The sequence below is a fragment of the Neolamprologus multifasciatus genome, chromosome 15 (assembly GCF_963576455.1).
Source record: "Neolamprologus multifasciatus chromosome 15, fNeoMul1.2, whole genome shotgun sequence".
NCBI classification, from domain to species: Eukaryota; Metazoa; Chordata; class Actinopteri; order Cichliformes; family Cichlidae; genus Neolamprologus; species Neolamprologus multifasciatus.
Genome location: NC_140453.1, coordinates 34,218,912 through 34,338,525, shown reverse-complemented (window position 1 = coordinate 34,338,525; position 119,614 = coordinate 34,218,912). Strand labels below are relative to the sequence as shown.

The window sequence follows — 119,614 nt, the reverse complement described above, 5'->3', positions numbered from 1 at the left end:
ACTCAATGAGCCCATTTTGAGAAACTCACGCCTCGTCCCATCATTCCAATCCCAGCGGGCAGCCTTGTGGGAGTTTGAACAGCCGGTTCCGCTTCCTTAATTCTTCGATAAGCCAGGGCCAAGCCAGCTCCAATCAGCAAGAACCCTGTTATCATGGTTCCGAATAGGTAGATATCTTCAGCAGTCAGGCTCACCCGAGCCCAGACTTCTCGTTGAGGAGGGGTGTCAATTGCATTTAGGGACCAGTTGATCAAATCCATAATTCCTCTTTTAGGTTTTAGAGAACAGACTGTGAGAGAGTGTTCCAGGGAAAAGTAAGTAAAAACACAAGACAAGACAAGGACATAAGAAGCTAAGCAGGGAAGATAAGGGCAGGAGAGGAGAAAAGTGCGACCGCCTTCGCTTAGAGCTGATGTTGCCATAGTTGATAACCAAAGAAAACCTCCCCCCAAAAACACCTCCTCATCAAATCTCTTCAGTTCTCTGCTAATAGACAGGCCGAGTTTGCAGTTGATTAAATCAGCATTGTTGAGAAAGGCAAAGAACAGAAAGAGTCATGAACACACCCTTAAAGAGATTTCTTAATTTTATAAACACATGATTGCTTCAGTTTTCTTCAGATTAAGGTTGATACATGTTTGTTTGGTTAAACTAAATCTTTTCCCCAAAACATCTAATCTCTTTAAGCTGGGATAAGCTTTGTTATAGTTATATTTTAGTATTTAAAAATGCACAACTCTCTATGTTTTCCAAAACAGATACAGTCCTATTAAAACTAACTCCACCCTTACTGCTTCCACTGGAATTAAAAAGGCAATTAGCAGCAAACTGCTGATAATCAAACACACTTGATTATCTGATCATCAGCAAATGTGAGCACCTATGTAAAAGCAGACGGCTCTGGAGCATTCAGGTGTGTTAACACAATGCCAAGGAGGAATGACATAAAACCCTGATTGTTACTGGCTGTGTCGAGCCTGCTAAGAGGCGATAACAACCACTTGTCTTCTCACACGTCTGATAAATTACTTGTGGATTAGATGAGAATCTCACCAACAGTTTGAGTCACTAGAAGTACACAGAGACGATGGATTCTTCAGGTAGTAATTTTCTATTTCCCCTAAGAGGAGGAGCTGCTGCATGAGGACAGTTTGCTGGTTTTTGGTCACCATAACATCTCCAGAAACTGGATTTCTAGCCTGGATAAATATCTCTTCAGACATGCTGTAGCATGACACTGAGACATGTCATGGTTTAAGATGTTTTGAGTTTTGTGACATGGTTGTTATCCTGCTGGATGGGCACGGTCAGCAACAATACTCAGGTAGGCTGTAGGCTGTGGCATTTCAATGATGTTCAGCAGGTACTACGGGGTCCAAAGTGGCAAAAAATGTCCCCCCACACCATCAAACCACATCTACTCTGAACTGTTCATACAAGGCAGAATGGGTCTGTGCTTTCATGTTATTTATGCCAAATTCTGAGCCCACAGCTTGGATGTTGCAGCAGAACTTAAAACTCATCAGACCAGGCAACACTTTTATAATTTTCTATTGTTTAAATTTGATTTGGTGAGCTGCTGTGAACTGAAGCCTCAGTTTCCTATTACTGGCTGACAGGGGTGTGGTCTTGTGTTGCTGTAGCCCATCTGCTTCAAGGTTTGACGTGTGTTCAGGGATGCTCTTCTGTATATCTTGGTTGTAACGACAGATTATTTGCACTGCATTGATTGCATTATGTTTCTGCAATGTGACTGGCTGCTTTAACAAGCCTCTTAGTTGTGTCTAATGAAGATGCCAATGAAGGAATATTATGCTGCTCTGTTTTGTAGCTGAAACCCAGATGCCTGGAAGTATCGAGTCCACAGGCCCACTCCAGATGTCGTGTAGAATCGCAAATTAACATGTTAGCAGCAGGTTTCCATGAGTCTGACTTGTATTTCCCATACCCCTACAGATGCTCAAACTGAGATATGGGCGGGTTTGAAGGCCAGGACAAGACCTTGAACTCTTTATCTGCGTTAAACTGCTCATGAACAAATTCTGCAGTGCAGCAGGGCACATGATCCTGCTGAGAGAGGCCGCTGCAATCAGGGAATACTGTTGACTGGATGCAGGTGGTCTGGAACAATGTTTAGGCAGGTGCAGCATGTTAAAGTAACCCACATGTACACCAAGACCCAAGGCTTCCCAGAATATAGCCCAGAAAATCACATTGCCTTTTTTGACTTGCCTTCTTTCAAAAGACAGAACATATTTGATAATAAAACTTTATTTTTTTATTAAGAATAAGGTCACATTTACAGTGAATATACATTTAATTACAGCACATGTGCTGCAGAATAAAGAAAATAGCACAATTTTTCCCCCTAAGAAGTTGAAAACAAACACATAAGTGAGTAAAATAATCCTATTTATAACTCACAAATCAGATGCAGATTTTTCTGTGGAATCTGGGTGAACTGAGCCTGTGTAGGAAAAAGGAATAAAATGATGTTTCTGGTGTTTCTTTACCACTAACTACAAAACCACAAGTTTCCAGCAAAGGTGTTACAGTTAAAGAAAAATCAATAAAAATAAAAATGTAACAAGAGAAGAATAAATACAGCCATTCATAAATTCCTGTACAGCACAAAGGGTTGTAAACCAAAAGGAGTATAATTACTAGTAAAAGGGTCAAAGAAAGAAAAAAAGGACATTAAGGAGAAGCTGACAGCATCCATCTGGAAAGGGAAGCATCTTGGAGGAAGTCCACTGGCCACACACGATCATGATCCAAACAATCTGTGCAGATTGAAGACATTCGGCTAGTTAGAACAGCAGCACACTTCTACTAATTTCAGGAGAAGCAGCGCACATCTAAAGGGCATAAAAACTATTGATTTACATCAATTTACACACAAAAAAGACAGGACAGCACAATCATCAAGCACTTTATAGGTTTAACCTCAGTAATGCTGAGTTGGGACTTCATTCACTCTCAGATGGACTCATGGATTATACAAGTTGTTACAAAAGGACTCCTGGTCCATGTCTACATGACTGCATCACATATTCTGTGTTGATTTATCAGCTGTGCAATCATGGTGTTATCCTCCTGATTGACCACATCCTAAAGGTGCACCACTGGATTTGGGGATTGGGGAACCCATCATCAGGTTTATGAAAGCATTTTGGGGCAATTTGTTTGGTACGTTGGCACATAAGACAAAACCGTGGTAATAACAAAGTTAGACGTGGTCATCAGAGATCCCCAGAAACACTGACTGATATAAACAAGTGTCTGAAGTGTTCTCAGATTGGGTCCACGGCTTCATCCTTTAAACACCATATTCAAGTTTCTTCACACCAAGCTCTGGTTGTTCAGTGTTTGTCTGGACTGCAGACTCAGACTAATAATGTGAATTCTAAGAAGTTTCTTCTGCTCCCAGTTGTAAAGAATTGGCTTCTGGATTACTTTACCCCCCTTCAAAGCAGTAAGACTTCATTGGCAGCAACAGTCACATTTTTTTCTTGTTATAATGTTTATAACTTGAAAAACATGTGAAGGTGCTGACTCATGTCTGCAGCCTACTGCTACCCCACAACTGTATATTACCTTTAAAAGCAAATATGCGTAATCCTTAAATATCCTCCCCAAATATAATGCATTTATATGTGTCAGTGAAAACTAATACGGTATCCCAGAAAGTTGAATTTGTTCACATGGACTTCGTCAAAGGAGCTTGCAAACAAAAGCGTCTGGACTTCTTTAAGTTACTTGAAGACGTTTCACCTCTCATCCGAGAGGCTTCTTCAGTTCTAAGGTCAAATGGTGGAGAGTCCCAGATATAAACCTGGTGGGAGTGTCCCCCCACAGAGGGACAAAAGGACCCCCTGATGTTCCTCTAATCGCCTGAGCCAAGGTGTGGAACTGGGTGTGGGTCCCAATCAGCCAGAGTTTCGGATGAGTTCATTGTGAAACCTGGCCCCACCTTATCATGCAAATTCCTGAGGTCAGATGGCCCAGGGTGTGAGTGGGCCTTAAGGCGTCTGGGAAGGGATCTCAAAACTGGATTATAGATGGCAGAGAGTTGGTGTCGTAAACCACCGCCTCTGTTCAAAGATGGTCGCTCACAGTGGACATAGATGGCTTCTTTCACTCCTCTTTCAAACCATCTGTCCTCTCTGTCCAAAATGTGAACATTGGCATCCTCGAAAGAGTGACCTTTATCCTTAAGATGCAGATGGACAGCTGAGTCTTGTCCTGTGGAGGTGGCTCTTCTGTGTTGTGCCATGCGCTTGTGAAGTGGCTGTTTGGTCTCTCCAATGTAGAGGTCTGGGCATTCCTCGCTGCACTGTACAACATACACCACATTGTTAAGCCTGTGTTTTGGCGTTTTGTCTTTTGGGTGAACCAGTTTTTGTCTGAGCGTGTTGCTGGGTCTGAAATGCACCAGGATGTCATGCTTGGAGAAAACCCTCCTGAGTTTCTCTGATACACCGGCTACATAGGGGATGACAATGTTGTTGCGTCTGTCCTTCTTATCCTCCCTCGCTGGTGTCTGATCTTCTTTTCTGTGCATCTTTGCTGACTTTATAAACGCCCAATTAGGATAGCCACATGTTTTGAGTGCTTCCTTTACATGTGTGTGTTCCTTCTTTTTCCCTTCAGGCTTAGAGGGAACATGTTCTGCCCGGTGGTGTAGGGTCCTAATTACTCCAAGTTTGTGTTCCAGAGGGTGATGGGAGTCAAACAGGAGGTACTGGTCCGTGTGTGTGGGCTTCCGGTAAACTTCGATGTTGAGGTTGCCATTCTCTTCCATGTGCACAGCGCAGTCCAGGAAAGGCAAACAGTCGTCCTTTGTGTCTTCCCTGGTGAACTTGATGTTTTTATCCACAGCGTTGATGTGCGCAGTGAAGGATTCCACTTCTTGTGTCTTGATTTTGACCCAGGTGTCGTCTACATATCTGTACCAGTGGCTGGGTACTCTTCCTTTGAAAGAGCCAAGAGCCTTCCTTTCCACTTCCTCCATGTAAAGGTTGGCTACAATAGGTGACACGGGGGAGCCCATGGCACAGCCATGTTTTTGTCTGTAATAGCCTTCGTTGTATTTGAAATATGTAGTGGTGAGGCAGAGGTCTAACAGTGTGCAAATCTGATCGGGTGTGAAGTTGGTCCTGTCCTCCAAGGAGCTGTCTTCTTGTAGTCGTTTTCTGACAGTCTCCACTGCCTCCGTGGTGGGTATGCACGTGAAGAGAGAGACTACATCAAAGGACACCATGGTTTCATCTGGATCCAGGGTAAGTTTCTGGACCTTGTCAGTGAAGTCGGTGGAGTTCTTGATGTGGTGTGGGGTGTTCCCCACGAGAGGAGCAAGGATGGTAGCAAGGTGTTTTGCAATGTTATAAGTGGCTGAGTTTATGCTACTGACTATGGGTCTGAGTGGGACAGCTTCCTTGTGGATTTTTGGAAGTCCGTAAATGCAGGGTATGGCATCCCCTGGGTAAAGGATGACGTTTCACCTCTCGGATGAGAGGTGAAACGTCTTCAAGTAACTTAAAGAAGTCCAGACGCTTTTGTTTGCAAGCTCCTTTGACTACGATGACCTGGATGACTGAGAACCTTCACAGACATGTTCACATGGACTTGCATTTTCAGAAGGAGAAACGTTCTCAGTAATTCAGGTCACAGTAGTCTTAACTGGTTGAAAAACAAGCCAACCGGACTTTAAGTTTGTGAAGATGTTATACCTCTCATCCAAGAGGGTTCTTCATTTCTAAAAACAAAAGGTTAAGACCTAAGTATATAATCTATGCATGGCACACCATAGAAGAGTCACCTCAACAGGACAGGACTTAGCTGTAAATCTATACCGAAAGAACAAAGGTCACTCTATCGAGGATGCCAATGTTCACACTTTGGACAAAGAAGACAACTGGTACACATCCTGGACAGGGAGGAACGTTGGTTTGAGCGCAGGGTCAAGGAGGCCTTTTACGTGAATAGGGAAAGACCATCTCTGAATTGAGGAGGTGGCCTAAGGGTACATCTTTCGCCATCTTACAATGCTGTGATTGCAGCCATTCCCCAACTCTCCATAGTGAATGGTGAATGGTACTCTCATGGCCATGATCAGTGGTCTTTGATCAGGGGTTGTTGATCAGTGGTCATGGGAGTTTGCATAATCGTGATGGTAAATGGTAAAATGGCCTGTATTTGTATAGCGCTTTACTATAATAATAATAATAATAATAATAATAATACATTTTATTTATGAGCGCCTTTCAAGTCACCCAAGGACACTTTACAATAGGATAAAACACTTAGTAAAACAATGGCAGAATGAGAACAATAAAATAAAAGCACAAAATAAAATTAACAAACAGTGGATTCACAGTGAATATGCAGATTTGAACAGATAAGTTTTGAGTTGGGATTTAAACTGTGGGAGAGAACCAATGTTTCTTATTTCTGGGGGCAGAGAGTTCCACAGCCTGGGAGCAGAGCAGCTGAAAGCTCTGCTTCCCATGGTGGTGAGGGGGAAGGAAGGTACAGCAAGCTGGATAGAAGAAGAAGAACGAAGTGAACAGGCAGAACAGGTGGTGGTTAACAGATCAGAAAGGTAAGGAGGAGCGAGGTTATGAATGGCCTTGATGGTGAGCAGAAGAAGTTTGAAAATTATCCGGAATTTTACAGGGAGCCAGTGAAGTTCTTGAAGAACAGGGGTGATGTGCTGGTAGGAGGGGGTTCTGGTGATAATGTCCCTAAGGACCCCAAAGCGCTTTACACGTTCAGTCATTCACCCATTCACACACTGGTGATGGTAAGCTACATTGTAGTCACAGCCACCCTGAGGCGCACTGACAGAGGCGAAGCTGCCGGACACTGGCGCCACTGGGCCCTCTGACCACCACCAATAGGCAACGGGTGAAGTGTCTTGCCCAAGGACACAACGACCGAGACTGTCCAAGCTGGGGCTCGAACCAGCAACCTTCTGATTACAAGGCAAACTCCCAACTCTTGAGCCACGATCGCCCCACGATCGTGATGAAGAAACCAACCTTCCAGTCCATTGTTCCTTCAGTGGGCTGGCTTCAGTCATTATGCAAATGTACTGTTCAAAAGACTGGGGAAACCTGCAGTCAGCTGAGACTGAAGAAGTCACTTGGATGAGTGACGAAATGTTTCTCCCACTGAAAACGCTACGTCCAGATGAACAGAAACAACTTTTGGAGAGGCCATGCATGTCCACTGTGAACGACCATCACTTAACCGAGGTGGTGACAATGACAGCAGCTATCAGCCATCTACAATTCAGCTTTGATTATCCTTCCCAGGTGCATCTACGCCCGTTCACACCTCATCTCAGTTGACCTCAATAGCTTTCATGGTAGGGCAGGGCAAGGTGTCACAGTAGTTTCACCCAGCCTTTTTCTTTTCTCAAACCTTGTGATGTGATGACGCACATGATCAATAGTGTCAACGGCCACCTCCTAAGGGACAATCTAGGGGTTTAAATATCTGCGACTCCTCCACCTTTTGTTTTTAGAACTGAAGTGCCCTCTTAACTGAGAGGGGAAAGGTCTTGAGAAACTTCAGCTGCCTTCTTTTGTTAAGCTTTTAGGAGTAGCACCATTGCCTAACAATAGCTCACGAGGTCAGTCTCATGATCATTGCATGATCATATGCAAATTGTCATGACCATTGATTAATGGCCAGAGAGTTGAGGAATAGCTGCAACATACTATTAGAGCTACAGCACTGGTAAAATGCTGTAGCTGTAACAGTAACAGCTCCAGAGTGGTGAAAGATGTACCCCTGGGCCTCCTCTTGGATTCAGACATGGTCTCTCCCTTTGCATGTAAAGGTTTTTGCTTAGGTAGTGACTGTCCTTCTCCCCTGAATTGCCTGCAGCTATTTTTAGGCGCCTTCACAGCTTTGACAAATGTCCAGCTGGGACAACCACATTCCCTCAGGGCCATTTTTCACACAATGACCTTCAGCTTCCCAAGCAGGTCTGTGTGGTGATGGTGTTCGCTCTGTGTTGTAGTGTCCTGATGACACCCAGTTTGTGTTTTAATGGAGAACGAGAGTCAAGAATGAAATACTGATCCGTGTGCATTGATTTAAAGTACACGTCGACTTTTAAATGTCCCCAATTACTAATGGCAATTTGACAGTCTAAGAAAGCTAGCCTGCCATTTTTCATTTCCTCCCTGGTGAACTTGATAATGTGAGAAATGCTTTGTGGTACATCGTGAAATTTGATTTTTCACCCACGTATAATCCACATACCTGAACCAATTGCTCAACAGTGTTCCAGGATACAATAACAGAGCCCTTTATTTCTCCACTTTGTTCTTTTGGCTACAAATTAGCCAAAGTGGGTGAAACTGGGGATTTCACTGCAGACTTGTGTTTCTGCCTCTTCTATGTGAAATATGTGGAATGAGAACAGAGTTCTAAGAGCAGACACTTTGGCTTGGTGCTTAGAGTTCTTCCTGTTATGAGAAAATGTACTGTTTACAAAGTTCAGAAAGAGTGAAAAAAATTACTTTGATGAGCAACTAAACTGTTTGTTCCACTGAAAAAGCAACGTCCAGATGAACGAAATGAACTTTCTGGGATTTCTTTTTGATCTGTGAAATGTCAAAAAACCTCAATTAACAAAAAAATAAAAAATAAAAAAATCTAATCCCACAAGAAGACCAAACTCAAAACTTCTGACTTTTTTGTCGTGACAACCATTATTGTCACTGGTCTAGGTTTCTGGCAACAATTGGAATCTGTGTCACAAAGAAAGCTTATGTGGCTCAACATCAGTCTTCAGCACCTTCTCATATTTGGAGCACGACATATGAAACAAATATCTATGCATCTTCCTATGCTTATCCAAGTCAGTGCCCAATTCAGCAGCTGGAGCCTATCCCAGCTATCATAAGGTTGGCAGGGTACACCCCGGAAAGGTTGCTAATCTATTGCAAGGCTAACGCTGAGAGACAGACATTCACACTGGTGTTCACCTTTTAGGCCGATTTAGTCACCAATTCACCAAACCCATGCATGTCTTTGTGCAGCTATTAGGGGTGGGGGGAAAAATCGATACTGTGTAGTATCGTGATATTTTGTTTGCTAATAATGTATCGATACAGGGACAGCAGAAATCGATATTTTGTTACAAAAAAAGGTTTTTGTGCTCTGACTTCAGAGCATGTTGATCCTTTTTCTGAGCAAGAATCCTGACATTCCTTCACTGTCCAAATGTGTTTAACTTTTTTTTTTGGCAGCAATAAACATGACAGTTTACTTATTTTAATTTAAGACATGTTTTATTTTAATTAAGTTTAAAACTTTTTTATTTAATGTAAAATTATATTTTGTTTTAATTTACTTTCAAATTCTTCAGTTGCTGAAGGGGCTGCATAGTTTTCATAAATTGCATAGTTCATAATAGCTATAATTGTACCAGATGGTTGCGTTCAGTTAAGTTGGACTAGACTGTAATACAAACCGTTCAGTTTGTCAACAATAAAACTGAAATGAGAGAAAGACTGAGTGCGAGACTTTGATATTAGATAAAATGAATATTGATAAAGTTTACCTTTATGTACAGAATCTGAATATCGCAAAATATTTTAAAATTGCAATAATATCGTATCGTGCGTTAAGTATTGTGATAATATCGTATCGTGGGATGTATGGTGATTCCCACCTCTAGCAGCTATGGTGGTGGTTGTCTATCACATGAGTAAGATACTGAATCACGAGCTGCTAACGATGTGAGAGTGTCCAAATTTTAGAAAGCCTTTAGTTGTAGATAAAAGTATAAATTTGTGAGTGACTGGGTGAATAAGACTTACAAGAGAAAGGACTTGAGCTCTGAGTCCCTAGCTGAATAGAAGGGTGTTATGTAACTACTAGTCCATTTACTGTGGGGGAAAAGCTGAAGTACACAGTGAGAACTCATGCAAGCATGGAGAGAACGTGCAAACTCTACGTTCTCCACGATTTGAACCATCATGCTGCCCTATGAAACAAACACTAGGATAAAAATAGCTAAAGCCCACAGCACAAGTAATTGACTGCCTCTCAATAAACTGCATTTGGTTCATCAGCATCGACTGACACAGTCTTACTCACAGGATCATGCAGAACATGATGAAGATGTTCCACAATGCGATGAAGATCCGGAAGTACCGCAGGCTGAGCAGAAACTCTCTGATGTTGTCCCCTGAAAGATAGACTGTGAATCTTTGTGGCAATACTACTACTTCTCTCTCTCTCTCTCTCTCTCACTCACTCTCTCTCTCTCTCTCTCTCACACACACACACACACACACACCTGTTGTTGGTGATCCAGAGTCATCTCCAAATCCCTGCGACTCCTTCCTTTTGCTGAAAAAAGACACCCACAGTTAACCTTCAACATTCTGCTAACACACAAACCTAAAATAATAACTGACTACAATACTCACAGCTTGAAGTTCAGCACAGCCCCTGCGTTCACCAGTAAAGTCCTGCAGAGCACAAACACGGAGAGTTTGGTTGTCAGCTCAGCAGCGTATTAGCTGCTGAGCTGGCATTAGCACCAAGCTAGTTAGCTTGTCATTTTACGCCACACACGGCTGACTAACACAAAATTGCACAGCTTCACACAAAGACACATAGAGAACTGATTATCTCAATACAAGATGTGATTCCGTGTGACATCTGCCACACGACTCGATAAATTACCCGAATATCAACAGATCCCCGATCATCTTGATCAAATCACATCAGAAGCGCCTCACTTCCGCGTTCGGCACGTAATCAGAAATGTGACCAATACAAATCCGGTATCCAGAGAAATACGAAATGTTGTTATTCCCTGGGTTTAGACTGTAAGGTGCAACCTTACCGAACACTGATCGTCTGCCAAAATTGATTTTCAATGTTTCAGTGTATTTTTTACGTGTAATGTCTTATGTGTAAATAGACTTTAGTGAACAGGATTTATAAAGAGGTTATAAAGAGATTTATAAGCACTCAAGCACTTTAAAAACGACCACACACAGTTAGCCAATTAAAATATGTTTATAGAACTGTTGTTGTATTTGTTGACATTTTTCTGCTGCCCTCTAGGTCAGATCTCTCTTTAAAAAGACATTTTTGACGTTATTGTGACCTTTTATCTGGGCAAGTAAGAGATATATAAAAGCCACTTTGCCAAAAACTGATTGCAGCTTCTACCTTGTGACAGGTATGTATGTTATTGTTTTTTCTGTTCCTTCCTAGTGGGATAAATCATTTCTTTGGTAGCTCTCGAACTTCGTAGGTTCTTTTGGGTGTTTTTGTTTTGGTGAAAGGAGCTTTTTTTCGCATGTCTTTGGCTCCCCTTTTTGGAGAGAGTAAGCACTACATCTATTATCGTGGGAATTTAAAGCAAATACAGAGAATAATAAATTAAAAACCATTAATACATAGTTGAAATCTTGATTTAATTATTAGTGTTATTACGTTTACATCGACATCTCTGCACTCCCGATGAGTGTGAACAATGTTGGGATTAATTAAAGCATCATCTGGCTGTGAGTCAGAACGGCTCCAGGATCAGATCAGGATTGTGGGTGTTTTCATGAACGAGTGAATAAATATTTGTTTATATGAAGCGTTGACGCTTTATTTTTATATGTTTATTTCCCTCCTGTTGTGTCTCAGAGCTGCAGTAAACCCCCAGCAGCGTCTTATGGCTCGGCTGAGCGACGATCTCGATGAAGACAACAGAGCGAGCCTTTTGTTTTTCAGCTGAAGCGCCCGAAAAAAGCGGAGCAGCTGGCACTGAGCGCAGATGATGATGACATTGATGCAGAGGCCGTGGAGATGAGTGATATTAATAGGAGGGCTTGAGTGTCACAGTCTTTCACAGTCGAGACCGTAGGGGGGTGGGGTAGGGGGGGAGAGGCTTGCTGTGGCGGACAGTCGGCGGACCGGGTTTTGGAGGGTCTTCCAGACTGCGCAGTCGGAATAAAACAGAAACGCAGCTCAGACCGGCAACATGGACGTGCTGACAGTTCTTAATTTGGGCGATATTGCCCAAGCTTTCTCCAAAATGGGAATGTTTCCTGTGTTTGATCTCGCTTACTACATCGTGTCCATCCTCTACCTCAAATATGAGCCAGGTGAGTGTGCTTGACACTTTTCTGTTTATTATTCATGTCATAAATATGTTAGAATATAAGTCTGCGTGCTGTTTGTGCAACAGTCCACAGGCTGTTAAGTAAAATATATCCAGAATAGTACGTTTTATACACCTGTGACTGGAATTTAACCAGGAAGTAACGAATGAGGCGAGAAAGTCTATGACTTGCATGATGTGTAATTTCATTGTGAACTGAAGGCTTTATTTGTATTACATTTAGCTCATACTTTGCCTAAATACCCTTACAAGGACTTTCTCTTGCAGTTATCTGTATAGTCCTTATAAAGAATGACCTGTTACATAAACTCCAGCAGCAGCTCTGCAGCTCTGCTTTGCTTTATGTGAGGGAATGTGTGTTGCTGCAGCAGCCTGACCTCCTTTAGGAAATCACTGGAGTAGATTAAACCCCCCAGCTTTGGTTAAAGCCCATTTTTTTCCATTAAGATTTAACTCCTTTGAGTAACAGAGCCCGAGGAGGATGAAACCTGAGGCCTGTGCATACCAGTGACTTAAGCAATAAATAGAAGGGCCTGAAATAGAAGGTCAGTAGGACCTCCAGAGCCAACTCCCCCGCCACCTTTGCTGCACACTTGTCCCTGGGAATGTGTGCGTGTATTCTTTGAAATAACACATTGGCCTCTCCACAGAGTAAAACACGCTCTGTGATATTGATATGATGGTTTGGTCTTGTTGGCAGGTTTCAGCCTTGATGAAAGGAGCACAGAATGCATCTCACCCTCATAATAAGTTTAAAAAGAAGCCTGCCATGCCCATCGAGCCCATTTAAAACTGTTTGCACAGCATGATCAGAACAAATGCATCATCTCTCACATTTTCCTCAGCTGGAGGAGTCACTCGTCACATAAGCACAGCTGTAGGCCACTTGGAAGCCTGTTTTAGACCAACTACTTGGAAAAAGTTAATCGATATAAATGCTTTTATCAAGTTTAGTGAAGTCAGCATGTTGTTAAAAGTCTGTTGTTGGGGGACTAAAGTTTTATATGTATGCTGTATAAGGTAGATCAGGGAATCTTCCAGCTGGCACAGGGTCGAGATGTACTGGCCAAAAGACTGCAATGTGTGGAGTAAAGAAACATACTGCAAAAACGTAAAAGGCAGCCAAAACAGAGGGACTGCAGTTTGTGTGCATTTTAAAGTTAGAAAGTACCAGCCAGCACGAATCAGGCCGACTTCAACTGTAAAGCTTGCCTTATTTTCATGCATGCAATTTCACAGTCAAATGAGTCCTGCTGTGGCTCCCACAATATCACATTGCGGCCACAATTATCCTGCACACGTCTGTGCCTAAAATTGCACCAGAACTTTGAACTTTTTTCGGTTTATGTGACAGGAGAAAGGAGAGAGAAGTGTAGGGTCAAAGGTCATGAGTGGCCTGTCAAAGTTGCATACAGGAGAGGCCAGTGAGCAGGATGTATTTATAGGGCAGTATTTCTCAGGATCAAGTTGCCTTCAAATTGAGGAACGGTTGAACCGCTACACCCCCACCCACCTGTTGGTGGAGATTTGCACTCTCATCTCGACTTACTGTAACAATGCTGTAACACCGTCGAGGCTCTGTCCCACACGAAATGTGCGTACAGTCTCAAAACATGTAGCCTTTTGTGTGGTCACACATTTGCAATTTTTCCACTTTTGTATTTCTTACTTATAACTGCATCTGTTTTCTTGTTGCACCTCCTGCGTGCATGCCATGTCTAACTTCCTTTTCTTCTTTGAAATCATTTGGGCACCTAGTTTTGCTTTTGTCCCGTTGCTTCACCAGCTTCATCAGCTGTAGCACAACATGAAGCAGAAACATTTTTAGCTGCAGCGTCCTGAACACTGGACACTGATTTAGAAAATGTGGAAAACTTATGACAGTGTCAGTTCGCAGAGTTTTAAAGTTTAATTGGCGCCTACCTTGCTGTTACTCACATGGATACAACACGTGAGTCCACAACATGACTGTTTGTCATACAGGCTTTCTTTGTAGCATCTTTTAAGATATATGCATCCAGTATATTACAAAGAGCCTCTCGAGTCTGTATCCTTAAGCAAAGCAGCCATATGTCAACTCAAAAGTGACTGTAGTTATCCTGAGTCAACATTGACTGATGATAAAGATGTGTACTATCAGGGCGTGACCTGGACTGATAAACTGGGTGTGCACAAAGATACAGCACACACGGGATCCACTGATATTAGTATTTGCAGGCTGCTGGTAACAGTTAGGTCTGCAGTAGCTGGCAGAAATGATCAAAGATTAATATAGTTAATAAGTTAACATTCTGCCCAAAGTGCTGACTTTAATTAATTTAATTATATGCACATTTTACATAAGGAATCAGGAATCTGCTCACATGACATTTATTTGACTGGTATGCATTCGGTTTATACTAAGCACATTTTCCTTTATTTGAATAAATAAACCTTTGATTTTATACCTTTCAGTGGTGTTTTACTCAAAGTTATTGTTTCATATTGACTGAGGGTAAAAACTCTTTGAGTGTTTTATAGGAGCAAGGGGTGGTCCAACACAGCCTCCACGTTTTTCTCACTTGACAATTATAACAAGTATTATTGTCAAGGACTTTTTGCAAAGCATTCGATAGATCAATCAACTGATCAATCAACATCATTTTATTACATTTACAAACAGATAAAAAAGGATAAATAATGACTGTATTTTTTTTTACCACCACCAGGAGCCGCCAAAGTTGAACAATTTTCCTCTTTCTCTAAAGAAAACTATTAACTTCCAATCAAACATATAAACTGTTTGTAGATAAATCACCTGACTGATCCTATAGTTACTTTAGTTGGTGAGATGCTTAAGTTTTGGAGGATTTTGTTAAGTTTTTCTGTTTGTATAATCTTGGAGAAAACAGAAGAATGCGCAGCATCTGACTCTTTAATAAAAGCACAGAACACATCATCATCATCATCAGCTTCATGCGCACACTGAGAGCACTCATTGACCAGCTGCTGTGATGCTTTGATCTTCACACCCTTCTGACAGCTCGTCCTCTGTGTTGCAGGCTCGGTGGAAGTTTCTCGCAGGAGTCCCGTGGCCTCCTGGCTCTGCGCCATGCTCTACTGCTTTGGTAGTTACATCCTGGCAGACATCATGCTTGGAAGCTGCCCCGTCGACTATTTCCAGCACAACAGCCACATCCTGCTGGCCTCAGCTGTCTGGTGAGAAAACCCCCAGAACCAGTTTGCTCATCACTCGTGTTTTTATTTAACTTTCAAGATGACATTTATGATACAAAGATCTGTCTCTTCCATTAGACATCAAGGATAATGAGTTAAAGTTCAGTTAAAGGGTCAGGAAACCAAACGCACACAGTGGATTTATCCATTTATTTTATTCACAGGGAGGAGATTTATATGTAACAGGAAAGAAAAGTAATGTTTTATATTTGTTGAGGAATAAACTCACAAAGGTTGTCAATCTCAATTGCAGGTACCTCATCTTTTACTGCCCGCTGAACCTCTTCTACAAATGTGTGAGTTTCTTGCCCATCAAGCTGGTGTTGGTCGCCCTGAAGGAAGTTGTGCGCACTCGTAAGATCGCCGCAGGGGTTCACCACGCCCACCACGCCTACCACCAAGGCTTCTTCATCATGGTGATCGTTGGATATGTCAAAGGTCGGTGTGACAGGGCTTTTGGTGCGTGTATAGTCCCTAAATCACCAATGTTTACACTGTGATGGAAAGGTGATTATGCTTGTGAGTAGGGATGCACCGATACCGATACTGGTATTGGGTATCGGGGCCGATACTGTAAAATGTGGTAACTCCTAAAAGTTAACCGATACCACGAACCGATACTAACTTATTTAGTTAGTTAATAACTAAATAACTTTAGTTAGTTAATAATTAATCAGAGGGTGGATTGTCATTTTTGTTGTAGTTTTTTAGATTGGCCACTAGGGGGACATCCGTGCTAAACAGGCACAGGGTTAGGCGAGTGAGACTGGCGGCTCCAGATAAAAAAAGAGAAACTGGAGGCTGCTGTAGCTAGGCTAAACAAAATGTCAGCAGTGTGGACCGGAACAGCCAACTTTAACTGGGTTTTGGAAAAGCGATGAAAAATGTCAAGATAAAATCCACGGGCAGTTAAAATAACAGAGGCTCTGACTCATTTTATTGCTCTGGATGACCAGCCAATGCCAGTCGTGGAAAACATAGGATTGCACCGTCTTCTCAGCATACTCGAGCTGTGATATAAAATTCCCAGCCGCCCACACATCAGGGAGATAATGGTGCCAAAACTTTCTAAAGAGGTAAAGACAAGCAGTGTGTGCGATGTCAGTCCTTGGTTTAACGGCGCAGTGGACTGATGATCCAAAGCAGATGGGGAGTTCGTTTGTCAATGCCAAATACTTTCGTTATTTTGTTTGTTTGTTTATAATATGGACACTCTGCAATAATTTTAAAGTTTATTTTATTCTCAAACCTAATTTGTATTTATTTTATTCCAAACAGAAGTGTTTATTTATTATTCTGAAAGCTCGAGACAGTGCCAATAGTTCAGTGATATTTTGTTACATTACAATGTGGAGACTCTGCAATAATTTAACAGAAGTGCTTATTTTTCACTTGAAATTTTTTTGTGGTCATTTTTATTAAGATATTATTTATTATCGGCAGAGAATAAAATAAAACCTGTCTTCCAATTCATTGCATTTGTGTGTGTATGTGTGTGTGGTAGAAGTATTGGTTTTTGTACTCGGTATCGGCAAGTACTCAGATCCAAGTATCGGTATCGTATCGGTTTGAAAAAATTGGTATCGTTGCATCCCTACTTGTGAGGAACAAACTAGTCTGTAAGTGAGTCGTGGCAATTGCCAACTCTTTGGTACTAATTTAGTGGTGCATACATAGATACACATACTCGATGCATCTACATCTTTGTTACTGTGGCTGTTGGATCATCAGCCGCATGATTTAAACATGCATTAGTTGTACTTGTGCTTGCCTCTGTGGATGGATTACCACCAAGGCAACTGTGCTTTGAAAACTCCAGGCTCAAGTGGTTTTCACTAATGTGATAAATAATTCACTCAGGAGTAAATGTCCAGTGTAACAGGATCATAGCCAGGGTTATGTTTTGTGGTTAACCGGTGGTTAGCCATGCTTTCCGAGCCAACCTTTGGATCCTGTGTGGAAACAGAGATTCATTATGTGTTTAAAAAGGGTCGGGAAACTATTTTAGTAAATAAACTGTGCACAGTCTGAAGAAGAGGTTCCAGCAACTCCTTTTTTTTTGTATTTTTTGTAATATCCAATCACAGCTGCCCAATAGCTAGAAAAGCTGCGTATCAAATGTTAGGTGTGGGTTCATTCTGGTCTAACTTCTTTTCCAGACATGAACCTGCCAAAGAAAGAAAGAAGCAAAGCCTGACAGATGAGGTTGTGCAAAACGTTAAACCGCATTTCTACTTTGGCTTTTTATCATGAAAGCCTCCTGTCCCAGTTACAATAAGGAGGCCCTGCAGGTGTCCTTGTTGAAAATGGGCATAAGAAGCTGAAGTCAGATAAGAGCAGTGACTCACAACATAGACTTTTTTTGAATCCTCCTTTCTATTTTTATCCTCACAGGATCTGGAGTGGCTATCATGTCCAATTTTGAGCAGCTGCTGCGTGGTGTGTGGAGACCCGAGACCAACGAGATCCTCAACATGTCATTGTAAGTCTGGGGGGGGGGAAAATACAATGATCAGTGTCTCCTCAAACACAAAACCTAAAGCTAAACTGCACATAACGCTGAGTTTGCTAAAGTCATTCATGTGGTGCTCTAAACATGTTCTTACTTCTGGTGCCCTCTGGTGGTAGGACCTAAAAAGGACACTCTAAACACCATGGTTCCATGGTGAGTGGGTAACCTGTTTGCTTTACATGTGAAATATCCCTCACTTTAGACACAATATCCCTCACTTTAGACACAGACTTAGGAGTCACAAGGTAGTGTAGTCCTAGTGACTTCCCCAAGCCTGGATGAAAATGCAGTCAGGGCGTAAAACCTGTGCCAAATCAAAAAATGTGCTCCAATCTGCTGAGGTGACCCCTCGTGAAATAACGTAACAGCAGAAAGCACCCACTTACACAGTGTCAAATAAGAGTTGAATTCAAATTAAATAGCAGGCTTTGCGCCAGCCTCCACTCCAGCCCTTTTTGCTCTCTGTTTTTGCTGCCAGTGTTCGTTTTACCACCAGTTTGTGTTTTTTTTCTACAGCCCAACCAAAGCCAGCCTCTACGGTGCCATCCTCTTCACCATGCAGGAGGCCCACTGGCTGCCAGTGTCCAAGAGCACCCTTATCCTCATCTTCACCCTCTTCATGGCCACAAGCAAGGTACGATCAGCTGACTGAACTCAGAACCATCCACCTCTGTGAACACATCTGCACTGTGTCAAAACACTCACTTTTGCTTTGTTGGACTGATGAAACATGTTTTGTACTACACAAATCAGGGTTTATGGGGAATACACAACTAACCTGTTGGTTTTAATGTGAAATACATTGAATGTAAGTCTTATTGATCACAGGAGATCTTTTACCTGTAACATCAAGTGTATCATATTTGAAACACTTAACCAGTGGCACACTTGATCAGTGCGATAAATTGCGCAATACATTTTTAACCAGCAAAAGTAATAGAAATTAAATGTAAAATTAACATTTTTTCGTATTATGTGGTTAGTTTTTTCCATTGGAACTTCTCACTTAATAATTCTGAAACATGTGGGATAAACTCTAAGGCTGCTTTATTGTCGAACTTAAAGAAACAAAATAACACCAACTAGGCACAATGAAGGAACACAAAGCAAGAGGGAGAACCCGACAAAGAACAGAAGCAAACTGAGGGTTTAAATAAACAACATAGATTACTGAAGAGCGGAAACACCGGGGGAACACTGAACAGAATTTCATCAGACTGTTCTCTCCTCTCAGGTGGTGATGACCGCCCGGCACTCTCACGGCTCCCCCTTTGCTCTCATTGAGTCCTGGATCTGCCACCTGCTGTTCGGCTCTCCTCTGGCTGGTGGTGAAGAGGACCACCATCATCCTCCTCCTGCAGGTGCTCCATCTTCACCTCTCAAGACCAAGGAGGATCTGAGCGAAGGTGCTCGCAAGAGGAAGGTCAAGAAAGCTGAGTAGAGCGCCGCGCTGCACTGCCGAAACGATCGGACTTCCCATTCCTTTCTAAGACGAGGGGCAGTTTGATGATGTTTGATGTTTTGCCAAGTGAGAGCCTTTCTATTAGAGCAACATGGTGCTTTCGACATTTGACATCACCCGAGGACTCTGTAAATACCACAGCAAAAGCTTCACACCCAACCTGGACCTTTGAAACCTATTTATTTATGTGTCTGTGAACATCTGCATCCGTGCAACACTGTGTGGCGATCCACGGTCAGGGGCTGCAGCGTGCCCTCAGGACAGCTTTCGTTCCTCATCAGTAGTTGTTACCAGGAGCAAGTGGTTTTTATTTAGTTCACCAATTCTTATTTTAATGAATGAAATAGCAGAAAATGTTAATTAATTTGACTCTTAATCTGAAATTCTAATGTGAATAAAGCTTTATGTGAAAGAACACGGATGATTTTTACACTGAAATGAAAGCAAATTAATATCTTTCAATAAAATCAGGAGAAACAGGGTGTCTGTGTCGTGTCTGTGCCATTCGTAACCTCTTAATGCACAAGTGGATCTGCATGTTCTGACTCTAATAATGACCATGAAATCCATCTATCTTATCCAGGTCTGGTGGCAGGTGGAGACACCATCACGTCACACACTAAACTATACCCGTAACCCAAACTGTAGCCCAGTAACCCTAACCTTAACCACAATCACAACCTAACCCCAAACCCTAACCAATCCCTTCTTGTTTTTTTTTTCCTAAATGGCCATCAGCAGGATTTTTTTTCCAAGTTGTAAAGCTACGACAAAATAACAATGAACTTGGTCAGATGCAATGTTGATCCACGAACAACACAAAGACATCAGCTGTATCATCCTGGGTCTATCACACGTCCTCCGCTTGGAAGGACACACCCAGATCACCCTGGAGACATCCTAGGTGTTCAGGTGATCCCTCTGAAAAAAAGAAAACCAGAGGACCAGTCCTTTTGGTCATAGGGTTACTGGGACTGATCCCAGAGCCAGGCCCGTGGAGGGAGCCTGAAGGAGAGTCTGTGGTAGAAGAGGCCTCAGCCCATGGGGCCTGCCCTGGGGGTCTGATCCCTGGCTGTTGAAGCTAGCTTGAGGGACAAAATGTACTTCACAGTTTATTTAATGGGACAAGAAGCTAAGGACTGAGCCCATAAAACTGTCCATGAAGTGTTTACTGGGTCAGACAGCAAGGGTTTTAGATGTAGATATATTTTACTGCCAGCAGATGAGGCACTTAGACATCGGCTTGACTTTTCTGGAAGCTACATCCATCTTTTTACCCGGTCTTTAGGAGATAACAAGAAGCATTTTAGGCTTTCGATGTTACATATGTAAGGATGTGACACAGTCAGGCTTCAAGTAAACTGTCCACAGCATATATTTTGAAATAACACAGTATACAATGAAATGGTCTGTTTACTATGAAAGTGAATTTCCTCTCTGGTGGCAAAGCTTCATAGACAACTGTACAAGTGATCAACTCCCAGATCAACTCGAGCTTTAAGACTGCAATTGACTCGACTCTAGAAGGTTTCAGAAGCTCTGCCCTAAGCAGGGGCCGGTCCATGTCGAATTTTGGGAATTCTGATTCAGAGGTACACCCTGTTTCTCCATGTGAAGCTTTTTTATGCTACAGCGTGGTGCAAAAGCCGGTTTTCATTACTATTATTCCTTACCCTAAAAATGTAATTCTCATCATTTAAAGACATGTCCAGGGCCAAAATATAATTCTTTTTACATGCAGTATTGGCACTCAGTTGATATTATGTAACCCTGAAGCTGCTGGAAGGTTAAAAAAAGAAACAAACAAACCCAAAAAAACAACAAAGAGAAAACAGAAAAGGGCAGAGGTGAACCTCGAGTCATGTCCTCAGAAACTGAGAAGCCCCCTGATGTGTTCACAAACTGTTGTAGCATAGGCAGCAAACCATCACTAATGAAGTTTGCAGGAGGTTGTTCCACTCGGCTTTTAACCCTAACATTCCTCACAGCAGTAAAGATCAGAGACATAAAATATCTGCTCGATGCATTTTCTATCTATCTATCTATCTATCTATCTATCTATCTATCTATCTATCTATCTATCTATCTATCTATCTATCTATCTATCTATCTATCTATCTATCTATCTATCTATCTATCCCTCTGATTTCTCACACATGCAGACTAGAACAAGCAAGCATTCATATTGTGCTTTGACTGTATGAATGTAACTTTGACTGCTGTCAGCTTTTTAAGTTGATCTGGAGCAAAACATCCAACATCTGCTGATCTCATTACTGACAACTAACCCTACTGCAGGAGTAAAACAACTCTGACCGTCATCAGTGAAAATAATACAGTTCCTGTAGACGTAGCTGATGTCATTGCTCGTAATTATTAATGATGAAAGTGTTGGTGTTTTATTCTGCACGTGCTTCCGTGTATTAGGATTGATTGCTAGCTTTTAATCTCATCTGCAGACCATTAGAGGTGTCTGTGTAAGTGCTACAGATTAAAATGGTACTGTGAGTAAATGTGCTGATATGGTGACAGTCTGGGGTGTTCTGTGGGGAGATTACATGTTTGATCACCTCACTGAAACTATGAAAATGGATGGAAGTTTTAATTTCCTAATAATTTAACTGATCTTGGTGTTTTTTTCTTTGGAAAGTTTCTTTCATTTTGTTCTAATCACAGTTTAAACAAAGCTTGAAAAAACATTCTTGACCTTTTTTTGTAATGGAGCAATCCACAAAAGTGTTTGGACCAGCTTCAGTACATCTGCTCATTTCTTTTCATTGTACTCATTACGTGGTTAGTTGAACCTCGGATCCTTGGATATTCTAGAAACAAACAGCCATTTAAAGAATAATCAACACAGAAATCCAAAAGCAGCAGCCAAACAACCCTCGAAACACTTTCTTCAGCATCGGTGTAAAACAACAAGTGAACAGATTTCTTTACTTGTGTCGTTTTGGAGTGACGTGACCAAAAAACACAGCAAGTAATGCCGCTGTTACACCGCATTGTGGGGGTGTATTTTGTTGTGTAACCAGACGCCTTCTTCTTCCTTTTTCTTGGAGCTTTAAGGGAAGGGATGGAGATGTAAACCACAGGAGGGGGAGTAGAAGTGGCGTATAAAACCTAAAGTAGAGAAGGAAATACCCCAGAACCTTTGTTGGGTTAAGGATCGCAGGAGGAACAGAGGGAAGGAACAGAGTAACCTGCTGTACCTGAACTGGTGCTTTTTGCAGAGGTGAAGACATGCTGTGGTTTCTGGGGCTGACCTGTGTGCTCTGCATAGGAGGGAGCGCTGTTGCAGGACAGAGAGGTGAGAAATACGTTTGATATCGGAAGATTAAAGAGCATTAGCAGTAAACATGACTAAAGGGTAAAGTTTCAGAGTTTTAATTTGAAAGAAACACGAACAATATATGACGACTGATGTGGAGACGCAGCAGAGAAAGAAGGCATAATTTAAAACATTAGAAAATATAAACTGATTTATCCATCTGGGGAAGATATTACAGCCTTTGGTAGTTTCTGGTGACAGGTTAGTGTTTTCTTAAGTAATTAATCTGATAAATGAGTTCAGTTTATTAATGGAAACTGCTATGCAGAACAAGAGAAACGGGTGTTACATAAGAAAAATGACAAAAAAGCTGCAAATGAAATGAATTCAAAGCCAGATTTTATTAATTATTTCAATATGATTTTTTTAAATTAATTATTATATTTATTTTTAGGGGAGGTAGAGCTTTTTGTTATGAAAAATTAGAAAAATAGTCGGGCAGGAACACAAATTGACTTAAAGGAGCTCAAAGCTCACGAGGGCTGGAAAGTTCTGTGCACACAACGAGGGAAAACAATCATAGTGAGATTCCTGTCGTCCAGGACTCAGCCTCCTTTCCATTAGCAGAGACAGTGATTTATGTCCAGCATCTCTTCTCTCTGCTGTGGAATTCATTCGGTAAACACAGTTGCCGCTAACGAGAAGAACACATTTCCTGCTCTACACGCTCAGGAGATTTCTGCTTTTGGTACCCGGTACTGAACTGACCTGCAAATGGTATTTTTAAAACAACAATAAACGTATGGATACAGTGTGTCGTCGCCTGCATTATTATTCAGACTTATTATCAGGTCTTTTTGTCTTTTAGCCGCACTTTAATGTTTTGCTTCACTCTCACGTCTCTCATTGTGTTATTTATGGCCCCAGCAGGAGGTTGTTTTGAGAGGAAAGCCTCCAAAAAACACATTATAGAATTTGTTCAAGACAGATGCTGTTAGCAGATGAATGTTGTGAAGAATCTCAAAAGCTGGATATATGAAGAATCAACTGCTAAACAAAGGTTTAAAAGATCAAATTTAACTAAAAGTTATAAACTGAATTGCTTTCACTGAGTGAAAGTATTTGATCCCCAAGCAAGCAGGGTGTCCAACTCCAGGGCTCAAGGGCCGGTGTCCTTAATCCAACACAGATGATTTTAATGGCTAAATTACCTCCTCAACATGTCTTGAAGTTCTCCAGAGACCTGCTAACTAATCATTTGATTCAGGTGTGTTGACCCAGGGTGAGATCTAAAACCGGCAGGACACTGGCCCTTGAGGCCTGGAGTTGGACACCCCTGACTTAGTACTTAGTGGAGAAACACCTGCTGGTAACCACAGCTTTCAGATGTTTCTTGCAGTTGGTCACCAGGTTTGCAGGAGCGATTGTGGCCACTCTTCTTTACAGAAACTCTCTAAATCCTTTAGGTCCCTTGACTTTCTGTAGGACTGAGGTCTCCAGTCCTTCATGACCTTAATCTACTTTTTCTTTAGCCCCTCCTTTTTTGCCTTGGCAAGGTGTTTTAGGTCACTGTCATGATGGAAGATCCATTCACAAACTCTCTTCAGTGTTCGCAGAAAGTTGATTCTGTTCATGTGGATATATGGTTACCTGGATTACTAAGCATGCATTAAGACATCGTCAGTGAGTTTCTCATCCCGGGATTTTATGCTTCATGGCCCCGCCCATTGTCCCCTCAATGCGCTGAAGTCGTCCTGGACCCCCAGCAGACAAACAGCCTCAAAGCGTAATGTTTCCACCTCCACGCTGGACTGTGGGAATGCTGTTCTTTCTCCAAATACAGCGGGTCAAGTTGATGCCAAAGACTTTGGTTTGGTCTGAGCACAGCACTTTCTCCCGAGCCTCCTCTGAATCGTTTAGATGTTCACTGATGTAGATGTTAAGACAGGCCTGTACATGTGTCTTTCTGAGCTGGGGGAACATGGAGGCTTTGCAAGTTTCAGCCGATCATGGTGTGGTGTATCATCAATGATGTTCGTAGTGTCTGTGGTCCAAGCTTCTCTTGTGTAGTTTTGAGCTGATATGACACCTTCATCATGATCATTGTCAGTCCATGAGGTAGATTCATGCATGGATGCATTAAAGGCAATTGATGGCTATTTTATATTTCTTCCATTTCCAAATGATCCCACCAACAGTTAGCACCTTCTCAACAAGCTTCCTGCTGATGGAGTTGTAGCTCCTATCAGCCTTGTGCAGATCTACAATCTTGTCCCTGATATTCCGTCTTTCTCCAGTAAATGAAAAATTATACACTGTTTGTTTTTTTGTGAGGGAGTAAATTTACAAATTCAGCTGAGGATTAGATAATTATTTCCCCCACCGTGAAATTTTGTTAACTAGGCTTTGTGAAAAAGTGAGATCAAGTCACTATATGTATCCTCTAAGAGACTATCAATATTATCAATACTGTTTTGGCTTCATCTTATTGCCTCTGAATGAATCAGATTACAGGTTCTTAATTAGAGAACAGAAGTTCTCTAATATATTGAACAGAAGTTCAATATATATATATATATATACATATATATATATATATATATATATATATATATATATATATGTATATATATATATATATATATATATATATGTATATATATATATTAAACCACTGAGTTTCAGTTTGACAGACATATTAGACTTTAATATAACTATTCCACAAATATAAAAGTAATTCAAAAACTATATATCTATATATATATATATAGATATAAAAACTTATATCTATAAATTAAACTTCCCACTCGATAGTTGATTTGTGGTTAAATGAAGGCAATTTGCACCAAAACTACAGATCATACTGAAACCAAGCATCCCAGGATACCCATAAGCTTAATTCCAGAAAGCATGTGAGCAGGAAAAATGTCCCATATCTTCTGGATAATCTTGTGTCATTCTATTTCTGGGAATTTTTTTTTTTTACTTCTGACTCCAGTTAATGTGTGGGCTGTGGATTCGAATGAGTCCTGTGGTGGTGGAGGAATGCCAGGCATTAGACTTTGGCATTAAACATGCAGTGGATCATGTTGTACAGGACCTTCCACACACATATCAAAACACTGCTCCCTAGCTAGCTTCCAGTCCCAAACGTTCATCCAACAAAACAATTCCACAGAAAAAGTGAAGCAGTGCAGCAATAAACCAAACCTGCTCCGTGTAGTTATAACTTGAGTTCTTGTTTTCACTGCAAAGTTCTTATTAACTGTTTCTTCAAATTTGTTCTGTATATAAAATTAAATTGTCTAAACTTTTATGTTTTCATTATTTTTAAAGGTTTTCTGTTGTATTTGTTCGTGATTATTTATTCTTATTTTTTCCTTTTGTTTTTAGTTTCAGAGAATCAGCTTGTACATTTAAGGTCCTACTTTTTTTTCCTAGATCATGTAAAATCATATTTTTTATTTAAATACAATACTTCAGTAGGTAAATTTTAACACTAGTTATTTCTAGCTAACTGATCTGACTAAAGGTTAGACAACAGAAAAATGTGTAATTGAAAACAAATTATTCCTGTGAATAGGTGAAACAGGAGAAACTCTGAAGCACTGTAGGGTCATTGACAATGTTGGGCAAGTTACTTTGAAAAAGTAATTAGTTATAGTTACTAGTTACTTCCTCAAATTACTAGGAAAAGTAACTATCTAAAATAAGACAAAAACATCAAATCTGAGTAGAAAAGTTATATTTTTTTACTATAACAACCACAAACATGTTTAATGAATCATTTTCATAACTTGAAATGCAAATATAAATTGTAAAATTTAAAAACCTATGCACAGGTTTTCCAAAGAACAAAGTTATTTGCAGCTATGTGATTGGTTTACCACGACTACTTTATTCTTCCTCAGCCAATCAGCAGCTCTTGTGTGATTGTCGTCCCCCCCAGCTCCCAGTAAGAAGAAGACAGCCGTCTGTGTGTTTGTGTTGAAAAAGAGTAACGTGTCCGCACCGCATTTTCTTGTTAGTAACGGTAATGGCATTGTAATGATATAAATTGTAAAATTAGTTAGATTACTCGTTACTGAAAAAAGTAATGCCATTACTTTTAATGCCGTTTTTCACATCACCACCAGCGGAATCATGGGCTGAGATTTTTCTTACTGAAAGAAGCAATGATTACAGCCTTGGCTTAATTCATAGATTATACTTTCTTGTTAACAACAAATCATAGATGTGAGGAACTTGTGCTTGTGTAGGCTGCTTCACTGCAATGTTAACTCATCTGATTAAATTGCTCATGGATGTGTACAGATGAGTATAACATGATTAGCTCCAATATAAAATTTCAACAAATTTTTTTAACCAATACCTTTAAAAAAAAAACAAGGAATTTTCAATAATGCATTTCTGAACGTGCTCGTTTTCCTTAGAAAGCACGATTTTTTTCAATTTGCACACAATCATTTTTTGTTTTAGTAAAATACAAAAATTACCCCTGAAAAAATGACCTTTTCTGGGCCACACCACAAACCTCTTTCATGCAATGATTCAATTCAATTCAATTCAATTCAATAAAACTTTATTGATCCCGAAGGTTGGCCCCGAAGCTAATTTGGTTATGTACTTTAACTTTGTTAACTCTGCTCACACAATATAACAACTTCAGAAAGGGTTCGAGCTGTCACTTGAGACAGCTAATCATTTCTACACTGAAAGTTTTCAGTTCTTGTGAAATAATGTCCAATATAAATGATGCGTGGGAAGCTGTGTTAAAGATTCCTTACTCTGTTCAACAGCACGGGTGGGGGGGGGGGGGGGATATAAAAGATTTCCTGTACTAATTGGTTTGTTCTCTCTTCAAACCCAGATGGAGAAATTATCAGTCAGATTAAAATGACTAATCTCGTCTTGGGTGAGATTAAAGAGCTTTTGAAGCAGCAGGTAATGCTCTGTCATAAAAATATATTTAACTACATTTACTTGCATTTGATAACAGTTTGACTGTGGATGCTGAGGAAATGCAAAAAGGTATTTAATCTGTTGGTTGTACTTTCCAGATTAAGGAGATTGTATTCTTAAAGAACACAGTGATGGAGTGTGAAGCCTGTGGTGAGTTCACAAGCTCCCTTATCAATGAAGGAATTATGTTTATGTCTGAGAATACACACATTATTACATCATTATTGAAATCTCACTATTATCTTTATCGAACTTGAGCCATTATCCATAATTTTCCACAACTATGAATATTATGATTATGTAGTCCATTAGAAGAAACGGGGGAGAGATTTAAAGACAAAAGGAAACAACTAATAATTTGCTTTGATATCCTCTTTTCTCAGCAATGGGGGGTATGCAACCTCAACCCACCTGTGTGCCCAACTCCTGCCACCCTGGGGTGAGCTTTGTGGAAACACCAGAGGGTGTAAAATGTGGACCCTGTCCTCACGGCATGGAAGGAAACGGTACCCACTGCACTGACGCGGATGAGGTACGAGCAGAGATTTGATAAACAGTTGCTGACAGTACAGTTACAGGTATAACCATTGTAAGGTCAGAAAACTCTCTTCCTGACTTCGTCAACTAGAAAGTGACGAAATAGCTAAAACTTAGACTTTACTAGAAACCCAGTGAAGGACTCATCTAAATGAATGCAGGTCCTCATCCTAAAAACATCCTGATGTGTGTGTGTCTCCTTATTACAAACAGTGCACTGTGAAACCGTGCCACATGGGTGTTCGCTGCATCAACACATCCCCAGGTTTCCGCTGCGGCTCCTGCCCCGCTGGATACACTGGCCCGCAGGTCCAGGGCGTCGGTCTTGCCTACGCCACTGCCAACAAACAGGTCGGCACGATGCAGCGGTTTATGGATCCATTCAACATGAGATCAATTTGGACTTTACGTGGCCGCCCAAAACAAACTTCCTTCTCTCTGCGACTTATTTTTCTTTTTGCCTCCTTTTTCAGTCTTAATGGTAAAGACCATTCCAGTGACTTTGCATTTGTCTTTAACTCTCTGTCCTTTTTAAGGTATGCAGAGATATTAATGAGTGTGATGGTCCCAACAATGGAGGCTGCGTGGCGAACTCCGTGTGTCTGAACACCCCCGTAAGTATGAACAAAGTGAATTTCCATGAAATTGCTGATTAGATCTAAGCCTCAGAGTCATTCTTTGTGTTGGCTGAATATTTGATTTATTTTCATCCTTAATCACTTTTGGCCGTAGCAGCAGCAGTCCTACCTTACAGCCGATACAGTATTGGAAACACAATCCTCTCGGTTAACTGCATGCAACTGTGTCCAAGACAAATTACAACAGAATGTTTTTGAGCAGTCTCTTAATGGTTTAAACTTTATTCCTAAAATGGTAATTTAAATGGAAACAATTTCCATCCATCTATTTTCTTAACTGCCTACTCAGTTCACGGTCGCAGGGGTGCTGGAGCCTAGAAACAGGGTACAGCTTTGGCAGGTCACCAGGACTAATTTGTGGTTGTGCATGTGCTTCAGCTTGAACGGAGAGCGGAGAGGGGTTTTTACTCACTGCAAACATCCTTCTAAAATTCCCAATGCACATCGCAGGATAGTGATAGCTGATAAGTGGTCCCATGGAGAAGGTGTACACTCCACATAGAAAGGCCCTAACCTGTCATTAGTGGATATGCATCAAACTCCAGTCTAGGGTTATCAGTTAGATTGCATAGTGAAGCCCACGGTGAACTCAGTGTTTTGTATAAATGCAGTATATCCCATGCCAAATGTATGTGTAATCTTAGGACTAATATTTCTCCTTCGTTTGCTGTCTGAAGCACTGTGTTTTAAGTTCCATGCTAACACTACCAATGTGGGCACCTGTGACATGGTGGGACGGTTCTATTAGGGCTCTTTCAGATGTGGTCCCTGTAAGACAGGCTATACTGGGGATCAGCAAAAAGGCTGTAAGCCTGAAAGAGCCTGTGGCAATGGCCAACCCAACCCCTGCCACGCCAGCGCAGAGTGCATCGTCCATCGAGAGGGGACCATCGAGTGCCAGGTGAGAAAATAAAACTTTTATGTTTTAGCTGCTTGGATTTAGCTTTGATGGGTTATCAAAGCTATTACAACATTCCTTCCTCATTATGTTATGACAATAATAGCAGCTATTGGGAAATAGCTGTTTGAGCACTTATGCTCATGTTGTGCAGACCACAAAACAGAGCCAATAAAAGCATTATGTACAGCTTCTAAAACATTTTCCATCCTTATAGTGTGGAGTCGGATGGGCTGGCAATGGCTACGTGTGTGGTCCTGACACCGACATTGATGGTTTCCCAGATGAAAAACTGGACTGTCCTGATAGTAACTGCAACAAGGTAAATCTCCTTCATATCTAAGAGAACTCTCTGAAAGTTAGCCATATAAAAACAGCTTATTTAGCTGTGAAGAAGATCAAAGATCTTATAAAAATGTGACATAAAAGAAGATGTTGTCATACTTTAAATTCAAACCTCAATCTCAGATCAAAGAAGGTCTTTATCACTTTATACAAAACAAGTACAAATTAAAACTTACCCATCTGATTATGTTTCTTCCAGGATAACTGTCTCACTGTTCCAAACTCTGGTCAAGAAGATGCTGACAGTGATGGAATTGGAGATGCCTGCGATGAAGACGCAGATGGGGATGGGATCTTAAATACACAGGTTCATACACAAAGGATACTGAGGTTGAAAGAAAATATAGTAAAATCATGTAACTTTGCTCTCGGGGACTAAAACATCTTTTTCCCAGGATAACTGTGTGTTGGTGCCCAATGTGGACCAGAGGAACATCGATGAGGATGACTTTGGCGATGCCTGCGACAACTGTCCTGCCGTCAAAAACAATGACCAGAAAGACACAGACGTGGACAAATATGGAGATGAATGCGATGAGGATATCGATGGCGATGGTAAAGACTTTGTGAAAATCGATTTTAAATCTATATTAATTATAAGACCTATTAACTCTGGCTGTTAATTAGAAACACTGACATGTATTGATATGCCTTTAATTTGAGATGTGATTTGAATGTGAATTTGATACATGAGATTTTTACAACCTATCAACTGGAATCATTTTCATGTTATGACAGAGTGTGTGTGTGTGTGTGTGTGTGTGTGTATGCACTCATTTAACCATCTTAGTGAGAACTATTTTGAACTTTAGACAATTAGATTGGTGACATTTTGGAAAATGAGGACCTGTGAGCCACAAACACTCCTGTAAAGGCTTGGTTGAGATTTTCTTTAGGTTTAAAATTAGAATGAGGTTTTAATTTATGGTTATGCATGTAGATGGGATGGTTAAGATTACGATAATGGGTCAGACAAAGATTTTGTATTTATTTATTTATTGGGTATGTCATAGTCAAATGTGTGGAAATGTCTTCGTGTTGGTAGGTGGATTTGGTTTCCTTTAAACATACTTTATCAGCATGGTAGTGCTACAGGTGTGTAGTTGAGAACGAGTATGGTCTGACCAACCAGACTAAGTAATCATGAGCATTAGAGATGCCAGCAGGGTCAACAAATTAATCCACAAGGCTGGAACCATCACTGGCCAGAATCTGGAGACATCTGAGTCAATGGTGGACAAGAGGACAGTGAACAAACTGCTGTCCATCACTGACAACACATTAAAGCTATGTGCCTGTCTTCGGGTTACTATAATATTTTCTAACATTCCCAATGTTAACCCCAGGAATTCCCAATCACCTTGACAACTGCAAAAGGGTCCCAAATGCTGACCAGAAAGATCGAGACGGTGACAAAGTGGGAGATGCCTGCGACAGTTGTCCCTATGATTCCAACCCTGACCAGGTGAGAAATGTATTCACACGTTACATCAATATCTTGCAAAAAGGCACGAGAAGTTAAGCAGTTAATCTTAAGTAGAAAATCTTGCTTTTAATGACCTCTAGTGGTTTAACTTGTTAGTCTGCAACAGTAATTTGGTATAGCGTGTACTCCAGGATGTAGCATCACACTCATGGTGCATTATTCAGTCCACATTGTCTTTCCTAGCTGGGATTATCATTGCCATTGTCTGCTTATTATTCTTTGGAAAATTTCATATCTGAAATTCAACTCAACTTATGTTTCTCAGATGGATGCGGACAATGATTTGATTGGCGACCCCTGTGACACTAACAAGGACAGGTATTGTGTGAGCTCATCAGTCAAGTCACTTGTATTTATCTGCTCTGTTTTCATACTCCAAGTCAAATTTGCACCTACTATAACATCTGTCTCTTGTCCAGTGATGGCGATGGTCACCAAGACTCTCGGGACAACTGCCCAGCGGTCATCAACAGCTCTCAGTTGGATACTGACAAAGATGGAAAGGGAGACGAGTGTGATGATGACGATGACAACGATGGGATCCCAGACCTGCTGCCACCTGGTCCTGATAACTGCCGTCTGATCCCCAACCCTCTACAGGAGGACTCTGACGGTGTGTGTTGACATATTAAAATAAAAGTTTGTGCTTTACTTACGCCTAATATCTACCTATCCTCCTAGGTAATGGCGTGGGTAATGTATGTGAGAAGGATTTCGACAACGACACCATAATTGACCCGATAGACGTCTGTCCAGAAAACGCAGAGGTCACCCTCACTGACTTCAGAGAGTACCAGACAGTCGTTTTAGATCCAGAAGGAGACGCACAAATCGATCCTAACTGGGTGGTGCTGAACCAGGTCAAGCAATTATGGCTTTGATTTTTGCTGTTCTACTTTTTTGCCAGAATAACTTGTCATGAAATAACATTTCTCTATAATCCACTGTTCTGTTTGTACAGGGAAGAGAGATCGTGCAGACTATGAACAGCGATCCTGGATTGGCTGTTGGTAAAAAACTGTTTGACATTTCAAGAAAATATAAAATATAAATATTAAACTGCCATCTGAAATGACCGAAAATAGCATGGATTTGTTTAAAGGAAACCAAATCCACCTACTAACAGGCCCGTGGCTGTTGCTTTAATTTACTGCACATAGAGCTAAACGTCTATGCTACATTTTAAAAACAAAATCTGATGTGAAATAATTTGTCCTGCAGGTTACACGGCTTTCAGCGGAGTAGATTTTGAAGGAACATTTCATGTTAATACGGTAACGGACGACGACTATGCAGGTTTTATATTTGCGTACCAGGACAGCTCCAGCTTCTACGTGGTGATGTGGAAGCAGGTGGAGCAGATCTACTGGCAGGCAAACCCGTTCAGAGCCGTGGCAGAACCAGGAATCCAACTGAAGGTATGTCACTGCCGTACTGTTTGCAAGAAATTCCAGCTCCACTTCAGGATAACAGATTAGTCGTAAAGAGACTATGAGCTGTAACTAGTAGTTGTATTAATATTTAATCTATGGTTTAAATGCTTTATAGGGTCAAGGTTTTGCAGCACAGTCCATTTGAAGAAGTGTCCATAATGAAATAATGAGCTAAAAGACGATTATTTTCACTGCCTTGTGTCTTACAACCAACCAGTTAAACCTTAAAACAATTTTAGTTGCCATGGTCAGAAAATGGTAGTAAATTTGTTGATAATCTGTAGATTTAGTAGAGGCATACAAACATATGAGTTGTGAACTAATCTATAATAAAAAAATCAAAAACAAAATGTGATCGCAAACACGTTATCCCTTTTTTACTCTTCTTAAGGCAGTGAAATCAAACACAGGTCCAGGTGAAAACTTGCGGAACGCTTTGTGGCACACGGGCGACACCACCGAGCAGGTGAAGCTCCTGTGGAAAGATGCTCGCAATGTTGGCTGGAAAGATAAGACCTCGTACCGCTGGTTCCTCCAGCACCGGCCTGCTGACGGCTACATCAGGTACCGTGACACACAATTAACGCTGATGTTTTGTATAAGCCACAGACTGGAAAATAACATTCATCTTATAATAGAGAGTGTGTGTGTATATTTGTTTAATCATCTCAGTGAGGACCAGTTCGAGCATTGGACCATTAGATTGGGGACATTTTGAAAAACTGAGGACCTTGAGATTTTCTTTAGGTTTAACATTAGAATAAGGTTTTAATATATAGATGGGATGGTTAAGAGTACGATAAGGGGCTAGACAAAGGTTTTGTATTTATTTATCTATTGGGTGTGTCATAGTCAAATATGTGGAAATGTCTCTGTGCCTGTGAAAATACTTTCTCAGCATGAAAGTGTGACAGGTGTGCGTCTGTGTGAGATGGGTGCGGTCTGATCAACAAAACTGAGTAATCATGAGTATCAGTGCCAGAGATGCCAGCAGGATCAACAAATTAATCCCCAATGCTGGAACCATCACTGGCCAGAATCTGGAGACATCTGAGCCAATGAGGGACAAGAGATCACTGAACAAACGGCTGTCGATCATGGACAGCAAATTAAAATATTTTGAAAAAGTGAGGACCTCTGGGCCCGTGACACACCTTCAAAGGCTGGGTTAAAGGTTTAGGTCCTGCTTGAGGCCTAAAATTAGAATGAGGTTTTTAAGTTGTGGTTATAATAATAATAGATTGCATTTATAGAGCGCTTTTTGGGGCCCTCAAAGCACTGTACAATTCCACTATTCATTCACACACTGGTGGAGGCAAGCGCCATCGGTGAATTGTCTTGCCCAAGGATACAACGACCGAGACTGTCTGAGCCGGGGCTTGAACCGCCACCCTCCGGTTACAAGACGAACTGCCAACTCTTTGAGCCACGATCGCCCGGCTTATATATGTAGCCGGGATGGTTACGGTTACTATAAGGGGCCTTCCAAAGATATCCATGCAAACTCGTGTGTATTTATGTACGTGTGTCATAGTCAAATGTGTGGAAACATCTGTGTGTCAGTGGAAACATTTTCTCAACATGATAGTGCCAGAGGCATGTAGTCGAGAATAGATGAACATGTACAGTGAATACATGCAACAGTTTTATAAATATTTCAATAAAAGTAAAAATTTGAATACATTGGTGGTGCTAGAGAAAAAGAATCAGCCATAAAATGTAATTCTGCAAGTGTTATTGACACTTTGTTAATGCAATGTTTGTTGCTGTGCTTTGTCGGTTTGCAGAGTTCGTTTCTACGAGGGCACTCAAATGGTAGCGGACACGGGCGTCATCATAGACGCGACCATGAGAGGAGGCCGACTGGGAGTCTTCTGCTTCTCCCAGGAGAACATTATCTGGGCCAACCTGCGTTATCGCTGCAACGGTGAGTGAAACATTCAGAAGAGTTGAAAGGCTGGACTGCAGCCACGAAGCGCTTTTCATTTATTCAACAATGTTCCTCTGCCAAGGAAAGAACTGTTTCTTTGTCAGCAGGAAACACCGAGCCAAATTTCACAAAGCAATCAAACATAAGCCATTTCAGTTTTAGTGGCTATATTTAGAACACTTTCCTAAATATGAAAAATATTGCTTTTACCTTGCAGAGGATTCGCTCTCCAAGTGCCCTGCTAGCTTTTGAAGCCAGTCATGTCTGATGTTGGCTAACTTGGTTATTTGGTGTGTTTTTGTCACACAGTTATGCACTGACTGGAAGTATGCTATTATTAGCAGAGCCATGAATGCTGCCACAGATGTGTGATTTTTCAAACTGAATTGTGAACTAGCTTTCCACTGTGTTTCTTCAGACACTCTTCCAGAGGATTTTGATGCCTACAGAGCCCAGCAGGTCCAGCTGGTAGCCTGATGACAACAAACAGGCCCAATGCACAGCTGGATCTCAGAAAGAAGATCATCACGGCGATAAAAGTTTAATTAAAAATCCAACAGAAGTGTTGGAAATGTCTCCAGTGAAAATCGATTGATTGTGCTGCAGAGCAACGGTAATATGTGTTCAAAGGGAAGTGGTATAATGTTAGATTAAAAATTATATAACATTTTCCACTTCAGAAAAACCACTTGAAAAGATTGGACTGTCACTAATGAATAAATGTTGTTGTGTGGGAATCTGATGTCTGTGCATACTGAAACCATGGATATCAAACATGCATCTAATATCCCTGTTTAGATGCATCCACTTGGGGATTTTAGCGCTTACCATCTTGTGTTTTTTAAACTAGATGTCATTAAGACACTGGACATTCACCATAAGGGATCTGTATATGACAATGTAGTCACTCCCCAAAGCAGGCCATGCTTTTCTCTCAATTTTACTCTAAATGGGTAAATAATTTACAAAATAAAAATTAAATTGTATTAAAGAGAACCTGAAGCTAGCAACTGAAACAATATATTTATGAGTAAACTGTTTACTGTGGGCATAAATTGAGTGAGCAGTAGGGTCATTTTGTTATAGACTTCTATACAAATTGGCTAATTTTAGCATTGAGAAGAATCGCCCCCTGCTGGTCATTAGAAATAATGCAAGTTTAAAGCACTTAAGAATCAGCTCGACTTCTCAGACCGAGAAGTTTTATAGCACAGTCTATAACAGAGGAAGGTAAATTACATTTCCTTTAATAAAATTACGTTAATGATCATTCAATTTAAAATTGGCTTTATAGGTATTATATGTTAGTAAACAGGAACAAGCCGAACATGTGATTTTAAGTAACAGACTTGACTTGCTTTTTGTTTTCAAACTCAACAGCTTTTAGTGGAAATTAACATTCTGAACAAGTCACAAGCATGCACATATCCAAAATAATCTTTTAAATTTGCATTTGGAAATACAGATTACAAAATAGAAACAATAGCAAAGACAATATACAACAGGGTCGAAACATCATGCATGTCCACAGCAACACGCTGTGATGTGACACTGGACAGTTTCTTTTTAATCGGCATATTCTGCAAATCAAGACTATGTGCAGAGAAAAATCTGTCTTCCACATTCAATTTAATTTGACTTTTTTTTTCTTATAAACAAATGGTCACAGAAAGAGAATCACATGGCAACAAATAAATAACTACAGTTCTGTTACTACGACTTACAGGACAACAGTGATATAATGCTATTCTCACTAGAAGCTTTAAGTGGAACTTAAACTCTGTTTTTTTATTTTTGTTTACACATTTTAATTAACTGTAGAGTCATTTATAAAACCCCATATTATTAAAGGGACATTTGAGTCAAACCTAAAGTCTCTGGGAACAAGCAGTACAGACCAAGCAGCAACTCTTTCCTTGTATTCTGGGACTGAGGGCACACCTTTAATCGCACGCTCCTGTTTGAACATCACTCATCAAACTTTTTTCAGTTTGTGACAAAAATGCAGTTTGTGCCTTTTTATGGCAAAAAAAGGGAACGGGCTGTGCCGAGAAGTACCTCAAGTAAGTGACGTCTCAGACTAAAATAAGTAAAAGTCTCAAAACTAAACAGTGTATCAGACATAAAAAGACATTTTCAGATGACCTGTGCATCTTATATTTGAAATAAATGGACCTCCAGCTCTCTGCATTTCACCATGTTGTCTCAGAATCGGCCTATTTTGTGAAATTACTTCAAATCTGATCAACAAACCTGACATTTTTAGTCTCTTTTACTAATTTTAAACTAAAGTGTTAGCTGCCTTGCATGAAGTCAAGTCTATTACCAGAGTTATAATTACTTTTAGATAAAACCACGAAGAAGGCGTTAACACACCTCATCAGCAGTTTCTAAGTGGTGTGAGTTCAGCACGAGCTCCTCTCTAGTACATGTTCTTGTTTTAACTGTTAGGCTTGCAGGTGGATATTTTAGACAGGAAAAAATATGACAAACCTGTAGTTTCGAGTTTTAGCTATTAGAGTAAAGTCAGACTGTGTTGTAGAACTGTTACTGGCAGCATGTGTATTTAATGGCTCAGTCACAGTAGAGTAAAAACAGGATGGAACCTCCTTGCGCCTAGTAAAGGAAAATTGGTGGTTGCCCCATGAATGCATTGACTTATTTATTTATTTTCTGTCGGAGACCAACCGTAATTAGTTGCACCCGAGGCTGACCGCACACCACCTCTGCACAGATCGCCTTGTGGGAGGCAATCGGTCTCTAATTTTCAAATGCAGCCAAAACTGCCACCACAGTGCAATCAATCTGAGTCGGTCTGCAGCGATGAGCACAGTGGGCTCGACTCAGCTGGTTGCAAACTGTTTGTATTCTGTTCATATCGCTGAGGTTCTCACTAGACTCTAAATGCCTAATGTGAAGTTTTATATGTAGCCAAGTCTCATTATCACCAACAGACTGCATGTAATAGTCCCTTTGACCCTATTCAATCGCAAAGTCATGCCATCCTGAAGCCATCTTAAAAGCAATAAGTTCCTGTGAGGATGGCAACGCACTCTGAGTGCTTGCATACCACTTTCAAACCACGGTTTACTCTAGTGTGACTGTGACGTATATAGCTAATTAGTGTTTGAATCTGTGTGTGTGTGTGTGTGTGTGTGTGTGTGTGGTGTGACCAACAAAGAAACACATTCGGAATGCTTATCCTTTCCAACACAAGCACACAAGCTGCACTGGAGTAAGCCCTTTCTAGTTTTGCATCCCCTAAGATCTTCACAGATTAAAAAACAAGACAAGCCAAAATATAGTTTACAAAGGAAAATAGAGAATTCATCTTTTCTTTGACATGAAAATATTTCCGGAGTATACATCTGGTGTGAAACAGTCAGCATTCACGTCAGGCAGAACAGTCTCTGCTCAAAAGCCAAGAAATCACAAATAAAGTGCGAAGCAACCAGTGGACTAAACATTGCACACACATACACAAAAAAACAAAACAAAGAAATAAACCAAGAAATAAAAAAACCCCAACACACACAGTTGCATTTTACCCAGTCCAGAACGTGACATGATAGGCAACAACAACAAAAACTATCATATCCGGTGTCTTGAGAAGCACTCCACTTCAGCATAGCTAGTTTAAAGTCCTGCACATAACATTTTATAATAATCTGCTCGACGTGTCTATCATGTCATGCGGCTGACTGCGTAACACAGAAGCGTCAGAAGAGTCAAGTTCACATATGCAAACGATCAGCGCACGTGCCAATCTGCAACTTCCACGGGACGGATCCCGCATCAACAAAGCCAAGGAGAGGGCCGGAACGACCGCAAGGTCTTTCTATACAAGAAGGGACCGCTTTACACTCGTACGCAGAGAGATGCTACAGTAGTAGGAGAAAGCGTGGAACAAGCAACAGTCTGATTCCTTAAAAGGAGAAAAGGGGCAAATGAAAGTGCAGAGAGAAATGGAAGCCTGGTCGCCGTCTGTGACGGACCAAACGCACCAAACATCGTTGGGTTCATTTGGCAAAGGGTTAAAACTAGGACACTGCCACTTAAAATACATTCTTTTATCATTTATCAAGTAGCATTGTACATAGATGGAGGTAACAGAGTCACTGAACAGGAAAAACCCTTACATGCATCCCTTTAGACTTTGTGGTAGTGTTACGTTACACAAATCAAACCTGCAGAGCTATAGAAGGCCTTCATTTAGAGGTTTTGACTGTCAGGTAAGTCATGCATTTTGTTTCAGCTATAGCATATGTACAAGGTCAGCAGGACGAAAGAAAGGAGATGGCAGGAAAGCTCAAATCACTGGCGTTATTGGCAGCACGACAGTGCACGTGACGCTTAATATCTTTTAGGTACACAGACCTTTGGAAATGTAATCCGTAGAGTGTGTTTTCTACACCTTTGTTTCGGAGGCTTGAAGGAAAAATCCAACGTTAGCTGCTTTACACGAAGCAGAATTAGTGTGTGTCGCATTTTTCTTCATCCTGTGGTTAATGCAAAAGTTTGACACGGGTTCATTTAGGGTCAGGGGCAAAGGGTGTCTTTCTAAAGCAGCAATTTTGCACTATGTTCAACAGTCGCACAGGACGAAAAGGGAGATTCAGGTAATTAAATAAATAACAATTTACAGTTATTGAGGCCAAAACTTCAAAATTAAGCTGGATTTATGCTTCTCTGGTATCGAAATGAATTTGTATTCCACTTGTTGATTGTCATTAGCACCACCACGACACACTACAACATCATACACGCGCACACTCCCAATAGTGTCAGTTTTCTGGCGTAGAGCCACGATGTTTAGTCTTTAAAAGAGATGCCGCACAATTCCAGTTTTTAAGTGAGGCGATTTTTAATTCTGTCATAAACTACAAAGCCCTTAAAGTCTTAAAATATTATACGGCCTGCACGACATTTACCATGTTTGACATTTTAGGTTCCATTTTAATCTGCAATAATGTTTCTCTTTAAAATAAAATTGACATCTCCAAAGTCTACCGTCTGTAATAGAAGAGTCACACTGCTTGAAGAAGAATAAATCCAGCTTAACGTGCAAACTCTAATAAAACACCAGAGGTGGATTTTTCCTTCAAGCATCTTATTTGTCTCATTTTGCATAGGAATCACAGGCCCGTTGAAGGCAAACAAAAACCGTTGATGGAAGTTTACAGCAGACAAGAAAACACTTCAACTGAGACGAACCGTCCAGCTGTAGAGGTAAACCAAACGTGATTCCTTTTTCTTTTTTTTCAGCAAGGGGGATTTGGGAACTCTTCCCATCAGCGCTGTGAGTAAAAATATTAGCACATCTGTACACAAACGTTACAATATAACAAACATGATCCCACAGACTGCACGTGACTCTCAGGGAAACTCTGACAAAAGATTTAGGCGTGCTGACCGACCCCTTAAAGTCTGTCTGCGTATTCAAATGATGCGAGTCTGTGTGGTGTTCATTTGGTTGCAGAAAAATCAGATTGCACACAATACTTACTATACTTACTTACTATAAATAGATTTATATAGCCATATTCTACTTTGTCTACTTTATCCCATCCTCTCATAAACTAGAAGCGTGGAGCTTATGAAAACCAAGTAGTTCAGTAAGAAATACCCACGCGTCGAGTCAGCTGCGTTTTTGTTAGAGCTTCCCTGTAAAGGAGCAAAAAGCCTCCCCACAATTGCACTCCATCTCTAACACTTCAAACCCGCCTTTGACTTTTTTTTCTCGTTTTTGCCCCGCTTTAGAAAACATCCAACAATTTGGCTATAAAGTGTACCGCTACAAAATACAGTACATTGATTTGTCAAACCTTACACAACATAACCACAAACATCACTGACCAAAGGTTTCTCTCAAATACGAGAAAACGTTACAGTAAGTTACGAAAATACGCTGTCACGTTAGACACTTAAGTAGAACAGTAGAATACTCCCGTAAGGCAAAATCAGGTGATTTCACAGTGACGACTTTAAAAGATTTCAGTGATCTCTGGTTTAAAAACAGACACCTTCCTTCACTGAGAAGAGGGTCGGCCTGAACGTGTGTATATGTATGTATTCTGGCTTTTCATCAGGAGAAAATAAATTTAGATGCTTCTGTTTTTCTTCCTGATGATTTTTCTCAGTTAAAGATCACGTGTGTGGCTTTAAGCCAACGCATTTCCGGAGCACGCAGCATTTTTTGGAGCGGTGCTAAAAAAACCTGTCGTATTTGGATTGGACTGTTGGGCTGCAGCATGGTTAACGGTCGCCACATCTTACATCAGAAAATGGCACACTGAACACCGAAGGGCAACTATGGGGAGGTTTTGCACTCCTCGATAAACCAAAAATAGCTTAATAAACACATTTATAAATATGTTAGTAATCAATAAATAGACACAAATTACATCAGTGCAATATTACACGATGCCTACAGAAAACATTTTGGCATCAAATTGAAATTATGAAATGGAATATAAAATCTTTAACCAAATAAATAAATAGAACATATAAATAGATGAAGCATAAAAACATACAAGTACACAATGAAAATAACATTTGGTTGTCAAAAATAAAGCTTTGAGTGTGAAATAGAAAGCCGTTATGGCATGATGGGAAAACCGTTCTTTTTCATTGCACAGTATGAGCAAAGCGACCATGTTTTTTTTCGGTTTCTTTTTCCTCGCTCTCTTTTTTCTTAAAAAACACGGCCGCTTATATCGGGTGCAGTTTTGCCCAATGTCCTAGCAGCTTCCTGCTACAAGCAAATATCAACAAAATAAATAATAAAGCGGATATGAAAAGAAAAGAAAACCGCCAAATGTGCGTTTTTGGAATATATGTGGCATGTAATGGTAAACTGTAAACACAGTAGGCTAGCAAAAGCGCTGAGCGACCAATCTCATTTAAAACGACAGCGAGGCAATCCCCCCGGCGAGCCGCTGGATGTCTTTTTTCCCCCCTGTTGTCTTTTGGTGCCGCATTGTTTCAAAGGGCAAAGTCGGACAGCTGGACGGCCATGCAACGAGGAAGAGGGATCATCCTGCCCTTTGGTTCTCTCCGTTAACGAGTTTTCTTTTTCTTCACGTCACAGCCTGTCCATTCTAAACGTGTCCTCGGTGGCGGGGTCGGCAAGCACCATGTCGGGGTCGTTGAGCATGTGCAGTCCGTCCAGGGTGAGCGGGTCGATCTTCAGCTCGTCCAGAGGGAATTGAGAATCTGCGTCGAAGCTGACGTCGCCAACTCCCGCAAGAGAGTTGGTCAGCTCTTTGGACAGGCTTGGCGGAGACTCACCTGTGACTGAGAAATACAAGCGCTGAGAAAAACGTGCACGCCTGGCAAGAATCGGGTTAGCATTTTTACTGATTCAAGCTAAATTGGAACAAGTAAATCTACATGTTTCCCTACCACAGAGATCCTATTTTAGAACTACTGCCCAAAGACAAACGTTCAAGCCACTGGAAGGTTTACTTTGATGATAGTACACCAACTCTGCACAGACGTACAGTTTATTCTGCTATTGACTCTTATTTGGTGTTGTTTATTAGACTGGATGATAGAAGTGTATAAAACAAGAAATTTTGGCAATTTAGTAAAATGTGGAAGTGTCTAAAAGAAGTTGTTCCCTCGTATGGTCTCTGGAGAATTCTGCAAAAAGCGAAGGTGCTGTTAGTTTTGGCTCAGTTGCCTTTAGACTTCTTTACCTTAGCCCAGATAGAGTGTATATTGACTGAAATCTCAGTCATGTGCAAAGAACCTTTAATGTATCAAAGGGCAAACACACACAGGTGCTGTGGCTACCTGTTAGGATGATGTTGGGGATGTTGCCGTGGCTGCTGTAGCCGAGCTGCTGAGAGTCGGGTAGGCTGCTCCCAGTGAGCCCCATCATGGCTGCCTGCGTGTAGTTGAGGGTGGAGCACTGGTTGTAAAGGCCAGTGGAGCTGATGGGGTTTTCGATCATGTTGAACTGCTCGAGCTAAAAAGCACAATTGTACGCGTTACACACATTGAAGTCAGAGAGAATCTAAAGAAAACCTTTTACTTAACGTTACGTGTCACCTGATGAGAGAGAGCGTTGGTCTGCCTCGATGCCAGCTGTTGATCATAAAAGGAGTCGCCGAATATGCTGCCCACCACGGGGATGTGCTGGAGGAACACAAACAACCCCCAAAAATATATATGAGAAATACACCATTGCAGCGGCTACAATAATAACACAAATCTTTACAGAGAGAGAAAATATCTGAGTTCACAAGCAGACACTTTCAGCGATGGAGTAACAAAAAACACAAGCAGCACACAAAGTCACAGCTGTCAGAGTGAGCAGTGAGCAAAGCAAATGGACCTCGTGACCACGACTGTCATGGTTAAACACAAAAAGAGGAGACTAACAGAAGATGTAATAGCGCCACTCTTTAATGATTAGTTTATTATTAAAATTGAAAGCACACTTTACAGTTTTATTATAAATGACAAACAACCAGGGTGCTTCAGTTTGTCCCATCCTCGTAGATAGGACCACGACAGCCCAGATCAAGACAAAAACTAATTCAGATGTTGTCATCATATTACCGTGGCAACACTCAACTCACCACCACTGTAGGGACTCCAGTGCAAAAAAGATAGAGTTTTTTTTTTTTTTTTAATAATATTTATTATATTCTGGTATATTTGGAAAGTTGTCTGGGCTCATTGAGTATACAAACCTACCTAGGATTTACCTTACAGTAGAAAGTGCCTTGAGGCATTCGTTGGTGTAATTTGGCACTATATAAATAAAGCTGAACTGAACACAGATATGTAGTTAGCAGGGGTAGTGAATAAAATGCTACTGATACTACAAGTGGCATCCATGGATTACTGTCTCCACATAGTAAGTGAGCTGTTGAGAATATGCTGAACTGTTAGTAGCAATGCTGTTTTTGCCTCATTTAGCTACTGTTAGCCTCTGTTACCTGATGTTAGCCTCTGTTAGCCCCTGTGAGCTTTACATCTAGTCTTTGTCTTCATATAAAGTTCAAAACAGAGGCAAACAACATAAGATCCCCTTCCACGGTTTCAAATAATAAAAAAAAACAATAAAGATGAAACAAGGATGCATGTTCTGGAAACTAACTGTAATTAAACTGCCTTTTAAAAAAACTACACTGACACTGTGTTACAGAGTAAATGTTCAAATCACTGGGATGGAATGGTTAGGCCAGGGGTAGGCAACTCCAGGCCTCGAGTGCCGGTGTCCTGCAGGTTTTAGATCTCACCCTGGGTCAACACACCTGAATCAAATGATTAGTTCATTACCAGGCCTCTGGAGAACTTCAAGACATGTTGAGGAGGTCATTTAGCAATTTGGATCAGCTGTGTTGGATCAAGGATACATCTAAAACCGGCACTCGAGGCCTGGAGTTGCCTTCCCCTGGGCTACGCCAACAAGGTTATCTCCCTAGCATAAAGTTTGCATGATGATGACCTGACTATGTGACAACAAAGCAGATATTTTTTTCCTGCACGTACGTATCTTGCCACCTACATGCTCCAGCCTGGCATGTCCCCCACCCATGAAAAAACAAACAAACCAAGACTTTCCTCAGAATATATCTGACACAGAGAATATAGTTTGGGTGAATTACATGTGAGAAACTGTAATGGTTGAGGATACAAGATGAATATTTTAAGGCTACAAAGTGTCAGAGCCTCCATCAACAGGCTATTAATATGTTGCCATGCACGCTGTGAACGATGACAGTGCTGATGAAGAAATGAGCTATGCAGCTGTTGACACCATGAGTGATTAAGTGTGGATACAGTGAATGAAAAGCAGCCTAACTCTCTACAATTAGCTTTCCCCCAGGAGCAAAGCCCTTCCCCAAACAGCAGGTAGCTCGGTGGGTGGGCCCTTACTTGAGGTGAGCCTCCAGGGGAGAAGCCTTGATTGGAGACTGGGGAGGTTGGAGACTGAGTGGCTGGTGAGCCAGTCTGATTGCGGTACTGTTGGAGGGAAGAGGGTTAGCTAGCACTAAGCTTCATGCCTGTCACACACAAGTCTAAAAAGGATGACATGTGAGAAGGCATCAACTTAGGGTCTGCTCAAAACATATGAGGTAGGACTAAAAAGCTCAGGAAGCTAGTCCATGGAAATCAAAGACCTTAGCTGATTAAACTTTGATCTATTAAGCATTTAAAATATCTGAGTGCATCTCTGGATCACTTTCAGCAATGCTGCAATTTTTACATCGCTCTCTGGAAATGTTGTTCTGACCTTTTCATCAACTTCTATTTCAAGCTCAAATGTGTGGATGTTTTGTTTGTGGATGATTATCGGTGTTGAAGAGAACTAGGTACTACGTAGGTTTCCACAACATATATGTTTTCAGCTGTTTACACCTAAAGCCACATTTTCCAGGAAGGAAATTTTCAAAAGTCGCCACTGTGGAATATGTGTGGGAACCCGCATGGAAATGTACATTTGCATGTGCAAATGTGGTATAAGCTAGAACAGACTATAGTGAAGTCCGGGATGTTTGGGATCACTTCCTCCTGTTAAATTTGACTCCTTAAAAAAATCAAGTTAAAGAAACACAAGTTTGATGCACTGTTCAGGCACAAAGCTCAAAGTCTGTGCTTTGAGCACTCAACAGTGAAAAACAAAACACCTAGTCTAGTGCAGTCCATCTAGTCCAACCATTTACAAATGAAAGGGAGGCAGAAAAAGAGTTCCAGGTAAACCAACTAAATAAAATACCAGCTGGGCTTAAAGTGATCCAGGATGTTCTTGAAGAGACTGGGCAATGTTCAGTTAGGTTAGGGTAAAGGTTTTTGACTACTTCAATAAAAAACAGTTGTGTTTTAAAGAATGGCTAAATGCATATTTCTTTTTTCATAAACCATCATTTACAAAGATGTTAACATCAAACAACTTTACAGTGACATCTTGTAGCAAAGAGTAATATGTGTTTATGCTTCTTAGCTAAGTTAATCTATATAATTAGAAATAAATTAGCATAGAAAGGATGTGCAGATATTTACTGCGATGTATTTAGGGTAGCATCATCAAAGTGGTAAAATAAACAGCAGCTTAAAAATAAGCAAAATTATCTCAATCATGTCATCAGATTTTTATCTAAGCTTCCATGTTCTTGTTAAACTGCATCTTACCGAGCTGATGCTCATGCTGCCAGTGGTCTGGCTGTCTGGTGAGGGACTGCTGGCAGTGGCAGACGCTGTACCAGCGGAGGCCAGAGTTGGCAAGGTAATGAGCTGGATGCCTTGTGGCAGGGCCTGCTGCTTCTGGAGGTCACTGATCAGCTGAGCCTGAGCCTGAGCTGTCAGCTGGTTGAACAGAGGGTACTGAGAAAGCTGCTGTTCCAGGGTCAATGACTCTGTTGGCATGACCTGCAGAACGATGGGGATAAATTAGTCCAAGTAGCAGTGATTTCTGCTGCATGAACTGGAGGGTAGGGGTGTGGTGTTTAAATGTTTTATCTTATCTTTAACCACCTGGTATGTGTTGAATACTCATTAGTATACAGCTTGACATTTCAAAAGCACTACAATTTATGGATCTGTACTAAAAGCACAAGGACAAAGACACAGATATCATTAAGAGCCTGTTGTCAGCATCCAACAGTGCTATTTACACATAGGAACACATTACTGCAGATGATTTTAGTCACTTAGAGCCTAGCGACCCCCCTGGCAACCTCTAGCTGATAAGGAAACATATGTATTCTCGAACCAGTTGAAAGTACCAGGTGAAATTATCTGCACAGAATTGTACAGTGCTGCACCAACAACCTCCTTGCGATTGCTTCGGTCTTCGGCACATGCCTGCAATTTGCCAACTTGACTGCAAAGACTCAACTGGAACTGTGAAAAGTCTCCTTCAAAGTAAAAGTTTTATCTTCCTGCTAAAATCAACATAGCCATGTAGTGTTTCTTTAACTTAACCAAACTGCAAATGAAGACTGGAAAAAAAAGAAAGATCAACTAAGCTGATAAATATGTAAATGTGTCACGCTCATCCACCATGGCCTCCCTACAATACCGACTCTGTTGCTCTCTCATGCCTGACTTTGTAAAGCCACACTCTTCCTTTCTACTGATGACTATCTGGACATAAACAAATACTGAACCAATGAGAGTTTGACCATAATGTAGCATATCCTAAAATGCAGTATTTTATTCTGTAATTTATTCTGTGCACAAAACCTACAAAATATAATTAATCATTAATGGAAAAAGACTTGAAACGACACCATAAACTAATGTGAAAAATCCTTAAGGGTCAATATAATGTGACCTCTTTTTGCAGTAAGTGATGACACTCATTTGTTTCAAATTCAACACATCGGGATGCAAGTGCAATAACTATTTTTAAATTTCTGACTTCATCCATTTTTGGTCCAAATACCTTGGATATACAAATACATTGTTCCTGCAAGAGAATGAAACTAATTTTAATTAATCCTTACCTGTGTAATGCTAACTGGTGAGGAAAGGGTGGGTGAGAGCTGCTGAGGAGATTGTTGGAGATGGAGGTCAGAGGTTAGGGTGAGCGGCACCACCGGTGGCTGCCGGCGCTGTGCAGTCACGGTCATGGTGGGCTGAGAGGAAGTGGGGATCCCTGGGAAGTCAAAAAAAAAAAAAAAGAAACTATGGATGTACATGTGCCTGTTTTTTGTCTCCAACTTAGCTTTAATGCACCAACTGGTGTAAATAAGAAACATCAGAAAAAGTAAAACAGCAAAAACCACCAACTTTAAATGCCTGCACGGTAGGGACTGATACTGAGTGCAGAAGAGTGAGTCTAAGTCAAAGTAAAAGTCTGTAAAAGTGCATAAATGTGATAAAGCACAAGCCCCTACATTTGGTATTTTACACATTAGGTGTTACAACATAAGAGACAGTTACAAACTGATGCTGAACCGGATCCTGCTAGACTAGACTCAACACTTGTGGAGCATCAAATTAAATCCTGCAGTTTTGTTGTCATTTGTATGAAAACTACCGGCATGTTTTTATGTTTTCTTTCAGCTGCATTAGTGTTTAGTGGTTCTCCTTTGTAAACAAACACATTCCACTTAAAGCTAAATTTCTGTGCTACAACACTGGTCGGTACAATCCCTTTGCTTTGTTAAATTTACCCGTTTTACCCCTTTAATGAACACGAAATGTTGCTTATTACCGTGGCTGGCGGCGCTTATACCCAGGTGGGTGAGGTTGGTGGTGAGGCTGCCCGTGCTGTTGGCTGCGCTGAGGGAGGGGAAGGCCACGGTGTCCTCGGGGTCCAGCGGGGTAGAAAGCGGTGGGGGGAACTGAATGTTAGTGAGATCGGGCAGCGAACCGCCGGTGTTATGTGCGGCTGGGAGCACGGATGGGTTCAACTCCTGGTCTGGTGAAGGGAATATGCTGAAAAGAGCACATTTTCTATCAGACATAAGAACAGCTTGTGTGAAACAAGACTGTGACCAAGCATATGAGCATTTTAATAAAAGGCAACAACAGCTAAGTGACAGTGGGTAACATGTTTGCTTTAAATGCTATTTTAATCACTTCTATAAACCCACCTACAGTGCCACAGTATGACAGTCAATTTTCATTTTTCTGTATAATTTGAATTATATTACTCAGATTGTGCTTTTTATGCAATTTTTCTGTTTTTAAATATATATTTTTATGTATTGTTCTTGTTAATATTATTATTAATTTTTGTATTTTTAGTTCTGTCCTTAGCATAAAGCGCTCTACAAACAAGCTTGGCTAAACTGAAGCCTATTGTGCTTTCACTCAGTGATGCCCACAGATAAATAATTCCCAGCCGTGCTAGAATTTTCCATCAGCTGACAATCTTTTCTCAATGTGTATTCTGTGTCTCGTAAGTTCACTTTCTTGAAAAGGTTTTCAGTTCCTAGCAAGGAGAAATCATTGCAAGACCTGTTTCATGTTTTGCTTTGGCCAGTTTGAACCAAATACAGCAAACACAAACAGACTTCGTTTAGAGAGAAGCAGGAATGATAATCTATAACTAATAATAGGAAATCTAAAAAAAGGCTACTTTTGGCTGATTCTTTGGTCACAAACGAATGAACAGAGTATGTGTAAGCCATTCCTGTTACATCACAACATAATAATCTTGTAATAACGCTACTTGTAATAAGGCCGATGGTGCGATATGGCAGCCTCGCTTCTGTCAGTCTGCCCCAGAGCAGCTGTGGCTACAACCGTAGCTTGCCTCCACCAGTGTGTGAATGTGAGAGTGAATGAATAGTGACATTGTAAAGCGCTTTGGGTGCCTTGAAAAGCGCTATATAAATCCAATCCTTTATTATTATTATTATTATTGTTTCTTCTAGATTAATTACCTAATGGGTATTGTGTCCTACCGAAAAGATGCTTTTAGCAATTTTTCCAGTTTTTTTCTAGCACATAATTGTAAACTTGTAATATGGAGGCTTAACACGAATTACACAGAAGTGCACAGCAGGGGTGACAGGGTTTCATAATAGTTTGCTTCATTTTTGACTAACCAAATTAGAGTGCATTAATTTTTTCCTGTTTTTTTGTTTGTTTTCTTGTATAACCTTTAAACGTGGATATTATTTGAATTTAGAAGCAAAAAAGATGCAAATTCTTTCGTGACGTCTCTGAGAACTGACAGCACATTTCGTGTTTCTTTTTATGTACAGCTGTCAAAACATAATTTGTAATTTGTGAGCCTATAACAGAAAAATATTACAATACTGTGCAAAGTCTTAAATTTGTTCTACTTTGCTTCCAAGGAGCCAGATTTTCTTTGAATTTGTTGAAAGTGTTCTTGAGTAATAGTTCTGCAAAGTTGGACATTTGCTGCTTTTTCACTCATTTTCAGTCCAGTCCTTGAACCTGACCATCTTCAGACACTGACCATTGAATCATTTAAATAAAAAAAGGGCACCCAAGTCAAGGTTTTTTTTTTTTTTTTTTTTTTGGCAAAGAAGCAGTTTTAAAATATCTTGATGCATGCTCAATCATCCAGGTAAGTAAATCCCAAGAAGTTTCAGAAGATTCTGTTCATCTGGACGTAGCGCTTTCAGTGCGAGAAACATTTTAATGACCATGAAACTGACATCACAGCTGCAGTGGGCTAGTTTCAGTCATTGTGCAAAGGTAATGTTTATAAGGTTGGGGAAACCTGCAGGCAGCGGAGACTGAAGAAGTCACTTGGATGACTAACAAAATCTTTCTCCCACTGAGAACACTACATCCTACGGAGCCCCGCAGGGTACATGGGAGAAAAAAATTTAAGACGGGATCTCGCAAAACTTTTGCGAGAAGCCGGCGTCTCAAGAATGCTGCTAAAACTTTTGCAAGTTTGTTTTGCGAGAGACTGTTTTTGCTCTACCTAATCACACGAGCCAAGGTGTGAAAACGGGTGTAGGTCACTATCAGCCAAGGTTTCGGGTGAACTCATTGTGAAACTCCACTCTATCATGTGATTTCCAGAGGTCAGAAGGCCCAGGATGTGAGTGGGCATTAAGGCGTCTGAGAAGGATCTCAAAACTGGTTTATAGATGGCAGATAGTTGGTGTCGTAAGCCACCGCCTCTATTCAAAGATGCTCATTCACAGTGGACATAAATGGCTTCTTTTACTCATCTTTCAAACCATCAAACCATGTGTACATTGGCATCCTCAAAGGAGTGACCTTTGTCCTTTAGATGCAGATGGACTGCCAGTTGGCTGTTTCATGTCATGCCATGTGTTATATTTTGCTATTTTTTCATTCCTGTCTCTTATGTATACATTTGCATATGTAAAGGTACATCAACATATGCCTGCAACCCCCCACAAAAAAAACAAAACAAAAACACATCCAAGCTTCACCTGTACATTTAATCACATAAACCCCCCCCCCCCCCCCCCCCCCCCCCAGTAGCTTAAATAAACCATCCACCTATTAACTGTTTACTTAAATGCTGTGCCAAAAAACAAACAAAAAGATAGATATAGATTGGTAGCTACCTATATACATCTATATCTATATAAATATAGATATCTATAGACCATAGATATAGTTATATAGATAGATATAAAAATCACATATACGTCACATCATGTTGTTGATACTGGCAAGAAAAGATGGTCAACCAGTTTTACAAGCTGTGTCTCTGTTCAGCATCTGATGTCATCGTATCGACATTGTGCAGGTATAAAAGCTGCAGACCGTCAGAGATTAAACAACAAACAGCTGGAGTTGGTGAGCATCGGCACAACTGAAGACAACTCAGGACGATTAAACTGTAAGTTTTCAAATCTAGAATATCTGACTAAACTTTAGAGTCAGGGAAAGATTTACTGAAGACTTTACTGTTTTACAATATGGAAAATAAAATATGACAAATTAGTTCATGACCATCTTTTCTGTCAAGCCAATGTGGTTTTTCCTGAAAAAAAGAAAAAAAAGTGTTTTGCTTTAAAGCAAAACTATGGGAGTGATTTGTTTTTATTTAAAAATTACATTATTATAGAAAGAGCTGTATAATGATTACAGTAATTAAAAAAAAACAAACGTTTATGCTGTTCTAAATTAAAGATGATGTTATTGCATTATGAATTAGAAACATATAGAAAAAAGACACTTCTGTCATTTAGAAAATTACACTAATAAGACAATAACTGAATGTATTTGGTTTAGATTTTTATCAAATGAGTTTTTATTGTATTTATTTCACTTTTCATACTTGATTTACTTTATTGAGCTATTGTTATATTATACTTTATTTATTTAAACTATGTCATTATAGATTATATTTAATGCTATTTCCAAATTTTTGGGAAACAAATGTGAATTTAAAATTAAACAATAATCAATCATTTTATTTTTGAAGGTTCAAGGACTTTTGCACAATGATTCTCAAGATCTGTTTCATTCTGCTTCTGCTTGTCGGTAAGTGTTAGCAAATAACAACAAATTATATTATAAGCAGTCGAAGAATTTGTAGCAATGAGTTTGAAGTTAATCCATCAATTTCAATGTCAGCCATTTCACAGATAACAGAAGTGAATTCAACCACCACACCCACCACAACCCCAACCACAGCAAAAACCACAGAAAACAGCACAGCAGTCATTAACAAAATCAGCCTGACTTCTGTCACAATGGCCGTCGTAGCTGCTGTGCTTCCATAACATAGTTACAGTTGTAACTATGTTGTTACAACTAGCTTTTTTAACCATGCATTTGTCTGTGTATTTTTCATATCCTATCAAAGTAGGGAAGTTTCAATAAGGGGAGGGATGATAAATAAAAGGGGATCTAAACTGTCTTTTGAACTCATGTAAATGATCCATTTTACTGTATGCTTTCACAAGATTGTGACTTTCTTTGTGGCAAAGGTCAACAAATAAAATGTTTACCAATCAGAGGAAATTGATTCAATCACACATATTAAGATTTATTGTGCTGACCATCTATTGTGAAAATAACTGTACCTAACCTGATTTATGGGAGAATATGTTAACTTCCTAACCAATAAATGACAATAATCACTTAAGTTTTGCTCTATTTTGTGAAATTCTGTCTGTTAACCAGCCTTTTTATTTATTCAGGATCTTTACACTCCGCCACTTTGCACAATAAATATGATGGTGGCTGATGTATCTGTCATGTTACCAACTTTATTATGGACACTGAGAGCAAAGAAAAAGCCCAAGGTTAATTCCTTGTACTTGGTCAATAAAGCTGAACCTGATTCTATTAAACAGGTCTCACGTCTTTGCATTAATTTGGATTGAGCATATTAAGGCGGTTTGTCGGGAGTTCCTAACCCACTCCGAAGCATTTCAAGAAGCTTTTGCTCTGTTATTTTGACAGATCATCTAAATGAACTTTGAACTGGGACATGGGAAAGTACATGGACTTTCTCACCAGAGAAATCAGATAATAAAATGGTTAGAAATTGCTGACTTTGAGCCCAATTTTTTTTTTTTTTGTGGTCCATCCATGTTTGGTATTGCAAAATTCTCCCATTTATTTCCAATTTTCTCAGTGCCATTTTTCTAATATCCAACGTTTACACGAAAAAGGATTTTTGCTTTAAATGTCATTATGAAGCATTTTATGTTTGTACTTTATAGTGCTCGTAGAAAAATGGTGCCTGATTGCCTATCACTACAGGACTTTCCCCCAGCCATATCTGATCTGATTTACTGGGGAAAAGTGCACCAGCAAAATAATCCTGAAAGGCGATACTAGCAGCATCTATGATTTTCCTCACAGATACTGGAGGATTTCTTCAGTTACCTGACACATGGGGAATGCACAAAAAACTTCAGTCAACCATCCAAATGAAAAAGAAAAAAGCAGTTATAGAAAAAAAAAAGAGTAGCAGATTAATACTGAAGCGCTACAAAACACACCAGTAATAAAACCTGGCTACTTATTAAGATTGAGATTTAAAGGATTATATCTGGTTGATGGTTATTCTTCCAACTAAAGGAAAAAAAATATGTGCCAAAGTTTTCTTGTCAATTCTTAGGTCACAGAAATTCAAACTCCAAAGCAATCACTAGGAGCACAAATTATTTGCAACTCTTTCACCCAGTGAGAGCCAACAACTTCCAGGAACGACCGCCAACCAGTTAAGGAACACACATTTCTCCCTAGCAACCTAGCTGTATCACGTCCAATATGGCAGACAACTAATGTCCACATATTACTTCATGCACAATACTCGAGTGGCATTGCTCTTTGAAGAATAATAAAACAAACAACGTAAACCACTCACTTGATTCCTGGGACATCACAGGTGTTGGGCTTTGATGAATCATCCTGAGAAGAAAATGCAATCATGAGACAAGTCTTGCGTCACCAGTGTACACTCTGCAGCCCTTCCCTGTCCCATTGGTACCTTCTTGTCATCCCACAACTGTTCCTGCACATCCTTGTCTGCACTTGTCTCCGAGTTCTCCGTTCCAGGCACTGTTAGCAGCAGTACTAATTAGTGAAACAGCAAGACACAGTTGCTTGCCATGACAAAAATACATAACAAACCAAAAAAATGAGTCATCAATATCAGAGCCAGTCATGCAGAATATAGTGCTGTGCACCAGATTCTAGAGTCTAAAAATAGAAGTTGACCACTAGACAGACTGAAAGGATGCCAGCTAATCTTGGCTTCGCTTTATCAGAGCTTCACACATAAAAAGACATAATCAATGCATAATCAGTTAATTATTGATTTTCCTCTCTAGATCCTCCTGAATCAGCCTCATTCAGAGATGCTACTCCTCCACATCCAGCCGAGGGCTGAACCAGAATGCAGAAACTTTGCTAGAGATCCATTTACTTTATAAATATTTCACCAAGAACTACTACTGTGTGACACCAGCCCCTTTATGTCTTTTGAGGTTTCCTGCCTGCATTAGTACATTCCACATTAATAAATAAAAGCAGCTCTGTGTCTTTGTAACGGGATCTTCCTCTACCTCGTTTAGGCTGCAGCTCCTGTGATCCCCCGGCAAAGACCTCCTGGGGCTTTGGATTCATGGCGCTCTGGTGTAAGGCAGAGTCTGAATTTGTCCTGTACGTGAGAGACAGATGAAATTCAAGCAAAACCAATGCCAGCTCATGAATACTGGCAGAATTCAAGCTCTGCAGCATCAAATCTATCAGAAATCTGTTCTAGACCTTCTGGTTTACTTTAGAAGTTGTGCATCAACTAGGCTGCACCGAGTCATGTCATTTAATCTTTGGAAGAGCACTTTATCTGGCTGTGTGTCCTAGTTCTTATTTTGGCAAATGGACAAAAGGAGGTGCCTTACCTTCTCCAGCTAGTGTCTGGCGGTGGGGAGAGGTAAACTGAGCTGTAAGGACAGCTGTCAATGTGAATTTAGTCAAGGGAAATAAATTTGTTTTCTTACCCTAATCAACCCAAAAGACCTGCTAAATAATAAATAACCACACACAAGCTTTACTTTAATACATTTCCTTTGATATCTTGTTATCTAATAGACAAATATATTGATGGTCTTGTCAACTGTCTACAACGCATTGTATTACATAGTTCAATATCAGGCTGTCAGCACATGCAGCATAACAAACACTCTTAAAATCCACTCAGCACCATTACTGACAGATGATATCTTAACACATCTCATATGATGAATAGTAATTGCATTTCCTTAAACAGCAATCATTGTTAACCAGTCTGGTAGCAATCTCTGGTCCATATGACAATATAAAAACACGGATGACCAAATAACCTTAACCCCTATTTAACCACTTTCCAGGCTAACTACAAGCAACCACTGCTCCTGGAGGTTTCTGGTGTGGGGCCCTCTTTCCCATCCATTTTATCTGGTCATTGCAACCTCCAGGAACCAACGCCCAACTAGTTGGGAAATACACATCCCAAATACGCCTCAGTTTAGCCCCTATCTCAAGTCTGCATATTGGCATTTTGGCCTCTCGACAAGTAAGAGGACATTTCCCAACATCAGTGGCTGATGTCTATCTGTTGTGTTTCTGTTTATCATCAATGGCACTGGCTAAATGTTTAGGAATAACATGACGACAAGCTAAAAGACTTTAAAATAGTCCTGACAGTGTCAGCAAATAAGACTGTCATTAGAACAAAATGCTATTGTTTCAGAATTTCAGTCATTCATTCTTCTATATCTCTATCTTCATGTATATATTAGGGGTGCAACGATACTCGTATCGATATTGAACCGTTCGATACAGTGCTTTCGGTTTGGTACGCATATGTATCGAACAATACAAAATTTTTTAATTTATTTTATCTGACGATGCTGTCTGTGTTGAGCGCTCAGTGGATCTGCGTTCGACTACTCCGCCTAGGCTGCACTGTCGAGTGCAGATCCACTGAGCGCAGCACAAGCTAGCAAGACAGAAGCTAAGCTCGTTGCAACATGGCAACTGCCTCAACGCTAGCCGAAACTGAATCTCCCCCACCCTCATTCAGATCTGGCGTTTGGAACTATCTTGGTTTTCATGTGAAGCATGACCCTGATGGTAAGCGCGTCATGGACAAAAGTAAAACAGTATGTCGGATGTGCCACGCAATGCTCAATTGGTGGGAACTAGTGCGTTAGCGCAGTTAGCTTGTTAACGTGTTGATGCCGTCCAGCCCCACGCATTGGAGCGATCCGCGGTAACTCGTTAACGGAGATTTGGGACGTTATGGCGTTAATGTCATTTTAACGAGATTAACGCTGACAGCACTAGTGGGAACACAACGAATATGACTGCACATTTATGCCGACATCATCCTAGTGCAAAGACAAGTGGAAGCAGTATAGAATATCGTATTGTATCGAAAAAATATCGAACCGTGACACCAAAGTATCGAACCGAACCGAACCGTGAATTTTGTGTATCGTTACACCCCTAGTATGTATATATATATATATATATATATATATATATATATACACATACATACAACGTATCACACAAATACATGAAAACTAATGAAAGCTGATCAATTAAACAGCTAAAAGCTTAAATTTAAAGCAGCCTGCTACGCTGAAGTAGCTTGGCTCCAGACACAAATCAGAATTTTGACTTAAAATCAGACCAAAACAATAACACATTCCTCATCACAGTGCGCTTGAAACGAAAGGATATCTGGCGTCCATGTTTGTCAACTGTCAGCGGCCGGCGGTGAGGCGAAGTGATGCGGTTCCGGTCACGGTAAACACGGTCCACCAGCCCGTGGTGCCGGGTTGTCCGACTGGTATCCAGCACCGAGTTCTGGAGGTGGACACATCAGGTGAATGAGGTCCCGCCCACAAAAAAAACAAAAACAAAACTTGCTTACACTATAAAACTGTGTCTTAGGATAATGTCTGAGGATAAATGGTGCACATGTGTTTGTTTCAAAATGAGTCAAGCCATGGGCCCCCCATACTGATGCTTGAGTTGGCAAATGTATTAAAAATGGAAAGCCATGACAAGCAATGGTCTATTTAAAATTTAGGAATCAAATTACGCATCAGGGTGAAAAAAACCCAAACAAAACAAAAAGAAACAAACAAAAAAAAAAAAAAACCAGCTGTAGTGCACGTCTTCTCCTTCACTCTTGGACCCTGATAAAACCTGATGCTTTATGCAGCTTTGACGACAAGGTAATGTCTAAACACGTTACTGTCAGCACAGCCATAAATAAGCCTGCAGACTTTCTTTAATGGCTTTAGAGGAATTTTCTGGGTTCTTTCACCAACACCACAGACACCTGCAACCTTTATATGTCCAATAGTATCACCAACAGCTGAGAAGGGCACACTGGTCTACAACAAACCATTGATTTACCAGCCGAGAGAGGCCAGGGGCTCACCTGAAAAGGCAGGTCAATGTTGCCATTTCCAATCTGATTGACATTGGGCAGTGAGCCTCCATAGTACTGTCCACGATTCTGCCCTAGTTGCAAATACTGGGTCTTCTGTAACTGCAACTGTGCAAAGTAAAATTGCATGAAAGCATGAGTGAATGACTGATCCGATACACAAAAAAGAGATGCTAAAAACAAATGGTGCATGCCAGACCACAGTGTGGGATATGAAAGACTGATGAATTCATTAACTGACAGATGAAACGTGATGAGCCAGGCAGATGTGGCGGTACCACGAATAATCAGGAGGCAGAGAACATATTTTAATAGCAAATAAAAAGAAAAGAAAAATCACATTAGCTGACGTGAATGACACCTGACTGACAGCTGGTGTAATTACAGTCAGACTTTCCATGTAACACACCTGGCTACTACATTTACCACACAACAGTAGTCAAAACAAAAGTCATATATGTTATTAAAAAACAAAAAAAACACTGTGATGGAAGGCCTCGAATATGAAATGAAATGCATGAGGATAAATGATCAGAACTGATGCCATGGATGGATGTTTGGATGGCAACACAAAGAAATCAGGCAGAGACCATAAAACTGAGTAGAAAATTCAATTCCCCCCCCTTTGCAGTAAATAACAGTACAGCTCAGGTTTACACTGACACAGCGTGGTAAGTGGGCATCATTTCCAGCAACTAGACCAACAATTAGCCCCAACGTTTCCTGGCAACAAGATGGTTTATATGTTTTGAGACGAACAGCCCTGAAACAATTAGTTAATCATCAAAAATTGCGGGAAATCGCCAACAATTATGACAAGTCATTCTGGAAGTTATTTTAAAACTTTTAAAAAAATCCCATTTCAGCTCCATTTTACTGGGTTTTTTTTTTTTTTTTACATGATTATCATCTGCTATATCTAAACCAGATCTTTTCATCCACAGTTATATTCACTTCTGTAAAATGACAACAACAACAAAAAAGACAGACAGTAAAACGAACATCACGTCTCAGCGTTAGATAAAAACCCCACATTTTATTCATCACCAGTGGACTTGCAGCTTCAATTGGCATAACAAACAGCAGCCTAATGAAAACATCTGCTCCACTTAATTGTTGAGGCAACCAGTGCTGAACGCTGCCATTGTAGTGAGAAAGCTGCCATTCACACTTTGCTAAAGATAGAGCGAGTAAAACGAAACGTGGATCATTTAGTCAGAGCTGACTTTGCTCTCCGTAAGTGTATGCTATGAAAATAATGTTACGGGTAATGTGGGGGTTACCCCCTTTCCCCTTAATAAATAAGAAACACACACACACACATACACACAGCTGGTTAACATCTGTTTGGCTAATCTCTCTGTCAACCAACATTGCTTCCCATTCCGTTTCTAAATCGCAGCTAACTTTTCCTAACGTGCTCTAATGCGGTCACTACCATGCCAGACGATTTGTCTATTAGCTAACGAAATGTCAGCAGCCACAGGCAGGGGAGAACAGGTGCACATTATCCACAGCTCCAGCAGGCGAGGCTAAGCTGGTTAGTGCTGCTGGAAGTCCAATAATGCTGGCGTGTTTTAACAGGCGCGGGGGAAACGTCGCTCCGCAGCATTGCACTGATGCAGCAAAGGACGCTAATATGAACTTTAGCTTACTTAGCTTCCCAACCTTTCCGATACATCTCCGCAGTGTTCGTTAGCTGCCAAACAGCGATGCAACGAGAGGTAAACAGCCCCTCTGTGGGGGTCTTACCCGCGCAGCTCTGGTGATGTTCAGGTCTTTCATCACTTCTTCAAACGCGGCGGTCTCTTCCGCCTGCTTCTGATTATGCAAAGCGATTTTTTCGCTAAATTTGCGAGGATTGTTAGAGGACGCCATCTTTCCCCTCTTCTTCTCAATGGAATGTTACGCTGCGCACCACTCCGGGCTCTCCCGGTCGTCATCACGCACAGTCAACGTGTCTGTTGATGTTTTTCTTTTTCTTTTTTGCTTCAGTTATTGCCAGAGTTTGCGGCAGGGTGAGTTGCAGATAAAATACACACTGCCACAAGGGAAATCGTGTGCCCCAGATGCATGCTATAAATAGTTAAGTAAATAAATAAGTTCACATAAAAGAGAACAGAATTTTCAAACAGAATAAAAACAGCATGGAATGAAGCATTCATGAATGCAATGGATAAAACAGAAAAAAAAAAGAGCGCATGAACTATCCAGAATGGAAGTAAAGTCTACATATATCCCATGAAGCTCTAGTTTATGACGAGAAAGTTGGATCATATTGAATTAAACTAGAAGATATGCAATGGAAGTCTGAATATACTGACTGAAACTTGCATATATGCAATGAAAGTCTGAATGTATTGAATTAAACTTCTCTATGTGAGAGAGATTGTGAGCTGTTGTGTGGTATATTTTAATTGTTTTTTGTAGATTTTCTGGCCATCGTTTTATTGGATCAAGGACAATGGTCTAATTGTTTGAAACTTTTGGTATGACCCTGTCTGGAATGCAACCCTGAAACTGGATATTGGACTAAAAGAGTTGAAGAGGTAATTGCAGGCTAGCCAACGAGCTATTAGGCTAACACTGAAGGGTACCATGGGGCCAAGTGGACTCTGACAGCTGTCGAGGACATTAAAAAGTCTCTTGAATTCCTAATGGAGGAAATTTCTACTATCAGGTTGCAGTAGAACAGCATCCTTAACATTGTGGAGGAGGTAAAGCTCCTCTGCATCTAAAACATAGAGTAAGAGAAAAGGATTGCAGACCTGCAACGGTATTCCAGGATATATGACCGGGGCTTCATATTAAACCCCGCTCATACACTCAGGCAGGGACTGTCAATAGCAGTGAGGAACCAGGGGAGCTGGGCGTTAGCTCCATGGTACAACAGGTTGCTGCTTTCCTGCAGTCCAAAGGGATTGATCTGGACTGTGACAACATCGACGCATGCCACCATGTGCCCAGAATAAACACCAGCAACAAACCAGCTATTATCTCATGTGTAAATCAGAAGCACGAGAATGCACTGCTGGAACAAGGGAGAAAATTAAAAGCATATAAAGTATTTATCAATGAACATCTAACCAAAGAGCCAAGCAAGCACTGTACCTTAAGAAACTGGGAAAAATTCAAAGTACTTTGATGACAAACTGTAAAATCAAACTGAAAGGATCACCGGAGGAAGCTAAACTGCTGGTCATCAAAAATATGGTAGATCTAAAAAAAATATACAAAACTAAACAAGGTAACAACTATACACTCACTTATCACACACTAAAGGGAAATGAAAAGGTATTTTCTAAATACCATATATTAATATGTGGAATGAAACCTGAATATATGAATCAATGAGTGATCCACCTGCTCCCCATCTTTGTTTGCCGATCAAGCTTGGGTGCTTTACCAGCCCAAGGATCTGCCTGCACAGAATCTTAGCTTGTCCTAGGACTGTGCCTCTGGACAGACACTGGAGAGGCATATATAATGCATGAGTGTGTGTTTTCAGTTTGTACTGCAACAGAAGCTTTTTTTTGGTAAAATTAGTGTAAAAACAAAAAACATTGCACACCCTTGAATATTTAATTATCCTTTCTGGAAAAATGGATCAAATTATTCAATGGAGAGCGTGGAACATTACTGTAGGCCAGTATGAAGGAGGTTACAGCTAACCAACACATTAATTAAAGTCAGAAAACTATTTGCTGTTATGGAACCTTAAATATTAATTTTAAATAATTTTATCAGCCTGGCTTATTATTTGGAAAGCTGCCAATCTTGTTGGCAATAGCACTTCTCAGAAGATCCCTGGGTTTGCAACACCACTAGCATGAGAAATAAAGAAGTAGTGGACTAGTTGGGGCGAAAAAACAAAACAAACAAACTGACTTTTCTTTATGAATTCATTAATACTTTGCACACCCACAACAGAAAAACCTGAATTATATTGGCTGAAAAATGAATGTTCCTGTATGTGGGAGTGTACAAAATAATAATAAACAAACAACAACAACAACAGTTCCTTTTTTAAAGCATGATTCACCTTTAATAAAGAATGCACATAAAGCTACACATGTGTACATTCCCCTTTGACTACAGCAATTTCTTGTATATTGCACTTTAACGATGTAATGTGCTGTTACTGGTACAGGTAGGAACAGGACAAAGACACACTAAGGCAGACAGTTGATAGTTTTAAAACAAAAAATTTAAAAAGAAAAGAAAAAAAATGAGGAGGCTTCTCACCATCACATGGCCAGTTACTGGAAAAAAACAAAATAAAAACAACAAAAACAGGAAGTTTGTCTCTTTGCACACACACACAAAAAAACCCGGTATAATCTGAGATTATACACTCACACATTTGCTGTGAAATCTTAGAAAGACTGAGGAATTTACTGAGGTTAAAATTGGATATATACAAGCAAGAAAACCCTCAGGAAAAAGGGATAAGGAACCACAACACTTCACTTTGCATGGCTTGATGAACCTCGGACCATCTGCCTGCAGCATAAGTCTCAATTAAATAATAACCTTAATACTTATTACATGATTTTAGCCTACAGTGACAATGACATCTAGCCATGTTTATTTAGAAGAACATGTGTGTGAATGAGGTGATAACTGGATCAGGAACAGACTGACAGATGCTCGTTCACCCTGCTACAAATGCAAAGTGAAGTAGTTCCTTGACAATAAGATTGATTCTTGTGCATTTCTGACTTTAACACTAAAAATAACCCTCATTCACCAATTCAACATCCATTTTTTTAAACCTACAACAGCCTTCATAATATGCATTTGTAGATATAAAGTGCAAAAATAGTAAGAATAGGACGTGAATAACATGAGCATGTTTTCTGTATAAATTGTACTTTGAGGATTTGTGCAAAAATGTTGCTTGTCACATTTTAACAGACAATTACAGTCAGAAAATTTAAATGTCACTGTTGTTTAAGGACAAACCTTTTATGGTAAGCAAGCTGTAGCGGCTGTTTTACATAAAGAGAGCAGCAACAGATCAACAGACACACATGCACACATTAAGTATTGATGTAGCTGCCATAAGAGGTCCATACTGGTTTGTTATGTTGTCTGAGTCATTAGCAAGAACTGAAACAAATGAGGGCAGTAGTAGTTTGAAAAGGAAGGAAAAAAAGACTAACGTGGAATAACTAATAAAAATTCACAGTTTAAACACATACAATACTCGTTTGTGTGCCATCATTGATACGAGGTTTGCTGATTAGTAAACAGACTTTAAAACACTAACGGTTGTTAAATAATTACAACATAGCACAAAAAAATTAATTAAATAAAAAACAAATGTACAATCAAGCTGTCCAACATTATAAAGGTTGAGTTTAAATGTTGTCACTGGAAAAATTGTAGCATACTCTAAATGATAATTATGTCTAGAGACATGTGTGCTGTGTGTAACTGAAGCCCTTGATTACCGTTTACGCTTCGTTAAAGTATCTGCTCTTCTATTTTCCAAATGGTACAAATGTTTGGAAAAAAAAAATCCTTTGCAGTTTATGTATTAAACACATTTCAGACAATTACAGCTGTAATTTATGACTTTAGTTCATAAATTCAGAATAACTCAAAATAAAGACCCTTCATGTGGAATAAATATGAACGAACCCTCTGAAGCTACAGAGTAATACCCAAATAACAGTACTGTGGCTTTTTAGGTCAATTTCTTCATATGAACATATAAACACGCACACACACTCACGCACACAAAATGATCACACCTTGTGTTGACTCAACAGTCGGCAGAAAGAGCACATGGAATAAATCTTCACAGTCGTAGGTCTTCTGCTTAGCGCTGTGTGATGTTTTGTGGAAGTATAATTGGTGTGCAAGCAATCCCAGCAAAGGATTCTGGAAAATGCAAATCCCTCTCCCACTCATCTGTCCCCATGTTGTACACCTGAACGATACTTGTGACATTGTTCAGGTGCCAGTTGTAACCTCCGACGATGTAAATCTTCCCGTCTAGAAGGCAGCAGCCCGCTTCAGACTGGCCGGCCCTCATAGGACTGGCCGTGGTCCACTGGTCGTTCTCTGGAATGTAATACTCGACTGCTAGCACATCAAAACAACGGTCAACATGGTCCATGCGGCCGCCCAGGGCGTAAACCCGATCCCTGGTGCTGATCATGGTGTGCAGCACTCTGGGTTCATTCATGGGAGCTCTGAAGTCCCATTGGTCTGTCGCCGGATCGTAGCAGTGAAGAGTTTTCTTGTCATCCAATGAGACGCCGTATCCTCCTGAGATATACAGCTTCTCTTGACAGGAAGTCCCCGCATGACCCCAAATCCGGCGTTTTAATGGTTCCACATATGACCACTCATTCTTCTTTGGGCAGTAACACTCTACAGATGACAGGCTGCCAGATCGATTGCGCCCTCCAGTGGCGTACAGCAGTCCGTTCAGCACATTTAGCTGAAACTGGATACGAGCCTCCTGCATGAGTGGAATGCGCAACCATTGGTTCAGATGTGGATCGTAGCGGAAACAGCTGTCCACCGCCCCCTCGCCACTACGGTACTGTAAGTGCTGTCCGCCGACAACGTAGACAAAGTTGTCTAGTACGGCAACACAAGCATGGCTGCACCCCGTCTCCATCTCCGTAAGCTCTTTGAACTGACGGGATGCGACATCTGGAAGATAGTACACCTTTGTGGTGACTGTGCGATCGTTGTCGGTGTAGGGCGTCCCACCAAAGGTGATGAGTGACATGACGTCAGAGCGAATGAGTGTCCGTGAGGACTGCATTTCATGCTGTCGGAAGGGAAGGATCTGGTAATTGAAGGCCTCGAGGAGATACTGGCGACACTGAACATCCTCCACCATGATGTCCACTCTCTGAATGCTGTCCACCAACTCTGAAGAGCGCATGAGGGGGAACCGCACGTGGCAGAGGACGCTGCTGGCTTGAGCCCGGCGAGACTCGTCGTACTGGAGCCACCTGATGGCGGCGTGGAAGAGGTCGATCTCACTGCAGTTCTTCAGTTTGTTGCTTTGAAGGAAGAAGGTGAGGCGCTCCATGGGAATGTGCAGGAAATCCTCCTCCTCTGCAATCTGGAGGAAGTGGCGAAAGGTGAAGGCATCCACCGACTCCTTCAAGGAAGACAAGCTGAACGTGGTGGCCATCTGGCCGATGTGCAGGCAGGTCTCAACGCTCATCGCTGACTTGAGGAACTCCTCGCAGAGCTCCACGACGGGAACCATTTGGAGGAAGACAGCAGCTCCGAGGACATCCTGAATGCAGTCCAAGTCTAAAGTGACTTCTGCACTGTAGGCAAAGTCGATGATGTGTTTCAGCCCACGGGCAGACAAACCCTTCAGCTCAATGGTATCTTGGTTCGACTCTCTCATGCCTCCCGTGAACATAGCTCTGAAACACAAGGACGTGTAAGTAAACTACGTGATATTTTATGGTCCCTTGGAATTCAAAACTGCATACATTTACTTTACTGTTGAATGGCAATGGAGTCAGAGTCATTGCTCTACGTAAAATAAAATGAATAAATAAATAAATAAAGGCCCTTTTTTCCTGAGTCGTTGATTGTTTCAGGTCTGGTGCAGATGAACCAAAAACTAGTGTGCAAAGCAGTAAGCTTACCTTTTCCTGCATTTTTATGTTATTGTACAATTATCTAAATATTAAAATGTTTTAATATGTTTTAAAACTTTCTCAATTTCTGCTTCTCTAATATACGATATCTTTATATCATTTGGCAAATATGAATTCACTGACATACAGGAGACTGAGAATGTATTTTTACATTACCGAGATGTGTATTTAACTTTAAATAGATGCAACTGTTTTTTTCCCCCCATTCCAGCTAAAAGCTTCCAGTTATGAATGCAAATCGGGCAGTGTGAAGTCTCATGCCTTAGACTAACCTGAAGTAATCACTACAGGCGGCCAGCACTGCTTTATGGACCTGGAAGCGCTCCTCGTTGATGGCCAGCACGACGTCAAGTAGCTGGCCCTGAGCCCGTAAAACAGACAAGCCCTGAAGGAGGGTGGAACTGTGGCTCGGGGCTGAGAAAGTACAGCGAAGGGTGCTATTCTTGTTTGCCATACTGTAAAGAGAAAAAGGCCTCAAGTCACTCAAGTGATTGTTCCTTTTTTCACATCTCCCCTGATCTTAGTTTCTGTACTCAGCTTAATTTTTCAGTTACTAAAAGCTATTACCGCCTTTTCAAACATGCTGCATAGTCCAAGAGATCGATAAGTTGCGTCTGGTGAAAGCATTGCTGTGATGAAAATTTAATCTAATCTGCTAGAGTCGGCCAGGGAGAAATGCATTCTGTTCGGTGTCTTTGCATTAGCGAGAATGTGTCTGTACACTGGAGTTATGGTGAGGGGAAGAGATAGTGCTGTGCACTTTACTGCTAGACATAAAAAACTGAAATCTATCTGCCACAATTACAGTGCCTTACTGAGAGGAAGTAAGTATATCTGGTGGACACATTACCATCATAGGTACATGAAAAAGCGTCACTTTGTCAGCACTCAAGGAAAAGGAAGTTCTCCCTGACATCACTGCAAACACATTTATTCAAAGTACATATATAACCTCTGACGAGCGACAAGCTTACATACGTTTTTGCTTGCACTTTTCCCCCCTGATATGCTTCGTTTAACAAGATTCAAAAATGGCATCCAAGCACAGCAAGAAGGTTAAAATGACCAAATGGGGCTAAATGGGAACGATAAGATTTTTTCAAATCCAACAATTATCCTATATTAAGTCAAAAAATTAAAATGGAGTCAAAGACAAGTGATGAGAATCGAGAGCAGGTTCAACCTGACAACCAGCTCAACACAATCCTTTTTTCCCCTACTCTTTCAATACCCCCCCCCCCCCCCCCCCCCCCATTAGAGTGGACACAATGATCCAGGCCTTCTCGTCCAACATCAGTGTTGTGTTCAGAAATCAGTTTTCTTGCCCTAATAGGAGAAATTATAATCACCCTGGTGTAAATAAAATCTGTTCAATCCTGAAAAAGTAATTGAGAGAACTGTGTGTATAAAATTAACCAGTCTTGCAATTTTCATACCCCAGTATTGATCTTCAATATCAAGTGATGTTGGTACGATCAAAAAGATTTGTTCCTCTGACTCTCACCTTTATTTTGTCAAAAGCTAACAAATACAATGTAGCCCAAATAGGCATTTTCTTGCTTTGGAGGTTGTATTAGCTCATCTCACAAGAGCCAACAAATTAATTTAGAGAATGTAAACACTGCTGGTTGGTACTGGAAAAAAAATAAAACGGCAAAAAAGTGCAGGTCTGGAACAAACAGCTTAAAACAGTGCGAGGATCCCTGCAGTAGTTGTATGACTGATCCTGTGTATGTGCATGGGAAAATTAATTCTTGACAAATTTCCTCTTTGTTTGGAGAAAAGCTCGAGTACCTGGGTATCTGCTGAGCAAATAATATTCATCTTTGTCTGTGCATGTCAAAATAAAAGGAAAACAAAGTGGAAATTGCGCACATGCGCGCACACAAAGCAGGTGAAGGGAAGAAAACGGAGAGTCTTCTTTTATATATCTGGACTAACGTGTTTGTTTGCCCGTGTAAAATAATAAAAAAATGCAAACGTGTTCCATTTAGCTTTGTCAGTGTTACTCTTAATACTTAATGATGGCGTGTCCTACGGTTATCACGTTGACGTAATTAAATGCACCTGCATGTCTCCAGTGGGGAAACCTCCTCATTAAAATAAACAAAATGCTTACGGTCTGCATTATGTTTTTTTTTTTGTTTTTTTTATAATATCAGAATTTTTAAAAAACATGCCTAATCTGATTTTGAAGAAGATATTTGAGCCATAACAAAAAAGAAACAGACTTTCCGCGGATGTGCTCGCAGTTTTGTGGTGACATTTAAAGCAAACTAGCATCGCTTCAAAGTTGTGACCTATTTATTAGTCTATCATAAAAATTATTAATAAAACTGTTAAAATATAGCAGGTTGTGTTACGGTTGTCTAGCCTTCATGCTGAACTTCTTTTTTCTTTGCTGTATCGATAAAAAGGAGCAGGTAGTCTTGGTGCCTGGAGGCCCGGACACCGCCTCGGTATTTCCTTGATTTAAGCCGCGGCGCTTCGAACCGTTCTGACGGACTCGGATCGAGCTCGAGTCCCGGAGCCGTGGGAACTCCCATCAGGGAAACACCGGACACCCAAGACAACACCGTGGACTCCCCACGTCCTCACCCACCTGTTCTGCGTATCTTTTGGAGCAAATTCCCCACCATCTGACTCCGCCATCTTCTAGCACATAGCAACACGCATAGGGCATTTTCAGCAGAGTTAACAGGATGCCAATGGCACGACTGGCCCGGTCATGGCCTCACAAGTCTGGATAAAGTCGACTGTTCCAGGATGGATGGCACACAGCTGCCTGTCTGTAGTCCTGTGCCGCACACGGTGGTGACCTCACCTACCGGCTGCTTGCTGTAGCTGCTTCGTTTGTGCCGACCACTAGAGGGCGCCACAGTCACGTGCACAGGTGTTTCAGTTGAGATGTCCCGTGTGAAGCATTGATCCTATAGGAGACAAGACTAGATTGTAACAGTAAATATCCATAAAATGTGTGTCTGTCATTCTATTCATACGGTAGGCCTGTATTAAAGTAGCACTTGTTGGTTGCCAATTAAGGCTATATGTGTAAAATGTTGTGAATATAAAAAAAAAGTATAAATTGCAAAGCCTGTATGTAAACAATACAATAGTGTATGAGCTGGGGCCTCCTTTATCAGATTTTTCTGTGCAGTAAATGTGATAGGACTGGAATGCAGAGAGGTCAGTTCTGCACACAGACTGTGCTAATATGCAGAGAATGTGGTTTGACATTGTTGAGTTGAAATGAATGAGGCTTTCCAGTGAAAAAGTCTAGCTCATTAAAATGATGTCAAAGCAAAAGACTGTAACTTATCTAAGACCATATGAAACTAATTCAAGTCATTTTTATTTATATAGCGCCAAATCACACCGCAAGGCACTTTATATAAGGTAAAGACCCTACAATAATACAGAGAAAACCTGAACTTTCAGAAAGCAAGGCAGCAGTGGGAAAGAAAAACTCCCTTTCAACGGGAAGAAACATCCAGCGTAACCAGGCTCAGAACATCTTTGTTCATGCAGTCATCAGAGTTTGAGTCTCTGTGTGTGTGTGAATATTAGACAAGGTGCTTAAGCACTTTTTTCTATCTAAAATTCAAATGTGTTCTCTGGAGTGACGAATCACAATTCACCATCTGGCAATCCGATGGATGAGTCTGGGTTTGGCAAGAAAAACCGTACCAAGTGTAAAGTTTGGTGGAGGGGGGGATTATGGTGTACAGTTGTCTTTCACAAGGTGGGCTCAGCTCCTTAGTTCCAGTGAGAAGAACTCTTAATACTTCAGCATACCAAGACATTTTTATACCAAGCTTGTGGGAACAGTTTGGGCATGGCCCCTTCTGGATTAGAACATGACTGTGCACGAGCGCACAAAGCAAGGTCCATAAAGATGTAGAAGAACTCAATTGGCCTGCACAGAGTCCTGACCTCAACCTGAGAGAACGCAGCCTGGTCATCCAGCATCAGTCTGACCTCACAAATGTGTTTCTGGAAGAATGGTCCAAAAATTCCCATAAATACTCCTAAACCTTGTGGAAAACCTTCCCAGAAGAGCTGAAGATGTTATATCTGCAAAGGTTGGGCTAACGTCATATTAAACCCTATAGACTAACAATGGCATGTCACTCAAGTCCATATGTGTGTGAAAGCAGAGGAGTGAATGCTTGTGTGCATAACTACAAGAACAAGTGCAGAGGTATTGGATGCCAGACGTCACCAAAGCAAAAACTGACTGAACCTGCAACATCAAATGTAAGAATAGTTGTGTTGATAAAAACTGAAACTTCAGTTAAAATATGAGCATGACTGTACTTTATTTATACATACACTATGGTATCCTGTGATAGTATTTTAACCACAGGCATTGCTTATCAGATGTTTTTTTTTCTTACCACAGAGATTAAAATCGTCTGGTCAGAGCAGAAGATTTTAATCTCTGTGGTAAGAAATGAACACACAACAGAACAGAGTGATCATCTTGCTTCTTTTATTCTTAAAATCTGAAAATAGGAAATTCTTTTCTTCTTCCAGTTCTGGGAATGCAAATTGCAGCAGGGTGGGAAACGCTAGTAGGTTGTCATCACTTTTTGAGAATTAAACAGGACACGCTCTACTCTGAACAATGCAGCTTTCGATCTGAATGCCACAGAAGTCTCTTTAGTAATGAGTAATGTGGTCTTTGATGAGCTGCCTTTTTAAGGTCACTGGGTTTTCTTTTTTGCGACCACTTCCTGTCATACCATTACCTCTCAACAGGCTCACATTTGTACTGCTCAGCGATCATAAACACAGTTTCTCTGTCTTTCCTGTTACATTACACTGGCCAACATGAGTTGTTTTTGTTTTATTCTCTTGTCATTGCAAAAACATACTGCAAAAAGTGAATTAACTTTTGCTTTGAATAATAATAATAATACAAATCTGCTTTCTTTCACGGCAAGTGTATGATGGATAATTAAAGTCAGCACTTAAAGCAAATTGCAACTGACTGAATTATCCTTTGGTAGCTTATGTGTCTGAAAGTTTCACGTTGTTGCCTCAAGATAATGGCAATGAACTAAAACCACTGAGGCAAATTTGCTTTTTAGAAAGTTTGAAAAAGTCAAACAAGTATTAACAAAGATTTCTTTATTCCACAAATAAAAAACAAACAAACATTTATTGACACTGTAAAGTGATAAAGTATGAGAATGTTTAACCCTCCTTCTTTCATGTACTGGCCTCCTTACAGTGGGGGGCACTAATTATTTGATCCCTTGCTGAATTTGCACATTTCGTCACTTACAAAGAAAATAATTAAAGTCTCTCATTTCTATGGAAGTTTCATTTTAGTGGAGAAGATGAAGAAAAAAAAAAAACACATTACATGAACGTTATAAATTCATTTGTACGTCATTGAGTGAAGTAAGTATTTGATACTGTGACGGAGCTGTGGTCCCTGGCTTAGCTGCAGGGGAGGAGTGATGCAGTGAGCTTAACGGGGCGGTGCTGGGGAGGCAGGTGAGAGCACAGCTGGTGGCGTTTGGACTGATGACAGTTTTTTTCCCTTTTTAGTGAGGTGGAAGACCAGAGAGGTGGGTTGGAAAAGCTGAGACCAGTGCTGACCAGACTGTGGGTTGTTGCATAAAACCCTAAATAAACTTGTGAGCATAACCAGTGTGTGTGGAGTGCATTCTACAGATACCCTATAACCTAGCCAGAATTCTGACTCCCATGGATTGATTGATTGATTGATTAAATGACAGTAAATCAATCAAGTACAGATACTCCTGATCTCAACTCACTATGTGTATAAACCACACCCAAAGAGCCTTCAGAGGACGTCAGAGACAAGTGTTGGAAATCGAGGAAATAAAATATAAAATGACCATCAATCACCCTTGATCTGGAGCTCCGTGCAAGAGCTTGTCTCGTGGGGTGAGGATGATCAGGAGAAAGGTGACGAATTGGCCCAAAACTACACAGGAGGAGCTTGTCAACCATCATTGGTAATGCACTACACCACAATGGATTGAAATCTTACAATGCCTGCAAGTTCCCCCTTCTTAAGAAGGCACATGTACATGCCTGTTTTAAAGTTAATATCTGTGAACATCTAAATGATTCAGAGGAGGCCTGGCAGAAAGTGCAGTGCTCACATGAAACTAAAGAGAAATGCTGAGTATGACTCAAATATCACCATCCCGACAGTGAAGCACGGAGGCTGAAACATTATGCTTTGGTGCTGTTTTTCTGCTAAGGGTGCAGGACGACTTCAGGTCATTAAGGGACCAATGGGCAGGGCCATATACCATAAAATCTTGGATGAGGACCACCTTCCCTCTGACAAAACACTGAAGATTGGTCATGGATGGGTCTTCCAGCATGGCACCGACCCAAAACATACTGCCAGAGAAGTGGCTAAAGAAGAAGCATATTAAGGTCAGGAAGTGGCCTAGCCGGTCTCCAGACCTGAGTGGAAGGAGCTGAGGCGTCTGTGCCACAAGGCAGCAAAAAAAACGAAAGCATTTAGAGAGTCTCCATAAAGAGGAGTGGGCCAAAACCTTTCCTGGGATGTGTCTAAACCTAAGAAAAGTCTTAGCGCTCTGCTTCCCAACAAGGGTTTCTTCACTAAGTACTAAGTTATGATCAAATACCTATTTCACTCAGTTGCATACAAAATGAAACTACCATAAAAATGTCTTTGCAAAGTGAGCAAACTTACACATTCACAGTGGATCAAATAATTATTTCCCCTACTGTATGTCAATGAACAAACAAGATAGTCCATTAATGTCACATAAAAAAAACAGCAAAATACTTTTGCTGATTAATATATTATTGCTAAGATCCTTCATTCGGTCAGCAAGTGCTTAGGTTCTTTTGTGCTGTGATGCTGAAAAGTCTTTAGTTAAATCCATTTAAGGTAATTCTGTCTTCATGTCAAACACCAAGCCGTTCTTGTATATCAGCATGGCAAGCTCATTGTCCACTTGCTCAAGGTCCGTAATTTCTCCTTTGGAATTCCTCTGCTCCTCATCTGTAGAGCCGGGGCTCGAACAGTCGTCGCTGCATTCTTCCAAGGTACTCCTGTCGTGGTCTACGTCCTCATTAGTCCCATGGTCCCACTCGTCCCTGAGAACGCGGACATCTTCTGCTTCCTCTGAGACAGACTTTCCCTCTGGATAAAGTTTGAGCAGCGTCAGCTCATCGTGCACCTCCTCTTTCTTCTCTAGGATTTCCTGTTTTATCACATTATCAGAGAACAGATTTAGTAAGTATTTGTAATTACATGGGATAAAGGGTTTTATCAGTTGTAGATATGAAAATGTGGGTTAAAGCTCATTGAAAATATTCTGTGGTCAGACAAATTAAAATTTGAAACTCTTTTTGGAAAACATCGAAGCGGTGTCCTAAAAAAGGAGGGGGACCAGTGTGCACATCTGATAAAAGGACCATCAGTGTTAAAAGATACGTACAGGTTTTGTACATACACACACTTTATGTACTGTTTTCACTGATGCAATGAGTTGAGCTCATTTTTGTCTCAGCTGCTTGTGTTTTGTCTTTTTCAATAGGGCACATGTCACGTTCGGCAAAAAGAAATTGACAATGGTCAAAACAGTGGTCCACCCATCACTGGTCATGGTACTGTGGCTGCATACTTCTCTTGCACACAGTCGACAGTTCTGCTTTTTGGTCAAATGAAAAGTCTGTGGTTCTGCCACATTGGCTTTCAATAGATCGGTCAGAGTATTTGCTGGAAAAATATTTGGCCAAAGCATCCAGTCATTTCAGCAATGCCCACTTAGCAACCACAGACATTCAACTTTCCATCATTTTCAGTTTTACTTCTTGTTACTCTTTCCCAGACATAGTGCTTTGAGTTCTGCCCTCATAGTTATGTTTTTGACCTAGATGATCTTTTTTTTCTCATGCGTTTTGAGAACTTTACATGTAGTTTACCAAACTCCACATGGACTGTCTCATGCCTTTTATTCAAGAATGGCCTCCGTCCCTATGATTTCAAACTTATTCCATTTAGCAGTCAGTGGGGAATCGATTTTATAGTCCAGATCTTGAGAGCATAATATCTCATCACAGTCAGGTCTGCAGTTTCCTGGACCTCTTTGCTTGTTCTTTGTTTAAAATTCATTAAATTATATATGCAGGTGCTTGCCTTTCCAATGTATGTGCAATGATTTTCTTGGCCTAAGAACACTGTGATCAATATTAACCTCCTAAGACCCGAACTCTTCCACGGCATGCATTTTTAATTTCTCTTTGATTGGGACCTGATGAATGTAAAAACAAAGAATTACCAGATTTTTTTTTTTTACCTATTTTTTGTGTCTAAGAAAAATGAGAGCCACATATGAGGATATTCATTTAAAATTTCAATAGAACAGTAGCAGTATGATGTCCTCGTAAGCGGATGTCAGGCCCTTGAGCATTTTGGTCTAAATAACCTAAAATGTGATGTCCACATATGTGGACGCCAGGTCCTAGGAGGTTAAAGGCTAATTAAAGCAAACTGGATGCATCGGGCAACAATTTGGAGCCACAGCAGACTTCAGAAACATGAAAAATTTAGCCCGGACTCACAAGAGAAAACAACAATAGCTTTTTAAGCAGGTCAAAAAGACTAGTATTTACGTAAGCAACCTGCTGTGGTCATGTAAATGAGAACAGCTGCCTTCACAGGACCTGGGGTGGTTTGGACTAGTCATGCTAGTAACTGAGAAAACAGAAGAGGAACTTGTTGCACTTGAGAGAAATCTGCCTCAGGGCTTTCTGACAGAAAGTCCAACCAAACAGTAAAGAAAAAAAAAAACAATGAAAAATAGAAGTCAGTGAATGATGGTCCCATGGAGTGAAAGCCCCAAGACTAACAGACAGTCTATGCTAACTGGTAACACCGTTGTGAATGGAAGCACGTGGGAAAAAATGAGACTCCAAATGCTACACTGTGTGCTTTGGTGTCACTTTGGTTTTTGTCATGCATAAATTTGAGAATCTGAGAAGGCAAAGAGTTGAAACTGCAGTAAAAACTAAAAATAATGACACATTCTGCAGAAAAACTTGGAAAGTTGCATCCTGTTTTCACTTCTTCTGTTTCTATTACAAAACTGAAGCGGGAACCATCGTTTGGAGACTACGGCATGCAAAGCGTCCCATAAACGTGAGTATAAAATGGACCAACACATCAACCATAATGCATGGAACATTTTTGTACATCGGTGTTGCGCAGAGCTTTACAGACACCCGTCTACATGTGCTGTGCAGTGGGGAGTAAGTGTGCTTGTCTTTGTGCCTTTGCTGTTACATTTACTTCTCCCATGAAGAGCACAGAAGTATTAACTGATATATTTCTTTGCCGAGTACTGAAAACAATGAAAGCTCTCCAGTGCTTCGAGTGCTGCGGGAGAGTAGAAAAGCACTATATAAGAATCAGTCCATACCCTTCTTCTCATCTTCTTCTTATCTTTTTAAATTTCTAATTTTTTTCCATGCTTGTTGTGAAATCAAATTTTTTTTCCTGTTCAAGCCCAGCTTTAAGCTAGTTTCCATTGCACCTACATGTAGTTGGGCTACACGCTTTTGGCTTTTGAGGGTTGCATGCAAGCATGCCTGCTTTGGTTACTTTGGTCTTTCACTGTGTAGCCAAAGTCCTGTGCATGATGGAAACACTGTAGGACTGTAAGTCCTGCACAAGGCTCACCATGAGTTCAGTAGTATTATACTTTTACAACTCCACTGGACTGAAGGGCCCCTGCACTGTATTTTAATGTCTACATGGACAGAGTCTCATGCTCACCATCTGATGATGATATCTGCACCAAGTGGACCTTCACAAGTGTGTAAATTTGGAAACCATTCATCCATTTTCTTCACAGCAGCAGACTGTCACAGCATTCAGTTCACTGCAGACGCTGCCATCTACCAGTGTCCCCTCTCCCCTCATGAACAATACCACAAGATACTTAAATTTCTCCCCTTGTGGCAGAAACTCATTCCTAACCCAGAGTGGAACCTTTTCCAGCTGCAGTGGCTTAGCCAAGGAGTGTCACTGTGAATTCTCATCCCAGTTGCTTCACACTCGGCCTCAAACAGTCCCAGTGTGAGTGAGAGGACATACCTGATTAAACCATAACAAACCACATCATCTGCAAAGAGCAGAGAAGAGATCCCGAGACCACCAAAACAAACACCCTTAACCTCCCCATAAACAGAATCAGTGACATCTGGAGATGCAGACCGACCTCTCACAGTGCGCATTTGAATGCCTTCTCATTAAGATTGCAGGACTAACTCTCACACACACTCAAATATCCCTGAGAGGATGATATTTCAGTAATCAGGGATCAAAAAAGCCAAGCTCTCCACCTCCAATCCACAGAACCACCAAAACACCAACCAATTAGCAAAACTGTTTAAACCCCCAAATTTCTTTGACTATAACTACCTAAATAACCACACTGGAAACGAACATCAAATCCTTAACAGCTGCAAATCCAAGCAACGGCCTTTTACCTGAGTCTTTGATTGATGGGGGATGAAATTTGTAATAACAGGCTTTGGCACAGGAGGAAAAATCTTGACTTTGATCCTAAAGATGAGAAAAACAGATAAACAAGAACTTCATGAGAAACTTACTTTCTTAGACAATTAAGAGACACGTCTGATGATCAGAAGTTACGTTGGCTGCTGACCGTGTTTCACTTGTTTTTCACAAGTACTAAACAAACATACTGTATGCATATTGTAGTCTGCAGGTTTGTTTTTAAAATGGGGGAAAAAAGTTTACTTACTTCTTCAAGACAACGGTGCACGTTGTTGAGAATAAAAAGAAGACAAACAGCAAGCCGAAACTCAACCACACTAATACGGGGAGGAGAGTAACAGAAAATTAGTAATTCTGCTAGACCATATCTGATTTTCACAAAAAAATTAGCTCCAAGATTTGAACTAATATAATGAGTTCACTCTTTGAAATATAAAGTTTGAACTCAACTTTATACCACAGCTCTGTGAAAAACAGTTTCACTTTATTACTTCTTGAGATTTTCATGTTCAAGCGTGGAGCGTGACTATCTTGAAGGTATCAGTGACAATTTTTCAAAAACTATATATTGAAACGTATTTGATAAATGAAGCTAAAATCTCACAGCAATCATTACATATGGTAAGTTTGTACCATAAAATATTTATGCAAATCAAAGCCGGTTAGAGACCCCAAGGAGAAAACCTTGCTGACATATATTAGCTTTACTAAAAACAAATTATTTTATCGTGAGAGTTCGCTCTGATACCATTCATAGGTTTTCCTGGCTTGGTGTTGATGGTTGCTGTTGCTTCAGGCCCTTCTCCCACTTGTGTCACCCCAGCTAGGGTGATGATATATTTGCTTCCAGCTTTCAAGTTTTCCAGGTGGTATTTAGTCTCTGAAGCTGCTATGTTGTCGCACACTAACAAAAAAAAGCAGGGACAAAAAGACAAACAATTTCGTTATTACAGTTTGAAAATTTATATTTCTCAAATGTGAGTGTCAGTTAGTGTTTCCTTTTACAGAACTTAGAAGCAGTTAGAGTTCAAAGAAGTGATTTTCACACCTTTGGGCTCATCCTGTGAACTGATTTTTACCCAGCACAGGCGGTAATGTGTCAGGAAGCCTTGCTGGTACGCAAGAGGAATCGCTTTCCAGGACAGGTCAGCAGAAATGTCTCTTTCGTTTAATGTGATGACCTCCTGAGGTTCCTTCAGCGGTACTAAAATTTAAAAAAAGAATTAAAATAATAATCCTTTTGCAGCAGGAGACAAAATGTGTTGTGCTCAGTGATTTTGATTTGCACTCGATGAGTGTGTTTTTTTGTTCAGCTTAATGTTAACTGCCTAGAGAACTGGTCTAAACTTGGATTCAGTAATATATCATAATTAGCACGTTAGCTTCTCACTTTAGCAAATCTTGGGAACTAAATTTTACGCATGCTAACTGGCCCACAACTCACAATTAATATGTACTTGAGCAGGCACTACATAAAGTTGCAGAACCTAGTCCAGACCAACTGAAACACCCACAGATCACAACACTGGCCCCACAGGTTGGTGCATCATTACATTTTATTACCTAATCGCCCATCAGACCACATGACCTTTACTTCGATCTTTCTGCTGCAAACTAAAGCACTGTCTCACTAATAAGTGGTTTTCTTAAGATTGCACACCTCCCTTTACCTGTGTGTTAATGTTCTTACTTTCACTGCTAATCTTAGCCTTGTGTTCTACTGTTGATTGTTTATGATTTAAAGCGATATCTGATCACAGTCAGCACGATAGTTTACCTTTGCTAGCTAAAACATATTAATCATTGCAGTAATTATTCTACTGAAATCAGTCAATTCAATACTTAAATGATGTTGTTGTTCAAACTGACAAAGGTCTGTATCTGCTGCAGTAATTATGATGGCTAGGAGCTGAGAGCCTGCTGAAGGTCGCAAAATTTTGAGAAGAGTCCAACTTTTCAATTTTGCAATGTGAACACAAAACAATCAAAAGCCCCCTCCCTCTAAATACCTTTTCTACCCACAGCGATATAGAAAATGTATTACTATTATTATTAGTGATAATTCCTGGTGATGATGGGTGATTCCCTTTGCTTTTGAACTACGTGTCTCTGTTCTTCTTTAATCCCTAGTGGGAATAAAAATGTATCCTCCCCTCTGTTTTTGAGTACTGCATCTTGAAAGAGTTTACAGCCCAAACAACAGCTGAATTCTCTACAAACGTGAGATCTAAGAAAGCCTCACTATCTGGGGCATCTCTGACGAAATGCTATATGCATGGTTTGTTGGCATTGCAGCTGAAGGTGCAGCTGCCTTGAGAGGCTGATAGGGAAGAGCAGCCATTGAGTCTTTCACTGCATCAACCAGAATAATTAAAAACATTCATGTCACTGTCAAACACATTACGGAGTTGAGATATTTTTACATAGTCATTGACTCTCAGTCTCCAAAAGTTTGCAGATTATCTCAGTAAAGTGAGCGGGGTCATCTCCCTGCCTATCCTGAGGTTTGTGGGTAATCTTTTAGTTTGCGGTCTGTCTTCAAAGAAGACTGAATCTACTGCAGCGCAATATTTATTTATGCTTTTATACTGAGAGCTTTTTGTGCTGTTGCATTTTATGCACGACTTCATTATTTCATATTAAATACTGAGATTAAATAGCAAATAGCATTAAGATTTTAAAAAATTAGGATTTAATTGTGGTATTAATGTTGTGTTTGAATAAATCACCGACGTCTGAAGAGGTCATTTTGAGCTGGAGAATGATGGGCGTATTCATTTAATGAAAACGTTTTATCATTCTTACAAGTCGTGCCCATCCAACGGCCACCTGGAGGCTTTCTGTGTACCGTTTGCATGCTCACACTGTGTGGGTACTCAGGCGTGCGTTAGGTAAACTAGTGTGTAATCGGTGCAAATTGATTGTCTGTTTCTTGGTCCAGCGATATACTGGCGACCTGAGTAGGGTGTACCCTGCGCCCTGCCCTAACAACCCTGAACTGGCTAAGAAAATAAACTGATAGATGGATGAATGGAAAAATATTGCAATATTTTTGCTGTTCACTGATGTTTAAGGTCGGACATGTGTAGCTGACAACAAGCTGTGTTTTTCACAAATCCTGCCGTGACTGAGTCATTTTATTCATGAATCCCCCTTTCAGCAATCATCGTTGAATATTTCTTTCTTTCTGAGATGTTTATCTTTTAGTCAGTATTGGTTTGACCATTTTATCTCACCACATGACATAGAAATATCACACAGTAAAAAATGTGCCAGCCGGCCTCGCTCTCCCCTTTAGTTAATCTATACGTGCATGCATGTGCTCTTTAATGTGGTCGACTCGTTGCAGTCCTCCTAGCTGGAAGGGAAAGTCTGTAGAAACCTTGCACATGTATGCTTTCATGAAAGCACTTACCACCTTCTTTTTGATAAAAGAAGCACATTTTAACCGTCTGTGGTCTCCCATGTTGACATCTGTGTTCAAAGTAGAGGTAACGGATGTAGTCCTTCAGGTCTGTAACAGAAACACAAAGGCTACTTTTGTCTATGGTGTTTTTAATGCCATCATTTTGAAAACAAGGTGGCATAAACATAAGATGAATGAGAGTAAAATCTTTTACTTGTTGATCTTAACCATTTCATGAACAAAGGGAACAAACTTAAACAAACTTACTCTTTCTTACTGCTTTTTTCTTCTTGTTACCCATCTTTCCTGTTAAGGTTATCACATTTTTTGGCACTAGACTTGCATCTTGAAGCTCGTACCACTCAAGACAAGTTCTCCTGTTTATTTTTTTATCTGCCAAAGTTTTGCTGCAAGCTGCCAGAGAGAAATTCAGCTTTGTGGTCTACTTGAACATAAATATACACAATATTGATATCTATGCATTTTACACGCCTACCTTCTAAATCTGATGCAGGTTCAGCTGGTACTTGCAGGATTGCCGGAGGAGACACGCTCACATCATTTTTGGCAATAACGGAGATGTTGGCAGCCGAGTACGACACAAATGTGTAAATAGTATGGTCATTGTGATATATGGTCTTGGTGCAAATACACTGCGAAGAATTCGATGTCACATTTCTCACTGCTGCTCCTACTGGCATTGGCTGAAGAACAAGAGGGCGCTTTGTTGAGACAAATGCAGCTTGACCGACTAGACAAGAAAATACTGTATTCAACTGTTTCAACACTGTCCAGGGAGTAGTGGATGAAAATGAAAATGTAAAAAAAAAGTGGTAGAAACTGATGGATGAAGTGCCGTTTACAGCCAAGTATTTTCACAAATTCAGTTCCATCCACCGCTCCTGGTCTTTTTGGGGCGATCGTGGCTCAAGAGTTGGGAGTTCGCCTTGTAATCGGAAGGTTGCCGGTTCGAGCCCTGGCTTGGACAGCTTCGGTCGTTGTGTCCTTGGGCAAGACACTTCACCCGTTGCCTACTGGTGGTGGTCAGAGGGCTCGGTGGCGCCAGTGTCCGGCAGCCTCGCCTCTGTCAGTGCGCCCCAGGGTGGCTACAATGTAGCTTGCCATCACATGTGTGTGAATGGATGGATGACTGGATGTGTAAAGCGCTTTGGGGTCCATAGGGACTAGTAAAGCGCTATGTAAATACAGGCCATTTACCATTTATCATGAGTTGACTTACCATCCACGTTAGTGTCACCTTTCGAGTGCCATTGAAATGTGTTATTGTCATGGTAACATTAGGCGCATGTACAAGTTCTGTAATGAAAACAAAAAGACTTTTTTGAGATGCATCAATTTACCATCCTATAAGAAGAATGCTAGAGTGGATTGAACAGGGCTGACGTTACTTGGCATCATTGCTCTGTTTTATGACACAATTTTAAAAAAGAAAGCTATCCTCAGCCTCACATTCCTGACTACAGTACGTTGGTACACACGGAAGTTTATGGTTGACTCAATGAGTGCAAGACGGCAAGGCCCTGTGGTTTCTGAACAAGCCCAAATCATCGCCCTCCCACCGCCGTGCTCGACAGTTGATGTGTTGTGTTTGGTTTTCACCATATGTGTTGCTGTGCATTAGAGGCAAACATCTGTGCCATGCTGTCTGTACTTCTGGTACTCCAGAAGTCTTGTGGTTTGTGATGCAACTTGATGCAACTTTCAAAACCCAAGTTGTGCTGCCCTGTTCTTTTTTGAACATGTAGAAGATGCTTACTCCTGGTAGCACTTCAAAACAAGCCATACTTGTCTAGTCTTTTTCTACTTGTACTGTCATGGACTTTAACATTTAATATGCTAACTGAGGGCTATGGGTTTTTGACGATTTCTGGGACGTTCCCTGGGAAGACTAATGCAAACACTGGCTGTTGATCTGAGATTACATTTACCAACTTTTGTTTTTTTAGACCTGTTAAGGTCAGAATGATTATTTTTATATCCTGAAACCATCAATTTGAAAGAGGATGTAGTTTTTTTTTCTCCATGTGATAAAAGGCAAATATTTCAATTGCATCCTGTGCAGCATCATTACACATTCAATTGTAGTGTAAATATGCATTTCATTCACATTGAGATTCACATTTGAAATTAAAATCATCACTTCGGCTGTGTGTATAACACTAGCTCACCTGCAGGAACCACAACCTGAGACCAGGCACTCCACAGTGGTTTCTTGACCATAGTGGATCGGTGTCTGATCTGAATCTGGTACGCTGAACTCTTCCGAAGGTTTACAACAAAGACCTGGTCTGTTCAGATTGAAGAAAAAGAGAGTTTAGCTCATTCAACCAAGTTTCACTTGGCTAAATGTTGCCCAGAAATACTTGTTGCTGTGCTCATAAATGCATTATTTTGTCCTTAAACAGATGACTGTCTCTGTGGGGGATTTTTAGGGTCTAGGAGGGCTTCACACACACACTAACAGGTGTTACACGTTTTAAATTATAAGCTTCTATAAACAAATGCCTCACTTGCAATCATCTTCAGACATTTTAACTCCTATAAGACATATTTGTACTCACGCTGATCTTTATTGTTGTTAATGGTGCTACTTATTATTCTCTGTAACAGCAAATGAAATTAGGTTAAATAGTGATTTGTTTTAAAAAGGCCAAAAATTTACATCTGGTGACAAAACACCGACTCACTTTTCCCCACGGTTCTGTGGGATGCTCGTCTCGTCTGAACCAAACCTCTGCTACAGCTGGATACTTCTCTGTAGCTATCCAGCTCAAGCTGAGGTTGTTTTTCAACCAGGATGCTGAAATATTTTGTGGTGCTTCATATTTTACTGTTGAATGAAAGCGAAACTTTGCTTAATGCACATTTCAACTGCAAAGCAAAATTAAAATGCGGGCTGTGTCAGTTTGGGGAATCAAAATGGATAATCGTGCAATTAAAAAAAGGGTGTCCATTACCTAGGTCCTGGAGTATGACAGACGTCTTTGGTGATTTGCAGGTGGAGTTTCCTATGTGAGCTTCCACCCAAATCATAACGCTGCGCGACTGAATGAGTTGTTCCTCAACAACATTATGGAAAGTTTCCTTAATGTTCCCAAATTTTGTCTCACTACATAGAAAAACATAAAAGCATTACTGCCCCGGGAGCAGCGGAGAAAGAAACACTTAAACTCAGCATTAAACTCATGAGTATATTAACACTTTCTCGTCCAGTTTCACTCGTTTGTTTTCCTTTGTCTGTTTTCATAGCTTCTTACTTTAGAAAGTACACCTCTTTACATTCTTGCTTGAACTTAAATGAGATGATTGACACTTGTATCACCTGTATCTCTCAGGTAAATATGACTTTAATAGTCAGTTCATTGAGGTTTGCAGGCATGTTTATGCGCAGCTCTCTTAAGGTCCCTGAGGTTAGGTCATCGACTGGGTCATTGAAAACCCTTAACTCCCTTCAGTCATTCTGTTGTAGATCTGCTGCTGTGCTTGAGATCATTGTCCTGTCGCATGACACAGTTCAGCCAGGCTTTAGCTGTCAGACAGATGGCCTCACATTTGACCAGAGATGGGCAGTTACAAGTAATGCGTTACTGTAATCTGATTACTTTTTTCAAGAAACAAGTAAGTAAGGGATTACTATTGCAAAAAATTAATTAGATTACTGTTACTTTCCTGTAAGCACACTGCATTACCGTGTTACTAAAATGTGATTGTGAGAGTGTCTCATGACACTGACGTACGAGTGTGCGACATCTGTGGTAACAGATGTGTGTAGATTAACAGTGGATAATATGGAGTGCGGGAGAGAGACCATGCGTCGTTTAAAGTTTGGAAGTATGACATGACTTTGAGTTTGATTCTGTAAAAACTGACAAAAACATTAGTGTCCGCTGTACACTCTGCGTGTGAAGAAAACTCCTTCCCATGCAGTATAAAAATCTAACTTCAAATCTGAACAAGCACCTAGCACGCTGTCATTGGAATGTGAAATTCCCAGAGAAACCCCCGGTGTTCTGGGAATCCATCCTACCTCAAAAACCATCCTACTGGTTGTTTCTGTGCATGTGCTGCGCATGCGCACAATACAAAATTAAGTGGCAAATCGTCTCGCCTTTATGAATATGAGCTAGAAGCATACTCTTGATTGGTAGTTAATTTATGTGGCAAACCGTCCTACATACTTAAATTTTTGCTGGAATTATTGTGTGACAGCAGAAATGTGCATATACTATGTACGGTAGGACGGTTTGCCAAAGTAAGATGTTTTGTCAGAACACCGGATCCCTCCACTGACACGACTGCTGCAGCACCAAATGTCCACCGGCCCCACTCCTGCTAAAACAGGTGAAAATAGATTTAGGAGTGACATGACTCAGTGCCCATGACTTTTTGATTTTATTTATTTTTTGCTGTGTTTTACTTGCATCAAAAAATGATTTTATTTTATATGATGGAATATGCAGAAAATAGGTTTAAATGTTAAAGAATTTATTCAAGTCAAAGACTGTTGCATATCATTTAATTTTTGCTTGATTCAATGTGCATAAAGTTAAAAGATTAAAACTAATAAAACAAGTTCTAAAAAGAGACTTTTTCATTTGATTCAATTTTATATGATGGATTATGCAGAAAAAATAGAATTGGGCTAAAGTGTCTATTGCTTTATTGTGTATTCAGGTTGTGTATCATGTTGTTTAAAAGTAATAAAGTAACTAATTACTTTTGAAAATAAGTAATCAGTGAAGTAATAGGATTACTTTCTTGGAGAAGTAATCAGTAATTGGTAACTAATTACTATTTTCACATAACTTGACCAACACTGCATTTGACTCTAGGATACTTTGGTAAACCGAGGCGTTTGTGGTCAATTGCCAGGTGTCCAGGTCCTATGGCTGCAAAACAAGTGCAAGTCATCATCAGTCCTGCACTGGGCTCTACAGCTCGTTTGGTTTTCAGGTGGCACATTATGGCCAAACAACTCTACTTTGGTGTGGTCTGTCCAAAGAACATGGTCACAGAGGTCTTGTGGTTTGTTGCAGCTTTAAAAGCCTAAGCTTTGCTGAACCTGGTACGCTAAACTCTTCCGAAGAGCCACAACAATGACCTGGTCTGTTCAAAATGAAAGAGTGTTTAGTATGTGGCTAAATGTTTTGTGTTCATTACTGTGTAAAGTATCTCTGATCATCTGACATTTTTTGTGGCTGTGCTCATTAATGCGTTATTTTGTTCTTAAACAGTTGACTAGTTCTCGACAGTCTCTGTGGGGGATTTTTAGGGTCATGGACAGCTTTAAACAGGTGGTACACATTATAACTTATAAGCTTCCATAAGTAAATGCCTCACTTGCAATCATCTTCACACATTTTAACTTCTAGTTTCAAAACAAATGATAATTTAGCTAACCTGGTGACCTGGTCACCCTGGTGACCCTTCCAAACAAGCGACACCTGCATACATTTCTAACGCGGGACAACTTGTGCAGTTTCTCAAAGCATTGCATGGACTGACCTTGGAGGGAATTTGTTGGGACGTTCACGCCTAAAAGACTAGTGTGTATCAATACCACTAGATCACCAAAATGCTGAAATGTTGGATTTTGCAGAGGTGCCCGCACATGATGATGATCAGTTAATCGAAGGCATTTATTATAGGGTACTAGCTACCCTCTTATTTCCAATGGAAGCAGTAAGTATTTGGTATTTAACAGGACTGTGAAAACCTTCTCTTTCACATGACAGTATCCCCTCTCTATGCTAATCCTGAAATCTAGTATTCTTCCAGTTCCAAAGCCATTCATCAGGTTTTTCTCTTTTTCATAACTCTGATCATGAAAAGACTTAATCGGTCATGTAGGCTCTCCTTCCATTTCAGTAGAAGTAACTTTTCTTGAAGATCTATCAATATGTAGTTTGGCAGTGCAGTTTCACTCATGATGCCAGAACAATGCAGACACACAAAATTTCCTATGTTGCAAAAGTGCTTTTGTGCATTTCTTTCTAATCTGAGGTGTAAAATAAAAGTTGCATAATACTTCTATTCCTCTCACATCCGCACACTTGCTTGTTCTGAGGTGAATGCAAATGGGAGAGCAAACTGTGCAACTAACGTTAAACGTCTCAGCTGCCAGCAGTGCACACCTCTTTGTTTTTTTGGTTGCAAGAGTGAAGGCATGAGTCTCAGAGGGTAACTGTTTTTCATTGTTGCTGTTGCAGTTTGCGCATGATGCACAGAAGCCAAGCAATGCACTGCAGGTATTTAAGTCACTAATAAAGTGTCAATGGAAAATTGTACTTAAGTAGTCAGTATAAGCTTTTAATGATATAAGTTTACATGTGATAGAATACTGCATGATGACCTTTTTATGACTTAGACTGTTGTCTACTACAAGACTTGTTCTGCTTTATAAATTCTTTCCCACAGCGATAATAGCTGAACAAGCAGTTTCACTGGAGAGCTGGACACTTTTATCTGCGCTCCCTAACAAGAAGAGGGGCCGCGTCCTTCAGAATCACACACACACACATACACTTGCATACGCGCATACATACGCACTAACATTCCTCTGTCTATGAATAGACGTATTCACTGTTGTATTATTTTTGTATATAAATAAAGACAAGTGCAAGAACAGCACGCACATCACAGGGCCCCCACTCTGGTGTGACCACCCTTGCAAGTAAAAACTGCAGCGTGTGTCTTTCTGCTCTCCGACTCTCAGCTGAAGACGTGTCTTTTAGAATAAATCTCTCGACATAAAGTAAAATGTAAAAACTGAATACATGTGTTTCTAATGTTTGCAGTCATGAGAACACCAGCTAACAGTGTGTAAACACAGGCTGTCAGACTTAAAATGACAGATTAACTTTGCTATATTTCAAATGCGCTCATCATAAAATAGAAGCTGAATCTGTGACCTTAAATTGTTTTCTCTGGGCTTTGCTGTTGTGGAAATAAAAAAATGAAAAACAAAGAGGACGTAGCACTGACATGACCTCATTTGCTTTATTTTGATTACATGTTATGAAAGCTGCCCTACATAGCTGACCTAAACTGTTTGAAGGAGTACAGCCTCTCAGATCATAAATTCATTTTGTTCCACTGTCACGTGAAAATCTCACGATTTCTGGGCTGGCTGAAACCCTCACGGTTTCTCACATCCTAACATAACACCTCTGGCTTGCAGCACTGTCGCAGGTGTTGCAGAGTGGTATCAAGATCCCACCTATCCCCTGGCTTTCACTATGAAACATCAAACCACCCAACCAGTTGTTCACTGTAAGAAGCTGGATGTCCAGAAAGCAAATGTGAGAAATATACAAGATTGTGGCAACTGGGCTTCATGGGCCCATTTTTAAAAAAATATCACACAAAGGTTTAGAGTTTATGTAAATGGCCTGTATTTGTATAGCGCTTTTCTAGTCCCTAAGGACCCCAAAGCGCTTTACACAACCAGTCATCCACCCATTCACACACACATTCACACACTGTGAATGTGTAGAATCAATTATTTTTCACAGACTGAACATCTTTATGGACACATCAATAACAAAGAGCTGAAACTGAGCAATACTCACTTAAAGTAAAGCTCAAACGTCATGTCGCTGTGAGTCGTGTTCAGGCTCCACTCGCACGTGTAAACAGTAGCTTCAGCTTTTCGTCTGAAGCACTGAGGACTCGAGGGAGCCTCGCATGCAAAACCTAAGAAGAAACATATTTGAAAATGATGTAAACTGATGTCATCGGGTGAACCTTTGATTTGTCTGGGTTATCTTTGCCAGGTTACCCCAGAAACCACACATCCCTTTAGAGAAAACAGCTTCAAATGTCCCATTTCAAGCTGGAATTTTCTTGTACTATTTACATTTTTTGAAATACACCTGTAAGTGTAACACTTTCTTTCACTCTTCTCACTGTTTTGTTGTCCTACGTCTCACGTCTAAATCATTATTTGTCACTTTACCTCACCCTTACAAGTGCAAAATTCACACGTACATTCTATTTGAATGAGTTAATTTGTCAAATATATTTTAAACCTAAAAGCCAACAGTTCAGAAACGCTGCACACTGCGGATGTGAACTGCAAAGTGTGGAAACCACACACTGCTGATAAGATAACCAAAATTTTGTGGCTGATGTTTTTACTAAGTTGAGCTATCACGTTCATGCATGTAATTAGCATTCTGGAAGGTGATTTGATATAATCAGAATAAAGTTAATCTCAAATCCAAAGCACAAAGCCACTTAAATGAAGGTAAACTTTTTAAGGTCATCAAAGAAGAAAGCTTTTCATAGTTGTATCTACCTTTGCTGAGAGTCGTGAGGAACATAAACATAACGTATCCATGTAGTGAACTCCTGTTCTTAAAAAGTTCCATGAGGTATCGTGGAAAGTCTAGAAAGGTGATCGTTCTACAGTTTGTGAGAGTCCATGTAGATAACCTGCCTTCACTTGTATTTCTCCGAAATGTCACAGAATGTCTCGGCTTGTTTCACTTCATATGAAGAGCAACAAAACCACAAGCGTCAGGGGTGGGGGAAGGTTGTTATCGTCACAATGGCAGTCATACACAAAATACTGTATACTGTATGACTCACTGAAATCATTTGTTGATTTTTACATTTTTTTATTTTCCTGCCACCGTTTTCTGCTGTCTCCAGACTGCACATCAAAGAAAAGCTAGTGGAAAGTCTAGAAACTAGAGCAACTGATTCACCACACCTACATTCAGTGTCTTGAATCAGGTGAGAGGGAACCTTTCTGAATTTTATGTGTGAGGTCTAAACCCACGTCGACGTGTAGAAGTGTGCAGTCATTAAAACCTCCTTATATCTAACGCTATCTAACCTTCCTGCTGTGTGTTTGTGTTTGTGTGTGTGTGAGACTTTTGAATCTTTAAAAACAAGCTCCAGACAAACAACTTCCTGTCTGTTTCCTAAAAATAGTGCAGGCTTTTGCACAGGTGTAAACGGTGCATCTATTTTATTTGAAAAAGCAAAATAAATTCAATAAAGACTGAAAGATTTCCTTTGAAAGGAGCGTGTGACACCGTCAGCTTAACTGCACGTGTATGTGCGTCAATAATAAAATTAAAATGTAAAGTTTCACTTTGTGAATCCTGTAGTTGCACCTATACTGTAACAGTATAAGAAGCTGAATCATTTCATTTACAGTCAGCAAAGCAACAGATTTCCACTCAAATTTAAAAAAATCATACGGTGAAGTCCAAGGATTAGAAATATGTCTATAAATAAAGATTTAATAATAATATTAAAGATTGGTGAAGACGATGACATACTGAGTGATATAAAAAGAAGCTCTGTGGGTTGCAGGGTCCTGCATTTCTTCCTGTAAGAAATAATCTGGAAATTACAGATTATATGATTCCAGTCTGGACAAATTTTAACCATTTCAGCAGTAAGACTCTATAGTAATACACTCTCTCATAGGTATGGTATATAATAACGTACATTAAGCTTGTGTTGTCCTGCATAATTGTTTTATTTTCACACAACTCCTCCCCATCTTATATCCTCATTACTTTAACTGTTTCCCATTTATCCAGTTTCATAGCGAGTTCACTTTCATTTTGAAATGGTGATTCACGGTCACACGTACAGCACCGTGAAAATGTTAATATTAGACAAAGATAATCTGACAATCTGATAATCTTATTTATAGAAACATTGTGCTCAGCTTTGAGAGACAAACACAACCTGACACAATATGACTTTCACAGATACCTACAGCTGAGATCATATATTGATCGTGAGTGCAAATTGTCCGACTTTACAGATGCTGAGTCGCATTTTTCCCCCATCCTGAAGAATGCTACAACCATGACCCCTACTAAATCTATTTCCAAAGCTCTCTCTAGTGCCAGCGAGAATAACACTTTATGCATTAAAGATAAATGGGAAAGGGAATCAGGGATTGATATTTCTGTGGGTGTTATGTAATGGCTGTGTGCAGACAGGAATAGGACCCAAAGTGCAGACTCCAGAGACAAAACTTAAACTCAAAACCGCTTTAATCTTAAACTCAAATATAACATAACTGGAACTATCCAAATAAACTTACACCGGAGGACTGAAAAAAAAAAACAAAAAAAACACACAGCTATATAAACGGTAGATCGCGACAATGACAAACTGAAACACAGGGCTTAAATACATAGAGGGAGCAATCAGGGAATGGACAACAGGAGGGAAACACAGCTGGGGCAAATCAGAACTGACGAGACAAGGAAGCGTAAACTGAACACACTGAGATAAGACAGAGACCTTCAAAGTAAAACAGGAAACACATAACACAGACTGAACAAAAGACACAGACTCACATGCAGGCACTACAACAGAGGGAACAGAGATGTGGGACCAGGGCAGACACAGACACTGACTGGACACGGGGATATAGCAGACAGGGGAGACAGCAACTAAGGATTACACAGAGACAAACCGTAAGACATGACTCCAACGAAAACCCAAAGACTAGAAATTATAAATAATATAATAAACTCAAAACCCCTGGGTCAACGACCCAGGCATCCTAACAGTATCCCCCCCCTAAAGGGCTGGCTCCCAGACAGCCCAACCCGAAACACCAAAACAAAAAACAACCCAACCAGGGTGGGCGGCGGGGGAACAGGTAGGAGGGACCGAAATGAAACAAACACACGGAGCCAGAGACAAAAAAATACAGGGAGCAAAAGCCCAAAACAGAACAAAACAACAGTACTGCGGCCCAGCAACAGTCCAAAAGAAAACAGACAAAAAGCCCATGAAAGGCGCAGAGGCCCAGGCACCAGTCTCGAAAAGGTACAGGAGGCCGGCCCGGAGGCTGACGGCACAACAGTCCAAACCCGGGCAGTTCAGGGGGGCGGCCCGGAGGCAGGTGGCCCAAGAGCCAAAAGGACAGTTCAGGGGGCCGGGCAGGCGGGAGGCACCGGCGGCGACGGAGCAGGTCAGGAGGCCGGCCGGGCGGGAGGCACCGGCGGCGACCGAGCAGGTCAGGAGGCCGGCCGGGCGGGAGGCACCGGCGGCGACCGAGCAGGTCAGGAGGCCGGCCGGGCGGGAGGCACCGGCGGCGACGTAGGTCAGGGGGCCGGCCGTAACGGCAATGATGTCCAGTCATCAGCCCGGAAAGTGGCCGAACAGGCCGGACAGGACGAGCAGGACGAGCAGGACGAGCAGGCCGGACAGGACGAGCAGGACCAGACGGCATGGGGACCTCAGGCGCAGACGAAGATAGACGGAGCGAGGCAGGACCAGGCGACGCCGAAGGCGAAGACACGGAGGCAGGACCAGGCGACGCCGAAGGCGAAGACACGGAGGCCGAACCAGGCGACACAGAGGCTGAAGCTGAACCTGGACCAGGCGAGGGCGAAGACTCGGAGGCCGGACCAGGCGAGGGCGAAGACTCGGAGGCCGGACCAGGCGAGGGCGAAGACTCGGAGGCCGGACCAGGCGAGGGCGGCGCTGCAGGGAATGGTGCGGGAGCCGCAGGTGGTGGCGCTGCAGGCGACGCAGGTCGCTGGACGGGCCCCTCGGACCCTCCAGCGGGAACAGGCGGCTGGACGGGCCCCTCGGACCCTCCAGCGGGAACAGGCGGCTGAAGCGGTCCCTCGGACCCTCCAGCGGGAACAGGCGGCTGAAGCGGTCCCTCGGACCCTCCAGCGGGAACAGGCGGCTGAAGCGGTCCCTCGGACCCTCCAGCGGGAACAGGCGGCTGAAGCGGTCCCTCGGACCCTCCAGCGGAGGCAGGCGAAGGCTGGACGGGCCCCTCGGACCCTCCAGCAGGAACAGGCGGTGGAGTAAATGACTGAGGTGAGAACTGAGCAGGTGACTGAGCTGATAGGTGAGCTAAAGTCCGAGCTACGGAGAGAAGTTTAATATGTATCGACTGTTGTAAAGATGGTAGTAATGGTGGGTAAGGTGGTGGATCCGCAGTAAGCTGAGCTAGTTCCCCTGAGCCTCCAGAACCTGAAGAAATCTGCTGGACGGGCTCACCTGAGCCTCCAGCGAGGTCAGAAACAGGTGCAGGTGCCTGCCGGACACCAGCCACTCCCACCCGAGGAGAAGGTACGGGTGCCGGAGCTAACTGGTTCCCGGTCATCCTCACACTGGGAGCCGGGACAGGCACCGTCAATGGCTGGGCAGCTGCTGTCCCCACCCGAGGAGCTGGCATGGGTGCAGCGACAGGCAGAGGCTCAGCCGGCCTGGACACCGGAGCAGGGACCAGCTGGACCTCAGCCTCCCTCACCTGAAGCACTGAAACAGGTGCAGGGGAATGCTGGGCCCGAGCTGCCCTGGGAGCAGGAACACAACGGTGCAAAGGAGCAGGCTCAGCAAACACAGACTCCTCTAAAATGTTTCTTAGCTTCCTACCACCACCACGTCTAACAGTCTTAACAGTTTTCACAGTCTCAGAATTTACAGTGTGCACATGATTGTCTTTTTCCAGCTCAGAGGGAGCAGAATGAAAACAGTCAATATACCTCACCATGGGGAGTGGCTCAGCAGAGACAGAGTGGCGACCGCGTGAGCGTCGCTTTCTCCGGGAAGTGGGAGGTGGCAAACTGGGCTGCGAATCCTCCAAAAGACCGGGCTGCGATGAGGAAGCAGAGAGTTTGTGAAGCTCAGAACGTGGCAGACCCAAAAACGAAGCGAAGGACTGCAGTGGAGTGAGTCTAACGTCCGGCGTCCAGTAATCCTTCTTCCTCCGCTGCTTAACCCTCTTGTCGGACTGGTAATCCAGGGGTGGAGGCGGAGGTGTAGCGACTGGAGAGAATGAGCATGTGCTCAATCTGATCGCCCGAGGCATAGGCGCCGGCTCGGCCGTAGCCATGGCAGTTTGGAGGCTGCGGGGTCCTCCCCAAGCCAAACGTGAACCATAGAAAGGTGACTCGATCTCCCGGGCATGCTTAGCCTCCTGCCTCACGCTCTCCTTGAGGAAGGCAGAAGCTGCGGGTTGCCAATACCACACAGAGTCTGCTGGGTCCATGTTATGGTCGCGATCTTCTGTTAGGGGACGGCTGTGTGCAGACAGGAATAGGACCCAAAGTGCAGACTCCGGAGACAAAACTTAAACTCAAAACCGCTTTAATCTTAAACTCAAATATAACATAACTGGAACTATCCAAATAAACTTACACCGGAGGACTGAAAAAACACACAGCTATATAAACGGCAGATCGCGACAATGACAAACTGAAACACAGGGCTTAAATACATAGAGGGAGCAATCAGGGAATGGACAACAGGAGGGAAACACAGCTGGGGCAAATCAGAACTGACGAGACAAGGAAGCGTAAACTGAACACACTGAGATAAGACAGAGACCTTCAAAGTAAAACAGGAAACACATAACACAGACTGAACAAAAGACACAGACTCACATGCAGGCACTACAACAGAGGGAACAGAAATGTGGGACCAGGACAGACACAGACACCGACTGGACACGGGGATATAGCGGACAGGGGAGACAGCAACTAAGGATTACACAGAGACAAACCATAAGACATGACTCCAACGAAAACCCAAAGACTAGAAATTATAAATAATATAATAAACTCAAAACCCCTGGGTCAACGACCCAGGCATCCTAACAGTGGGGGAGTGGAAAAATATTTGGTCCTGCCAGTGATCCACATCCAGTTCCATGGCTGGAAGAACATTATTAGATACTTCAAGACACCATATCAGGAGAGATATAAAAGTGCTCATATGTATTCTGGAGACAATGCGGCTCGACTGTTGCTAATCATTTTCGTGTCTTTTGGGACTATCCCAGGTTAAAAAATTTCTGGATGGGTGTCCGGGTCTCCTTAAGCACAGTCTTTAACGCTCAAATACCTCTAGATTTTAAGGTTCTATACGTGGGTCTGGTCCCTTTTCTGGAATGTAGGAGTGAGATTAAGCTGGTGCAATTATTCTTGGTGGCAAGTAAGAAAACAATTACAAGAAGATGGTTAAGCCCAGTCCAGCCTACCCTGGATGACTGGTTTGGGATCATTTTAGAGATATTTAGGATGGAAAAACTGACATATCTGTTAAGAAATCAAAAGGTAAATTCTACCAAATTTGGAACAATTGGATCCTATTAATGACCCCGACAAGAGCTAACTTTATTTGATCTCACTGTTACTTGTACTTTTGTAACCTACTTATCTCATTTCTGACCATTGTTAATCTGGGCGATCAGCGGAGACAGATGAGGACTCCAGTTCTCCAGTTCCAGCTTACGCAGCCTCACTGCTTTATCTGCCTCTGCCAAATGCCCAAATGGAGCCGTGCCAGTTGCATTTTTAGCCGGGCCCCGTCCCGTGCTTCTGAACTTCCAGAGGAGAGGGAATCATAGTGAGGGAGCGTGCGCAGTGTCTTCCCCCCCTCATCTCCCACACAGTCATGACCAGAACCATCTTTATGGTCCCCCTCAAATGAGGAAGTTTGACTAGGCTCACCAGAGACCACAGGCATTTCTGGCAGATCAGGGACTTGCATTAGACCAGCTTGCCTACTACCCGCACTTTCAGGTCACTCTTACGGAGTGTTTTAGGGACCTGGAGCTTAAGGTGTTCTGCAATTTGCAGCAATTCACACTTGCGGCAGCTATCAAGGAGCACAACAGACGGAGCTTCTAAGAAATGCTTTAAGCAAAATGCAGCCGACATGGCGCTCACACAGGGAAGAGGGCAGAAGGAAAAAATAAATATAGCAAAACACACGTTCTTATGGGGAAAAGGAGATCCTGGACGAGCCCCCACTTAAGTTACGACCCCCTCTGCAAGGCGACAGGAGGGGAGTAACATACACAAGCCCCCACACAAAACTTGAGTAAAGTAAAGGGTTTTTTGCAAACTTTTAACAGAAAACCGACAGGGCTGTTCAACAGGCCACTGGGCAACCAATTAACACATGTAAAGCAATAACACAAACAACCGTAAAAGCTAAGGAATAACTAAGGCAAGCTAGCATCACAAAATTCTAATCAAAGCAAGCTAGCATCACTGTTAGGTTTATATTGTTGGATTGTCATTTATGCTCAGAAATATATAATCATATATTCTTAGAATTATATAATTGATTGCATATTAATAGGATGTTTGATCCTTAGCAGTCTGCAAAGACTCTGTGTGCCTCCCAGAGCACTCTGGCATATGCACACACATGCTAAGGTCATGAGAGAGGTCCTACCTTCTCTGACTGATTTATGGTATAGGAGGACACCTACTCTGTATCTGTTTTAGTATTAGAGCCCTTTGTTTAGGCGGACCACAGGGTCACATCTTGACCACACACACACACCTGCGGACACATACATACACACACACACACGCACACCTACACGTATACACAGACTGGTACTCTTTGTTCATATGTATGCCTGTGTAAGACATCATATGTTAATGAACCTACATATTCATATAACCACAATAAAGAGCAGTGCTACAGGGGAGCTAACTGAGAGCGACTGGGGTTCGAGGGGAAGGAGCGGCGCTCGTCACAGTTCTCTCTATCGTGTCCGAGCAACACAAAGAGCTCTGGTGACTTGCGTCTTGCTTTTGTAGTAGAACTGTCTTGGCGTTCCAGCAGTAGGCCTGTGTTACACAGACCTATCAGTCACAAAGCTCAAAACACTAATCAGGCAAAGTTCAAGCATGAACCGAGGTTAACACACAAAGTTCAGCATTATGAACAAGTTGAACAAAGTTCGAAGAGGGCGGCACAAAGGGCAAACTGCATGTTCATGTTCAAGGCCCTCCAGCCTTTTGTAGCTGCAGGTGAGCGCGATCAGCCACTGATTGCCTCTTGGAGTATCACGGGATCCCCGTGCAGCCAATAATCTGCGTGGACTGTCACCCTGCAATCTGCATAGAAGAGGGCTGGCACAGGTCTCCAAGTAACCAATCATCCACGAGGCCCAGCACACTTGGATTTGCATGAACAAAAAAAGGCAGCCTCACTCCCTCTAAGGCTCAAGGCCGTAACAATGTATTTTATTTACTTTTTTTTCTACTTTTTTTCCTCCATGACAGCAGCATGGGCAACCCCCCAGTTCATGTTTATAGCTCCATATAATGTGTCCTACCTTTATGTAATATGGGTCCCCTTCTGGAGAACATATGAACCTCGTAGAATTTGTTATCAGGCAACTCTCCCAGTAATATCCATTAGAGGATAACATGCACTTGCCGATCACTGTGTTTATCATTTGCTCTCCTGGACTTAACTCTAAAAACCTGGAAGAAGGACTCTATTTTCATCTTATTCATATATTGCTATGTTGATGGATTTTTCCTGTCCATTCCAAATAAAGATAAAAAATTTTTTTTTTAAAGATAATCTGAGTAAATACAAAATGCAGTTTTTAAACGATAATTTCATTTATTAAGTGAAAAAGGAGCAAAACGCTATTGTCCCTTAAACCTACTACCTGGTTGTGCCACCACTGGCAGCACAAACTGCAATCAAGGGTTTGCAGTATTTAGCAATGAGTGTTTCAGCCCTTGTCCCCACTGTCATTACTGTGGAGGAATTTTGCATGCGCTTATCTGTAGAATTGTTTTCATTCAGTCATACTGGAGTGTTTTCGAGCATGGACGGGCTGTTAAATTTTGGAGTCACTAGGCTGCTCTAAAATTTTTTAAGGCATTCAGAGGTGGACTTCCTGGTGGTGTTTCTGATCATTGTCCAGCTCCCCTGCACTCTTGAGTTTCAGGGCATGAACAGAACAGACAGCAGAATTCACGGTTCCATCAGTTATGGTGAGACTTTCAGGTCCATCATGCTACCACCACTATGTTTGGCTGTTGGTCTGATACTCTTTAAATGAAATGCGGTGTTGGTTGCAGACGCGGCGGAACTCGAACCTTCCAAAGAGTTCAGCTTTTGTCTCGTCATATCCACAGAACATTTCCTCAAAAGTCTACAGGTCAAGGTGTTTTTTGACATGTCTCGGTATTAAGGAGCCTTGTGTCTTTCTTATTGTTGAATCATGAAGTCTGACCTTAACTGAGGCACGTGAAGCCTGCAGTTGTGGTAGACCGGTCACTCCTGTGAAGCTTCACCACTCAGCCCCCTGTGGCTTCTGCTCCGTGGCTGCTGAGTAAGCCCTCGTCTGGGGTTCTCCTCAGCTCTTCCCAGGAGGATGGCATGGTTCCCCCTCTGATGGTCCCCCTCATTGTGAAAGCACGGTACAGCCTCGGTGTAATGTTGCAGTTTTTGGAGAAATATGAGAATATAAGAAATGTATGACTAAAAGAGACAAATATATGCGGTGGATTTCAAAGGTTTTGTCACTCTTCCCATAAAAGCAAAAAAAAGTTTAATTAGCTCTCGTTTGAAGTTGGTATCCTCGTCCCTGGTTTTTAGTCCCTGTCCTGAGTTCTTGTAATCATGGTTTGTATTTGGTTTCACAGTTGATCCTGTGCTCTTGTTTCCTGTTTGGAATTTCTCTGTTATTTCAGTATTTTATTAGTTTCACTTCTCGTAACATTTCAAATCTTAGGTTTCTATTTTATGGATATTCTTCTGCTTAGTTTCAGTTTTGCAGTCATGTCTTGTTGCTCATCCCCTGTGCTTAGTTTTTTATTGTACAGATCCAGTGTGGACCTTACCTTAGTGTACACTGTTTTGCCTTTGGACTTCCTGTTTTACTTTGAAGGACAGTTTTCTTTAATGCCCTGCATTAATGTTACTTTGTGCCTCTGCTTTTACCGATTCCCTGAGTCACCCGTATCTCCTTTTCCTAACCCCTTTTCCTTAAAATTGATGATGTTTTAATGAAGGTTACCTTTCGTTTCCATAAGCCTGGCTTTGGTCCTCTCCATATCCACACTGTAACAGATCTGCTCTCAGCACTCCTGCTATTTTTGGAAGACTCCCTGATGGACCTACCAGTGGGTGAAAACTAGAAACTGTGGCCCGTCATTCACAGGCAGCAGGGAGACTTGCAAAGGCTGCTAAAATGAGACACCAGGATAACGGGTATATGGATTCTGCTGAAGCCCAGAAGAAGCTCAGAAACTTTGTACCCAGATTGTTCTGAAGATGTTAAATGAATCGATGATTGAGGGAGCACCCACTTCCTCTACACTGTTTCCATTAGACTGATGGATGCTTGCTTCTTGTTAAAGGAGGTTGAAGTGCTTCTCTGTGACCCATCAGTTTGTTGCACCTCACAGCTTCACTCAGCATCTTTCTCTCACAGACCGTCTTTTTTATTACATGTTGTAACACAACTTGACCAGCAGATGGCGGGTTAGAGGCAGTTTCTGATGTGCTTCAATTGTGGGCATGGTTATATTTTGGAACAATCAGAGTTATATGTTTTAGCTTGTAAATGATAAGTTTAGAACACTATGTGATATTAATTTGTCACTGCACTTGAAAACATGCTTCTCAATCATTATATTTAAAAATCATGAAAACAGTGCTACTCTTTTCCTTTTTTCTTTTTTTAAAGGAAGCTGATTGTTAGATTAATTTAGTCAGTTCATTTTGTGTTCTCACTCTGATCCTCTGGTCTTGTCTTTGTATTTTTGTCTTTCATGTTCTCTGGTTTTGTTATGCCAAGTTAATCTTGTCTCGCAGTCAGTCGTGTCTCTCTTCCTGTTTTATTTTGGTGATTCTTTGTCTCCGTGTCTTGTGTGTAGTTTAACTTCCTCCACAGTCATTGTGTGTTTTATCCTAAACTGAGTTCCCACCTATTATTAGCCCGTGTGTGTGTATACTGTGCGAGTCTTCCCCTGTCCTTTTTTTGGTCTTGTCCAGGTCCCTGTGTTTTCCTAAAAATTCCTTCTTCTTAGATTTGCTGCTCTAAAAATGCTATTCTTATGAGTTGATAGCATAAAAACTGTTTAACCTTGTCCTTCATTTGGGTCTTATATCTACTCGCTAGCACAGCCACATTAGGCATGTAAATGTAGATTCAACTATGTTCAAAGTGAGAATCAGAATGGGAAAGTGTGAAGGGCTGGGTCTCTGACCCAGCATTTTGTATTACTTTTGTATTGCTTTCTTCTTTTTACATTGTGTTCTATCCATGTGCTATTCTTAAGTTAAGAGTTAGTGAGTTATTGTCACAATACAGCTGTGTCCAGGCAAGAGTAGGACCAAATGGAAACTTGCAGAGGTAAAAAGTAAATTAAAAAAACACCGCTTTATTGCTGGCTTGTAAGGGAACAAAGAATAAAACTAAACTGGGAAAACTAATACTAAATTATACATAGAAACACAGGGAGAATCACACAGCTATGATGGAGGACGCAACACTGACAAAGCGAAACATGGGGCTTAAATACACTGAGGGATAACGAGGGGGAATGAGCCACAGGGGGAGAGCATAGCTGGGAGTAATTAGGCAGGACGAGACAAGGGAAGCAAAACTAGAAACATTAACATAGGACAGACTGTGAAAGTAAAACAGGAAACACACTGACTGAACTCAAGACATGTAAACTTAACAGACTGGGGAGACAGAACATAGGGACCTGAAACATGGGACAGAAAGGCAGAGTAGACACAACATGAACATAACAACGCTACAGTGGAAAAGTAAAACAAAATACAGGAACACAGGACCTCTTTCAAAATAAAATGGAAAATATAATGAAAAGCAAACATGACAACATAAGAAACACAGACATGAAACACATGAAGGACAAGGGAGACTTAACAGGGGTTGGGTACACAAGGGGAATCTAATAAACAAATGATCTTAGATAATCTAATGAACTTAAAAATAAACCATAAACATCAAAATAAACTCAAACTTAAAACGCTGGGTCAAAAGACCCAGGATCGTGACAGTTATTTTATATTATTGGATTATTTATGAAATTATGTTAAGTCTTAGTATTATTATTGTTACCTTGAGTTGCAGTATAGTTTAGCTTCTTTCATGTCTCCTTAGTTACGAGTCTCTTCATGTCCCCTGGTGTAAGTCTGTCCCAGTCTTCTGCGTCATGTATTTTCTGTCTGTGTGTTTTCATGTTGCTCATGTCATGTCCACATGTTTCCTGCTTTATTTTGAAAGAGTCTTGAGTTCTTGGTTCCTTATGTTTAGTTTTAGTTTTTGTTATATGTCTCATTCTAGTCAGCTGTGTCCTCCTGTGTCTCCACTTCCCCTGATCACATCATGTGTGTATTTAAGTCCTCTGTCTAGTAATCTGTGTTACCTTCCCCGTGTCCAGTCGTAGACGTCATCGTGTTCTTAGTACTCACAGTGTTCATAGCATTCATTGTCGTCATAATCTAGTCACAGTGTCACAGTTTATTCATAGATTCCTTAGTTTTGTCATTGCCTTCAGTTTAGCTGGTTGCTCAAGTTTGTTTCGTGCTTTGTTTTATGTTTCACGTCACATCAGCCCTAATGAAAGCTCGCTTTTTGTTTAAAGTTAATTCTGCCTCCTCTCCTGTGTCCGTGCCTGACCAACCACCTGTAAGATGTGCAGAGCACGGTCTAAAAATACATAAAATAAATCAAAATCAAAGCACTTTTATTGTCACATCACATGTGCAGGTACGCTGGTACAGTACATGCGAGTGAAATATCCAGTGAGTGACTGTTTTTTGGTAGAAATGCTTTGCTGGAGATCAGAGGAGGATTTCTAGACTGCTTTGAGCTGATAGGAAAGCAACACTAACTCAAACTACACTCGTTACATCCAAAGCATGCAGAAGAGCATCTCTGAATGCTCCACAGCATCAAGCACCCAGTCAGCAGAAATCTTCCTGTTCTTAGCCGAGCACTCCTGTCCTCTATGGATGGGAAACTGAGGCTCACACAGGCTCATCAAAACTGGGCAACGGATGATTGGAAAAACATTTCCTGATCCAATGAGTGTTAATTTCTGCTGTGACATTCAGACAGTGGGATCCAAATAACATGAAGGCATTGATCCACCAATGGTTCTGGTGGTGGTGTAATTGTGTGGGGTATTTTCTTGGTTGGCAATTGTGTGATGCTGTCATGCCCATGTGGACCAAAAGCTCTGAGAAACATTTCTAGCACTTTATTAAATCTACGCCATGAAGAATTAAAGCAGGTCTGAAGCCAAAAGTTGGTCCATAGCATTAGGAAGGTGTAACTAATAAAGTGTCCAGTAAAAGAATGATGCAACACTTTCATAACATATTCATAATACTAATCTGTTACCAGGTTTTCTACACAGTTTCATCTGTTTTGCTTACGACTGCTTGTATTTCATGATCTGCAGCTGCTATTATTCCTCTGCAACAACCTAGTTTCCTTGCCTAGGTCCTGTTTTTTTCTCTGCATATTAGCACATATTAGCATACTGGCTTGTTTCTTGAGAGCGCAGACTCACAAAATAATTGAAATGAGGTTGAAGGGTAGATAAAAAGCTGTGTTGTTGTCACTCACAGCCACAGGAGGGCAGTGTCTTCTTAAAGTTTGGACAAAAGAGCGAAACCTCTTAGTGCTTTTTGCTGCTGCAGTGAAGATTTACTGCTCACTGGAAAATGTTTAGAGTTTAGAGTTAGAGTTGTTTACTTAAACTGACATGGTTGTTCTGAGATGTCAAAGACCTTTTTGCTTCCCATTAGAGTGCAAGAGGAACAAAAGCTGCAGTCGTGATATGGAAACTGACAAGTAGACCAATATTGACAGGTTTGTGGAAAGGGTGATGGAAATAAACTAAAATAGTTCACCTTTACTGAGGTGAGTATTTCAGGAAAAAAAATAATACAGTGTTAGAGGCTATGCCAACAAGAAGGTAAATCTCAAGTGAACAAAACAAAAAACAAACAGAAGCTCGGTCAGGAACAAGAAGGCTAAGGAGCAGCAGGTACAGGAAAGGGGGGTGGCAGCAGCCGAAGCAACTGACAGAAAACTCAGTGGTTGTGGCAAAAACAGGCAGGAAAGACATGAAGAGAAATGTATTTTTTTTAACTTTCATTTTATACTCCCGTCTTCTCAGATTTAAGGCATATCTTGTAAAGCTGTAATCAGAAATCTGAAGGTTTGCATGTTGGTTTGCATTCAAAACCACCAATATTAGTAGATAAACTCATTTAATTCAAGAACACAGCTAAGAGAAACTTGCAGAAAGCTTTCTCTGGCAGTATAATCCAGCAGCAGAAAATAACCTGAAATCTGGCTTTCAGTATGAATTCTACTGGCAATGATTTATAGGTAGAAAAAGGTTATCTTGAGGCCATAAATGAATTTCCCCTTTTTTGTGTGAGATTCACTTTTCTGTTTGACTTACTGGGGGAAAAAATCAAAGGTGTAGGCAGTATTTCAGAGGTGTGAAAACCAAACCTAATACTGGATGAAGGAAAATGTTTTTATGAAAAGGAAAGTTACGCCTTATCAACAAAATAAGATTTGATTAGAGATAAAACAATCGGTTTCTCAGGAAAGCAAAACACTTGATCAGCTGTTGCCCTTTGTTTGAACGGTAAACACTGAGTTTTTCCGTAATTGTTCAAGCAAACGCTTGGTTTTTTAAAACCAGGTCAGGCGCATGTAACAACTATGCACAACGATCGCACAGTCAATCCGTCCACTCCGTCCATTTTCTTAATTGCTTATACGGTTCAGGGTCACAGACAGGCTGGAGCATAATCTCAGCTGTCATTGGCTGGAAAACAGGGCAGGATACACCATGGACAGATCCAGCCAGTCCATCACAGCACCAACTGCACACTCTCAGCCGACAGTGGGAAAACATGCAAAATCCATGTAAAAGGGCACCAGCTAGCTGGGCGAGTTGAACTCTGAGCCTATTTGTTGTGAGGCATCAGCATAAACCACCCAAATACAACTGCACTTGCATATCCATAAACTTAGAAGTAAGAGTTTCCACTTTAGATAGCAAAGCAGTTAGCTAGAGCTAGAGCTAAAATAAAAAAATTACGTTTACTCTAACGGCCACAAGAGTCAGTCCCAATGTACCCCAGTTTATCAGGTAAACCTTTCTAGTACTTAGTTGGACAGCATTTGCCTTCAGAACTGCCTTAACTCTTCATGGCACAGATTCAACAGGATGTTTGGTCCATATAGAGACGATATCATCTTCTTCTTCCGTTCCACTGCATCTCTGTGGAAGCCATGTGAGTACACAGAAATCACTGTGATGTTCAGCAGTTGATTTTTACTTAATGACATGGCACATTATCCTACTGGAAGCAGCCATCAAAAGTTTGGTACAATGTTATAAAGGTATGGGCAAAATCAGTAACAAGCTGGTTTGTGCTGAGTAAATATCCCCACCCTACTGCACCACCACCACTAGTCTGAACCAGCGGGGACGCAGTCACGTTTCATGCTGTTTAACCCCAAATTCTGACCCTGCTGTCTTTGGCAGGAGAAACTAAGATTCAGATGAGTCTCAGTGTCGAATGAGACAACAAGTGATCAAACTGCTCTCCATCATGGACAACCCATCACATTAGAATTAAATCTCAATGCCATAAAGAACACTTCAGAAAATCATTCCTACTGTCCTCTCTAAAACTGAATAATGACTCTTCATTCAATGTCAGGCACACAAAAGACCCCTTTTGTATTATACCATCATGCAGTTGTTTTTCTTACATTTATAGTGTACATATTTTTTGTAATGCACTTTGCATCTATCTATCTATCTATCTATCTATCTATCTATCTATCTATCTATCTATCTATCTATCTATCTATCTATCTATCTATCTATCTATCTATCTATCTATCTATCTATCTATCTATCTATCTATCTAACTATCTATCTATCTATCTATCTATCTATCTATCTATCAGTTATATCAAAATGATGACACACAAGTTTAAATCAAATGTTGCACTTTCTGCGTTCTTGATGCACTGGGTTAGAAAATGCCATGTCTCACTTGTGAAAATGCAATGTAGGGTTGTTGTTTTTTTTATGAGAAACCTCGATACAGTAGAGGTGGGTGTTAAGAAGTGCAAAGTGCAGACACATTATTTGCTCAGGCCACTGCTTGAGTGCAGCAGCAAACATGCACACAAACAGAAAACAATGAAGCCTTTACCTCAAGCACGTGGGAGGCAGAAACTCACTCAGTGATCAGCTTAAGTGTTTACTCCAAACACACTGAGCTCAGTTACTGTGGCTGTACCACCAGATAGACCAAGTGTTCTCCTTTTGATCAAACTTTAGATGTGCTTGTTACTTCATCTGGATTTTAGATTGACAGTGTGCAAAATATTTTTGCTGTAGAGTTAACTTTAACTGATTTAACTTTAACTTTTGCAAACTTTATTATAACCAAAACCTGAAATTTACCATTTGAAACTGCATGTTTACAGTTAGGTCCACAAGGATCTGGACAATAAGACAACTTTTCTTTTATATACAGCACACCTACTTCAGAGGCTCACTACCACAGACTCACAATTATTCCACATCTGCAGTGGAACTTGTATTTGGTAGCTGTTTGCTTGAACTCTCATTATTCTGAGGTCAAAAGAGATGCTGATGCAGGTGAAGGAGCATTCAATGCTCACATTCACAAATGCCGCAAACAGTGCAGATGGATAAAGACCCAAAGCACTGCAAACTGCAAAAGCAACCCAAAGGTTTCTCAAGGCGATGAAAAAGTCAAATCAACCACCTAATCGGAACCCAAGAGAGCTGCTTATCAGTTAATAAATACACAAACGAGCACTAAGTGAAGGCGGCTGCAGGAAAGGCCTGCCAGAGCATGAAAGAGGAGGAAACAAAGCAACTGGTGATATCCATGGGCTCCAGACTTCAGGCGGTCATTGAAGGTGGGGGGTGTGATGCTTAATATCTCAAATAAAAGCTAAGCTGCAGTTCAGTCACATACTGATGGTTGATGGTCACATACTGGTTTCAGCAGATGGCGTCACATCACCTCTATTGACTGCGCTTCGCTCAGCTTTTAGAATTTATTTTAAGATCTTCTTATGATTGATTTGTATGATTTCATTATACTTGTTCGTATGAGACTGCACTGTGCTGCATTATCTGAAATGCAGACTCCCATATGTCACTTCAAAGCCTTAGATTTTCAGCTGGGGCCCTTCTGGGTTTCCAAAGAATGAGGCTTAAATTCAAAGATGTCTGTGTATTTGCCATCAGGGTCCCTTGGCTTCGGAACAATCTGCGTGAATGGAATATGCAACCTAAGACACGCTGCTCCAGACCTGCGCGTCGCTCTGCTTTTCTTCAAACACCTCTCTGTATTTTGCTGCTTTCATTTCCTTGTGTGCTCTAACCAGTCTCACTGTCCCTGCTGATGAGAAGTGTGAACAGTGTGATGCTGTCAAGATAATATTTCATCTCAGTCATCTCGGGGTTAAGCAGAAGGGTGTTTACCAGACGCAACGCTTCAGGTTCTACCCAAAGAATTTATTTTTGTCTCATCAGTCATTTGAGTGGTTTCCATTCAGCCTCCTACTCCAATCAGCCAATACAGGTAGCAAAAGCCTTGCAGGGCTGATGCCGTAGGCCTGTTTGGGGCATCACTAAAAACGAAAGTCTTTTAGCACACTAAAAGACACTTTGCAATGTTTCGGTGTAGGTTTCAGTTTATTCTAAGGTGAAAAAGCATCCACGTCTGTGTATAACCTAAGATCACGCTTTATTACGTGGTCTTGACAGAAAAATAAAGTTGGCGTTATAGGTGATTTACTTGGGTAAGTCCCTGCAACTTGCTAAAATACTGCTTCATTTTTACATGCCAAAGACTCCACGACCTAATGTAACACAGACTAGAAGATAAAACAGTGCATTCTTTAAATACACAACTCTGTGTGTTGAGCGTCAACTTTAGTTACTAAAACCATAAAAAAAAAACAGAATCTCAGGTAAACTTTTTTTTTTATTTTAGAGGTGTTTTTACAGGCTAAGAATTCAGAAATATTTGATTTTTTAAAAACAAAACAACACTCTGAAGACTTATTTTACACATCCCCCAGCATGCACCGCTGCTATCAAAATAAAGAGCAGTTTCTGTTCCTTCTGTGACACTCACAGATCCAGTACAGTACATTCAGGAACTGAAGACAGTATTTACACACACATACACACACACAATAAAGTTGATAATTTTACATCCATTTACATCTTAAAAACTGTGTATTTCAAGAGGAAACAGTTCAGCAATATGTAATAAAGTAGCACGTGACAGGACGGTACATTTTGAAAGCTTGCTAGATTTCAAAATGAACTCGCTCTTTCTCTGAGTAGCTGGTGAATAATAAACCAATAAATCTATATGATATGATATAGATGTATGAGAACTGAGTAAATCAAAGACATCAATAAGCTTTCAAAAAGAGAACTTCAGAGGCCATGCATGCAGTTATTGCACATAGTGTCAGATTGTTGTTGTAGCTGTCGCAGCAGCTCATGGAAAAATCACCAGTGACCTTTGAATATACAGTACTGATAAGCTGAAAGGTCTATAACTGATTTATAAGCACGTATGGAAGGTGTCCCTGAAACTTTTTCCTCCGTGTTGTGATAAATACCCCAATGCAAAAGAAGTCACTAAACCTGAAAGTCAAAAGTGAACTTGTTAAGCTCTCACGCGATTATCAGCATGGGAGTGAAGATGAATTCTGGAGATGAGGTGAAGCGGAAAATGAAAGGTTTTCATGTTGGAAATGTCATCAAAGTGTAAAACCTTTCAGCCTGGGATTGCATGATGATGCATTCTCAGTCAAAACTTTCCACTCAAACAAAATAAAAGCCCCTAGTTTCTGTGTGCAGCCAGTTATTGGGACCCATTTTAAAACTGACCTCTAGCAGCTGTTTGATCGTGCAAATTGTATCTGAAATTATCAACTTGGTAATTTAGAAATTTGAGCTTACTGGCATGTGTCACACTCTTCGTCACACTAACCAAGTGGTTTTGGTTCTTAAATTATAGAAACAGCGAGTGAAAGTTTTGCGTTATGTTCTTGCTGCACAACACCTTTATTATATGTTCTGCATCTACAAGAGTGTGCAGGTGAGTGCCGGGATTCTCATGAGCCACTACAATACAGTGACACCAACGGCACGTGCCAGCACGCGCTTCCTTCAACCAGACTCCAAGTGAACTCGGAGGTGTAATCACGGCCACATGTGGATTTAGGCATTCTTTTAAAGTGGAAACACTCCCATTCCTCCACTTACAAGGTCATTTATGGTTCTATAGCAGGGGCATCAAACATAAGGTCTGGGGTCCAGATTTAGCCTAGCAAAGACTCCAATATGGCCCACAGGACAGCTTTGGAAGATTTTGTAGTTTTAACTGAAAAGCTACAAAACTACAAAGTGTGAGTTTTGTAGCTTTTCCAACTGATAAATAGGAACTGACATTCATACCACACCAGAGTGATTAAGTGTAGATATTAGTAATTGATTCTAGTCTACATATTTATCATGTAGTTTCACTGGTGGGCTGTCTGTGGCCGATGATGTAAATTAATTTGGCACCCCTGTTTTACAGGAACTAACAAAGGATACCATGTTTTAGTTATTTCTGTCATTTGGGATACTTTTATAACTTAAGACAGTGTCAGCTGCAGAGTTTTGGTAACATATCCCATTCAAACAGGTTTGGATATCCACATTTCCAAAGCTGTCTCTAAATTCATGTGCTTAATTGGCAGGTTTTTAAAGATTTTTAAATATTAAAAGCATCAGAATTGTTCAGTGTAGTTTTTAGTCAACAGAAGTGAGGCTATTTCAGTGGTAGAACAACCTAAATTTGGTGCTCTACAGAGGGAGCAAAGTTTGTAGGGGTCACTACATCTCCTGTGTTGTCACCTAGTGCATCAGTGTGGTTCACTGAAGCTATTAAACACAGTGACACCCAGAGCAGTGATGTACAGTAGACTCTGGATACACAGGAAGTTCTTGCTTTGTGTTTCTGGTCTGAAGAAAATCTAAAATCTAATTTATCGCCTGTTAAGTATTCCTTAGCGGCCGGATACCCCCGACACAAATTAACGGCAAAGAAAAATTGAAAGCTAACTGCGAGGCTGGGTTGTCACTGTAACTGTATTATGTTCTGGCTTGAGGTTTGCCGCAGCAGCAGCATGCATCTCAATTTCGAGACCACCAAACACAAAGTGACACCTACATACACACCACCCATGCAGACTCTTCCTCTCCCAACTCTTTTGTTTGAGATATAGTGCAATAAGACATCCCTGTATAACAAAAGCAGGATTTTTAACACTTGCAAGAAATTTATATTTATATATATTTAGATTTATGTTATGTACACTAGTCGAACAGTGAGCTGGGCATCACATGTGTCTCTTTTCTGCGAGATAGCTGACGGCAGCATACTCTGTATCTCTTGGGTTGATCTCAACAATTGTCGGAGGTCTTTTGGGGAAGTCCAAGACGCTGTAGATCACCGAGGGTGCAGACACGCTGCTCAACGACGCCACTGATTCCTGCAAAGGCAACTCGAGTCAGGCTGAAGAATTTCCAGGCTTATTTTTTTTCTCTAACAGCAGATCAAAATCTTTCTTACCTGCACTGTGGGAGTGGAGCTTTGCGGGCTTTGTTGTTGTTGCTGTTGTTTGTCTGCATGAGAAGAAAAGCAGGTGAAATGTTACAAACTAGGTGAAATCGGTCATGTATATTGTATTTAGAGTTTTGCAGAAGAAGGATTCGTGGGAAGTTCAAATTAAAAAATTTCTTATCAAATTTATTGTTACAGCCTGTCAACCACGTCAGTTTATCCCCGATTTACATATTTTCCATTGTCATACTTTTAAAAAAGTGTGAAAATAGTCAAATCTCAATGTTAAAGACATAAATGCCGCATGTTTTGGAATTTTTTAGATCATAGGAAGTAGGGAGTAGGAGTACGCCACAGCACCCAGGAGTATAAAGGAAATAACATCCAAGATAAGTTTCTGATTCATCAGATAAGGAAAAAAAACGTTAGATGTTCATAAAAAAAAAAAAAAAAGCAATTAACCGTCAAATACATCAAAAGCACGAATCCACGTCAAATACGTCGTAACCACATAGAGTGTTCGTGCTGTTGCGCAGGAGACCGGGTTTCGCTTTGCTGGTTTAGAGTAAACACAAACTAAACATTATCATTGCAATGATAATGTTAATGTTCAGTTACTGAGCTCAATGATGTGATGTATGTTTATTCCTGAGCTTTATTTTACGCTAATATCAGCATTTTGTTACCTTTACACAGAGTTACGATTGCTTTTTACTTACTTAATGCTAAGCTAGGCTTAGCATCACCTCCTGATCCCGCCTCTGGAAAAAGATATAAAAAAAGCTATCGATATTCTTACATAAATACCATTAATTAAACAAATTAGCATTCAGATTAAGTGATAGCAAGCCAAAATTATGGACGACGAAAAATTTAATGCTTAACAAGATTTTTTCAACAAATAATGATCATATTAAGGTGTGCTAAAGTAAAATGTTTTAATTTTGTTTTAGTTTAACTACAGTTTGTGACTAAATGTTTTAGTCAAGCCTGACTTTTATAATATAGTTTTAGGTCTAAGCTTTTTGTAAGTTTATGCCGAACAAGTCACATTGTCTTTATCCTCTAGCGGTGCAAATGCACCAGGACAAGTTGCCAAAGAAAGAGAGCAGTTTCTCTCCAGCATCTGTCGGTTTTGTGCAAAACCTCTGCTCGTGGACAGCGGCCGGGCCCGATTAGCACGGCACGATGCAGGAGTGCGCAGTCAGCAATTGCTTGCATTTGTATACATGTACGGGAACTCTTCTAGTGCGGTTTCTGAGGTCACGGGGGCTGTCAGATTATTTCAGCGCGGCAGCGTTCCTACTCAAAGTAGGCCAGAGGGGTTTGTCTTTGAAGTGAAAGCACACTCGTATTAGTGAACAAATAATGCAAGCTCTTTCTTTCCACCCATCTCTCAGTGATAGTAGGCACAATTAGATTTACATGCACTGAAGGAGGACTTATTTTCAAAAGAGATGAATCATCGCATCTATCAGAAGGATGTGAAACTGCAATCTGGTTTGCATTTTTGAGCATCTAACCACACAACTGCAAATTTTTTCCACAGAATAACAAGTGTTTCCTTACCATTACTTTGTTTGCTTGAAAAACTAGAAAATACTACTGACTGCTGCCCCGCACACGCAATTCGGCTTCATACCCCTTTTCTATTTATATGCAGAGAATATTGAATTAAAGGTTCCTGATGTGTTTTATTCCAACTCAGCTGACACTACGTTCAGACTACAGCATGGAAATGAAATAAAATCCTACGTCTCCAAAAAATAATAAAGTTTTCACATATCAGTGAAAAGTGAAGATTGTTTTTGGACCGTATATTTGCTTACCTTTGGGTCTCACGAGACTACAGATTAACCATGGGAGTACTGTTGCCAACAGGACCACAGGTAAAACCGCGAAGATGATGATGATGTTATTGATGGAACTGGGAGGTTCATTGTCACGATCTGTGGGTTTAGTCGACGGCGGTGGAGCTGTAGGAGTTAAAAGAAAGTCATGAAAATATTTGAGCTTCTCTCATATTTTCGCACCGCGTTTATGAAAAGAAATGAAACAAAAAATAAAAATGATTAAAGATACTGAATAAGTTTAGATCCCAATGGATCTATGCATATTCCCCCAGTACATATAGACTAATGCAGTATAATACATATTTATACATAACATACATCAGCAACAAAAATAAAGCATGGTAGGCAGTAAAATTACACACTTCAACTCTTTCTTATGGGCTGTAAGCTGACACTGTAAACCAATGAGAATGTGAAACAGTGATCAGTATTCAGTTTTTCTGTAATCAATAACAAATAACATACTGAATATGTGAATAGTGACCAAGCATCTCAGCTATAATAGGACTGTACATCAGTCAATCTCATATCAGCTGCTTTACGCTCAAACATCTCAGCAGCTCCACGAATGACGCAAATCGCGATTCTGTGAGGATAAATGTAACTGACACTGCTGTTTGTGTCCCCCTATGAATGCACTGCAAACCCTTTGATGTGCCTGATTTTCAAGCTGGCTTCCTTGTCAGGTAGAGAGGTAAATTTGCTCAGTAGCCCAGTTCTGACCAAATATTTGCAAACATAATTTATATTTAACATGTTGACACGCTAGATAGCTTTGATTGCCTAGATTGTAAAGCTGGTTAATGTACGCCTGCTGGATAGCAAGATGCTAGCATGGTGACATCAGTATTTAGCATTTAGGTCAAAGCATCAGAGCGCTTTTTATTCAACCAGGCTAGGAAAGGAAGGCAGTATTATTGCCCTACTGCTCTAGTAAGTATCTACAGCAGACGGGACTGACTGAATGTCAGCTATCCTTTAAAGGCTCAGCAATATGATCTGAGAACGATGAGCTATTTTTGTTTGTTTATTTAAATATTTCAGTTCTAACTGAGCCTTTATCAACAATGTAGCAAAAACATAACCTGCAGGACTCTGTGACAATCATATTTAATTTGTTCTACTGGTTTAATAGTGTGTTAGTGACTTATTTTCATATGGGCTTTAAACTTTTCACTAACTGGTTAACAACAACCTTGGATCCATGACACTTATATGGCTTTTATATTTAATGCTGTCAATACTAGCAGACACAATTAAATAAAGTGATCATTTTAATTTGGAATAGTATTTAAAAAGATATTAGGAACGATGATGTCATTTATTACAGGATCTATAATAAAGAGGCAAACATTGAGGAAGTAAAGGCGGTGAGGAATTAGTGTATACTATATTTGGCTGCTCTGTTTGTATGAATATAATGGAAACATACTTCGCTTTAGTCTGCTCTTGATATTGCTCTACTGTGTGTTAAAGTCGTTTTCATTATGTGCAGCTTTAATCATAAAAAATATCCTTACCTGTACAGCTTATGTTCCTTTCTTCAACAGTCAGCTTCACTTCATTACTTTTTCTTAGGTTGCCCCCAAATAAACTGGCCCAGTAGGTGTTCGTGTGGTTCAGAGTGAGATTTGTGATGTGGTAGAATACAGAATTGTTTTGGGGGTAAATAACAAAGGAACCTTTCCCACTTTTAAAATCGTCAATCTTTTTCTCGCCTGTTATATAAATTCCAATTTGACTGTATTCATTAATGCTAACATTAAATGTAAATTGAAGGGTGATGTTGCTGCCAAAGATCCCGATGACTTGCGCATGGCTGGGGTCTGTATGGAGACAGAAGAGGAGATTTGCATTATAAACACTGATTAGTGGAGAAATTAGTTTGATGTTTTTAATGCTTTTACTGTTATTCAATTTAAATTGAATAAATCCATAATGATGCATCAGTCTCCACTCATGAACACATGATCATATCCCGCTTTGTGTTCCTATAGTATTTTAAACTGATGCTCTTCAGTATACAGTGTAAGCTGTGGGTAGCTGGAAGAAAGCAGTAGTGAAAACAGAATAGTCCATGTGACATATTCTGTGTTAGAGACATCAGTTGGTTTAATCCTCAAAAACCTAAAAGCCACAGAAGCAGCACAGGACGACTGATCCTCTCCACAAAGGAAACAGGCGGGTCACTTTTCCCTTCTGCTCACTACCTTAGTGCAAGTTCCACAGTTACTTTCCAACACTGACAGTAAAACTACAGGGTAGTGTTTAAACTAGGCTAAGCCACAGTAAAATGCCAGCAGTGCTGGATCAGTCTACACAGCCATATAGCCGCCAGCAACAGCACCAAGGTGAAGTTCAGACTGATTTACCTGATTTATCTAGCTGCCATCTGTGTCTAAAGTTCAGTGTTAGCTCACATATAGAAATGAGATAAGTAACTTTTCTTAGATGTGTCATCTCCTCTGTTTGAAAGTCTCTCTTCTGTAGAAACTATGTGATTTGGTGATTAGAAACCTTTAAATAGCAAGTAATTATATTTAAACAGTCTAGGTGTTTGGACACCTACTAAAAACAGTAACGGAAGCAAATAAAGTTCAAATATATTCTATTATACGCTAAAAGGTGAAGACACTATCCTTGTATTCCCGGCTGGGGGACTGGAGCTACTGCGTTGTCTTTTTCCAAATTAATCAGCCCAAATCAGCGTTTTCTATCGATGTATCTATGTTATATATCTATTTTAAGTTAAGTTATTGTTCAAGTTTTTTCTCTAAACATGTGTGAAGCACCTGCGGATGTCTCAATAAGGATTTGAGGGCTTGTGGTATTAGTACGATCGCTTGTTTTTTGCTACATAAAAGTGTGATTGCTATATTTGTTTAAAATCAGAACATACACATTATGAGCCAGGGCTAAATTCACAATACCTCAGACTAGCTTTAATTTGCTGCAATGCCTTTTTCACCTCAGACACAAGCACACAGTGTTTTATCCAGAATGTGTCAGTGTTTTCAACATTTATGAAACACCCAGTTCCCTGTTTTAATATCGCTCGTCTGTGATAAAACTCTAACAGATACCGAAGCAAAACTTAGAACAAACCACTTGTGGAAACAGGGTTACCGACAAATAAAGTTGAGTCACAAAACCAGAGCTTTGTGGAACTCCCCAATTATGATTCAGTAATGGTAATTGAGTGGGGGGAACTGAGTTGTCATTAGAGACCTACTACAACGAGTTACATACAAAATATTCAGTGCATTAACTAACTGTCAGAGGAATCAGAGAGTAATAATTGTAACAGAGAGTCAAGTTCATCATGTGCTGCCAGGACACAAAACCTCTCACACGTCACGGAGTAAAACAGTTACGAATGAGACGGCTTACCGTTGAACACCATGTGAGCTGTGATGATGAAAACTAGCCCGAGAGGCTTCGTGATGGTGTTTTCACCCATGATGGAAGCGTTAGGCTGCTCGGAGGCCTCTTGCGACGGCGCTTGGGCTTTGACCTTTCTGTGTGTGCGTTTTTTTTTTTCAGCTGCCCCTGTGATGTAAAGCCTAAACTCTACACTTCTACACAAGTGACAGCTTCTGTGCCTGCCTGGAGGAAACTGTAGACAGGAACTTACACCAACACCAATTTATCTAGCTTCGGTATCATAAGCGCCTCCCGTAACGGAAGACTTCAAAGGGGTTCATGGACATGTGGTGCAGACTGTGAGTAGGATGTCACTCACATGATGTGGGTAAAGTCAGGAAGAGTAAATAGTTTCCTTCAAATTCTGGGGGAGAACATACACTCTTACATCCTGTTTCTCTTAGAGGACAAATTAAAGTGTAAATTTAGAGCACGGAAAAACAAACAGCACTCCTTTTTTCACTTTTCGTTAAACATAAATGTATTTTTCTTGTTTTCTGCTGTTTTGCAACATTCATCTTGTATGAACAGGTTCAGGAGTGCTCAACACGACATCAAAAAACATCTGAACTTCTAAGAATTCCAACAGCAACTTTTCTTCTAAGAACCAACACTCAGTATCCTGCATGTCCACAGACATCTGCAGATCAGAAGATAAATGCACATTTGCATGTTTCTTACCAACTACAGGTATTCACGATTGAATAAACACAATGTTATTTCAAATAAAAGGAGCCATCGTTTTAGGTCCACGTGCATGCCAGCTTCCCTGTGCGTGACTGTGATTGTGAATTATCGCACATTATCACTGACAGACTGCAAAGAATAGTCTAATAGAACATGTTTCATGAAGCAAACAATAGTTTACAATAGTTCACTGTGAGCAGCTGGAGCTCAAACATCAACCGCTGTAACCACAGCTGTCTGCAGGTTTGATCTTTATTGAACACCAGACTTGTTTTTTTCATCTGTTCATCTGATTAGAGTGAATTTACCAAGAAGACACAAACACCAACTGCACATTTTTAAATGCTCATGTTAATGAATGCGTGTTGTTGAATAAAAATGACGATATAGAGAATGTTCCACTGCTAACGAAACTTACTGTAAAGCTGATGTTACACGATTAACTCGTATTAGTTTCCTCATTACTGTAGGTGTTAAAAATCTGGCCTTGATACATTACACACACACACACACTGTAACACTTTCACCACAGAAGAGGAAGTTGGGGGCTTTGAAGTAACAATATGAAGACTGCAAAGGGGGGATTTTGTTTGTTGGATGTTTCAGTGGTTGATGGAGTTGGGCGTCTACTTGCAGCTCCTGTTCGCTCTTCATGTGGCATCTCCACAGGCAAAGACAGACCTTGTGGATTAGTCTCCAAGCTGATAACTCAGTAGTGAGGGGTGCAAATTTTAATGCATTTTCTGTCGGATAGCTGCAGCACTTCGCCAAATCTCTTAATAGCTGAGTGTGTTTTGGAACGTAGCCATTAGCCTGTCCTTAAAAGAACTCAAGTGAGGTACATTTTTATTGCTTTTGATCGTTTTATTTATGGCCTACACACATAGTTTTTCGGTGCAGATGTGACTTGCGTGTGATGACTGTTGTTTTTCACCATTTCACAGGTGTGCATGTTTGTGTGTTAACCCTGCCACAGACTGGCAGCCTGTCTAGACTGCACCCTGCTTCTGTCCTATGGCAGCTGCTTTTTCTTTTTTAATAAAAAAAACTCCCCAAAACTAATCTCAGAGTGAAATAAGGCAAACATTTGCTTTGTTCCTCATTTGCAATAAAAGTTTTTCAGTGGTTTGCTTTAAAAAAAAAAAAAAAAAAAGGAGCATCGGCAAGACAATAGTATAATGTGATAAGGGGCAGTTTGACATGGAAGTATCATTTCCATAAAATCACTGTGTGTATTTTTACAAGTACAATAGGCCATACATACTGGAGCCCCTAGTGGTGATAACTGTTCATTAAAAACCTAAAAATAAATACAATTCTACCTGCGACAGAGCGTAACGCTCCTGTAGAGAGTTTTACTTCGTGGTAAAGTTGTTCTTTATCTGCTTAGTGGTGGATTTTTACATTAAGATTATGCAGAAAACGTTATTCTCCAATTGTACTGCAGTGAACTGTACTGTTCACATTTCTTTTCATTTGCATAAAATTCTGTTTGTTAGGTTTAAATATCACCACATACTTCTGTTGGAGATGCTCCATCACTAGTGGGAAACTGAACTCACCCTTCGTTGCTTTCTACTGGAAAAAAAACAAATTTACATATGTAAATATATCACTGTTACAGGTGCATATTACTGAAATAAGTCTTCTCTTAGGCATTTAGGAAGCTTAGATGCCCCAAACCAACTCTAGTTCTATAGAGGAACTTATTCATTCATTTATTCATGCAGCAACTTTCCAGCAAAACGTTTCTATAAAATCCTGTACAACACAGACAAATGTATGTTTGTGGATAATTCGGGTCCGGTTTAATTTGGGTTTATTTATGTAGTGTTAAATCAAAACAATAGTCAACTGACAATGCTTTATACTGTAAGATAAAACCTTCTGGAGAAAGATGGACTGCAGTGCTGTATGATCATGTGGGGAATGAATGAGGTGAGTGGAGAAGTCCTCAGTGCATCATGTTGTCATGAAACTAGATAAAATCTAGTTTACGTGTGATTGTTTTGCTGAAGGAGTTTGCTGATTTGATCCTTATATCAATCATCTCCATCAGGGGTCAGTGAGAGCAATCACAACAACGACTTCCAGCCTCAAAGAGAGCGCGCAATACTGACTACAGTTGCAGACACTAATGTAGTTATTTCACCCTCATTATTGCATTTCTGCGCCATCTTGTGGACTCAATAGTCCCTACAAAATTTGCTTGACACGTGATAACCCACTGCTCTTTCTCCCCCGCTCCTCACATGCACTTTCACAGAAACACTCGAGACACACACCTCGCCAATCCCCTGTGGTATTACTTCCTGCATCACGGCGTTTTGAAAATGTTTCCTCTTACACCACATCATGTCCTGTTACACACCTCTGTTGCTGTCACCCAGCAATAGGAATGCACGTTTATTTGTTTATATTGCATGGCCTCAATTACGGTAATGGTGCATTTTAACATATCATTAGTGTGTGCAAATTGACTCGCGGTGCACTAAACCATGGCTCACTTTGCATCTGCAGTGTTTGAGGGGCTTTGTAATAGAGTCAGTGAGGAAATAAATGAAGACCTCAGGTTTTGCTGGAGCCTTTATTAGGTCATCATGGGAATCCTCTTCAGATAACTGAGTCCATGTCTGGCCACAGTAAGACATTTACTCCTGTGGAAGCTCTGATTTTCCAATCAAATGTGTGAGGGTAAACACTAACCACCTGTTTCAGTTCTATATTTTGAGAAACAGGTTGCTTGTCGTCCCTGCTTCATGCCTTTGTTGTCCTTTGCTCCACAAGAAATGTCTGCATAATGTATTTAACCAAATAATATTTGCATTAATCATCTTATTTAAGCTATTTTTGTTTCGTGCAGTTAAACAGCCCCGTCTTCTCTGCTCCTCCCATGCAGTTTTGCTGACTGAAGCAAAGCCTTGCCTCACGTTTCACTGGTTCGGGTGCGCAGCGAGTCCTCGCTCTTGTTAGTGAAGCCTTCGATATATGTGGGTGAGATTCTGGATGAGAGCTACAACAAAAAGCCTCAGTGGGGGTCTGTGGAAAGATGTGCTCGTATGTGTTTGAAGAAACAGCCGTATTCGCTTTAATATTAACAAATAATGACCTTGAAAGGTTACTGCATCGCTCCGCATGTGTGTGAATGACATAAGAATATGTATTAAGTGGAACTTTGCAATCATTTACGGCATTAATTTTGCTAAGCTGAATCTCACACAGCAGTGATGGGAGGAGGCGCACAGAATGGAAGAGCAGGAAAGCCCTCGTCTCCATGGTAACTGACTCTGATGGAAACTGACTCTGTTATTAAACGCTGCTTTAACAAAACAATCACAAAGCAATCGAGAACGGGAACCCCACCACCACTACACGCACGCCACAGGCTCTCCAAAGTGTCAACAACGGTACATTTCCACCTTTCCACACAATAGCTCCAAAACCCACCAACATCCACCTTTCTAGTTTGGATTTGCATCATCCATACGCCACATTTAAAGTCCCTTGCGGGGCTTGAAGATGATGTCACAGACCATGCACAATGCTAAATAGGTGAAATAATAAACCCATCATTTTTTGAGTCATTTTGGGAGATAGGAGGTAATCTGTTAATTTATGACTGGAGAGATGTTTGTTTTTAAATTGAGCTGCTGGATATTTGATTTCTGCTTGGGAATAAATAGATTATCTATCAATCTATCTATGAAGAGTCATTATCAAGGTGTGGGAGATTTACAGGTGAGTGCTTTCCTTGCTTTTTGCTATCCCACAAGCGAACTACTGCCTGAATCCGTGAGCTTCCTGAGCTGTAGTGAGCTCATCTCGTTGATTTGCTGCAGTTTTACTGTTACTGAACACTGCTGGCCAAACACCAAACAGTAGACACACACTGTAACACACACAACAAAATGAACGATGAACTGAACGATACCTTGATTTACCATAAAAAATATACAACATAGTTTCTTGTGTTTTCTTTAAAAAAAAAAAAAAGGCCAAACATCAAACAAATCAACCAGAATCACTATCAACTGCAAAGTTTCAAAAACACGTGCATGCTTGTCTTATGGTAATCGAACAGTAAACAGGTAGCACACTGCTCAGTCTAACAAGTGCTGTGTGGAAATGTGAGTGATGATGGTGGAGCTGGTGTGGATTGGACTCTGATTTTGATGGCATCACTGATGGAGCTGAGGTGTGACCAGTTGAAGCAGCTAAACCTCCACCTTTAGATTTTCTTACTGGACGGCACTTCGTACATCCACCTACAGCAGCAGGAGAATCGATTTTTAAGCACACACTAGCACACAAACACTACCCGTGGTAGGAAATTCTACCTTTAGTCAGGCTGTAAAACTACCCCCCCGCCTCCTCTCCACTTAAGCCCGCACGTGCGCGCATACCCGAGGAGCCAATTAGAGACGCTCAACACTGTGATTTATGTGGACGGTCTCGACGTGGCCACGTGCTCACAGAGCCAGTAGGCTATATCCCCTCTGTGTAAATGCGCCGTGTCTGTGAAAGTGAAGGAAGGAAGGAAACGAGTCTGCTCGTTCCCTTCTTGTAAACAGCTTCTGTGCACGCCACTTTATCCCAGGACAGACATGGCCTGTTTCACAACACTATACCTTTAAACATGAAAACAAAAACATTTCTGTTTCAGAATTCCGGTTTCTTGACGGCGGCGGCAGCGGTTTCCCGGGCAATCGAGGACCGACAACAAACGAGATGGGACGAAGTTTAACCAGAGGGCGACAAGCGATTGCCCGAAAAAAAAAGTGACCAGGTGTTACCGTGAATTTGTGTTTATTGATTCTTGTTAATATCGTGATAAACAAGTTAAAGAGCCCCTTTAAAGACATCAGGACGTCATGAGCGAAGGGTGTGTGCGGGTGGCGGTCCGTATCCAACCTCTGCTCCCTAAAGAAGTCCTCCACCACCACAGGGTGTGTGTGCGGGTAGTGCCGGGGACCACACAGGTGATGGTGAGCGAGGACCGACGCTTCTACTTTGACAACGCGTTTGGACCATCAGTCAGCCAGGATGAGGTGTATGAGTCCTGCGTCCATCTCCTGGTGGAGCGTTTGGCCAACGGCGAAAATGCAACCGTTTTTTGTTACGGGCAGACTGGATCAGGCAAGACGTACACACTGGGTGGAAGGAGCCAAGGTAATGTGAAGTTTAACCAAAAAATGTGGTTAAGCTCCAACACAGAGCTACGAGACCTGTTGCAGCGGCAGACCACCCACAAAGAGCTTCATATCAGGGAAGATGATATGAAGATTTCTACCTTTACTTATATTTTAGTATTCAGAGTGGAAATAAAAAGAGATGCTGGCTGTCCGATTGGCCTCCCTGCTGCTGCGGAGCCTGGGGCGGTCTGCTTGCCTCCACCCCGGAGGGAAGGGTAACATCCCTTGGGTCTGGGTACTGTTTCCATCTCTGGGGGTGAGGATACCTGGACCCGGGGTATAGAGTATGTTTGGGGAGTGTGATTGTGTGTACATGTCCATTTACGTTTATTCCTGCGTTGGGTGAGTGCTGAGTGTTTGTATATGTGTGCATGAGGGTGGGAATGCATGTCTGTGTCTGTGTGTGCCTGTTTGTCTGTGTCTATATGTCAGGTCGGGTCTTAGACTCCACCTCTCTGGGAACTCCCAGGCCCTCCAAGTGTGGAGGCCTATCTCCCCTCACCACACTCCCTGCCGGTGACTGATGCCCTCAGGGGTCGGTGCATTATTGGTTCTTGGTGTCCGGGGCTGGGCGCTCAGGTCATGTGCCAGCTCACTCCCGGTGGCTACTTGGCGGGGCCTGGCGCCTGCTGCTCGGTCAGGCCTCTTCCGGGGCGCGGGGGACCCTCGGGCCTCCGGCCTCTGTGCCTGCGGCTCGGTTCACTCTGGCACAGCTGGCTGCCGGCGGAGCCGGCGGGCACGCCGGTGCAGCCCCCTCTAGCTTCTGCCCGGTGGCTACTGGGTGACCCCTCGTCTGGGGAACCTCAGCCCTTCCCATGAAGGTGGCACGGATGCCCCTCCGGTGGTCCTCCTTGGGCTCTTGCACTCTGGGGCCTCTGGATGTCTGGGGCCTGGATCTCCTCCATGCCTGCTTCATGCCCTGGGGAACGGGGCTATGGCTCTCTACATCCTCTAGCAGACCATTACATGGGGAAACCATTTGAATACAAGCGCGCCGATCCACACAGGTGTGCACACGGGTGTTCACTGTTCGTAGACTTAAATCACACCTTTCTTGGCTGCTACTTCAAAGCACATTGTGCGCTGTCTGTCCTGCGTGCTGCACAACAACATTCAATATTTAGTATTTACTGCTGTTTACACTTAGCTAGATTAATGCGATGGTGTTGTGT

General features: G+C 41.1%; 8 protein-coding genes and 2 long non-coding RNA genes across 16 annotated transcripts; 3 read left to right on the top strand and 7 right to left on the bottom strand.

Annotated features, from left to right (window-relative positions):
• Nucleotides 1-2,255: 2,255 nt before the first annotated feature.
• Nucleotides 2,256-10,869, bottom strand: smim7 (small integral membrane protein 7). The gene is made up of 5 exons (XM_085132577.1): nucleotides 10,717-10,869; nucleotides 10,458-10,499; nucleotides 10,325-10,377; nucleotides 10,123-10,213; nucleotides 2,256-2,783 (listed from the first exon to the last, which is right to left on the bottom strand). Exons 1-5 carry the CDS (start codon nucleotides 10,740-10,742, stop codon nucleotides 2,768-2,770), a joined length of 228 nt encoding a protein of 75 aa, XP_084988703.1. The 5' UTR covers nucleotides 10,743-10,869; the 3' UTR covers nucleotides 2,256-2,767.
• Nucleotides 10,870-11,602: 733 nt separating this feature from the next.
• tmem38a (transmembrane protein 38A) lies at nucleotides 11,603-19,829 on the top strand. The gene is made up of 6 exons (XM_085132576.1): nucleotides 11,603-12,140; nucleotides 15,199-15,355; nucleotides 15,627-15,811; nucleotides 17,768-17,855; nucleotides 18,402-18,519; nucleotides 19,120-19,829. Exons 1-6 carry the CDS (start codon nucleotides 12,017-12,019, stop codon nucleotides 19,324-19,326), a joined length of 879 nt encoding a protein of 292 aa, XP_084988702.1. The 5' UTR covers nucleotides 11,603-12,016; the 3' UTR covers nucleotides 19,327-19,829.
• A 2,295-nt stretch (nucleotides 19,830-22,124) lies between these two features.
• comp (cartilage oligomeric matrix protein) lies at nucleotides 22,125-38,341 on the top strand. The gene is made up of 19 exons (XM_085132564.1): nucleotides 22,125-22,657; nucleotides 27,489-27,562; nucleotides 27,679-27,730; nucleotides 27,964-28,112; nucleotides 28,331-28,468; nucleotides 28,654-28,731; nucleotides 29,504-29,656; nucleotides 29,871-29,975; nucleotides 30,198-30,305; nucleotides 30,394-30,553; nucleotides 31,345-31,463; nucleotides 31,750-31,802; nucleotides 31,904-32,097; nucleotides 32,166-32,344; nucleotides 32,446-32,494; nucleotides 32,706-32,902; nucleotides 33,309-33,481; nucleotides 34,705-34,844; nucleotides 35,266-38,341. The coding sequence occupies exons 1-19, from the start codon at nucleotides 22,591-22,593 to the stop codon at nucleotides 35,322-35,324; spliced, it is 2,247 nt and encodes a 748-aa protein (XP_084988690.1). The 5' UTR covers nucleotides 22,125-22,590; the 3' UTR covers nucleotides 35,325-38,341.
• On the bottom strand, nucleotides 35,680-59,197 carry crtc1b (CREB regulated transcription coactivator 1b). Of its 5 annotated transcripts, none has more exons than XM_085132567.1 (14): nucleotides 58,939-59,184; nucleotides 57,178-57,294; nucleotides 56,469-56,594; nucleotides 54,641-54,702; nucleotides 54,305-54,399; nucleotides 53,728-53,813; nucleotides 53,605-53,648; nucleotides 48,025-48,248; nucleotides 47,312-47,463; nucleotides 45,996-46,232; nucleotides 44,742-44,828; nucleotides 42,903-42,989; nucleotides 42,645-42,819; nucleotides 35,680-42,137 (listed from the first exon to the last, which is right to left on the bottom strand). In XM_085132567.1, the coding sequence occupies exons 1-14, from the start codon at nucleotides 59,062-59,064 to the stop codon at nucleotides 41,932-41,934; spliced, it is 1,824 nt and encodes a 607-aa protein (XP_084988693.1). In that variant the 5' UTR covers nucleotides 59,065-59,184; the 3' UTR covers nucleotides 35,680-41,931. The 5 variants fall into 5 exon arrangements, with proteins under 5 accessions (XP_084988693.1, XP_084988692.1, XP_084988694.1 ...); XM_085132566.1 differs by having other exon boundaries at nucleotides 35,680-42,143; nucleotides 58,939-59,181; XM_085132568.1 differs by having other exon boundaries at nucleotides 35,680-42,143; nucleotides 53,728-53,798; nucleotides 58,939-59,180.
• On the top strand, nucleotides 51,045-53,152 carry LOC146502514 (uncharacterized). Its single transcript, XR_014869311.1, has 3 exons — nucleotides 51,045-51,117; nucleotides 51,706-51,764; nucleotides 51,858-53,152. It is a non-coding gene; the product is annotated as an uncharacterized LOC146502514 (long non-coding RNA).
• LOC146502513 (uncharacterized) lies at nucleotides 55,502-56,460 on the bottom strand. The gene is made up of 2 exons (XR_014869312.1): nucleotides 56,296-56,460; nucleotides 55,502-56,228 (listed from the first exon to the last, which is right to left on the bottom strand). It is a non-coding gene; the product is annotated as an uncharacterized LOC146502513 (long non-coding RNA).
• Nucleotides 59,198-59,521: 324 nt separating the features above from the next.
• klhl26 (kelch-like family member 26) lies at nucleotides 59,522-67,762 on the bottom strand. 2 transcript variants are annotated; one of them, XM_085132571.1, is made up of 3 exons: nucleotides 67,438-67,758; nucleotides 65,108-65,290; nucleotides 59,538-64,595 (listed from the first exon to the last, which is right to left on the bottom strand). In XM_085132571.1, exons 1-3 carry the CDS (start codon nucleotides 67,485-67,487, stop codon nucleotides 63,014-63,016), a joined length of 1,815 nt encoding a protein of 604 aa, XP_084988697.1. In that variant the 5' UTR covers nucleotides 67,488-67,758; the 3' UTR covers nucleotides 59,538-63,013. The 2 variants fall into 2 exon arrangements, with proteins under 2 accessions (XP_084988698.1, XP_084988697.1); XM_085132572.1 differs by lacking the exon at nucleotides 65,108-65,290 and having other exon boundaries at nucleotides 59,522-64,595; nucleotides 67,438-67,762.
• Nucleotides 67,763-69,313: 1,551 nt separating this feature from the next.
• On the bottom strand, nucleotides 69,314-87,310 carry il12rb1 (interleukin 12 receptor subunit beta 1). The gene is made up of 15 exons (XM_085132565.1): nucleotides 87,111-87,310; nucleotides 86,383-86,506; nucleotides 81,769-81,920; nucleotides 81,499-81,641; nucleotides 81,373-81,412; nucleotides 80,980-81,099; nucleotides 80,031-80,107; nucleotides 79,287-79,494; nucleotides 79,058-79,204; nucleotides 78,800-78,898; nucleotides 76,433-76,588; nucleotides 76,133-76,288; nucleotides 75,632-75,701; nucleotides 75,354-75,429; nucleotides 69,314-72,061 (listed from the first exon to the last, which is right to left on the bottom strand). Exons 1-15 carry the CDS (start codon nucleotides 87,181-87,183, stop codon nucleotides 71,741-71,743), a joined length of 1,962 nt encoding a protein of 653 aa, XP_084988691.1. The 5' UTR covers nucleotides 87,184-87,310; the 3' UTR covers nucleotides 69,314-71,740.
• Nucleotides 87,311-88,877: 1,567 nt separating this feature from the next.
• LOC146502509 (uncharacterized) lies at nucleotides 88,878-91,808 on the bottom strand. Its single transcript, XM_085132555.1, has 3 exons — nucleotides 91,005-91,808; nucleotides 89,851-90,905; nucleotides 88,878-89,715 (listed from the first exon to the last, which is right to left on the bottom strand). The coding sequence occupies exons 1-3, from the start codon at nucleotides 91,806-91,808 to the stop codon at nucleotides 89,355-89,357; spliced, it is 2,220 nt and encodes a 739-aa protein (XP_084988681.1). The 3' UTR covers nucleotides 88,878-89,354.
• An 11,909-nt stretch (nucleotides 91,809-103,717) lies between these two features.
• On the bottom strand, nucleotides 103,718-112,886 carry LOC146502508 (uncharacterized). Of its 2 annotated transcripts, XM_085134219.1 has the most exons (6): nucleotides 112,531-112,886; nucleotides 110,661-110,966; nucleotides 109,117-109,263; nucleotides 108,007-108,048; nucleotides 107,297-107,349; nucleotides 103,718-107,216 (listed from the first exon to the last, which is right to left on the bottom strand). In XM_085134219.1, exons 1-6 carry the CDS (start codon nucleotides 112,598-112,600, stop codon nucleotides 107,064-107,066), a joined length of 771 nt encoding a protein of 256 aa, XP_084990345.1. In that variant the 5' UTR covers nucleotides 112,601-112,886; the 3' UTR covers nucleotides 103,718-107,063. The 2 variants fall into 2 exon arrangements, with proteins under 2 accessions (XP_084990345.1, XP_084990346.1); XM_085134220.1 differs by lacking the exon at nucleotides 108,007-108,048 and having other exon boundaries at nucleotides 103,719-107,216; nucleotides 112,531-112,880.
• Between the last annotated feature and the right edge of the window lie 6,728 nt (nucleotides 112,887-119,614).

Bases quoted from the DNA above. Each gene is read 5' to 3' on its own strand.
- smim7 (XM_085132577.1), bottom strand. From the start codon at position 10,742: ATGATCGGGGATCTGTTGATATTCGG. The intron at 10,378-10,457 runs GTGAGTATTGTA...GTCTTTTTTCAG, and splicing joins GCTGTGCTGAACTTCAAGCT to CAAAAGGAAGGAGTCGCAGG. The intron at 10,214-10,324 runs GTGTGTGTGTGT...TCTATCTTTCAG, and splicing joins CTCTGGATCACCAACAACAG to GGGACAACATCAGAGAGTTT.
- tmem38a (XM_085132576.1), top strand. From the start codon at position 12,017: ATGGACGTGCTGACAGTTCTTAATTTGGGCGATATTGCCCAAGCTTTC. The intron at 12,141-15,198 runs GTGAGTGTGCTT...TCTGTGTTGCAG, and splicing joins CTACCTCAAATATGAGCCAG to GCTCGGTGGAAGTTTCTCGC. The intron at 18,520-19,119 runs GTACGATCAGCT...CTCTCCTCTCAG, and splicing joins TCTTCATGGCCACAAGCAAG to GTGGTGATGACCGCCCGGCA.
- comp (XM_085132564.1), top strand. From the start codon at position 22,591: ATGCTGTGGTTTCTGGGGCTGACCTGTGTGCTCTGCATAGGAGGGAGC. The intron at 22,658-27,488 runs GTGAGAAATACG...CTTCAAACCCAG, and splicing joins CGCTGTTGCAGGACAGAGAG to ATGGAGAAATTATCAGTCAG. The intron at 29,657-29,870 runs GTGAGAAAATAA...CCATCCTTATAG, and splicing joins AGGGGACCATCGAGTGCCAG to TGTGGAGTCGGATGGGCTGG.
- crtc1b (XM_085132566.1), bottom strand. From the start codon at position 59,064: ATGGCGTCCTCTAACAATCCTCGCAAATTTAGCGAAAAAATCGCTTTG. The intron at 57,295-58,938 runs GTAAGACCCCCA...TACTTTGCACAG, and splicing joins ACATCACCAGAGCTGCGCGG to TTGCAGTTACAGAAGACCCA. The intron at 42,144-42,644 runs GTAGCCACAGCA...TGTATTTCTCAG, and splicing joins CCCCAACATCATCCTAACAG to TCACAGGTGAGTCTCCGCCA.
- klhl26 (XM_085132571.1), bottom strand. From the start codon at position 67,487: ATGGCGGAGTCAGATGGTGGGGAATTTGCTCCAAAAGATACGCAGAAC. The intron at 65,291-67,437 runs GTGGGTGAGGAC...TTCTCTTTACAG, and splicing joins CCAAAAGATACGCAGAACAG to TATGGCAAACAAGAATAGCA. The intron at 64,596-65,107 runs GTTAGTCTAAGG...CTTGTGTTTCAG, and splicing joins GCCTGTAGTGATTACTTCAG to AGCTATGTTCACGGGAGGCA.
- il12rb1 (XM_085132565.1), bottom strand. From the start codon at position 87,183: ATGGAACTTTTTAAGAACAGGAGTTCACTACATGGATACGTTATGTTT. The intron at 79,205-79,286 runs GTAGGCGTGTAA...TCTCTCTGGCAG, and splicing joins ACCTGCATCAGATTTAGAAG to CTTGCAGCAAAACTTTGGCA. The intron at 78,899-79,057 runs GTAAGTTTGTTT...TTTCTGTTACAG, and splicing joins GAAAAAAGCAGTAAGAAAGA to ACCTGAAGGACTACATCCGT.
- LOC146502509 (XM_085132555.1), bottom strand. From the start codon at position 91,808: ATGGACCCAGCAGACTCTGTGTGGTATTGGCAACCCGCAGCTTCTGCC. The intron at 90,906-91,004 runs GTCGCTGCACCC...ACCGGGAACCAG, and splicing joins GGCCGGCTGAGCCTCTGCCT to TTAGCTCCGGCACCCGTACC. The intron at 89,716-89,850 runs TCGCCGCCGGTG...TGAACTGTCCTT, and splicing joins CGGCCTCCTGACCTGCTCGG to TTGGCTCTTGGGCCACCTGC.
- LOC146502508 (XM_085134219.1), bottom strand. From the start codon at position 112,600: ATGGGTGAAAACACCATCACGAAGCCTCTCGGGCTAGTTTTCATCATC. The intron at 109,264-110,660 runs GTAAGGATATTT...TAACTCCTACAG, and splicing joins AAGGAACATAAGCTGTACAG to CTCCACCGCCGTCGACTAAA. The intron at 107,350-108,006 runs GTAAGTAAAAAG...CTTCTCATGCAG, and splicing joins TAAGCCTAGCTTAGCATTAA to ACAAACAACAGCAACAACAA.